The 144,179-nt window shown below is 41.2% G+C and overlaps 1 protein-coding gene across 1 annotated transcript; it reads left to right on the top strand.

Moving 5' to 3' along the window:
• Positions 1-67,087: 67,087 nt before the first annotated feature.
• On the top strand, positions 67,088-133,979 carry NOX3 (NADPH oxidase 3). The gene is made up of 13 exons (XM_066248215.1): positions 67,088-67,171; positions 67,814-67,909; positions 68,022-68,132; positions 69,119-69,203; positions 79,210-79,355; positions 81,964-82,145; positions 85,433-85,562; positions 92,686-92,778; positions 94,588-94,841; positions 100,700-100,862; positions 111,551-111,697; positions 114,902-115,026; positions 133,853-133,979. Exons 1-13 carry the CDS (start codon positions 67,124-67,126, stop codon positions 133,977-133,979), a joined length of 1,707 nt encoding a protein of 568 aa, XP_066104312.1. The 5' UTR covers positions 67,088-67,123.
• Positions 133,980-144,179: the final 10,200 nt, after the last annotated feature.

Below are 144,179 nucleotides of genomic sequence, written 5' to 3'. Positions count from 1 at the left end.
TTCACTGAAGAAGCTATCTACTGTCACTCATGTAGCTCTGGATGAATGAGTTTTAATTTGACCCTCAAGAGTCAGTCTAGCCAAATAATAACAATGAAAATGCATGAGAACAGCAATTTCAACCTGGCTATTTCACAGACAAGCTTATTTTATGCATCAATAGCAAATAAATCAAGAAATTGGATGGACTTGCTGAATGTCTTTCACTGCTCTAAGTAAATCCATCTAGCTAGCGTAACAAGCAGTTCTGAAGATTGGAGTGTAAGCAGAGAAGAAATATTGATTGATTGCTTTATTTAGAGCCAAACTGTAATACCACCTATGCAAGGAATTTAGCATATATAGCTAGGCAGTACCATCTTGTTGCTATAAACTCAACTGCAAGATAGATTCGATACTGGGGTGTGGAGTCTGGTCCCATAACTTAAAGCCATCTCGAATAGCAAAACAGCTCCTACTAAAAGCAAAAACTTTTGGGAAGGCAAGTGACTGCTAGCATGGCACGATAGATTTCCATAATGCCACCTACAGGGTAGCTGAGAATCCAAGAAAATGTCAACATTCACACAGAGGAGCATGTTGCTATCAGTCAGCCTTGCAGACATCCTAAAGAGGAAGAACACCTTACATCAAGGGACTAGATTTCAAATGGATGCTCCACTTCGGAGGTTTAGACATTGTGTATACCTAAAAACAAAGCACCCTAAGAACAACCTCTCCTTCCCACTCAGCAATTCCTGTTGTTGTTGTAATTATCATTGCACAAATAGAAATAATTCAACAAAGCCCTGACCCCCAGGCTGAGACCTAATAGATGCCCTACTGAGACTACAAGAACATAAGAGAATTTAAAAAGTATGAAATCAGTGCATGAGCAATAGAACTGCCCTGGTAGAGAACTGCACTGAAGTTCTCTTTGCATGAGCAGCAGCTGTTGAATATCGTGGCAGACCTGAGCAAAATTTAGGAAATGTTTACCAACCCGATGAACTGTTAGAATATTCCACAAGATTATCCGGCTCACATTTGACAAGTTTTCCAGTTGACATTTCTCTGGGATTTACTGATCTATTTTGAAGCCTTGCTTGACCAGTCACCTGCCGGTGCTGCACTCATGAGCATTTGAAATTCCCCTTAACCATGGCGTCTGCAAATTTAGTGGCTGCCTCATGCTCCAAGAACCATTTCCCATTTGTACAGGATTGATGCAGACATTCCTCGGGGAACTTTAATGTGGAGTAAACAAACTTGAAGAGGAGGCCATTAAAAATTCAAATAATCAGTAACTTGATGCTGAGAAACCAAATTGTCCTGAGTAGTATAGAAGTTCTTGACATTCAAGGAGAGCTAAATAAGAATTGTGTGTGTGTGCAAATTGATATCCAGCACTAAAGCTTATAAATTCTTCTAGATCATGAAGTGAGTTACATCTGAAAAATATACTCAAATAATTTTAAGTATTTTAAGCAGGAGAGAAAAGCAAAGCGACATTCAGATTTAGGGCATCAGGTCCCTGGTGAGTCTACCTGCCCTGAAGAGCAGTCTTCTTGTGCATGGGATTCCAACTGCTGCTTTAAAAAAAAATGACAAATTGCTATAGATCCCAAGCCTTGCGAAGGGTCACCTGTAACTGTGACAGCTCAAACTTATCTTATTACTGTGCAAAAAACTTATAGGCATTTTTATCACAAGAAAGTTGTCTGTTCTCATGAATACATTGGTAAAAAGGAATTATAATATGATTCAGGGGTAGAAACATGAGTGGCATTGGGTACAAAAGTCAAGGACATACTGAAATATATTTGTATCTCAGTCGAATGAAGAGGAGTCATTAGATAACTTTAAAAGAAAAAAATATATATGATTACCATTCCCTTTTAAAACTTGGCTTACAGAGAGCTGGTCCACATCCTTCAGAGACTCCCCTGTGGGATGGTATGGATCTGTTCTTCCTCTGCAGTCCCAGTGCGATGCCAGTGGTCACTGAGCATGTTCTAACCGCCACCGTTCCTGCACTGGAGGACTGCAAAATAGGCGACGTGTCCCACGTCGCAGTTTCATAGCTTTCATTCATTTGGTCGCAGTGATGTCAGGAGTATGAGGATTTGTTTCTGGGATATCTTCTTCCTGAGTGGCATGATGCCTCTCCTTGGTGACTTTCCAGTCCCTGTGCCTCTACCCACTATTTTGATGGCATCTGAATACCACGTGGCCAGGCGATAAGGTCCACGAGGGTAGGAGTTTTATATTTTTCATCTGTGGCCTCAACCTCAAGCACTAGCGCCTGTCGCGTAGAAGATCACCCAACATGTATGTATTCACTAGTAAAAGTGAATAGTAACCAGGCACTCAACTATCTTAGCTTTCTATTTCTAATTACCATACTCCCCAGTTTTTTCTCATCTGAGGTTCTAGGAAGCATACTCAACCCCTTGGCAGCAGCAGCTCCTAAGACTTTTTGGTTCTCTGATGACAGAAGAGATGCTACAACAGGCGTCAGCAGGGAACCTGGGCTCGCTCCACACAGCAACGCCCAAGCGCAACCTAAGTGCATCTCTATGCCATGTTGAAATGGGAACAATTTATCCCCTAGAATAAACAGAAAATGAGCATGATTACTCTCATTTCTTATAGTGCAGTATAAAAAGAAATTGAATAAATACCCTTGATGCCAAAATCACTAGGTTTCGTACTTGAAATGATTGAGGGAAGAGGCAGTCTCAGAAAAGGGTTTCTAAAACGGGCCTGTTTAGGCAGCTGGTTTCCTCAAGCAAAACGGCAACTTTTGATTTATGAAGTGCACGTGGTTGTGGAAGCACCTTTGAAAAGGTTATTTCTACAGTCAAGGCAGGAATCTGATAGAGCCAGCTGGTTGTTTCTGTAGAGAAAATGCTTCTCCAACATATGGAGCCTGCATCGTCATGCGGGGAACCAGTTTCCTGCTGTGGGTGAGGCTCTCCCACTCAGTGGAAAGGAAAGAGAACTCATCTCTCTTGAGCCTTCCTTCCGCTCATGCTGGGAGGAAACATCTAGAAGGCTGCACAAAGCCAGTCCACAAGCACTGAGGTGCACAAAAGGGAGAGGCCCAGTCACTCTCTGCCCCTCCTGACAGTCACGGCGGTGCGGGCTTTGGCTCCTGTGGCCCAGAGCTCTTTTGCCCATTTCTGTCCTCTTTCACAGAGGACAATGGGCCGTGTGTCCGTTCTAGATTTCTTCAGCAGGGTTTTTCTATTTCTGATCCTATTTGAATTGCCCCTTCCTTTTCTTCTTAAAACCCGTCAAAGTTTCATGTTCAAGGCCGAGGAGAAGAACACGCTGTATATATCCAAGGGTGATTTGATAATTGGACAACTTCTCCCATGTCACACTTCCATTCTATTCCTCATGTTTTTCAGGCCCAATAAAGGATGAAGGGACATTTTAAAACTACGTTTTATAAATGGAAAGAAAATGGTTTTTTAAAGTGTCTTCTAAAATTGACAAAAAGCATCATGCTAAGTGAAATAAGCTGGTCAGAGGAAGACAAGTATCACTCATATGTGGAATCAAATGAACAAAATGAACTAACAAGCAAAACAGAAGCAGACTCATAGACAGAGAGCAGGCAGACAGCTGTGGAGGCGGTGGTGTGAGGGGGTGAGGAGTTGAGCAAAAAGGACAAAAAGAGAGAAAAAACTCATGAAAAAAATAAAATTCCTTTACATACTAAAATCAACCTAATGAAAAATAAATCAATAAAATTTCAGAAAAACTGTTTTTTTTTATTTCCTTAAACAGCTCCAGCTAAGAAAAATATAAATTCAGCTCCATAGTCTGAAATTAGTTAAGGTTTTGGAGAATGACACTTAGGAAGGGATGAGGAAGGCTAATTTCTAAGGTGAACATCATCCACTTACATACAAAATGGTCCTGAAAATTTACATAGACAACTTCTATTTCTGCAGAATAAAGAAACCATCATCAAAGATTCCATCAATGAAGAAGTAACTGCTATGGGACTTATACCACCTGCTATACACTCCAAGAAAACCAGACAAAAATCTATGATACAGATGGTTTCAGACTGTAGACAAAAGGTGATGTAGGTCAGCGTTTCCTGAGAAAGAAGGGGAAGTGGGCAAGTCCTACAATTACCCTAGTTTACTGCCTGGAGGCAGTTGCTAGGACCAAGAGCTACAAGGCAGAAAGAGAGACTGAAGTTCTCATTGAGTGTAAGAGATTGATGTGGAGCTTGGAGATCCTAGAGCAGGAGTCCCCAAACTATGGCCCGAGGGCCACATGCGGCCCCCTGAGGCCATTTATTAAGCCCCCGCTGCACTTCTGGAAGGGGCACCTCTTTCATTGGTGGTCAGTGAGAGGAGCACAGGATGCAGATGCATCCTGTGTGAGAGGAGCACTACAAAGCGCGGTGTCACTCACGTACAGTACTACTTCCGGTGACATAGGACTCAGGCGTCACAGCTCCGGAAGCACATCATATCACTTGTTACGGCTAGCAGTGACAAATATGGAACCAGACATTGACCATCTCATTAGCCAAAAGCAGGCCCATAGTTCCCATTGAAATACTGGTTAGTTTGTTGATTTAAATTTACTTGTTCTTTATTTTAAATATTGTATTTGTGCCCGTTTTGTTTTTTTACTTTAAAATAAGATATGTGCAGTGTGCATAGGGATTTGTTCATAGTTTTTTTTATAGTCCGGCCCTCCAATGGTCTAAGGGACAGTGAACTGGCCCCCTGTGTAAAAAGTTTGGGGATCCCTGTCTTAAATCTGCAGGACAGAATAGTGGAAGGGGCATACATAGCTCAACAGACAGCTCCAGGGATCTGTCCACTAAAGTCATAACCTGAATATTCATCTGCACTTACACATGGTAAAACTCCAGAATGCTGAGGAAAGAACCAGAAAGCAGTAGGATGAAAAACTAAGAGAAGGCAGAAAACAGGAGGAAAAAAAAATGGACGTGACAAATAGATAACAATTAGCAAGATGGTAGATTTAATCTAAAAGATACTAATAATTGCATTTATAAGAATTCCGTAATGTCTTATTAAAAGTCAGAAATAATAAAGATGCAAAACCCAGCTCTCTGCTGTCTCTAGGAAACCAACTTCAAATATAAATACATAGATTAATTAAATGTAAAAGAAATGGAAAAAGATATACCATAAAAAGTAATCAGAAGAAAGTTTGAGTGGCTATTTAACACCAGACAAACTAGACTTCAGAAAAAGGAATATTAGCGGGGATTAAGAGGGATATTTCATCAAGATAAAGAAGTTAATCTACCCTATTTCTAGAAGTATATATATATGTAATAGCAGATCTTCAAAATATATAAGGCAAATATTGATGGCACTGAAGAGAGATATAGAGAAATTCAAAATCATTGTTAGATATGTCAATATTTTCTCAGTAATTGAAAAAAATAGAAGAGAGAGACCTGTGGTGGCGCAGTGGATAAAGCGTCGACCTGGAAATGCTGAGGTCGCCGGTTCGAAACCCTGGGCTTGCCTGGTCAAGGCACATATGGGAGTTGATGCTTCCAGCTCCTCCCCCATCTCTCTCTCTCTCTCTCTCTCCTCTCTAAAAATGAATAAATAAAAAAAAATTATAAAAAAAAAAAGATAAAAAAAAAAATAGAAGAGAGAAAAATCATTAAAATATTATAGACCTAAGGAACAATTTGATCAATCAATTTAACCAAACTGATATTTATAGAACACTCTACCCAAAAACAGAAGAACAGAGATAATTTTCAACTCCAGAGAACATTTCAATGATATATGGAACTGTGCACGGATAGGGTATGTTCAGGGCCATAAATCATGTCTCACTAAGTTTAAATAGACTTAAATAAGACAAAGTATTTTCTTTGACCACAGCAAGATTAAACTAAAAATCAACATATAGAGATATCTAGAAAATTACTCTTTGTCTCTTTTTAAAAAAGATTTTATTTATTCATTTTAGAGAGAAGAAAGAGAGAGAGAAGGGGAGGGAGGAGAAGAAACATCAATTCCCATTTGTGCTTTGACCAGGCAAGCCCAGGGTTTCAAGCCAGCAACCTCAGCATTCCAGGTTGACATTTTATCCACTGTGCCACCACAGGTCAGACAAAAATTACTATTTGGACATCAAATGATACTTCTGAATAATTCATGGGTCAAAAAACATTATCAAAAAAAATATTTTCAACTAAATATTAAAAAAATACAATATCTCAATATTTGTGTGATATAGGGAAAGAAATGTTTAGGAGAAAATTTTTAGCTTATATACTTACATTTAAAATAATAATTATAAAAGAAAGTAAACCACAAAAGAGCAACAATAAATAAATAAATAATTTAGAAGATTAAGAAAAAAGGGGACAAGAAATAGAAACTATCTAAACAATAGAGAAAAATTAGTATAACCAGAAACTGAATACATGAAAAAATATAAAAAGAAATAGGATATAAATCATTATTAGAAATAAATGAGTTGAGTGACGTCACGGAAATGGCGCCGTGAGCAGCGCGTCCGACAGCTCTCCCCTAAATCACAACAAATTTATCAACTAGAAACAGAAAAATTTATCCTCGGAGCATTCCGGAGTTCCACACAAACTGATAGCGAAAGGACTGTTATCACTTGAATCTGAGAGACGAGGGTGTGGAGGAATCTACCACAGGGACGTTCTTTCAAACCGCAAGGAAGTGCACCTGTGGTGAGTCAGCCCATATACTTGGGAACCCCGAGCCGCCGCGAGCGGCCGACGTGAGCCGCCACCGCGAGCCCCGGCGAGCCCACGCCGCGAGCAGAGCGGCCGCCGCGAACCGCCGCCGCGAGCCACCGTGAGCAGCCGCGCGCGCGCCCGGTCCGGTTGAGCACTGCTGACGTTCCCAGCGGCCCGCACACTGCGAGTGGGGGTCGCCGGCCACCGGTGCCGGAGCGCCCCATTCGCGCGCGTGCCTTGGGCATTCCATGCGCCCAGGGCGCCCTGCTGGCCCGCACACCCAGGGGGCTCCATTATCCTGCGCCTGGTGCGGTCCAGCCGCCAGCGGCGGGGCGAGCGGGAGAGGCTTGGGAGATTCTCTCCGTGGGCGGGGCACCTCACCCAGCCATTCAAGCTAACAATCAAGCGTTGGGGGAGGGGTGCGCGCAGGCAGCCTAAAATACCTTCGGAAGCACAGCTGCGACCCAATCACTGAAATTAGCTTAACCCATGAAATCTGCGCACCCTCGGTTCTAATTGATAAGATCTCTCTCAATTCAGCGTTCCAAGACAAGAGGCATGATATTTTTTAGTGCCTCTCGCTAAAGGGGCGGGGGCAACTTCTGATTAATAGAGCCTCCATATTTAGGGATAAACGCTAACAAGAAGGACTTGGCAGATAATAAGATCTATACTACACTAGTCGTAAGCAGAGACTAGTGCCTCTTCTTCCCTGCAAAAACAGGCTACAAAGTGTGGAAAGCCTGGGTTGAGAGGTCCAACTAAATGATAGGCGCTGAACAGTCACCTTGACAACAATTGACTCCCACCCCCGCCTGATTACACTGGAGGCCCTGACTCTCAGAGCCTTTCCCAAAGCCTTGCACTGAGTGGGGATAGAGTGGGGATTTCCCAGCTCTTTGAGCCTCTTACTCCCCAGGCAGAAGCAGTTGCAGCCTTATAGCTGGATCACCAGGCTGCTAATTCAGAAAGGGGGGACTAGGAGAGAGAATCCAGGAAAGCAAACTCTCTCATCGTTGGACCCTGCAAACGCCAACAAGCCTTTACTTCCAGCAAGACTAAAGCCAATTATATGACATTGCCATAGAATCCCATCAACTGCAAATCCCTACCTAAGAGTGACACAGGGGCAGAGCCTGGGGTAAAGAGTCACCGACCAGGAAGAGGGAGAGAAAAGAAAAAGGAAGAAGTTAACCTCTCAAAATCAAGAAAAACCCACAGACTTTACAACTTGATCCACTATTTTTGTTGTTGTTGTTGTTGTTGTTGTTTGTTTCTTCTATCTTTTTGCCTTTATTTCCTCCACCTCGGTCCTTCTATTCTCTGCCCATCTTATGCTTCCCCTTTCTTGAACTACACTACCCATGAGTGTTGCATTTTATTTTTCTTCTTCATCCTCACCCTCCTTTAAGGTTATACTCCAAAACACTTAACTCTCACTCTCTCCTCTTTTTTTTTTTTTTTTTTGTCTTGCTTTATTTTGTTTTTTTCTCTATTTTATTTCTTCCTTCGTTTTTCTCTTTTTCTTATTTTTTCCTTTCTATTCGTTTTTTCTTTTCTCATTTTACTTTCCTCCCATATAATCCTCAATCACGAACAAATTAGTTAATTTGGGACTCAAGGCTTTTTTTTGGCTTTATTTCTCTTTTTTGCTTTTGTTTTTATTTTTTTTTCTTGTTTGTTTATTTTTGTGGCATTTTGGATCCTCCCAACCCAAGGTCTCCATTGTATTTAGTCTTTGCTCCACTTAATACAACAGATTTTTACTTATTATTTTTATTTTTTCTTCTTTATTATTCTTTTTTGGTCCTTTTTTCTGGTTCCCTCTTATCCCTCTCATTATATCTCTTAGTTGACCATCACATACAAGCAAATCATCTTATGCTTGTCTAAGATTTTCTTCCTTTTTTTTTTTTTTTTTTTTGCATTTAGTAGGTCCCTACTCCCTTTTTTTTGCCCCTTGAACTCTTCACCCCAAATCAGGCCCTCCATTATAGGCACGATATTTCCCTGAGGAGGGGAGAGGAGGGAAAGAGAAGAGAGAAAAAAAGGGGGAAATAATAAATTATTACTGTTTTTTTTTGTGGGGTGTTTTTTTTTTTTTTTTACTTTTTACTCTTTATTAATTCTAATTAGTGCTATCAATAAGACCACCCTCAGATGCCGATAAGAAAGAGGAAATCGAATATTATGGATACAAAAGAAAGAGAGGTAACACAAATAGATGTGGAAAAATCTATGGAGAAAAGACTTAACATATTGGAAGCCTTGGAGCTAAATGACAGAGAATTTAAAATAGAAGTCTTAAAAATACTCAGAGATATACAAGAAAACACAGAAAGGCAATATAGGGAGATCAGAAAACAACTCAATGAACTCAAAGAATATATTACCAAGGAAATTGAAACTATAAAAACAAATCAAACAGAAATGAAAAACTCAATTCACGAGCTGAAAAACGAGGTAACAAGCTTAGCTAACAGAACAGCCCAGATTGAAGATAGGATTAGTGAAATAGAAGACAAACAACTTGAGGCACAACAGAGAGAAGAAGAAAGAGACTCAAAAATAATAAAAAACGAGAAAGCCCTACAGGAATTGTCTGACTCCATCAGAAAGAATAACATAAGAATAATAGGTATATCAGAGGGAGAAGAGAAAGAAAATGGAATGGAGAATATACTCAAACAAATAATAGACGAGAACTTCCCAAGCCTGTGGAAGGAACTAAAGCCTCAAATTCAAGAAGCAAACAGAACACCAAGTTTTCTTAACCCCAACAAACCCACTCCAAGGCACATCATAATAAAGATGACACAAACCAATGACAAAGAAAAAATTCTCAAGGCAGCCAGGGAAAAGAAGAGTACAACATATAAAGGAAGGCCTATTAGATTATCATCAGACTTCTCAGCAGAAACTCTACAAGCTAGAAGAGAGTGGACCCCAATATTTAAAGCCCTGAAAGAGAGGAACTTTCAGCCAAGAATACTATACCCATCAAAGCTATCCTTCAAGTATGAAGGAGATATAAAAACATTCACAAATACAGAAAAGATGAGAGAATTTATCAACAGAAAGCCCCCACTCCAGGAAATACTAAAGGGGGTTTTCCAACCAGATTCAAAGAACAAAAGAAAACAACACCACAAGTAACAGCTCCACCAAGAACACAATAAAACCAAACTTAAACTGTGACAACAAAGGAAAAAAAGGGGGGAGAGGATGGAGATTAACAGTAGCAAAGGATGATGAAGTGCAGAAATACTTATAAGATAGGGTACTACAATGAATATGGTAGGTACCCTTTTCATTACTTAATGGTAACCACCCTTAAAAAAACCAGCACAAAAACACTTGACTTAAAAAAGTTAGCAACAGAGGAAAGAAGTATGGAACACAAACAAACAAAAACAAATGATAGAAAAACAAAAGAGAAGAATCAAACTAGATACAAAACTAACAGAAAGCAATTTATAAAATGGCAGTAGGGAACCCACAAGTGTCAATAATTACACTAAATGTAAATGGATTAAACTTACCAATAAAAAGACACAGAGTAGCAGAATGGATTAAAAAAGAAAATCCAACTATATGCTGCCTACAAGAAACACATCTAAGCAACAAGGATAAAAACAAATTCAAAGTGAAAGGCTGGAAAACAATACTCCAAGCAAACAACACCCAAAAAAAAGCGGGCGTAGCAATACTCATATCTAATAATGCTGACTACAAGACAGAAAAAGTACTCAGAGACAAAAATGGTCATTTCATAATGATTAAGGGGAAGTTGAATCAAGAAGACATAACAATCCTTAATATATATGCACCAAACCAAGGAGCACCAAAATATATAAGACAGCTACTTATTGACCTTAAAACAAAAACTAACAAAAATACAATCATACTTGGAGACCTCAATACACCGCTGACGGCTCTAGATCGGTCATCCAAACAGAGAATCAATAAAGATATAGTGGCCTTAAACGAAATACTAGAACACCTGGATATGATAGACATCTACAGGACACTTCATCCCAAAGCGACAGAGTATACATTTTTCTCTAGTGTACATGGAACATTCTCAAGAATTGACCATATGTTGGGCCACAAAGACAATATCAGCAAATTTAGAAAAATTGAAATTGTACCAAGCATATTTTCTGATCATAAAGCCTTGAAACTAGAATTCAACTGCAAAAAAGAGGGGGAAAAACCCACAAAAATGTGGAAACTAAACAACATACTTCTAAAAAATGAATGGGTCAAAGAAGAAATAAGCGCAGAAATCAAAAGATATATACAGACAAATGAAAATGAAAATACGACATATCAGAATCTCTGGGATGCAGCAAAAGCAGTAATAAGAGGAAAGTTCATATCACTTCAGGCCTATATGAACAAACAAGAGAGAGCCGAAGTAAACCACTTAACTTCACACCTTAAGGAACTAGAAAAAGAAGAACAAAGACAACCCAAAACCAGCCGAAGAAAGGAGATAATAAGAATCAGAGCAGAAATAAATGAAATAGAGAACAGAAAAACTATAGAAAAAAATCAATAAAACAAGGAGCTGGTTCTTTGAAAAGATCAACAAAATTGACAAACCCTTGGCAAGACTCACCAAGGAAAAAAGACACAGGACTCAAATAAATAAAATCCAAAATGAAAGAGGAGAGATCACCACAGACATCATAGATATACAAAGAATTATTGTAGAATACTATGAAAAATTATATGCCACCAAATACAACAATCTAGAAGAAATGGATAAATTCCTAGAACAATACAACCTTCCTAGACTGAGTCATGAAGAAGCAGAAAGCCTAAACAGACCAATCAGCAGGGAGGAAATAGAAAAAACTATTAAAAATCTCCCCAAAAATAAAAGTCCAGGCCCAGACGGTTATATAGTGAATTCTATCAAACATTCAAAGAAGACTTGGTTCCTATTCTACTCAAAGTCTTCCAAAAAATTGAAGAAGAAGCAATACTTCCAAACACATTTTATGAGGCCAACATAACCCTCATACCAAAACCTGGCAAGGATGGCACAAAGAAAGAAAACTACAGACCAATATCTCTAATGAATACAGATGCTAAAATACTAAACAAAATACTGGCAAACCGAATACAACAACATATTAAAAAAATAATACATCATGATCAAGTGGGATTCATCCCAGAATCTCAAGGATGGTTCAACATACGCAAAACGGTTAACGTAATACACCATATCAACAAAACAAAGAACAAAAACCACATGATCTTATCAATAGATGCAGAAAAGGCTTTTGATAAAATACAACACAATTTTATGTTTAAGACTCTCAACAAAATGGGTATAGAAGGAAAATATCTCAACATGATAAAGGCCATATATGATAAACCATCAGCCAACATCCTATTAAACGGCATAAAACTGAGGACTTTCTACCTTAAATCAGGAACAAGACAGGGTTGTCCACTCTCTCCACTCTTATTCAACGTGGTGCTAGAAGTTCTGGCCAGAGCAATCAGACAAGACAAAGAAATAAAAGGCATCCATATCGGAAAAGAAGAAGTAAAGCTATCACTTTTTGCTGATGATATGATCCTATACATCGAAAACCCGAAGGACTCCACAAAAAGATTATTAGAAACAATAAACCAATACAGTAAGGTCGCAGGATACAAAATTAACATACAAAAGTCCATAGCCTTTCTATATGCCAACAATGAAATATTAGAAAACGAACTCAAAAAAATAATCCCCTTCACGATTGCAACAAAAAAAAATAAAATACCTAGGAATAAACATAACAAAGAACGTAAAGGACCTATATAATGAAAATTACAAAGCATTGTTAAGGGAAATCGAAAAAGATACAATGAGATGGAAAAATATTCCTTGTTCTTGGATAGGAAGAATAAATATAATCAAAATGGCCATATTACCCAAAGCAATATACAAATTTAATGCAATTCCCATCAAAATCCCTATGAGATTTTTTAAAGAAATGGAACAAAAAATCATCAGATTTATATGGAACTATAAAAAACCCCGAATAGCCAAAACAATCCTAAGGAAAAAGAATGAAGCTGGGGGCATTACAATACCTGACTTTAAACTATATTATAGAGCCACGATAATCAAAACAGCATGGTATTGGCAAAAAAATAGACACTCAGACCAATGGAACAGAATAGAAAGCCCAGAAATAAAACCACATATATATGGTCAAATAATCTTTGATAAAGGGGCCAACAACACACAATGGAGAAAAGAAAGCCTCTTCAACAAATGGTGTTGGGAAAACTGGAAAGCCACATGCAAAAGAATGAAACTCGACTACAGCCTGTCCCCGTGTACTAAAATTAATTCAAAATGGATCAAAGACCTAAATATAAGACCTGAAACAATAAAGCACATAGAAGAAGACATAGGTACTAAAATCATGGACCTGGGTTTTAAAGAACATTTTATGAACTTGACTCCAATGGCAAGAGAAGTGAAGGCAAAGATAAATGAATGGGACTACATCAGAATTAAAAGTTTTTGCTCAGCAAGAGAAACTGATATCAAAATAAACAGACAGCCAACTATATGGGAACTGATATTTTCAAACGACAGCTCAGATAAGGGCCTAATATCCAAAATTTACAAAGAACTCATAAAACTCAACAACAAACAAACAAGCAATCCAATAAAAAAATGGGAAGAGGACATGAACAGACACTTCTCCCAGGAAGAAATACAAATGGCCAACAGATATATGAAAAGATGCTCAGCTTCATTAGTTATTAGAGAAATGCAAATCAAAACTACAATGAGATACCACCTCACTCCTGTTAGATTAGCTATTATCAACAAGACGGGTAATAGCAAATGTTGGAGAGGCTGTGGAGAAAAAGGAACCCTCATTCACTGTTGGTGGGACTGTAAAGTAGTACAACCATTATGGAGGAAAGTATGGTGGTTCCTCAAAAAACTGCAAATAGAACTACCTTATGACCCAGCAATCCCTCTACTGGGTATATACCCCAAAACCTCAGAAACATTGATACGTGAAGACACATGTAGCCCCATGTTCATTGCAGCACTGTTCACAGTGGCCAATACATGGAAACAACCAAAAAGCCCTTCAATAGAAGACTGGATAAAGAAGATGTGGCACATATACACTATGGAATACTACTCAGCCATAAGAAATGATGACATCAGATCATTTACAGCAAAATGGTGGGATCTTGATAACATTATAAGGAGTGAAATAAGTAAATCAGAAAAAAACAAGAACTACATGATTCCATACATTGGTGGAACATAAAAATGAGACTAAGAGACATGGACAAGAGTGTGGTGGTTACCAAGGGTGGGGGGGGAGGGAGGACATGGGAGGGAGGGAGGGAGAGAGTTAGGGGGAGGGGGAGGGGCACAGAGAACTAGATGGAGGGTGACGGAGGACAATCTGACTTTGGGCGAGGGCTTTGCAACATAATTTGATGACAAAATAACCTAGACATGTTTTCTTTGAATATATGTACCCTGATTTATTAATGTCATCCCATTACCATTAATAAAAATTTATTAAAAAAAAAAGAAATAAATGAGTTGACATCACTACTGATTCTACAAACATTAAAATAATAGAAAGAAAATGTGGTAAACATATTTATGCTAATAACTTTGAAAGCTTAGATAAAATGAAAAAATTCCTTAAAAAATAAAAAATATATATGCTAAAGAAAAAAATAGATAACTTTAAAGACCTGTATCCATTGAATAAACTGAATTCATAGTTTAAAAACCACCCCACAAAGAAAACCCCAGGCTTAAGTGGCCTTATTTATAGTATAAATATATCTAACTAAACATGTAAAAGAAATAATACCAATGCTTCCAGAAAGTAGAAGACAAAGGAGTATTTCCCTCAGGTCAGCTTTATCTTGATTTCAAAACAAGGCAAAAAATACAGAAGAAAAGGAAACTATAGTTGAAGATTTTTTCATAATCATAGAGGCAAAAGTCCTTTAAAAAAATGTTAGAAATCAAATCCAGTCGTAAACAAAGAGACAGTCCATCCTGACCAAGCACTGCTCTTCAAAGGACACTATTAATAAAATAAAAAAGCAAGCCACTACTTGGAGGAAATATTTTCAAAACATATATCTGAGCCTGACTTGTGATGGCGCAGTGGATAAAGCATAGACCTGGAAATGCTGAGGTCGCCGGTTCGAAACCCTGGGCTTGCCTGGTCAAGGCACATATGGGAGTTGATGCTTCCAGCTCCTCCTCACTGTCTCTCTCTCTCTCCTCTCTCTCTCTCTCTCTCTCTCCTGTCTAAAATGAAGAAATAAAATAAAAAAATTAAAAATTAAAAAAAAACATCTGATAAAGGACTTGTACATTAAATATGCAAAAACTCATATTTTAATAACGTGAAGTCAAACAATCCAGTAAAAACTGACCAGATCACATGGATGCTTCTTAAAAAAAGATAATTAAATGGCACCTAAGTACATAAATAAGTGCTCAGCCTCATTAGTCATTAAGGAAATACAAATACTACCACACACATGTCCACTAACTTGGCTAAAATCGAAAAGACACACTCTACTAAGTGCTGGTGAGCTTACTATTAACTTTCATATATGGCTTCAATGTACACATAAAATAAACATTGCCATGGCCACTTTGCAAAACCCTTTGTCAGTTTCTTATAATGTTAACAGCACATGTACCCTACTCTCTAGAAGTCCTAGTCCTATATATTTACTTAAGAAAAATGGAAATACATGTCATGCAAAGACATATCTGAAGATGTATAGCAGTTTTACTCAAAATAACTGGAAACACAGCAAATGTAGAATGAATAAACCAATGGTTTAGCCATACAAAGGAATACCACTCAGTCACAGAAAGAAACGCACCACTGATAAACTCGAAGCAGACCCGATTCTCGCATGAATTATGCAAATGAAAGAAACTACACACAGAGAACTGCACACTATATGACAAAGACAAAGCTATAATGACGGAAAGATCAGTTCTTGGCAGGGATCAGAGCAAAGATGCAACTGAGTGCAAAGGGTCATGGGGGAATATTTAAGGCTAATAAAAATGCTTTCTATTTTGATTGTGGTGATGCTTACTTGGCTGTATACCTTTGTTAAAAGTATACATTAAACACGATTAATTTTATTGCATAATTATATAATAAAGCTTATTTTTTAAAAGATTGGAAGAAAATACATCTAAAGAAACCATCACCATTTATTTAAAAACAATGCTCATTTTTCCTAGTATTACGTATCATAATGTGTGTTTTATCTGTTATTGAGCAGGGGAAAATCAAGCTATTTAAAACCAAAGTTAACTGTACAGAAAGACCTTCAAGTGGTATAAATAAATTAATATAGAAAAATTAGAGTATTTTGTAGAAACTGATGGTTTTAAGATATATTTTAGAGATGTGCAGTGTACGTGGGGGTGTATTCATTGGGATTTATTAAGTAGTTTGATATATCTCGATACATGTCAATATTTACTACTTTCAGTACTTCATTTGAATTATAATTTCATCTAGTGCAGCTAATTTTTATAATCAGTAAGTCATTCCTTTTATATACAATTATAATAAAAACAGTATAGGAATAAGGTCATGTTCACCCTTTTGCAGTTTCACTTGTAGACTCTATCGTCAAAATTTAGAAAACAAATTAATTGATGGCAATAGATTTTTCCTACTTGGCTTTCAATTTCAATTGTAATCAATTCTGTAACATTAAGCACATTTCCTCGTCAATAAGAAACGTAAACTTCAAGACCTACAAATAGATCAGAGAAAGCAAAGGACACTGAGAATAAGTTAACATTTCCAGATAACCACGTCCAATATAAATGCAATGTGCAGAATAAAACAAATTCAAAGATACATTTCAAGTCTTTCAAAGCCTTGCTAATGAGAAAATTATAACCTGGTAAATCTTTATCACCTTAAATTGGTAATCCCATGCTCTGCAGAAGGTATGTTAGACACACCCATCATACGTACATGCACACACACACCATGAGTTCATTAATAAATCAATTAAAATAATATTGGGTTGAACAAAATAAAACCAATTTCTTTATATAAGAACTTCTCAGAAACTTCCATATGCTAATCCGCATTATAATTCTTACTGGGAAAGACATGTCCCCCAAATTATCTTACCATGAATTCAAGGGTCAGTTACTAGAATTCATATTTGAGAAATAAACTTTGGGAAAGTCGTCTTAAAATGGTGTTTATTTTCCCAGAGAAACGTTTTCTTAAGTATGTGAACACAGTTCTCTAAACCACATCTCAATCTTTTAATAGGTACATTGCTTCATTTGTTCTGCTTGATAAATGTCAAAAGTAAATGGTTATTTTGTTGCTTGTTTTTAACTATCTCTTGGAAAGTGTTTACTTTTACACATGTATATATTTATGCAATTTGTTTTCAATAAGTAAATAATTATAAAGTATATATGTATATAATTTAACTAATTATAAATGTTTCTAACTTACCTTCTCAATTTAGGCAAAGCTGGTCTGATTTATATCAGATAAGCATATCCATTTATTTGCAAAAGAACATTTTTTAAACAAGGAAGAGTTGTTAGGAAAAAATACCCATGGGTCCCTTGCATTTCTGCACATCTTACGACCAGAGGCATTGGCAGCTTTGCCCAGCACTGTCTTGTGAAGGACATTTATATAACAAACAGCCTTGGAAAATAGTCTCCCTCTGGGGACAAGGTTTCCAGACAAACCGTTGGGCAGCTTTGCTAGGAACCACTTCAAAAGAGTGCTTCTTTTTCAAGACTGGTTCCTGAGCGACCTTTAAAGTTCAGGGCTTCTCAGCCATGAGGCAAACCCACAGGCTGTGGAGTGTCCACGTGGGCTGCTCCACACTGCACCCAGGCATCTTGGGGTACCAGAGCAATATTGTGAACATCAAGTTCATGCCTCCTGCTGCGCCGTGAGTAATAACACCCTTTGTCTCTGACACAGGAGTCTCCTATCTTCTACAAGCATCCATGAAATTGTGACAAGCTACTTACTAGCTTGCAAACAGAATAAAATCTCGGGCTTTTTATACTTGTTGGCAGCTGTAACATTTGCATGGAGGTGACATTTTCAGGTGACTCTCTTCCCAGGTAATAGCAGGAAAGGTTTGAAGATGTCAGTGGAGGATTAAATGACACAAGTTAGAGAAAGCATAAGAAGGGTCAGTCTTGTTGAAAGAACTAAATTGGTTCCCAGGGACTGCTGCTGTAAGACACAAAGACAGAGAGTCTGATAGAGGCAGAATTTCAGAACACAGTGGTATTATTTTCACAGTCCACATGTACCCTCACAGCTCGTGGGGCTTACAAATAGAAGAAGATGGCAGGAAGCCAGAATCAGGACAGGTATAGTCTCTGGGTCTATATTATATATTATACATATATTTTATATAGATGCTACAATAGTTCTATGTGTAAAGTATAGTACATCTTTATTTTGATTGCCCTGGCATGATCAGAATAAACATTGCATGTTTGCAATTCTAGAATAGAAGGAGGAATTAGAAAGGTAACTTGTAGGGACAATTTTAATGCACACATTCCAGATAAATAAATGCTCTGACACTAGAGAAATAAGGCTGTGCTGTCTATACTCATGGTTACCACCTAACTGGGTATTTCTATATTATTTGGTGTCTTTTATTTTTTTAGGACAAAACCTCCAAACCCCAAGGTTTTGTATTATGAAATTCTGTTTTGTTATTCAGTACCTCGGTTGGCAGAATGATGGCGCCATAAACTATCAACACCTTAACCTCCAGAACCTGACTTCCAGCTGGAGGCAGGGAGGTTGTGGCAGAAAGGAAGTCAGGGAGACTGAAGGATAAGAGGGACCAACTCATTGTTGCTGGAGGGCTAACACATGGGACACCGGAGAAGCAATGTGGGCAGACTCCAGGGGAATAAAACCTTGCTGACCGTCAGTCAGGAAATGGGGATCTGTCCTACAACCACATGAAACTGAAGTCAACCAGCAACCTAAAGGAGCTTGGGGGTAGATTCATCCCCAGAGCCTTCGGGAAGAAGTGGAACCCTGCCACCATATTGATTTCTGTCTCCTGGTACTCTAAGGTACTCTAAGCAGCGAACCCAGCTTAGCTAAGATGTACCGGGACTTCCGTCTGACCTATGGACCTATGAGGTAATAAGTGGGTGTTGTTTTAAGTATTAAACTTGTGATAGTTTGCTATGATGAAAATAAAAACTAATACAAATGCTAAACCCCTCTATAACTGCTGAGGGACAATTGGATGAAACTTTCATATCCGAGGATGGGAGCGGTGATAATCAGATAAGCAAACCTATGGAGATGCTGCCGGTTTTTAATTCAAATGTCATTTATTTGCCTACAGACATTTGTCTAGTAAATGAAATAACTTGATGAATAATTGAAACTTTGCTATTTGATACCTTTTCAATTATTCAATAACAAAAGAGAATAACAGTATCACTGCCGGAGAGTTTAAATAAATATCTCTCTCCTGAATTTAGTTACTCTTACACTGTGACCACAATGTCACGGCCATCACACTGTGAAGACTGGAGACTTCCTTTTGGGTCACTGTGGGTTAGTGAAGCACAAAGGTTAATATTTGCATTTTGCCCAACAAATGACCTAATCCTTCTAAGAGGATCTTTCCTGTTACTTGACACAAAGGAAGCAAACTTCTTTGAGAATAAAACTCTTTGACAATCTAAACAACAAATTTGAAATATTGTAATCTGTGCTTTGGGGAGATGATAATATAAGTGATCGTTAGTTAACTCACAGCAAGATTATTAACAAACCACAAGACCAGAACTAAAGAACTGCAGAGAGAAGAAGGGCCTCTCTAGGGTACAGTGGGCGATTTGGGAGTCCTGTGTATTTGGTGACTCTGGGTCAACACTAGGGGGAGAGGCCTTTCAGGATCCTTACCCAAGTCTTAACTCTTCACATGGCTTCTCTGCACCTTTTCATTTCATGTTAAGTACAGTGGCTGATAACAACTAATGACCAATTACCTCCTTCCAAACGTAAATATTTCAGAAGCAGGAGATTAAGCCTGTTTGCAGGCTTTTGACGTCAACAGGAATAAACTAGAATAGAAAACTGTGCTGGTACCGCCTAGAAAATGGCCGCCCTGTTAGAACTTGGTAGAGAGCCTGGCGCCGCTGCAGGTAGAACTTCCACTCTGATAATAACAGGACATCTGAACTCCAATAAAGGAAGAGCAGAGAAACTTAGGGGAAAATATTTTTATCGATTCAAAGTTTATTTTTAACATTTTGCTTGGACAGAGGCAAAGGGGAACTTAAGGAAAACACCAAAACCACCTCAAGGGGATAACAACTTCTTCCGTTTAACAAAGTACTTCTAGTAGGGAAATCTCGCAGTGTCTATGGCAACCCACATGAGCATAACATTATCAGAATATTTGTCTTCACATATAATTCATCTAGGAAATCTGATTTTTTGAAGACTTATTCAATCAATATTTTTTACCTACCATCGTCTATTTTTTCTCTTTCATCTTTTTTTTTTTAATTTCTTTTTTTTTTTGTATTTTTCTGAAGCTGGAAACGGGGAGGCAGTCAGACAGACTCCCGCGTGCACCCAACTGGGATCCACCCGGCATGCCCACCAGGGGGCGATGCTCTGCCCATCCTGGGTGTCGCTCTGTCGTGACCAGAGCCAATCTAGCGCCTAAGGCAGAGGCCAAGGAGCCATCCCCAGCGCCCGGGCCATCTTTGCTCCAATGGAGCCTCGGCTGCGGGAGGGGAAGAGAGAGACAGAGAGGAAGGAGAGGGGGAGGGGTGGAGAAGCAGATGGGCGCTTCTCCTATGTGCCCTGGCCGGGAATCGAACCCGGGACTCCTGCACGCCAGGCCGACGCTCCACCACTGAGCCAACCGGCCAGGGCCTTTCTCTTTCATCTTAACAACTAATTGAGCTATAATTCACATTTTAAAATTCACCCATTTAAAGGGGTTTTAAGTGGTATTAAGTATATTCAGAGTTGTCAATGATCACCCCCCAGTCTGCTTAGAACATTAAAATGAAAACCACTAAGTCACATCAACCTCCTCCCCTCCTCCAGCCCCTGACAACCATTCATCTGTTCTTTGTATCTATAGATTTGCTTATTTTGGATATTTGATAAATATATAGCATCATGCCAGATATGGTCTACGATGCATTGTTTTTTCACTCAGGAGGATGCTTCAAGGTTCATCCATGTTGTGGTATGTATCTGTACACCATTCCTTTTTATGGATGAATATACCACATTTTATTTACCCATTTTTAAATTGATGAACATTTAAGTTAATTTCCTTGTTTTGTTCATTATAAGTAATGCTGCCATAATCATCAATGTACAAGATTTTGAATGGATATCTGTTTTTATTTCTTTTAGATTTTTACTGGGAGTGGCATGATGAATCATTTGGTATACTTTTGAGGACTATTTTGAGGGAGTGCCAAAGTGTTTTCCAAAGTAGCTGCACAATGTAGCACTCCCAACCAGCAGTGTCTTACACATCTCACCACACCTGTCACTGTCTGTCTTTTTATTAGAGCCATCCCAGTTAACATGAAGTGGGAGCTCATTGTGATCTTAATTTGCATTTTGGCAGTTAATAATCATGTTGATCATCACTTCATGTACTAATTAGCCATTTTGTATCTTCTTTGGAGAACTGTCTATTTAAATATTTTTCCCATTTATTAATTGGCTCATTTATCTTTTTTATTATTGAGGTATGACAGTTAGTTTGGATACAAATATCCTTCAAACACATAATTGAAATTATTTTCTCCCATTCTTTGGGTCATTTTTTCAATTGCATGATGGGATTATTTACTGAAAAAAAAAACCACATGTTTTCTCTATTCAGTTTTCTTAACACCTTTGTCAAAAGTCAGTTCATCATAATGTATGGGTTTATTTTTGAACTCTTAATTCTATTTTATTGATCTATGTGTTTTTTTGTTTTTCTTTTTTGCCAATACCACACTGTCTTGATTATTGTAGTTTTGTAGTAAGTTTCAAAATTGGGAAGTATGATAAATTTTGCTGTGTGGGTTCCTTCAGATTCCATATGAATCACCTTAAAACTTTCTGGAAAAAAAAGAGCTAGCATTTTGATAGAGATTGTCTTGAATCAGTAGATCAATGTGGGGAGTATTAGCATTTTAACTATATTAAGCCTTCTAATCCATGAACATAGGATGCCACTTTTTCATTCATTTAGGTCTTCTTTTATTCATTTCAACAATATTTTGTGGTTTTTAGTATACACATTTTGTACTTCTTTTGTTAAATTCTTTTAGTTTAATTTCCCCAATCATTTTAGAAATATTTATTGGCCCTGGCCGGTTGGCTCAGTGGTAAAACATCAGCCTGGCATGTGAATGTCCTGGGTCCAGTTTCCAGTCAGGACACACAAAAGAAGTGACCATCGGCTTCTTCTCTCTTCCCTTCTCTTTCTCTCTCTTTTCCCCTCTGCAGCCATGGCTCGACTGGCTTTAGCACATTGGCCTGGGAGCTGAGGATGGCTGCATGGAGCCTGTGCTTCAGGTGCTAAAAATAGTTCAGTTTCAAGCATGGCCCCAGGTGGGCAGAGCATCAGCCCAGATGGGGTCTCCGTGTGGATCCAGGTCAGGGCACATGCGGGAGTCTGTCTCTCTATCTCTCCTCCTTTCACTTAGAAAAATAAAGGGGGGGAGAATATATTTATTATCTTATTTATATAAGATATAATATATATTTATTATATGTAATAATCTTTTAAGCCATCAATCCCATGAGTATTGTGCTTACTGACCAAGGCAGTTTGAATTATTATGTTAAAAACTCTCTAAGGACATGAATTCTCTTTTCTATTGACTGAATCTCTCACAGTTAAAGTAGAAGGTACTCTATAGGAAGTCAATTTGTAAGTGCTGAATGAATTGTTTTTACTGAAGGTTAATTTATTATAGACTGTGGGAATGACATGACCATGAACATAAAAATTAAGACAATATGCCAAGAGATATTGGGAAAAGTCCCTCCAGGAGTCATTGTTGAAGACTTAAAATATGCAGTCTCTGACTTACAAATGACCTTTGGCTATATAACAAATTCTGCAGTTAATAAATGTCTGCCTTTTCCCTCCCAGAAACCTATATATCCATAAGGCTCAGGGGCTTAGGCACAAGATGCCACGTCTGTCAACAATAGTCAGCATTTTTTTCTGCAAAGGATCAGGTAGCAAATATTTTAGACTTCGTAGACTATTTGTTCTGAGTTACAACTACTTAATTGTGCCACTGTTGTACAAAAACAGTCATAGATGACACATAATAAAACTATGCTTAAAAAAAACAGGCAGCAGGCCAGATTTGGGCACCCAGCCATAGTTAGCCAACTCCTAGTCTATCATGGTATACCTAGAACACGATGCTGTCCTTACAGACATGTAGAAGTAAATACCACAGGCAGGTGAGTAATGTTACAGAATGAAATTGTCTCCATTATTACAACTTAGAGGATCAGAAGCACATATCCATCAAGCATTCAGCCAACCAAGAGGAAGATAGACTCTGTGAACTCTACTCCTCTGGAAACGGCTGCCTCCTAAGGCGGGGGGGTGGGGGAGGGTGGGGGTGGGGGTTCACACAGCCAGAGAATGAGGAGCTACAATAGCCCAAGCCTTCCGGATTAGCCTGCTAGCGCTGTCGTGACCAAGTACCATAGACTAGGGGCTCAAGCAACAGAAATTTCTTTTTTTCATAATTCTGGGGCTAAAAATCCAAAATCAAAGTATTAGTGGGTTGGTTTCTTCTAAGACCTGTCTCCTTGGTTTGTCAACCAATGGTCATCTTCTCCCTATGTTTCCACAAGTATTTCCCTCTGTTTATGTCTGTGTCCAAATTTCTTCATCTTGTAAGAACACCAGTCATATTAAATTAGAGCATAGCTTAATGACCTTGCTTTAATTTCATCACCTTTTTAAAGATTCCAAATTCAGTCGCATCCTGTGTGGGTCAGGACTTCAAGAAATAACCTTGGAGTGGCCATAATTCAGCGCATAATACCTCTTCTCAGAGGAAACCCAGGAACATGTAAACCCAGAACCAGCCCCTACATTTCTTTTTTCCTTCTGTTTCACCTCACCTGACCTATACTGCCCAACTTCTTTCCATGGCCACCTCCAGCTAAGTAGAGTCTGGATTTTTTTTCCTACCCTAGTCTACCAAAAAACATACACAAGCTCCCAGTTTCTCACTGATTCCTCTATCCCATAAAGCATGCTCATAGCATCTGAAGACTTTTATAGGTTTCAAGTCATGTTTAATAACTTCTTTCAGAACTTAGATCTTGTTAGGAGAGACATGGTCAAACACTAGAAGAAGTCCTATATAAATAACATGGACCAAAGATGATTTGTCTATTACATTGTTAATAACAAAGTAACTCACGTTAACATAGAACTTTACCACCAAAATATATATAAAAATACATATATTTAATTACTTTTGATTGCCATGGTAGCCTGTGAGAAAAATGGGCCATCTCATTTATAAATGAAGAATCTGAGCTTTAGAGAGTTTCAAAGATTTGTTCAAGTTTACAAAACTAGGTTACACCACCAGGAAGGTCCCGGGTTCTGATTTAGACTTGGGATTGCTGGTTCCTGATGTTTGCTGAGATACTGCCTCCTTATTGGTAAATGGAAGTGAAAGTGTGACATTTTTGATGGAGAAAAAGGAGGTGAGGTGGAGAGTAGGCTTGCTGGAGGAATGACGAGCAGATTCAGTCCTAGAAAAAGGGGGGGAGGGAAGGGAAACGTGGGCTCTGCAATACTCAAGAAGTGCCATATCTTGCCTGACCAGGTGGTGGTGCAGTGGATAGAGTGTCGGACTGGGATGTGGAGGACCCAGGTTCAAGACCCTGAGGTTGCCAGCTTGAGCACAAGTTCATCTGGTTTGAGCAAGGCTCACTAGTTTGAGCCCAAGGTTGCTGGCTTGGGGTCACTCAGTCTGTTGTAGCCCCCCAGTGAAGACACATATGAGAAAGCAATCAATGAACAACTAAGGTGCTGCAATGAAGAATTATGCTTCTCATCTCTCTCCCTTCCTGTCTGTCTGTCCCTATCTGTCCCTCTCTCTGTCTCTCTGTCTCTGTCACACACAAAAAAAATAAAAAGTGCCATACCTCAAGTAGGAGAAAGGCTGCTTCCCGTCCCCCCCCCCCTCTGCTAAGTTGATGGTCACCCACGTCTGAAGGATTAGCCGAGGGGGGAAGGTGAGGGAGCAGATGAGAAGAGCTGCCCGTCTTCCCCAAAACTTTCTCCAAGAGGAAAGATGGCAGAAGGCTAGCCCAGGAGGCGGCTGTCCCCATGACTCCAGGGGAACAGGCTGGGATAGCTGTTTCAGATGTTCCCCGTTGGTGTTTCTTAATATACAACCTACGTACGTCAGGCACAAGCAAGCCTGGGTCTGCCTGCATCCTTCTGCAAAAGAAACGGTCTGTAGGGGATCAACCTAAGGAGAAATCCTCACATCAGAATGCTTTGTGTTCAAAAGAAATTATACACTCCTTTCCTCAAAAAAAAGAAGAAAAAAAAAGGCTTTTTATTTTTTTTAAGGATACGATGCTTAAATTGCTCCAAACAGAGCTTTTCAAAGGGGCTTCATGCTGCCCTTGGGAGACAGTGCCAAAAAAAAGGTTAGAACTTGAACTGTAATTTGAAAAAATGTTTCTAATTCAGATCCTGCAGCTTCCTTTAGTAAATTTCATGCTATAATTTCTTATTGTGCTTCTGCTTGGCATTATCTATAATCCTACCTTTCTTCTTACCCTTCAGATGGAAGTCAAAAGTTACAGCATCTCTCCAATTCATCACTTAGCTGAGACAGGCAAAGCATGGTGAGTTATTTCAGCCACCTTTCTTAGGCTTAAGTTCTTAATATGATCTCTTTATCATCACCAGTACTCTTCTGGCAAAGGAACTCAAAGTTGGGAGGAATTTTAAAGGTCCCCTTTGTCCAGCCACCTAATTGCTAGCTAAACCCCATTCACCCAGCAGACCAATAAATCAGAACCCCAAATGGCTACTCAGCGCTCAGATAACTCAACACCTGGTGAGTCAACCCTTTATTTGGATAGTGGAGATGTGTTGCGTGTTTGTGTGTGTGTGTGTGTGTGTGTGTGTGTGTGTGTGTTGTTCTGGTGGGAAAAAAAAAATGTCTATGGCTTCCAACTATTGTTCCATGCTCTGAAAGCCAAGCAGAAACCTACCTTTTATACATGCAGCCAATCAAATACTGAAAAAACGTTCAAGCTCATTGAAATCCCCAAGACTTTATCTAGCAAAGATCGGGTAGTAAGGGCACACATTAGGGTGAACTATGAAGTGAGCGATCTGTTTCCCTACCTGCTCAGCAGCGTGCCCGGGAGAAGCTAGCACAGGCACTGTTCCCTGCGTTCGCATTCGCCCCACGCCTTCTTCAGCTCACTGTCCCCCCCTTGTGCCGGGAGATCCCTTCCTTGACATTTCCCTTACATCTTCCTATAGTATTCCCTTGACTGACCATCTTCCTATAGTATTTCCCTTGGTTTCCTACTAGGTGATCAGTAAAAATCCATGTGAATTTGGACTAATAAGTGACTATGACAGAATGATTTAGTCTTTCCTGACAACATTGTTTTATTTTATCAGAGACCATTATCATTTTTTTTTTCATTTTTCTGAAGCTGGAAACAGGGAGAGACAGTCAGACAGACTCCCGCATGCGCCCGACCGGGATCCACCCGGCACGCCCACCATGGGGCCACGCTCTGCCCACCAGGGGGCAATGCTCTGCCCCTCCAGGGCGTCTCCATGTTGCGACCAGAGCCACTCTAGCGCCTGAGGCAGAGGCCACAGAGCCATCCCCAGCGCCCGGGCCATCTTTGCTCCAATGGAGCCTTAGCTGCAGGAGGGGAAGAGAGAGACAGAGAGGAAAGTGCGGCGGAGGGGTGGAGAAGCAAATGGGCGCTTCTCCTGTGTGCCCTGGCCGGGAATCGAACCCAGGTCCTCCGCACAGACCATTATCATTTAATATGAATAATTACATGATGTCTCAAACATCAGGTGATCGGATGGTTTGAAAGGCTTGAGACCTTGAGATCTGGAAAGTGCTTTTCACCCATTCAAGAGTAAATTTCATTTGCATAGCCTCGGGCCCCGTGCTGGAGAATAATAGTAGTAAGTCTCGGATTCTAGAATGAACCTACATTTCAATGTTGACATAATTGCTGATGTTATTTGCTTCGGGAGATGACTGAACACTCTGGCACGGGCTGCAAATCAGCTCAGCTGAACCGCCTTTGCATCCGGGAAGGAAGACACTCACCACAAACAAGCATTCTCCTGGATGACTCATACATTCAAGGAAAGGAGACTCTACCCTCCTTTCTAGCAATTGCTCCATTCTGTGGATAGAGACACCCTTTAGCTGAGCTGTCTATCAAGGGAGAACTCCTAAACCTTCCCTTTTTGGTGGGAAGACAACGATCTCTCAGGAAGAAAAACACCACTGCTTCTTGGGGTTATCTTTGTCCAAGTGGCATTTAAATATAACTGTACGTCACTGTGCCCTTCTCACCCTGATTTTAAAACCTGATGCTGGGTCCCCCTGCTCTTTTTTCCTCTTCCCATAAATGGCATTTTCACTCTCCTGCCCCCGAGATTGATCTTTGCTCTGAGTGGCTCAAAGAACCCCAGCGATTCTGTTTGCTTCCAGAGTGGAAGCCAGAACTCTAACCTGGTCATCCAGATCCTTCACGATTCTTCCCCAGGCATCTTGCTCCCATCTTTCAGGCTGACTTCCCCCATTCTCTTTCTCGGTCCCCTGAATGAAGCAAACCTAACCACTGTACCCAACCCACACATACACCAACATGTCCACGCCAGCTCCTGATGTCTTTCCAGCCCGGGACACCCTTTGCTCCTTGTGTCCCAGTGAGTGCATCCCAGCTGCCCCTCTGACCATCATTCTTCCAGGGAGAGTTCTTCGACACTGCCCTTAACTTCCCATACTATGTTCTCAGGAACTGGCGTTCACATAACCTAACTTGCATTATTCTACCATCTTTCTACCTGACAGTTATCAATGGCACCGGAACCTGGGGCTGCGCCTCGAATCCGTGGAGCTCAGGAAGTGCTCACTGGGTGGTGGCAAACCTGAGCCAGGAACTTGGGTTTACTCATAAACTCCAATTACAAGGAGATGAAAATCAAGAATCAATAGGTAAATGGCATCAACACATGTTCCTTTGAGGCCCAAGGCCAGCGGTGTAGAATATTGATCTTGAGCACTTGAACCACGGTATTTTGGGTGACTCTGTATCACTGAGTCCTCCGTAACAGGCACATGCTGCTGCTCGTAGGAAGAACGGAAAAAGCCCTCGCTTTTCATAACCGGCTCTCGTCACGTTCAATACTCATCAGCCATGCTGGAAACGAGACCGCGTTGCACTCGTTGCTGGCGCCCTCGCAACATTTTATTTCGTTGGTGTTCCTGTGTCCCTCTTAAGACGGCGGCACTGTTCTCTTACTGTCTTTGGAGCTGTTGCAGAATATCATCATCATGTCTTAAAAAGCCTTGAGGAAAATGAGACAATTCCATTTCCTACCAGCGTAACTCTGGATAATCCTCCTTTGCTGCTAATTCTGAAAAGGACAAGAAAACATCAAAGTACTATTTCCTGAAATAATTCCAATCTCCTCCACGCCTTCTCCAAAGTGACGGCAGACACAGAGGAGGGAGGCGGCGGCTTCCAGAAGCTAATGACCGCGCCGCCACCCAGGGCTGCAATAATTGAGTTCTAATGTCCTGCGCTGTTGCTTGTCATAAATCCTCTCCATGTAAAACTTCAGCCTCTGCTAGGCAAGATTAATGGTTAGCAGTGTATATAATATTTATTAAACCCCTTTTTATGTTGCTTGGCAATCTGTGCTGCCATCAAACAAGCTGAAATAATTGACATTTAGCACATTCACCTGCTTTTGACTGAGAAGCATGACATTCATGTAGATAGCAAACATTTGGCAATTGCTGTAAATGTCTCCAAATTCAACGTCGTGACCTTTTCTCAGGTAAATGTTTTTGGATAAAATGTAAATAATGATTCACTGTATGTCAAATACCACAGTATGTCAAATACCGTGCAATGTCAAGTTTACTGTCTTGTCACCCTCCAGAGGTTCATAGATTGGTTGACCTGTTGCATCTTTCAGTGGGTTTTATATTAAAACTCGGTGTTATTTATTATAATGCATTAGCGTTCCAAACTTTTTCCCCCAGAACATTCCTGATTAAGAAGAAGTGTGGTTTGGTTTCACTGTTTAAGTAAATGGAACTTGGCATTTAAAAAAAAACAAACCTGTACCCCGGCTTGAAAAACTTAATTCTATTTCAGAGACCTCTGAGAGCCAGGGTGCATACATGCCCCACAACCTCTGGATTTACTGCCTTCAAATCATCAAAGAAAGTCAGACTGCAGCTCCTTTCCCCTTCCAACTTCTCTGGGCTCTCCTCCAATCACATCACAAATGCTAATGTGATCAGGGCCTAATGTGACTGCATCCAATCTTGCTGCTCTATAAAAAATCATTCTCATTCATCAATGTGGAAGGGGCCACTCTGATAAACAGCCCACTGGTCCCTTCCCCCTGCACTACTGTATTTAAATAGGTTCCTGAAGAGGAGCTAGACTTGTCCAATGATACTCGCTTTGTATGCACTGAGTGAAAATTGGATTGTTTGATGCACCTTCCAGTTCTTTCATTTAAAAGAAGTTTTCTAGACAGAGTATTTTGCCATGGGTGAAGCGATTCGATTTTAACATGCCAATAGAAACAGATATGCATTGATGTGCTAAGAATAAAATTCAATCTAGGTTTTTTTTTTCTGATGTTGAAAGATAAGATAAGCATTTTGGTCATATTTCTAGAGAAGTTTCTACAGAGGAATTCAGATAATTAGTTTTTGTAAAAAGTAGCTATGAATCTCCACTGTATGCCCGGTATTCACTTTGTGTTTTGAACATTCTTATTAGCCATTCTCTCGGTAGGGTTTTCTTGAGTGGCTCCTGAGGGCAAAGGTGCTCTAGACACTGTGACTCTGGCTCTGGATGAAGCACTGAGCTCTCTCTCCTTGTAGAGCTTACACTCTGGGGGAAGCCTTCTCTTTGTTTTCATAATACCAAGTCACAGTTGGAGCTACTGGCACCTTGGTGACCGTCTCTCGCCACACTGTCAAATGAGACCTGGGAAGCTAGCTGTAATCCCACCATTGCTCTGTGACTTGTCCCAGGGCACCCTTCCAGCAGCAGAGCGAACCAAGAACCAGTTTCTCCTGCCTCCAAAGGTGCCCGTGACCCTCCCACCTGCAACCTAATCTATTCTCTAGTCCATTTATAATTAAATTACAAATGGCATCTCATACAAAAGTTTGAAAAAAACATATCCAATTCTCATGCAACTGCCCCTACCTGAAAACACAGCAACTGGAGCCCTGGCCGGTTGGCTCAGCGGTAGAGCGTCAGCCTGGTGTGCAGGAGTCCTGGGTTTGATTCCCGGCCAGGGCACACAGGAGAAGCACCCCTCTGCTTCTCCACCCCTCCCCCTCTCCTTCCTCTCTGTCTCTCTCTTCCCTTCCCGCAGCCAAGGCTCCATTGGAGCAAAGTTTGCCCGGGCGCTGAGGATGGCTCTGTGGCCTCTGCCTCAGGCGCTAGAATGGCTCTGGATGCAACAGAGTGATGCCCCAGAGGGGCAGAGCATCGCCCCCTGGTGGGCATGCCTGGTGGATCCCTGTCGGGCACATGTGGGAGTCTGTCTGCCTGCCTTCCTGTTTCCAGCTTCAGAAAAATGGGAAAAAAAAAAAACAGCAACTGGGTAACGTTTTCCTATTGCTTAGGAATGCTGTCAGATTGTGTTTAAAAATAACAATGATATTAACAACATCAAGCCCCTTCCTAATGCCTAGTAGCTTCCAGACATGATTCTAAGCCCTTTACCAATATTGACACATTTAATCCTTACAACAGCACTATGAGTCAGGTACTGCTGACATCCCTACTTTACAGACAAAAAACCTGAGACACAGAGAAGTAAAGAAACTTGCTCTTAAATAAAATGTTCATCAGGTTACTGAGTCCGCGAAGCCAGGAAAAAAGAATGAGCTTACAATGTGTATGGACACTATAAGACTTCCATAGTATGTTGTTAAGCAAAATGCATGCATTTGTGTATGCGTGTGAATATATAGATACATATATGTGTGTGTGCATTGCTATTGTTCATTTTGTTTTAATCACCAGGGAAACTTGTCAAAATATACTTTCCAAGGTCTTAACCCTCAACCATCAAGCCAGAATATCTCTGGATGGGGGTCTCTACCATGTAATCTTACACAGATGGTTCACATGAGCCCTCACAAATACAACCGAACTTAGCAGGGAAGCAGTATTCGAATGAGCTGATTAGAATAAGTTATATTAAGTTATGAAATCTCATCACCTTACAATTCTTAAGCGCTATGTATGTTTTATGAAGGAACAAATATCTCCCACACCGCGTGTGAGGAGTACTCACATGAGCAGGAGCAAGAAGAGGCAGCCCTCGCTCATCCCGGGCGCCTAGGCAGTCACTCCAGTCACCAATATGCCGGAGAAACAGGGCTCAGAATTTTAACTGCTAATCCCCGATTTAGACCATTGAACTGCAGTGCCCTTTACGCTTCAACTGAATTTTAAATTCAGTTCAATGGAAGGAGTTCATTAGTGACCTTTGAGAAATCAATTGCGTAGTATCCCAGGAAAAAGATGATCTAACTTCCCTCGCAATTGATGACCTTGCGAGACACGGGCCATCCCTCCCGCGTGTAGTGGGAGCACACTTGCACCACTGGAGTTTGATGACAGCCTGCTGTGTCCGGATGGCAAACTTGCAGCCTCCTCCACATCAAGGAGTGACGAGGCCGACCCCGAACGTCAGCTCTGCGTTTTGTACTCTACAGACATAGTTTGTAATTTCAAAAAAATGTTGGCCTTCTCCAGTCATTGTTTTTGACTACCTGAAGAGACGTTCAGTTCTTTTTCAATTAAAAATTTTTATTTTAACATGAATAAGAACATTTTTTTAGAAAAAAAAAAAGCTGGAAGTAGTTTGTATAAAGATACACGTTAGAGGTAGTCATGGAAACAAAATTTTCAGAATGTTGATACAGATAATAGTAGCGATCACCATGAATTGTCATAACTACCCAATCTATGAGTAGCCAGAACCTGTGCTCTCTGTCTGGGGCCCAGGATTTCTAAACATCCAGGTTTAAGAGTTCCTTTCCTGCAGCTGAACCTTATTTCCATCATACGTATTTCTTATGGATACCAATGGATCTCCTTAAACGACATACAAACTATTGCTGAGGACCTCCCTCTCTCTAGAACCCGGGCATCCCAAGCAACCCTCGTTCCATTGAAGCCCACGCTGGGCGCCTATACTTGAGCTAGAGACAGAGGCAGTCCTTTCAGATAACTCCGTGGTTGACTGCAACCACCAGTTCTTAATTTTCTCATGACATTTATTAGTTTAATACATCCCCTGGTGATGTAAACAACTGAGTACAAAGTTTAGACAAAACAATGAGATGAGCCTTGATTTGTGAGATCGGCAGAAGTTTAGAGGAAAAAATGAGGACCAGTCAGAAGATAATGACAGAGATGGTAAGATGCCCTACGTTTCATCTGTTTCCAAGGAATGTTTGCCAGTTCCCCTCTGACTCTCCCTAGACAACCACTCGGGTCCCAACTGCTATCTGCCCAGCCAGCAGAGTTAAACACGGCTTCTCAGGACAGCCTTCTATAAATAAGTTATGGACAATATATTGCCAGCTTCCACCAGCTAATAACATCATGTATTTTTTATGTATTGTTGGGATTTGTAAGTTGGAGGCAGAGCCATTGAGATAGATAATGCTTTTACTCTTTTATTTTATGCACTTAGCCTTCTTTTGGAGAACTGAATTAATCTTGTGTTTTATAATGGTGAATGCCAAAGAGGTGTCTCTCCCTCTCTGTCTGTTAGAAGAGAAAAACCCTATTTTGGCTTCTTATATAGTTGCTACTTCTGTTTATCCCCTGCTTAGACATTTTTATTAGTATAATTGTTTTTGGAAGCATAAACCAAAAGCTGGAATCTAAGGAGACCGAATTCCTATGGAGCAGATTTATGATTCAATATGAAAAATCTTGTACTTTGAAATGCAGTCCCCAAAGTCAAGAAGGATTTACTGTCAGAATGTTTTAAAATCATTTCCTGGAGGAGATCTAAGACAAGTGCCTGGAGACCCGAAGGCTCCCACAAATGAAGTTAAATTTCATATTAATTTGCATTGATATCAAGGAGTATTAGGTGATTTAACCATCATTAGTTTCAAATTGTTATACAGATTAAATAGCTATTTTATCCTAAACGCAAACACAATGGCAAAACACAGACTATTATTTAATTGTTTTAAATGCATTGTGATTTTGAATATTTCCAGGACGATAGATTTTCTCAACCGGTCTGAAATAAGCAATGCTGCAAATGCGAGAATAAGCACCAGTCAGCGTAAACACACCATTGCACCGCAGGAAAGAAGGCTTAAGCAGATAGGGGTTTTCTGCAACTGCAAATCTACATTGACATTCTAATAAATTTCCTAGTTTACAGAACATCAGAGATAGAAGAGATCTCAAAAGATAATCTAGTCTACTAGTCTACCACCCTTATTTTACACTGGACAGATCTGAGCAACTGGATTATCACACAGCTGTTCAGAGGAAGAGATTAGGTTAAAATGCAGACCTACCTACTACTACATGTTCTTTCTACCAGACAACATCGTACTTATATGACCATTAATGAAAGTGGTTGTGTGTACTTGAAATTATTTGCCATCCTTGAATGACAGTTGGAAGTACCCCATTATCACAATAAGTGATATTATTGTTAATATTTTTAAAAACGAGACTAAAAAAACCAAATTGTTTTTGTGTGTAATATAGGATACTAACACTTTTTTTCTATTATCCGGTTGTTTCATTTTTATTGATGGTTCATAGGACTTATTTTTACTGTTTCTCTAACCTTGAAACTGTCTTTAAGAAGCTGTTATTATTTTTTTCTTTCTGTTGTTTTTACTTAGGGTGCAGTAATTGTGAAGACCTCTTTAAAATTTGAAAAGGACTATCTGTATCATTTTGGTAAAGCTATGAAGAGCTATTCTATCTCTACCATCCATTACTCTATTAAATGGACACATCTTCATGCTAAGCCCAAGAATGTGATTAAGATTATCAGAGTAAGGATCTGAGAGGACAAATCTAGTCAACGTGCATATATCAATAATAAAGATTAAAAAGTTGCACTATTAGTGGAAATGTTCATTGGTTCAGCTACCATGGAAAACGGTATAGAGGTTGAAATCACTATCTCATAAAGACATCTACACCCCCATGTTTACTGCAGCATTATAAACAACCTAAGTGTCTATCACTTAGTATTAAATGAAAAAAGAAAAATGTGATAAACACACACACAAACACTGAAATAATATTCAATCATAAAAAAAGGAAAATTTGCCATCTGTGACAAAATGGATGGACCTTGAATTATACTAAGTAAAATAAGTCAGACAGAGAAAGACAAATACTATGTGATCTCACTTATATGTGGAATCTAGGGGGGAAAAAAATCTCATACATACAAAGAACAGATTGGTGGCTGCCAGGGGCAGGGGTAAGGGGTGGGTTTAATGGGCAAAGGTGGTCAAAAGGTATAAACTTTCAATTATAAGACAAATGAGTCCTGGGGATGTAACATACAGCATGGTGAATATACATAGTTAACAACACCATGTTACATGTTTGACAGCTGCTAAGAGAGTAAATTTTAAAAGTTCTCATTATAAGAAAAAATTTTAAGTATGTGTGGAAATGGTAGTCATCTAAGCTTGTGATCATTTCGCAGTACCAAATTCAGTTGTACATCTAAAGCTAATATAATGTATGTCAATTATACCTCAAAAATCGTTATGTATACGTCTTGCAACAGCGAGACTTTATTGAGCACTTATTCTGTGGCAGGTCCTTCCTTGCCAAGTGACTTATGAATGTTTTTTTGTTTGTTTGCTTTTTCCATCTATTTCTCAGCACAAAACTACAAAGTGGATGGCAATACTGCTCCAGTGGGCACTTAAAGGAAAGGAAGTTCAAAGACAACTTGGTCAGGACCATTTTGCCAGCCAAAGCTACATCCAGGTTCTGATCCTTACACTCTGATTCCAGGGACTTCGCTGTTGGCCACTCTGTTCTAACCCCTGTGGCACATTGCCCCTCCTAGGTTTTGCGCTGCACAGAATTAACAATCCAGACTTGATCAAAACAGCAACCTTAGCAAATCTGACTCAGAAAACAGCATATTCAGAAAAAGGAACGGTTTCAATGACGGGGGGAGGGGGAGGTCCGAGGGAAACTTATAAAGAGCTTTACGTGGAGCAGATTGAAGGCCATTCCATCTTCAGCTACACAGATAACAACGTCACGAGATCAGAAAGCGCTTTTCCAATAGCCCCAATCGATTGCTTTCAATGTCTCGTGCAAATGAATTTACAGATATGTAAATGCAAAGTCACAGAAGAACTGGCAAACCTGATGAATCTGTGATGCTGCCACCCTTATTAGCCATCAATAGTTCCAGCAAGAAACTTTGTAATTGACAGCAGTGGCGCAATTATTCTGTTTCCCGTAAGTGGCTTCTGTGGTGACAGCACGTTCGTCACATGTCACATGGGTGACAGCACAAGTACACACATAGCCACATAGCTGTGGATTTTCAATAAGTCAGATACATGGATGAGTATTCTCTAGCAATAACCTTATGGGATGTATTTATGACTGTGCGTGGACTCTGACTGAATGGCTCAAATGGAAGCACTAGATAAGTAAATATGGCAGATACTGAAACACAGCACGCAAGTAAACAAAATCCTCTCGTACATTTTGTAATCTTTGTCTAAGTACTGCTATAGACTTATCCGTGTGTGCCATGTTTCCAGTTAATGTCAGCATGACAACGTCACCATAATCAAATGTGAAGAGAACCTTATGCATTATGTAGTTTGAAGGGAAGAATGATAAACCTAAAATCAATCAGCATACACAAGCACATCTGGAAATACTTTGAAATCCTATTTTTGAAATATTGGTATTAAATACCAAAGACTGGCTTAATTATCTGATGTCATTGCTCCAAGGAAACTTTTCATTATTTTGCTTCAAAGTCTAAAATATTAATAATGGGGTGATTCATAGACAGTGATGACAGTAACCTTTTCCCTTTGTTATATCTTGAAAAGTCATTTGGTTTTATGGACTTTATAGGCACTTGATTCACATAATTGTGTACCATATATCAGTGAGATTGCATAAGTAATGTCAGAAGAGAAAAAGATGCTTTGTGACTGTCTATTAACTGGGTTATCCCCGCCCCTAAATGATAAGTTCCTTGAAATGATTATGAGGTGATTGTGGGGGTTTTTCCTCATTAAATGTTCATGTTCCTCTTTGAATCCCCCAGTGCTGGAGTAGTGTAGGCATGTGCTTCCCATTTCTGGAATGAAGAAAGGAAGAGAAAGAGGGTGACAGAAAAGAAGGTATGGGGAAAAGAAAGGAAGGAAAGAAAGAAGCAATGAAAAAAATAGGGAGTGAAAAGGAAGGAAGGGAAAATGGAGGGAGACAAGGAGGAAGGGGAAGAGAAAGGGAGGAGGACAGGAATAGGGGAAGAAAGGAAGAAGAACAAATGCCACTGTGTCCTCTTCGTAAACGAGGAGACTCTCTACCCTTACCTTCCTAGCAGAGGCATACACAGGAAAGGCATATGAATTTTCTAGACAAAGATATTCGTGCAGTAATGATAGCAAGAAAATGCATCAGCACAATATCTTGCTACTATAAAATTCAGAGAAAATTTCTCTGGTTGCAATGTACTTGGAGTTTCATTCAATTAGGTTAATCAAACATGAGATCATACTGAGCATTGCTTTTTAATAATAAGTTTAAAATACTCAAGTAGTGTTTATGAAGTATCTAGTACATGTCCAATATAATGCTAGTTGCTGAGAGAAAAGCAAAAAAAGTTGTGCAATTATCCACTCATTCAGCATTTACTGAGAACTTAGTAATTTCCCAGATATGCTGAACATCAAGGTGCTAAGCATTGTACGTGCATTATACTATTTAGCGTTCAATGTACTTATATTCATTGTCATTGAAATCTCCATTTTATACTGAGAAAACTCAGCTTAAAGCAGTTAAATAATTTTCCGAAGTCATCAGCTAATAGCAGAAACCAATCAATGGTCTTTCTAGCTCCAAAATTCATGGACTTAAACATTATGCTTTACAATCTCTGAGCACCTGCCTAAAATTTTGGGTGTAGATAATATATTCTAAGAAATAGAAATTCAGTTTTGCCTAAATTTTCTTGAAAGTGATAAAACCTGAGATACTGCTCTTGAAGTGTTAACATGATTTATATTACTTGAATAAATAGCAGAAAAATTGATAATATCAAGATGGAGGCAGGGATAGTAAGTTCAGAAATGTCAATGCAATTTTATGCAAAATGATGAGATCTGTCGATGAGCAGATAACTTAATGAGATGGAAGCTTTGGGTCCCTGAGGCTATCGAGACCAGTGGACAAGCCCAGACGGCAACCTAGACCTTGCGAGCCCTCCCCTTCCCCATTACCATTTAATGATAGCAGTTCTGTCCCTGTAACTTTTGAATCAGTTTTCTCTTTTCCACCCCCACCAGCAAAACCTTAGTTCAGGGCCGTACAATTTCTTCCCAGGATTAGTACTTCAAAACTAACTTGCTTGTAACACCATGCAAATATTAAATCTCTCTCTACTCCTCAGTTTTATTTTTATCAGAGAAGTGAACAGGATAATAAGACCTGTTTCACAGGCAAGTGTGTGCATTAAAGAAGACAATACATGTAAAGTACACAGCTTAGTACTTTTTCCCGACAAATACTACGAACACAATAAATATTAGCTTTGTCATATTCTTATTTCATCTTGTTTATGATGTCATTCCAATTAGCTACCTCCTAACCTATGGCCAGAGATGATCTTTCCAAAAACGTATGTCCAATCATTTTAGTCTGATGCTTTGAAGCCTTCCAAAGATTTCTCATTGCTCCCGGGTGAAATCCCAACTGCTTGATCTGTCTATAGCCTTACAGTCTATTCATTCACTGGTAGATTAGTTTCAAAAATCAGTGAGCTCCTTTTATGTGCCAGGAGCTATTCTCGATGTGCAACAGTAACAACAAACTTGGTCCTTCAAAGTCTGGAGCCTAAGATGAAGCTCGGGTCTAGAAATAGAGATGTGGGTTCCTCATCGTCATGCAGAAACCATGGGCATGGCTGAGATTGCTGATGGAGAACATTGAGGTGCAAGAAGAAACAAAGAATCAATGTTGGTCAAATAGGTTTTAAAATATGATATATATGTTTGCTCGCTTATAGTTTGCATTGGGTGTGGGGGACAGGCTGTAAGCAGGCTGGGTCATTATACCCTAAGGCTTAGTTTTAAGACTGAGCCTTTCCCACCCTAAGTGACTTTGTATCAGAGACTTCCTTATTTGTATATTGGATTAAAGGTTTTGATTTCTACCCTATAAAATGGGGCAGACCAGGGGCTTGCTCTCTTGGTTCCTGAGATTAGCATTGGAGGGGAGCAGAGAAAGGCCACGTGGAGGAGAGGAGAAGCAGCCAAAATGGCTGAGTGCTGAGGGAGAAGCCAGTTTATACAGAGTTTGTACAGAGTTGGTGCAGAGAGAAGGAGATGGGAAACAGAAGTGAATAAGGCTGGTGAGGTAGAAACCTTTGATTCTAGGAAACTCGGATAAGTCAGTGGCTTTGGGAGCCCTGAATGGAAAGGGAAGTGTTTTCCCACTGTGTCTATTTCTTGCCCTCCCGGTGCAAGCTAGGATTAAAGCTAATGGTCTAACAGTTCTTGGTTTTGTTGTTTCATTACTGTCTGTTCGAATCAAATGCAAATCTGCATGGGCCAGGTGGCTGTAATGGTGGCCATGGCTACTGGCTTTACAATCAACAATAAAGCCTCTGAGACCACCAACATCTGAGGGCAGAACAAAGGAAGAAGTACCTGAAGGAAACTGAGAAGGAACAGTTAGGAGACATAGAACGGGAACCAGAGGAGGCTGCCCTGAAAGTCAAGGGAGATGGAAACCAAGAAGGAGGGTGGGGCCAACCCTACAGGTGAATAGATTCTGCATTAGCAAGCCGTCGGTGGTGTTGCCTTAGTGACGGTGGATGACCCAACTGCCAGGACTTGAAACAAGAACCGCAGGTAAGAACATGAAAACAGGATTATAAGCTGTGTCTTTAGGTGTCTCTTGGTGACATGAAAGACAGAGATCACTCCACCGCTACCCCTAAATCCCTATGCAGCCAAGAGCTGAACTATCTCGCAAGGGACGACTTCATTTGCCAGTAGTTTTCAACCCCGGCTGCTTATTAGAATCACTTCAAGAAACTTTAAGAAATAATGACACCTTGGCCTAATGCCAAAATTTGTGTCCAATTGATTTTGAAGTAGATCTGACATATATATTGTTTTAAAGCTTCATAAGTGCTTCGAAATTGAGGCCAGGTTTGAGGACCATTATCACAGGTGACAGTGAAGAAACCAAGCACAAGTCGCCAGGTCTCACAGTAGAGACATGCAGACTCCTGTTATGTGACAGAGACTTTTAGGAGGAATAGCTAACATGGTTTATGTGTTTCTGTTGCGCTGTGCCTGGGGAATTGATTTATCCCATCTCATCGTATCCTTATAATCATGCCATAAGACTCTGGCCGGTTGGCTCAGCGGTAGAGCATTGGCCCGGCATGTGGAAGTCCTGGGTTTGATTTTCAGCAGTGCACACAGGAAAAGTGCCCATCTGCTTCTCCACCCCTCCCCCTCTCCTTTCTCTCTGTCTTTCTCTTCCCCTCTTGCAGCCAAGGCTCCATTGAAGCAAAGTTGACCCAGGCGCTGAGGACAGCTCCATAGCCTCCGCCTCAGGTGCTAGAATGGCTCCAGCTACAATGGAGCAATGCCCCAGGTGGGCAAAGCATTATCCCCTGGTGGGCATGCTGGTGGATCCCAGTGGGCGCATGCAGGAGTCTCTTTGACTGACTTTTCTAACTTCGAAAAAATACAAAAAAAAAAAAAAAAGAAGAAAAAGAAATATCATGCTATAAGCTTTATAACCATCTCCACTGCATGACTGTGGGCACTGAGGTTCAGGAAGGTTAGCTGGTACTCTAGCCAGGTTTAGTTAGCTGGTAAGAGCAGAACCAGGGTTTGTAGGAACCCACGCCGTGTGCCTTGCTCTGCTGCCTTCCACGTGTAGGTCATCAACCCACAGCACCGTGGCTGCAGACACAGAACAGCCAAACTAGTCGTTCATTCCTGTGGCAGCCCAGACAAAAGACAAAAAAAGCCAGGTATGAAAATTTAAGACCAACAACACAAAATGAACTGTATCTGATATAGTGGGATCTGTAGCGCGTGGGCGCCCCGGGGTGTCACTTTCCAAAGTCACCCCTAGATCAGTTCCTGGGCTAACTATAGGCTGCGGACATTTGATCAGCAGAGCCGGCACAGTCCAGATAAATCACTAAACAGATCGTTAATTTTGCTGCAACTTACCCGGAACCTGAATGGCATGTCTATTCTACCTTCCTAAGTGACCCAAAACTGAATGGATACAATGACATAAACCTAAAGATTTAGTGGAGCGATTACTCAAAAGTTTAAAATTTTCTTCTAAATGATCTGCATAACAGAGAGTCTTAACTTCACACACCAGTGAACCTTTGTAAATGACTCAACCCAGGTGAGCAGAAGAGTATCACCCAGCTGCTCTACACTGTAACTCTTTGTAACTAAAATTCATTGCCTTGAGCGCGTGCACTTACCTGTGCCTATCCTCAAGGAGTGAACATCCATGTATCCACGTGGGCACACATGAATGCAGGGTCCGCGTTGTTCCTTAACACGGACAAGCTCAGATCCATCCCGGAGTGTGTGGTTGCCTGACAGCCACAGCATGGCGGGCGCTAAGGAAACAACGAATCCTTTTTTTAATTTGTAAGTGACAGGATGAAAAATATTGTGGATTTTCCCCACCAGACTGTAACAATATTAAGGTAAATCAAATTTTGCACCTCATTTATTTAACAATGTCGTTTTTCGGTTGCTATGGTTTTTTTTTTTTTTCCCCCTTCTCCCAAAATATGAGGCTGCACATATTTCCCAGAAATTATTTTTGAAAAGAAAAAAAAAAAGTTAGCTCTTGAACACTTAATTATAATTGGCTATGCTTCTTTCTTTTATTAAGTGATAATTTATGAAAGACTACTTCAAGATTGTCTAAAACGCTGCCTTTCGAAAGACTGAAGCCAGGGAATGTGTAATCACTCTGTAATGTAATCAGAATATTTAATGAACATGTAATCATAAAAGAAGAAAATAGTCTCATAGTCGTCATGCCCCAAAGTCAGCCACAGGAATCGATTTGAAAGGTTATATGCTTTTTAAAAGATTTTTTTAATGAGAAAAACAATTTTTTATATAAAGTATTTGCTCAATTATTCTTTTATTTCAAACAGGAAAAATAAGAGCGTTGGCCTAGAATTTAGTAATGAAAAGGTACTGCCTCTGGTTTCTAATCAGTTTACACCCGCTCCGTCTCCCCCAGACAACACCTAACTCTTCCGACACTCTCCTTTGCAAATGCTTCTCTAACCACAGCCTCCTCCAGTCAGCGCCTGTTTCATCTTTCTCTTGAGTCATGGGTTACTATTTAAAAGTATCCTCCAAAATTAATTTATGGTCATTTTTTTTTTTTTAATTTAGGAATCCAGAAGAACATACAGAAGTAGAAGTTTAGAACGTCACCGAGAAAGAAGGAGGACACAAAATTTTGTGCACCAAACCAAGGGCAAAACACAGGTCAAAACATGAATGTGATTAAGAATCAAAAAGGTAACACGCAGAATTAAAACAGTGAACGTCGCTTATGGACATGAGGTAGTTTAAAATATTACTTCTTTTAAAAGGTGCAATAAACTTTTGTGTATAAATCTTTTGACGCATGAGAGAGAGGTTGTTGAAGGCAGGTACCTGGAAGAATTGCTAGGTGGTAGGGTGTACAAGTAGTCAAGACGGCAACACACTCTTTACAGCTTTCCAAAGCTGTTATGACAGTTAACACTCCTGCCCACAGGCGGGCAGAGTGCCAGTTCCCTCTTCTTGCCAGCTCAGTAAAATCTGTCACTTTAATTTTTGCCCGTCAAATGAGTAAGAAAGAATACTTCATTTCTTTAGTTTGTACTTCTCTGATTATTAATAAAGTTAAACTTCCTTTTAGATGTTTGTTAACCAATTTGAGTTCCTCATCTCAGAGTTGTCTTTTTTCATTTGTCTGGTTTGAGGGGAGGTCTTTGTCTTCCTTATGGATTTCTAGAATTTTCCCATATTTTCCGTACGTTAAAGATGCTAATCTTACATAAATTATGTATGTGAAAATTTTTTCTCGGTTTTCACATTACTTCAACTACGTATTGTATTTGTTATTGCATAATTAATACTTTAATTTTGATGTGGTCAAGTGTATAAATCTCTTTTAGAGTTGCGCTCTGTGCACCTTGCTTTAGACATCCTTTCCTACTTCCAGATGATAAATCTAACTCATGTGTTTTCTTCCAGTAGTTTCAAAAATTTTGTTTTTCACCTTTAGCCTTTAATCCACACAGAACTGATTTGTAGGTGATGTGAAAAAAGTGCTGAATTGGCCCTGGCTGGTTGGCTCAGCGGTAGAGCGTCGGCCTGGAGTGCAGGGGACCCGGGTTTGATTCCCGGCCAGGGCACATAGGAGAAGCACCCATTTGCTTCTCTACCCCCACCCCCTCCTTCCTCTCTGTCTCTCTCTTCCCCTCCCGCAGCCAAGGCTCCATTGGAGCAAAGACGGCCCGGGTGCTGGGGATGGCTCCTTGGCCTCTGCCCCAGGCGCTAGAGTGGCTCTGGTCTCGGCAGAGTGACGCCCCGGAGGGGCAGAGCATCGCCCCCTGGTGGGCAGAGCGTCGCCCCTGGTGGGCGTGCCGGGTGGATCCTGGTGGGGCGCATGTGGGAGTCTGTCTGACTGTCTCTCCCCGTTTCCAGCTTCAGAAAAAAAAAAAAAAAGTGCTGAATTCTATTTTCCATATTGAAATCCATTTTCCTCCTTATCATGTATATATTAGTCAATCTGTGGTAAGGTACCGAAGAATTGCAAAAATTAATATTAATATTTTAGAAGGAAGAGTCAGGTTTCTTGCCTCCTCCATTCTGTGGAAAATGGAGAAGAATGTGGGAGCTTCCTGGCTTACAAGGACGTACTATGTACTGAGATAAGAAACCCCCTTTTACTAAGAGGCTTAAAAGGCATTTTATGATTTAGGCCAAGCATTCAGAGAGATTTTGTAAATATGATTTTATATATACTTGTGTGTGATTTACATCAGCTCAAGATGGCCGATCGCATTCATGCTTAAGAAGGGCTATAGTATTGTAAATAGAGAGGTTTTTGTACTAGGTTTTGAATGGAAGGAGGAAGGAGACTTGGACCCCCTCTCTTCCCCACACCTGAGATGAAGAAGGTAAACAGTTAGCCAGGAATTCGGGAGAGGGAAGAAAGTTTTAAGTAGCCCTTTCCTCTCCCCTTTCTTTCTCCTTAATGGGCAATTTACAAACGCTTATCCTCTGACATCATGTAGGCCCCCTCCCACCCTGAAATCCTGTGATTGATGTATGTACCTCTAGGAGTCGCAAGACCACTCCCCCTTCTTTCCCACCAAACCTGTATGTGATCAAGTGTATATAACTAGCCTCAGCTATATTCGAGGCTACACGATTTAGGTTAGCTATACCCCATGTAAGTCATATGCAGCCGGCTTATTAATAAATCTCCTCTTAAAAATTCTTCTGTATCCTGCTGGTGTCTGTACATAATCCGTGGAATTAAGGTACACTACTTTACAACAAATCTTCTCCCCAGCTAAGCTGCAATGGTGCCTCCCATATAAGTTCTCACACAAGACAACCATGCTTGTGGCCTGTAAACTCTGCACCATTCAGGAATATGTTCTTATTCCAAAACCAGTTTATATTGTTTTATAATATGCTTTATGTATTTTTAATTAAACTATATTAAGCCTTTGTATATGATAGGGTTGTTATCCTTTTTTTATTTCTATTTCTTTTGTTTAATTTAATTTTTAGATTTGTCTTAGATATTTTTGGACTTTTACTTTTCAACGTAAATTTTTAAATCATTTTCTCAAATTCCTCAAAATTTAGTGGGTGGGATTTTGATTGCAATTGCACTGAATTTAAAGATTGATTTGCAGGAAAGAAAAATGGCATCTTTATCACTGTAAGTCTTCCCATTTATAAAAAATGGTATATCTTTTGCTTACTTTAAAGCTACTTCAGTATTTTTCAACAAAGTTTTGCCAATTTTTGCATTGTTATTATTTAAAGAAATTGACCAGGTTTTATTATAGACATCTCTTAGTTTGGAATTTGCCAAATGCATTCAAGTATTATTTCAAATTTTCTTCTATACCCAGTATTTTTTTTGAGATTGTTTTTTTATTAATTTTAATGCAGTGACATTGATAAATCAGGGTATATATGTTCAGAGAAAACATCTCCAGATTATTTTGACATTTGATTATGTTGCATACCCCTCACCCAAAGTCAAATTGTCTTCTGTCACCATCTATCTAGTTTTCTTTGGGCCCCTCCCCTCCTCTGATCCCCTCTCTCTCCCTCCTCACCCCCCCCCCGTTACTATCACATTCTTGTCCATGTCTCTGAGTCTCATTTTTATGTCCCATCTATGTATGGATTCAGATAGTTCTTAGTTTTTTTCTGATTTATTTATTTCACTCCATCCATGTTATAGTAAATGATCCGATGTCATCATTTCTTATGGCTGAGTAGTATTCCATAGTATACATGTACCAAAGCTTTTTAATCCACTCATCCACTGACGGACACTTGGGCTGTTTCCAGATCTGTGCTATTGTGAACAATGCTGCCATAAACATGGGGGTGCATTTCTCCTTTTGGAACAGTTCTATGGTGTTCTTAGGGTATATTCCTAAAAGTGGGATAGCTGGGTCAAAAGGCAGTTCGATTTTTAATTTTTTGAGGAATCTCCATACTGTTTTCCACAGTGGCTGCACCAGTCTGCATTCCCACCAGCAGTGCAGGAGGGATCCCTTTTCTCCACATCCTCTCCAGCACTTAATCTGTGTTGTTTTGTTGATGAGTGCCATTCCAATTGGTGTGAGGTGATATCTCATTGTGGTTTTAATTTACATTTCTCTGATGATTAGTGATGTTGAGCATTTTTTCATATGCCTCTTGGCCATCTGTATGTCCTCTTTGGAGAAGTATCTATTCATTTCTTTTGCCCATTTTTTGATTGGATTGTTTGTCTTTCTGGTGTTGAGATTTACAAGTTCTTTATAAATTTTGGTTATTAACCCCTTATCAGACATATTGTCAAATATGTTCTCCCATTGTGTAGTTTGTCTTTTTATTCTGTTTTTATTGTCTTTAGCTGTGCAAAGCTTTTTAGTTTCATATAGTCCCATTTGTTTATCCTGTCTTTTATTTCACTTGCCCATGGAGAAAAATCAGCAAATATACTGAAGCAAGAGATGTCAGAGAGCTTACTGCCTATGTTTTCTTCTAAGATGATTATGGTTTCATGGCTTACATTTAAGGCTTTTATCCATTTTGAGTTTAATTTTGTGAATGGTGTAAGTTGGTGGTCTAGTTTCATTTTTTTGCATGTACCTGTCCAATTTTCCCAACACCATTTATTAAAGATGCTGTCTTTACTCCATTGTATGCTCTTACCTCCTTTGTCAAATATCAGTTGTCCATAGAGCTGTGGGTTATTTATGCATTCTCTGTTCTGTTCCATTTATCTATATGCCTGTTCTTATGCCAGTACCAGGCTGTTTTGAGAACAATGGCCTTGTAGTATAACTTGATATCAGAAAGTGTGATACCTCCCACTTTATTCTTCTTTTTTTAAGATTGCTGAGGCTATTCGTATTTTTTTTTTTTTTGGTTCCATATAAACTTTTGGAATATGTGATCTATATCTTTAAAGTATGTCATTGGTATTTTAATTGGTATTGCACTGAATTTTAAATTGCTTTGGGTAATATAGACATTATAATGATGTTTATTCTTCCTAACCATGAGCATGGTATATGCTTCCACTTGTTTGTATCTTCCTTGATTTCTTTTATCAATGTTTTATAATTTTCCAAGTACAAGTCTTTAGTCTCCTTGGTTAAATTTGCTCCTAGGTACTTTATTTTTTTGGTTGTAATAGTGAAGGGGATTTTTTCCTTAATTTCTCTTTCTGACTGTACATTGTTGGTGTATAAAAATGCCTCTGATTTCTGAGTATTAATTTTATATCCTGCCACTTTGCTGAATTCATTTATCAGGTTCAGTAGTTTTTTGACTGAGACTTTAGGGTTTTCTATATACAATGTCATATCATCTGCAAATAATGATAGTTTTACTTCTTCTTTTCCAACTTAAATGCCTTTTATTTCTTCCTCTTCTTGTCTGATTGCTGTGGCTAGGACTTCTAGGACTATGTTGAACAAGAGTGGTGAAAGGGAACACCCCTACCTTGTTCCTGATCTTAAGGTGATTGCTTTTAATTTTTGCCCATAAGTATGATGTTGGCTGTGGGTTTGTCATAGATGGCTTTTATCATGTTGAGGTATGTTCCCTGTATTCCCACTTTGCTGAGAGTTCTGATCATGAATGGGTGCTGGATTTTATCGAGTGCTTTTTCTGCATCTTTTGAAATTATCATGTGGTTTTCCTCCTTCCTTATGTTTATGTGATGAATCACATTGATTGATTTGTGAATATTGTACCAGCCTTGCCTCCCAGAATGAATCCCACTGGATCATTGTGTATGATTTTTTCCATATATTGTTGGATCCGGTTTTCTAATATTTTGTTGAGGATTTTAGCATTTATATTCATCAGGGATATTGGCCTATAATTTTCTTTCTTTGTGTTGTCTTTGCCTGATTTTGGAATCAGAACTATGCTCACCTCATAAAAGGAGCTTGGAAGTCTTCCTTCCTCTTGAATTTTTTGAAATAGCTTGAGAAGGATAGGAGTTAGTTCTTTGAATATTTGGTAGAATTCACTTGTGAAGCCATCAGGCCCAGGACTTTTCTTTGTTGGGAGTTTTTTGATAACTGTTTCAATTGCATTTGGTGTAATCGGTCTGTTTAGGTTTTCTGATTCTTCCAGATTGATTTTTGGAAGATTGTATGTTTCAAGGAATTTGTCCATTTCATCAAGGTTGTCTAGATTTTTGGCATACAGGCTTCATAGTATTTTCTTACAATATTTTGTATTTCTGTTATGTCAGTTGTTATTTCTTCATTCTCATTTCTAATTTTATTTATTTGAGTCCTCTCTCTCTCTCTCTCTTTTTTTTTTTTTTTTTTTTTTTTTTTTTTTTTTTTTTTGGTGAGTCTAGTTAAAGGTTCATCAATCTTGTTTACCTTTTCAAAGAACCAGCTCCTAGTTTCATTGATCTTCTGTATTGTTTCTTTAGCCTCTATGTCATTCATTTCTGCTCTGATTTTTATTATTTCCTTCCTTCTACTACATTTGGGCTTTACTTGCTGTTCTTTTTCTAGTTCTTTTAGATGCAGGGTGAAGTTGTTTATTTGAGCTTTTTCTAGCTTCTTAAAGTGTGCCTATAGTGCTATGAACTTCCCTCTCAGTACTGCTTTTGCTGTGTCCCATAAATTTTGAGTTGTTGTATGCTCATTATTATTTGTTTCTAGGAATTTTTTAATTTCTTCTTTGATCTCATTCTTAATCTATTCATTATTTAACAACCTGCTATTTAGTTTCCATGTGTTTGAGAATTTTTGAGTTTTTCTGTTGTGGTTGATTTCTAGTTTAATGCCATTGTGATCAGAGAAAGTGCTTGATATGATTTCAATCTTCTTAAATTTTTTGAGACCATTTTTGTGCCCTAACATGTGTTCCATCCTAGAGAATGTACCATGATCACTTGAAAAGAATGTATATTCTGCTGCTTTAATGTGAAAGGTTCTGAAGATATCTATTAAATCGAGTTGATCTACTGTGTCCTTTAAGTCTTCTGTTTCTTTGTTAATTTTCTTTCTTGAGGATCTATCTAGTTATATTAGTGGGGTATTGAAAGCCCCTACTATTATAGTATTGCTATTGATCTCACCCTTTATATCCATCAAAGTCTGCTTTATATATTTAGGTGCTCCTGTATTAGGTGCGTAGATATTTACAATAGTTATATCTTCCTGTTGGATTACTTCCTTTATCGTTATGTAGTGGCCTTCTTTATCTCTTACTTTTATCCTTTGTTTTAAAGTCCATTTTGTCTGATATAAGTATTGGTACTCTAGCTTTTTTTTTTTCATTTTTATTTGCTGAAATGTTTTTTTCCATCCATTTACCTTCAGTCTATGTGCATCTTTTGTTTTAAGTTGTGTCTCTTCTAGACAGCATATGTACGGGTCCTGTTTTCTTATCCATGCACCTACCCTATGTCTTTGATTGAATAATTTAATCTACTTACATTTAAGGTTATTATTGATATGTATTTGTTTATTGCCATTTTATTCTTTAAAGCTGTATTCCTCTTTTGCTATATTCTTTTCCCACTTTGATCTGTTTACAACAGGCCCCTTAACATTTCCTGCAGCATTGGTTTGGTTGTAATGAATTCCTTTAGTTTTTTTTTGTTGTTGTTGTTTTTGTCTGGGAAGCTTTTTATTTCTCCTTCAATTTTAAATGATAGCCTTGCTGGATAAAGTAGTCTTGGTTGTAGGTTCTTTTTTTTTTTTTTTTTTATTGATTTTACAGAGAGGGGGGTAGGGGTACTAGAAGTAGTTGCTTTACTCTAGTTATTCATTGGTTGCTTGTCATATGTGCTCTGACCTGGCAAGCCCAGGGTTTTTTGTTTGTTTTTTTTAAAGATTTTATTTATTAATTATAGAGAAGGGAGAGAGAGAAAGAGAAGGGGGGAGGAGCAGGAAGCATCAACTCCCATATGTGCCTTGACCAGGCAAGCCCAGGGTTTTGAACCAGCAACCTCAGCATTTCCAGGTTGATGCTTTATCCACTGCGCCACCACTGGTCAGGCTGTAGGTTCTTGTTCTGCATTACTTTGAATATTTCTTGCCATTCCCTTCTGGCCTCAAGTGTTTCTGTTGAGAAGTCAGAAGTCATCCTTATGGGGGATCCTTTGTAGGTGATAGCTTTTTTTTCTCTAGCAGCTTTTAATATTTTCTCTTTATCACTTAGCTTTGGTATTTTAATTATGAAGTGTCTTGGTGTAGGTTTCTTTGGGTTTCTCTTTAATGGAGTTCTCTGTGCTTCTTGAACTTGTGAGAGTTTCTCCTGCATTAATTTAGGGAAGTTTTCAGCTATGATATGATTGAACAAAGTCTCTATCCCTTGTTCTTTCTCTTCTTCTTCAGGAACCCCTATGATGCGGATGTTATTTCTCTTCATGTTGTCACAGAGCTCTCTAAGAGTTTCCTCAGACTTTTTGAGTCTCTTTTCTTTTTTCTTCTCTGCTTTTATGTCTTCATTCAACTTGTCCTCCACCTCGCTGATTCGATCCTCAGCTCCATCCATCCTGTTTTAATTCCTTCCATTGTGGTCTTCATTTCTGATATTGTATTTGTCATCTCCAACTGATTCTTTTTTAAGATTCCAATATCCTTTTTTATACTTGCTATTTCTTTATTTAGGTGTTCATAATGACCATCCATTGTTGTTCTAAGATCCCTAAGCATCCTTAAAATCATTATTTTGAACTCCTCATCTGGAAGTTTGGTTATTTTCATATCACTCAGTTCATTTCCTGGAGGTTTCTCTTGTGGTTTCATTTGGATTGCATTTCTCTGTCTTCTCATTATGTGTGTGTTTTGGGGTGTTTTGTTTGTAGAGCTGGTTGAGTCTAGGCTTGGTGTTGTCTGCCTCCAGTTTTCAATTGTGTTATTTCTAGGTCTTCTTGGGTTGGCATCAGCTATTATTTGTAATTCACTTTCGGATTTGGGCCGCTTTGAAATCTTGATTTGTTTGTTTTCTTAACAGGTGATAGTCTTGTTTACTGACCTCAGCAGGGGGCTTATTTGAAATTGTATTCAGGAATGCGGTGGGTGTAATGTGAGACTCTGGAGGCTTCTTCTGCCAGTTACTCTCTCTGGGGGCAGGGTGTTTTCTCAGCTTCAGTAGGAGGAGGTGTATCTCAGATCTCCATGTAGACCTGAGTTACTGCCCCTCCTCCCCACTTCTTGTTTCAGGTGTGTCTTGTTGCACTGATTGGAGCTGGAGAGATGTCTGGAGATCTGTGACCCGGAAGCACTTTAGCCTTTTGTTTTGTGGAAGGATCAGTCCCTCCCCAGCTATGGCCGCCTCCAGCACTGGATGAGTCAGCTTCTCAGGTCGTCCCCTGCATTCCTCTGCTCCTCACTGTCTCTCTCTCCCTTTCTTTTTGGAAGACAAGCTGGCCCTTTCAACATACCTCATTCCCTGGATGCCAGGCAAATGGTTGAGCAGTATTTTCTTCTCTTTTCCTTGGAATGAGAGCCCTTTTGGGCTCTCAGCCTCACCCCCCCTCTGTTCCTGTAAGCAGGGGAGATTCAGGCACTCCCTACCAGGTTTGTTGTGGCTTCTTCTTTGCTCCTTGGTTTTTGAGAGCTGTTCTTGTAGTCCAGAGTTGGTTTTTCACGCTGATTGTTCCTAAATTAGTTGGTAGTCCAGTTTGGTGGTGTGAGCTGGGAGTCTGTGTCTGCCTACTCTGCTGCCATCTTAAGACTCCTCAGTATTTTTTAAATTGATGGTTAGAACTAGAGACCTGATTAAATAAAGTTTCAATATTTTATTTTATAATATTGAAAAAATATTTTATAATGTTATGTATAATAAAGAAATTCATAATGTCTAATGAAATGGGGTTTTTTAATGTTAAGAGCTAGTGATAAACTCAAGGTGAATTAGTGTTAGACTTAGGGCTAGAAGGTACAAAAGAATAACTTAAAATTTTTATCATTCTGCCTGACCAGGCAATAGTGTAGTGGATAGAGCATTGGACTGGGATATGGAGGACCCAGGTTCGAGACCCCAAGGTCACCAGCTTGAGCGTGAGCTCATCTTGTTTGAGCAAGGCTCACCAGCTTGAGCCCACGGTCACTGTCTTGAGCAAGGGGTCACTCGGTCTGCTATAGCCCCCCCCATCAAGGCACATATGAGAGAGAAATCAATGAACAACTAAGGAGCCACAACAAAGAATTGATGTTTCTCATCTCTCTTCCTCCCTGTCTGTCTGTCCTTATCTGTCCCTCTCTCTGACTCTCTCTGTCTCTGCTAAAATAAAAAATTATCAATCCTTTTGCAAGCATAAGCTTAAAAGCAGTAAAGTAGTACTCTTAAAAAGAGAATTTTTTAATTCAATTATTTGTTTACCCTAGGGCCAACTCAAACAGAAAGATAGGATAAAAATGTAAAAATATTTTATTCTTCCCCTTTATCAGTCGCCAAACAATGAACTTCCTTTTCAGCATCTCTATGAATCCACTCATTTAAATATGTTATCTTTACTGCTGTTATCTTTAGTGCTTCTCAAGTTGTCCCATCTTTGGCCAATGGGAACCTTTTCGATCTGGCTCTTATGTCTTCTTGACATGTTACTAAGAGTCTGATAGCTTCCTTGCTTTCTGACAAGACATTCTAGGCTCTCATAACTATCCTGCTCTAGACCTGACTGAGCCACTTCCTGTGGACTGTGGTTTGTTTGATTGGTAAATGCTCCTTAGAAACCACACCCTGAGCCAAGAGAGGATCATTGCCATTGTCATCTGGTTGTGCTCCTTCCCCTTTGCCAGGCCTTTTTAATGAACAAGGCTAGAAAATAATCTTCTAGAGAAATATGTATCATGACTTTATACTGATGTTTCTAATTCAAATCCATAATAACAGAATCTGTACTTAGCCTCATTGACCTCATATCTGTCTCTTCACATGGTTTTTCTTCACATTGAAAACCCTGGTTCTCAATGACACCAATAGGAATATTCATTTGCTTTATCCTTCAGTACACATAATGGTCCTAGAATAGTATCACTACTACAAGTCTATTGGAGTTCTTTTTGTCCTTATAGTATATAATTCAAAATGTAGTCATATTACTTCTTGTAAAATAACTTGGAATAATTTCTCTCTGTGTAGTTATTACTCCTTTAGTCCTAATAATTTAGACAATAATCATCTAATTTATTGTCTGTGGACTGTCTGCTTTGTACTGAATCATGTAGGCACTAAAATTTCAGTATGTAAGGGCACCTCTCCGTCTTAAAGGAAACCCAATAGCTGAGTCCTTCTAGGGGGCATTTTCCAGTGCCTCTACCAAGAGGCTATACATTTCACTGGTTATGGACTATTTTACATTAATTTGTGGTTCTGTGTTTCATTGCCTTTCAGTACACATTCAAGGTTTTAACTGTCAACATAATTCTCTCCTCCCACAGTATGGACCCTAGTCTTGCAAGCAAAGATGTTCCTATTATAGAGAACAGCAGTGATTTCACAGCTTCTGCCCCTGGGCAGGGAGCCTGGGATCATCTCTTGGGGACACCTGGAGCCTTTTCTATAACCTGTAGGTTCTCAGGTACATTTTCTTCCTGGAACACCGCCCCCAACCACCACCACCAATACTGCTTCACATACTCTCTTCATTTGGCTACCTGGAGTTTTATTTTTTATCCTAAACCTGGTTTTATATAAATAATATAATTAATATAATATAGTATAATATATATATATATCTTAATACTTTAAAATAGTTAAATTGACATGTCTATATATATTAACTAGTAACTGCCCTTGCAACTAAGGGCAGTCTTGACCAGAAGCCTCAGAAACTGACCTTGTACAGGTGTTCACACAGGTCAGAAAATCCAGGAGAAATTTGATACTTATAAACATCAGAATAATTGACTGAAGGTTTCACCTGGACACCTGAGTTCATGTAGATACACATTTAATTTAATTTCTGGTACTCATTTGATAAGATCTTTAAGCATATAATCTATGTCTTACAGTATTTTGACCTTAAGCATGATACATACGTAGGCTCTTAGTGACTTGATGGGAATGATTTATTGCATTCTAGATCATGTGATTTTAACTGATAATGTGAATACAATAAAACCTAATAGATCTTACAGGTTTGAATGCTCTTTCTCTCGATGTGCATCTCAAGCCCATATAGGGGCTCCATCTTTTCCAATTCATTATTTAGTCATTTGTTGTCAAAGAGACCCCAAGATTCCTCAAGAGCCTCATTTGCATTTAAGTTATTAGGTTCTTCAAAGTGAGCACCATCTCTTTTAAAAGTTTAATTTTTAAAAAGAGAATGAATTGTATATTTTCAGCACTTTCTTCTTTTATGTCTTCAACGTATCCTAAGATGATTTTAAAAAGATATTTAAAAATTCAATTTATCCCTTGGCAATCTGATTCGTAGACTAAGGAGAACAAACTTTTACAAATGAACTACTTTTAAATAAATCATTATTAGTTAACTTTGAAAATATATCAAATAAATTTGGATACATAGATGACTAATTACAGTTAAGACAGGTTAGTAATTGTAATACTATTTTTTAACTTGGTTAATATAACACTATAATTGGGGTTGCTTTGATCACGGGGAATGTCAGAGACAATAATTTTTCAAGCTTGGCTGATTTGGAAATCATATGGTTATAAGTATTAACAGCTTAATATAGTATGTGGTGCTGTCCACAAAGTTAAAAGAAATTATTTTTGTCATAATAAGCGATATTAATTTAATTAGTTGCGTAGAGTTTTCATTTGGAAATGAAAGCAGAGTGGTAGTTGATAGATCTAGTTACTAAAAAAGAGAAAAAAGGATTCTTTGATATTTTAATTTCTTGGGGAAAAAAATTGTGCCTCTTTAGGTTATATTATTTCATGTGTCCTAGAGTTTTTAAGTGCTCATTAATGCCTGTGTTCACTCGGGAACTGCTCACGGGGCTCAGGGGTGGGTCAGGGTCTGTCGTCGCTTGAGTTAACCCTCACATGAGTTCTCCTGCTCCACTGCAATGGCCGCCCACTTCGCCGTGTGGCTTCCAGTCTCCTGTCCTCCCGGCCATCTTCTGCCATGACACCAAGGTCATCTTCCCATACAACAATCTGGGGCTTGTTTCATGCTTTTTTAGCCTTCCGTAGCTGGCAGTTCTAAATGGAGGATCCACGAGCCATTTCCTGCCAACAGGTGTGTTTTCTCGGACTCATACTGGGATGTAAGTCTTGTTTCTTGTTTTAACTTAAATTTGACTCCAAATTTTAAAATAAGGAAATTTCATATAGAATGCTCAAAATCTGACTTTTCTTCAAAAATTAAAAAGCCAATAACAATGCCAGCCACCATTCCTTCTGGAGCTAAGCAGAGGCTACCCCTCCCGAGGAGCTGGGTCAGGGCAGACACCTCAGACCCTGACTCTCTCATACCCGCACCTGGAACTTGAGTCCGTCCCTGAATACAGGCTCACGTCCGATCTGTTATTGTTCTCACGAGGCTGTCATATGTTTAATTGTCACCCCAAAAAGAGATGTCCCACCAAAACATCAAATGTAACTTTATTTAGAATAGGGTCCTTATCGCTATAATAAAGGTAAATATCTGGAGATGAGATCATCCTGGATTAGAACGGGCCCTAACTATAGGACAGGTGTCTCATAAGAGACAGAAAAGCAGAAGACGCAGAGACAAACCAAGAAAAGAAAATCACGTGAGGACAGAGGCAAAGACAGGAACAGGGCAGCCCCTAGCCAGGGAATGCCAAGGGAGTGGTGGCCACCAGAAGGGGCCTGAGAGGCGTGGCAGGGACTCTCCCTGAGCGTTTCCAGGCTGAATCAACCCTGCAGGTATTTTAATTTTGGACTTCTGACTCCACAACCCCGAGACAATACATTTCTGTTGCTTTAAGCTGTCCGTTTCGTGGTGGTTTGTGAGCCACCACATTGAGAAAGTAATCAAGGTCTACAGTGATCTGGGCCCGCCTACCTTCCGGCCCCCTCTCTGGTCTGTGCTGTCTTCCCCTTTCACCTCTGTGTACATGCCTGCAGCGGCCCCACATCCATGCAACTTTGTCACTCTGCATTCACCCCTGCTGTGTCCCCAGCCTGGAAAACTCTTACAACTCTTTCTTTCCTGGTTGAATCGCAATTCACCCTCTAAGACGCAGATCAGAGGGCAAACTCCTTGGAAAATCCCTTCTCCTTCTCTCCCAAACTGAGCGGGTTGCTGCCCCCTAGTGGCAAACTGTACATTAAACCACAACACCTTTATCTCAGAATTTAGCAAACCAGGCAGAAATTATTCCAAGGCAAGAAAACTTCTAAAGGCAGCCATCTTTGAACTAATCACTGAAGGAGGTGAAGTTTATGAGACATGTAATGGTTAACTTAGTAGGTAAACCTGATTAAGCTATGATGGCACAGTTGCTTGGTCAAACATCAGTCTAGACGTGGCTGTGAGGTATTAGCAACATTGAAATCACTGTACTCTGAGTAAAGCCAATTACCCCCTATAATGTGGGTGGGCCCCTTCCGATCAGTTAAAGGCATTAGGAGCAAAGACTGAGGTTCCCCAGAGTAGAAAGTATTCTTCTCAAGACTGAAACAAGGAAACCCTGCCTGAGCGTCCGGCCTGCTGCCCTGTGCAATTTGGTCCCAGGGCTGCGATATCAGCTCTTGTCTGACTTTCCAACCTGCTAGCCTACCTGAGAAATTGCAGACTTTCCAGCTCCCATAATCCTGTGAGTTCTAGTCAAGTGGAAGAAGGGAAGGGTCAAGGTTGGTTAGAAAACATATTAAGTCATCCAACATAAAAAAACAATGTATAGATTGACCAGAACTACCTATCCAATGTGGAGAGGCAGGAAGGTAGGGCAATGCCACGAGAACTGTTGGCTACTTTGCAGTCATCTGACTTCAAGAACAAAGCCAGAATTTCACACAGTAGCCTTACAGAAAGCCTCCTCCTCAGTCATATGGCCAAGAAATCGTCTTTCTTATAACAGTAATATCATAGCAGGGAAGGCTCTTGCCCACTAAGTATTAATTATAGGTGAACACGTAGATGGTTAAGCTAGCTCCACCTAGAAACAGGGGCAGGAAGGTATGTGAAAAGAGCTTGTAACCCTGGCACAGGATGAGATAAGGAGGCGAAAATTGAAGTAATGTGTAAAAAGGGCAATGTGCCAAGACAGGTAGGTTTGTTCATAACCAGTGCCCGTTGATCGTACAATGGACAGCCATGATTCTCTCATCCCCTGGCCTCCTGGAAGAGGCTGTGGACTGAAAAGGGGAACAGTTACAGTTGGGGACTTGAGCTATTGTAGCACCACCACTTCAACTGACACTTCAATTGGCTGGAAGGGTTGAGGCCACATGGAGAGGAATTGTAGGCATTGAACCAGGCATCAAAAGCAACAATAGACCAATACGCTCATTTTCAACATAGTTATAAGAGTTAATTATTCTTGCAGATGACCCTTCTTCTAAAAAGCATTCCAACACGATTCAAAGCAATGATTTTGTTTTCCCTTCGCGGCCAAAAAACATGCTATAAATATGCCAATGGAAAAAAATTTTTGAATTTAAATTATGTGCCAGTAACAAGGCATTTCTTCAACCATTGTCCTATTAAATGGTATTCTACCACGGGAAAATTTATGCTTTAAGTATAAACTTTTAAACTGTGACATAAAATCTACCATCTTCTCGAGACCTATGTTGTCAGTGAAGTAGGAGAGGGTAGCACGAGATGACTGATCCTGTCTTTACATGTGACACAAACACAGCGTAAGAGCTCTAGTCCTTCAGGATCATACTTTTTCTTGATTGGTTCAAGTTAATTAGCCAGGCCATCATAAAATACATTGAGCTCTGGATGCCAATCAGAACAGAAGCATCCATGCACAAAGGGAAGTTGTAGTCAGTGGTTTGGGAAATACATTTGTGCATCTATCTTAAAAGTAGCATGGTCCGACAGCAGAGCACAGGACCCAAGGTCATGCAGCCCCACCATAACACACACTACCTAGAAGATCTTAGGAGAGTTACTGAGCCTCTTTGTCTCTCCACAGCCTCCTCATCTATAGAACAGGCCCTATGCCTTCCTCATAGGTCTGCGGGATGAAGTGTCATAATGTACGAAATGCCAGGCACCTGGGAGGCCCTCGTGTGGAGAATGTAGTGGCTACTGGAGATGACCACACCCTCCCTATCAGCACATTCAAGCCCCATGGTCCAGGACCCAGGTTCTTGAGTGAGCTCTTAGGGGATGTGCTTTGCTCATTCTTTTCATCTTTCTCCCCCATAGAGCAAAAACATGGAGACAGATGTGTAGTGAGTGATGTAATGGAAGAACCAGTGGACTTGAATGTGCGGGCTCTAGTCCTGTTTCTCCGCTAACCCGCAATACGACTTTCAACTAGTCCTTAAGGTGAGAATGTTGCTCTACTTCATCCCCTAGGCTCCCTCCGTTCCTGAGTACTATGATTCCAGGCCAGTTTGATTCAAATATGAGGCTCTGCAAACTGTCTCTAAAAAAAAGTTACTAAGTCTTCTTCTATGCGTACCTCCTGTGCTGTTGGGCGATGGTGATGATGACAAGTGTGGATAGGGGTTGTCCCATTTTGCCAGTTTCTCGTTTAGTGCTTCTTTAATCATTGTAGAAACCTTGTCATGGTACCAAGCAAAAATATCTCTTTTCTGTGCTCATAATTCTTTCTTCTATTGTCTATTGTTTAAAAAATTTTGTACTGCTTTGGTTTAGTTTCCTAATGGCCTTTTGTCAACAAATCTTCAAAGTGGTAATAACGCAAATATTGGTAGCAGAGTAGAATAATAACAAATTGCACACGAGATGACAGGCGGAGGTCGAGTCATTTCACGCTGGCAGAGAGATACCACCCAACCCGCTGAGTGACACACTGGCATCCTTCAGGACGAATGTACAATGCTTTCTGCAGCTCATCTTTTCACATCTGGTGGCTTTACTATGAAAACAAAATACTAAACCTTTATTTGATCTTCCTGTTCTTCTGAACTCTGATCAAACCATCCCGCCGTTTGGCGAACCAGCCTGTAAGTCACTGGCAGGCTTAAAAGTAAACTTTTCAGCTTGTCTAAGCAGATCATGAAAACAGTATTTCAATAGATGTTCATTGGCTTTCTCTCTGGTTACCAGAAAATTCATGGCCGGTACAAAAAAATATTTATTTCTAGGAAGCTTGATCTGTTACTTCGCCCCTCCTCTGTCTATGAAATCAAACAGTTGTAGTTCATCGTTGGATTCCAGAACCTTCCCCGGCGGCACAGGGGGAGCGGCGAGCGTGCGGCGAGAAAGAGCAGCAGGAGACGGTGGTTTGGAAGTGCTCCCCTCGTCACAAATATGTGTCTTCAATATTTAGTTGTTGTGGCAGGAAAACGGCAACAAATACATGAACTGTAAACCATCTGGCCTGAAATATGTTCAAATATGAATGTTCATCTTGAAAAATGAAATCTATGGAATTCTGGCATCCACTTTGACTTTGAGAGACGAACAGCTTGGGCATGCAAGGGAGGGGCTTCTAGGCTAGCCTTCTTCAACTTGCAGTTCTCCTGAACTCCCAAGCGAAGGGAAGCACTGCCTCGCTAGGGAAACTTCAGACTTCAGGGAAGAACACGGGCTGCTTGAAAAGCCTGCAGCGGCCTCTGCGGAGGGGTCTGCGCAGAACTGTTTGAACATGTCAAGAAGCAGAGAGAGGAGTGAATGTGCTTCCGTCCCGATTAGTTAATGTTGACTGAGTTCCGACTCAGGCTGGACACAGAATAGAACAAACAAAGCATGATACTTCCAGCACCCACCAGATTCCTAAACTAAAAAGTTAAAAAGGTCAAACAGGAAACTTTGAACTATGCCACTAAGTTCAGTGGAAGAAATGCTGAGTTGGTCACTCAGCTCTCCGTGGACTATGATCGTCGGGTGACAGGGCTGGTGCCCTGAGAAGCAGTTTACAAATGACTTAGAGATGGGTTATAGGTGACTTGCTAAATATACTGCTCACAAAACTTGGGGGATATTTCAAAATGAATATGAAACGATAAAAAAGAAGCATTTGATTTTTTTTATTATTATTATTAAACAAGAACATCAGGAAAACATATGACAAGTCAAAGAAAGTTGTTCAATTATGCAAATGAGATGCAAAACCAACTTTTATTGCATTGGTGAAAATGCACTGTACAAAAGGCTGAATGTTCCCTGACCCCCTAATTCTTGGGAGCAGTGTATAAAGTAACATGTTGCAAGCATATGTGAGCATGAGGAAGAGGAAGGCGGGAGAATGGGGCTGGAACTTGGCCCGGAAGCCATCCCGGCCGAGCTCACCTGACCAGAAGTGACCACAGGATTATTTCTGTGTGCTATCTGATGTTTGGGGAGCTTAGTCGAGTGACCCCTTCAGAGACACAGACAGTTAAACTATTTTCCTCTTTCTCTTCTCCACACCATAGAATTTTTGACAAAACCCAGCTTGATCCACATTGGAAGAGAATTCTCCCCGAGGAAATCGCTCACCCAGGTGTCTTTGTGCTACAGGCGCCCCCAGGAGTACAAGCTCTGTGACTCCAGGATGCGCTCACCTTTAAAAGCTGCTTTAGCACACGTACTTGTCATCTCCTGACTACCTTGTAAGCATCTAAGGAATGGAATCTAGACTTCGGACACCCACTGCGCTTGGCATCGTGTGACATCTGCAGGGGTCTCAGGAAGAACTCATCTGAAAATATAAAAGTTGGATAAATGAAAGAGTCATGTCACGGATGGGGGGAAATAGCATGAACTGGCTACTGTAAACTGGGTTTATGATACAAGCCTTTTCAAAATAATAGGAAGAGGGGGTAGCGTTTCCTAAAATAAAAATACGATATACTCAATTCAGCAAAAAGTAGGGGATTGATGACATGCTTAATTAAATTGTACTTAAAAGTCAGATTTATATTTAATGTATGGACTTTCTTATCTTTTGTCTTTTATTGTGATGTTCTCTTGAAAAAAAAACTGAATTTATTCAACATGTTATTTATCTGATATAAATACAGAATTATCACAACAAATGTACCTCAAAATAGCCAGGTAAGAATTTGAGATTATAAATTTTGTATTTATTTTTCTTTACTTTATCCATCTCTTTTCAACTTAACACTTTAATGTACATAAATGCTTTTAGGAAAAGGAATAAAAAACAATGCATAATGCTTAGAAGAGGAAAACCGGACAATGTTCTTTTTATACTCTGCTCTGTCCATGGGGAGCTTAGAGTTGAGTATGCCACAGCCCATGCTGCTGCATGATCAGTCTCGACCTTGAGAATCAAACTGCTTCTTTGTTGGGTCAACTGTTTAACTAAGAAACTAATAAGAACTAAAAATATAACACAGACAACTCCAGCCCAGGCCCATAATGTGGGCGATGCAGAGTTAGTGTTCGTATCCACGCGCCACTAGCCTGTCTTTTGATAAACACCTTTGTTCTGCTTCCCCTCCGACTCGACTCTCTCATTACAGAAAGTGGGTGTTTAGTGATCTTTACAAGGGAAAAGGCCCACGTCATCTTTTGTGTGTTTACTGAAAAAGCCAATGTGCATATCCACTTACTTAGAAGAATAAACATCATTAACATGTCTATCTCACCCAAAGCAATCTATAAATTCAATGCATTTCCTATCAGAGTACCAATGACATACTTCAAAGATATAGAACAAATATTTCAAAAGTTTATATGAAACCAAAAAAGAACACAAATAGCCTCAGCAATCTTGAAAATGAAGAATAAAGTGGGAGGTATCACACTTCCTGATATCAAGTTATACTACAAGGTCATTGTACTCAAAACAGCTTGATACTGGCATAAGAACAGGCATACAGATCAATGGAACAGAACAGAGAACCCAGAAATAAACCCACATCTTTATGGTCAATTGATATTTGACAAAGGAGGTAAGAGCATACAATGGAGTAAAGACAGCATCTTTAATAAATGGTGTTGGGAAAATTGGACAGGTACATGCAAAAAAATGAAATTAGACCATCAACTTACACCATTCACAAAAATAAACTTAAAATGAATAAAAGACTTAAATGTAAGTTGTGAAACCATAAACATCTTGGAAGAAAACATAGGCAGTAAACTCTCAGATATCTCTCGTAGCAATATTTTTGCTGATTGATTTCCACAGGCAAATGAAATAAAGGACAAAATAAACAAATGGGACTATATCAAACTAAAAAGCTTTGTACAGCAAAATACACCATTAACAAAATAAAAAGACAACCCATACAATGGGAGAATATATTTATTTGCCAATATGTCTGATAAGGTGTTAATAACCAAAATTTATAAAGAACTTGTAAAACTCAACACCAGGAAGGTAAACAATCCAATTAAAAAATGGGCAAAAGAGGCCCTGGCCGGTTGGCTCAATGGTAGAGCGTCGGCCTGGTGTGCAGAAGTCCCGGATTCGATTCCCAGCCAGGGCACACAGGAGAAGCACCCATCTGCTTCTCCACCCCTTCCCCTCTCCTTCCTCTCTGTCTCTCTCTTCCCCTCCTGCAGCGAGGCTCCATTGGAGCAAAGATGGCCCGGGCGCTGGGGATGGCTCCTTGGCCTCTGCCCCAGGCGCTAGAGTGGCTCTGGTCACAGCAGAGCTACGCCCCAGAGGGGCAGAGCATCGCCCCCTGGTGGGCAGAGCGCCGCCCCCTGGAGGGCATGCCAGGTGGATCCCGGTCAGGCGCATGCGGGAGTCTGTCTGTCTCTCCCCGTTTCCAGCTTCAGAAAAATACCAAAAAAAAAAAAAAAATGGGCAAAAGAACTGAACAGACACTTCTCTAAAGAGGACATACAGATGGCCAATAGGCATATGAAAAAATGTTCAACATCACTAATCATCAGAGACATGCAAATTAAAACCGAAATGAGATATCACCTCATACCAGTTAGAATGGTGCTCATTAACAAAACAATACACAGTAAGTGCTGGTGAGGGTGTGGAGAAAAGGGAACCTTCTTGCACTTCTGGTGGGAATGCACACTGGTGCAGCCACTGTAGAAAACAGTATGGAGTTTCCTCAAAAAATTAAAAATGGACCTGCCGCCCTGGCTGGTTGGCTCAGCGGTAGAGCATCGGCCCGGCGTGTGGAAGTCCTGGGTTTGATTCCTGGTCTGGGCACACAGGAGAAGCACCCATCTGCTTCTCCACCCTTTCCCCTCTCCTTCCTCTCTGTCTCTCTTTTCCCCTCCTGCAGCCAAGGCTCCACTGGAGCCAAGCTGGCCCAGGTGCTGCGGATGGCTCCGTGGCCTCTGCCTCAGGTGCTAGAATGGCTCCCACCGCAACCAAGCAATGCCCCAGATGGGCAGAGCATCGCCCTGTGGTGGGCGTGCCGGGTGGATCTGGTTGGGCGGATGTGGGAGTCTGTCTGACTGCCTCCCCACTTCTAACTTCAGAAAAATACTACACTTATATATATATGGAACTGCCTTTAGACCCAGCTATCCCACTATTAGGAATATATCTTAAGAACACCAAATCACTGATTGAAAGGAAGATATGCACCCCCATGTTTATTACAGCATTGTTTACAATAGCCAAGATCTGGAAACAGCCCAAGTGTCTGACAGTGGACAAGTGGATTAAAAAGCTGTGGTACATATACACAATGGAATACTACACAGCCCTGAAAAGAAGCAAATCTTACCTTTTGCGATGGCATGGATGGACCTGGAGACTATTATGCTAAGTGAAATAAGCCAGGCAGAGAAAGACAAATATCATATGATCTCATTTACATGTAGAATCTAAGGAACAAAGTGAACTGAGAAATGGAATAAAGGCAGAGGCGGGGTCACAGGGAGCAGAGGGACAGCTGTCAGAGGGAAGGGGGATGAGGGGATGGGATCAGAGAATGTAAAGGGAGTAGTGAACTTATATAATGCATAACACATAGATACAGTTAACAGGACAGCAAATCCCAGAGGGAAGGGGGAAGGGAGTGAAGGAAAGGGGGTCAAAAGGGGTGTAAATAGGGACACGGGGGAGGGTGGGAGTGTGTTATATTCACTGAGACACTGGAATCCATGTTAACACAGTGAATTAAAATTAATAGAAAAAGAAAGAATGACTACGCATCTTGGAAACAAGCAACACAAATTTCACTTTATTTGTCCTGAAAAATAATATGAGCATTATATATTAGCAGTGAAAAGAATTAGGTAAGACTAGATCAAATTCTGAGTGCTTATATCACTTTAGTAGATTCTATACCATTTCCTCTCTCCTTAGGTGCAATCCCATTAACTTGGCCCAAATCAAGTAGTCTTGATTTAAACTGTGATCTGCACAGATTCCTTCAGTGAAATAAAAACTGAGGCAGACAATAGGGGGAGATAGGCATTCCTGAGCCTCACCCAAGCGGTAGGTAGCCTAAGAATACTGAGAGTCATCACAAGGTCTTACTAATCAAAACTGAGAGCTTCAGGGACGGAGCCCAGGGCTGAACCGAGTTCAACTTGGGTGTGTGATAGGATATAATATCTTGAGTCTTATGAAGTCTGATTTCAATATTGTCAAGTAACCAGTGGTGTTATCAAATTATTCCTAAATGTGAAAATAGAAAAGTTGAAGAAAAAAGGTATGTCTATCAATTGCACAATAGTGTTGAGCTCTGAATGAATTTGAATATAATTTAAAGTTCATATTTTTTATTGGAGTCAACTCATGGCCAGTTCTATAAAAATAAAACTTATGAAGAAAAATGCTGAAGTTATGTCATGACTTATGCTTTTATAATACAACAGCGAACCATTTCTAAATGTTATAAATGAATAACAGCTATAGTTTCCACAATATATCTTTACATATTCAACAGAGGAAACACATTGAAGAAATAAGAATCAAGCATGCAAGGAAATGTTTTTAAACCTAAACCTTGAAGTTTCATTTTTACAGCCAGAAATGTCCTCAGCAATTAACAACAAAAAATGTGACCACACATTGTTATTCAGCAATATATACCTCTCCCTTTATAATGCTGTGTGGAAAGTACAGAAGGCTAGAACATTCCAACTCTTTCTCACACTCATTGAATCTAAAACAGACAAGATAGTATAAAATTCTAGGTGTATTCTCTATGAATTAATTTTTATAACCCAACTGAATAAGGCCTCTAAGATATGCAAATCCTAAACACTTCAGAAATAACAAATCATTTCATCATGAAAGATTACTGGCTTACAGAAATGACTGCAAAGGCTTTACATCTTTATTCCACTCGCTATTAAAGAGGCAACCGGCCTGACCTGTGGTGACACAGTGGATAAAGTGTCAACCTGGAACGCTGCAGTCGCCAGTTCAAAACTCTTGGTTTGCCTGGTCAAGGCACATATGGGAATTGATGCTTCCTGCTCCTCCCCCCTTCTCTCTCTCTCTCCCTCTCTCTCTCTATCTCTCTCTCTCTCTCTCTCCTCTCTCTAAAATGAATAAGTAAAATCTAAAAAAAATATATTTCCAAGAAGAAGCAACTGAAGATATTTCACCAACTGCACTCTAACCTCAGGTAATGATGCCAAAACAGCTCTACTTTTATATATTTCTAGAGGGGGAGATTCCTTTAAAAAGATGCACTTTCCTAAAGAGAAGAAAAGCTGCTAAATTCTTATGGGTACATCAAAGACTTCTAAAGAGACATCATCTCCTGTGTGAGCGTGCATGAGCGTGTGTGTGAGTGTCTGGGGGTGTGAGTGGGGGTGTGGGGGTGTGAGTGTAGGGGAACATGAGGAGAGGAGAAGCAAGCTTGGCTCTATGATGTACATACAATCAGCCCCAAGAAACAAAGTGGAAACCAAGGCTCAAAGGATTTAGCACAGGAAGGGCTGGATGACAACTAGAAAGCTCACCTATTCATCCAAATGTATAAACTGTGATACCAACGTTGAGGGTGGTTAGAAATATAGGTGTTTTAAAGTGGAATTTGTTCTCATTGAAGATGGTAAGAGGACAGACATGGAGACATCTTCCTTACGTCTGGTTTCCAAAAGGAGTGGGCACACCGCAGCACGCAGGCGCGTGGAGAAGCACCCGGGTAGGTCAGGAGGCAGAAGGGGCGCGGAGAGTGCACGGGCCAGAGCCTTCATCCTGGTTTTTGCTCAAAAGTATGAGTAACACAGGGTGAGCAAGCTGCACAAGCTGAGGCTTGAATAGCTTAAAAAATTTCAACAGACTCTGGGCAGGAGGAGTGGTCTGCTGTTGTCCAGTGTCCGGTCTCGGGGTCCAACGGGGCAGAGAGAATGGTAAACTGATGTGTGAGAGCTTGGGATAGGAGGTGATTGTAGCGGCGAGCTCCGGCTTGGTCTGTCTGCCCATCAAAGATGTGTTCTCAAGCAAGCTGTTTGCTACCACTAGAAATTACCTCACCTGGTGTCAGCAAGGCCCCAAGATATTAATGACACCTTTTTATATAGAAAATAAACATGATTCATATAATAGAAGAACTACCATTTTTATATAATTCATTGGTATTATGTAGAAATAGATAGCATACTAAATCACCTATAACAACATATTTATTGAAATTAATAAAAATTAAATTAATGCCTATGGTTTAAATATGTCTAATTTATAGGGATAAAATTAGTATCTGTATATTAAGTATGTTTGATGTACAAATCCATATATTAATACTTCATAAAATATGTAGTATAAGGTAGAGTTTAAAAATAAAGATGTTCAGGTCAGAAAGAACTGAATTCAGGTCCCAACTACTTCTGCTACAAGTGATTTCATTAGGTCTATTTCCACATTTGTGTACAGGGACCTATAATACCTACCTCATAGAGTTAATGTATGATTTAATTGGACAATACTCAAAAATTCTTACTTAACCTGGTACCTGAATTATTTATTTAATATTTAGGATTATTATTCTTATTATTAAGATCAATAAATAATAATTATTTCTACCAGGATTATAAAATTTTTTAATTCTTTTAGAAAAAATTAAATACAGTCATCATATGAAGATGCAGAAAATTTATGCAGGTAATCATTCGAATGATTCAGCTCTCTTCCTACTTTCATCTTAATTGTCTGAAAATTGTCAATAAACTACTTGGGCCAGGACTAGTCAGAGAATTGCTTTAATTAGGACAACTCTGCCTCCCAGAGTTGTCCTAGTTACTGTATTTAACAACTATAGTATAACACACAAAATCACAGAGAGACCAGGTTCACATATAACCACTCCTGGGTCCACTGAGTATAAAAGGATATTCTCATTTACTTCACGGGTGCATCAAGTGGGATTAGAGAAAAATGGATTTATTTCATCAAGCCCACAAAAATAAGCTACTTCATTCTTTACAGTCATGTTTTTAGAGTTTTCCTGTGATTTTTTTAAAAGATCTATTTCCTTTTTCTTCCCCATCTTCCGAAAGATTGCTCTATTAATATTTATTTAAACACCATTCTATATCGTTTTAAAGAGCTTCTTTTAAAAGGGGGAGGAAGTACGGGAGAGAAGATAAACAAAGGAGAGAAAGCTCTTGTGAAGTGTTTTGCTGTATTGCACAGGGTGGTTTGGTTATTTCGCAAATTTACATAAAGACTTATTATCATCTCAACTGCAATCATGTAGAAAATGAATGACGTATAAAGTACATGAGGATAATTTAATAAAATGAGCTTTCTTTTATTATAAGGTCTTTGAAGAAAGGAATCATTAGACAGAGATTTGCCTTGTATTCAACCTGGCCATGAAGCATGTCAGCTCAGTGATGTGCCTTTGGCAAGAAGTCCTTAATTAAAAATTCCTTGAGAGCTGCTCCCAATAGGTGCTTCCTAAGACAAAAAGACAAAATAACTTAGCAGAAGAGCCCTTACTAAGGGTGACTCAGGTGACTCAAGGAAATAATTTTCCAACAGCAAAGAAGCAAAGCTGTCATGATGGGATGTTGGATTTTGAATGAGAGTCTCTCTGTCATATTAGTAGTAAGTTCATTTCTGTTATTCAACCTTAAATATAAATATATTGGCTAGTCTTTGATTTTTAAAATAACTTGTATAGAGATGCTAAATAGCTTCAAGTGTTACTCTAGTTAAAAGACTAAGACTTGTTAGAAAACATTCAGTAGATGTATTTAATTTACCCTTGCAGAATCATGTAAAGTTGTTTTCCGACTGAGTTTATTTTTTAATTGTTTTTAAAGTCAAGGAGCTTGTTTTTGCATAATGTATGAATGTTTCTCTAAATCAAATGAAGTCTTTGAATTAGACGATGAAATTTAAATTTTTCTAGAGTAGTTTCTGAGTTGTTGCTTTTACGGGTACCTCCTTCTGCTTGACATCGTTGACTTAAAACATTACAGCAAGGTTGACTAGAAAGCTTTTGTTCTTTTCATAGAATTCCTTAAAGAATACCCTTACATGCTTAAAAACTTATTTATAAAGGTAACAATTTCTTATTAGTATAGTTACTGTTGAAAATTAATCTATAAAATAATTATATAGATTAATCCTGATTAGTATTGAGAAGCTCATTTCACTTGAACTGAACCTCAAGAAGATCCCTAAAAGAAAAAGAGAAGAGGTTGAAGATAGTACTAATTGGTTCTTTTTTTCATTCTATTCTAGCTCTTGTGGTTGGGAGTTAATATCTATCTGTTTATCGACACATTCTGTTGGTATGAAGAGGAAGAGTCTTTCTTTTACACACGAGTTATTCTGGGTGTAAGTAGAGTCGGTGGCTACACATTATCATTTCAGAAAACAAAACCCATTCTATTTTCCCAGCTTCCTTGTTTTCACTATATCCCTTTCTCATGTCTTTATATATAAACAGTCGACACTGGCTTGGGCGAGAGCATCTGCAGTCTGCTTGAATTTTAACTGCATGCTAATTCTACTACCAATCAGTCGAAACCTTATTTCATTTATAAGAGGAGCAAGTATCGTAAGTACTAAATTATTTGAAATAATTCTAGTTGTTACAACTAATACACGTGCTGTTGAAAACAGAGATGTACTTTACTGTGAGATTCCCAATAATCTTGTTTAGATTAAGGGTTGTTTCTTGGTAAGTGAACACAACGGCTAAGACTGAAAATCTGAGATCAGGACCAGTGACTTGACTTTTCTTTTTGCCACTGACTTCCTGCATGACTTTGGACCATTGCTCAGTCTTTCTCTGATGCATTTGCTCCATCTGGAAAGTAGGGCTATTAAACTTGACCTGCCTCATGAACATGGAAGTGTTATAACAGCTTGAACTATTACCATTTCTGATTGAAAGGAGACAACCACCACTACAAAAACATCTGAGATCTCAACACAGAAAACACAATCACAGTACACAGATTTTATTATGAATACTTTAACCTCTACCAGAGGTAAAAAAACATTTCCTAATTATATTGATTTCACTGTGTTGGGTACTTAACTGAGGCTCATGCTAAACATAGTAACACAGTACGCAGAAAAGTGAGATCTTCAATAACCTATGGTAGACAAAATAATTTATTACATATCCATCATCATAATTTTATAAATATTTACATGTAGATGACTACAGCAGTTTTCTTTTTGTAATAAGGAATAATTTATAGACTACTAAACCACATCAATGACATTATGGTTGTTATCATCTTCATTTTCCAAATAAGCTAAACATGGATATTAGCTTTATTCTAGAGTTTTGACTTGTATCCAGGGTACTACTAAACTTAATCACTTTTATTGAGTTGAAATTTTAGGAAAGCCAATAATAACCATGTGGTTTTGCTTGTTTGACTAATTAGTAAATGTTTACTAATTCTTGTACTATAATGCCCCATCATTAGTAAGTTAGAGGTAGAGTATAAGTCCTGTTCTCTTAGCTCTTAGAATACTGTCATCATTGTGATATTTCCCAAAACGAGACTTTTATTTTTGTTACTCTAGTGCTGCAGAGGACCATGGAGAAGGCAATTAGATAAAAACCTCAAATTCCACAAACTTGTTGCCTATGGAATAGCCGTGAATGCAAGTAAGTGCTTATTAATAATCGACTGGTGGATTTTACAGTGTCTATTGCTTAACTTTATAGCTTTGTTTAGTTTTTCTCACCAAAGCCTTGCCCTTTGGCAAAAGATATCTTTGCCTTCCAGCTGACCACATAAACCTCATACAAATGGATTTTTAATTTTCTAATTTATACTTATGCAGTTTTCTCTACCAGGCCCCCTGTTACTCAAAGAAAAGTTCATGAAATTTCATTTTCATCTGTGAGTGACTGAGCTCGTTGATAATACAATGATAAATGCCCACTTGAAAGCTGAACACTTTGTTATTCAATATAATTCACATCAGAAATAAAATTGACCTATATTCAAAATTTTATTCACGGTCATAAAAAAGTGACTCTCAAATGGTAGCCTGGGCAATAAAAAGAAGAAAGAAATGCAAGATCGTGTGAACAGGTTCTGAATAGTGCTGAGTTAGTGGATATAAAAGGATCTTGAAAAGACACGCAGCTTTATAGGCATATAAAGTGTTATTGTTATTTCTTGAATCGGAAAACAAAAGAATTCAAGAGAAAGGTACTAGAAATTAACATTCAAGGCCAACGTTAAACTCTGGTGAGGAAGACAAGTAGAGGGGCAATCACCAACAAGCTTGTGGTTTTGTTTGGACAAAAAAATTACATTGAAATAAAAGGCTATCTGAACAATAAAGACTTATGATTCAGGACTGTTTTCCTCAAACTAATTTAACTATAAAATATTTTCCTCATTCGCTTTTCTCCTTTCCTGCAATAAAAAAAAAAAAATAGAGTAAAAAGAACACACAGAACAAATGTGGGTTTAATTAAGCAACAAGACATGACAGATGGTGTCCGAGTGCCAATTAACACAACTTTGGGCATGTGCGGAGATGTGGGGAGATTTCCCCATCGATTGTCTCCACCATCAAATTAAACCAACCCAGGAAATGTTTGCAAAAGGTCTTTGTAGTTTGTTGAGAAATAAGGGTAAAAAGACATCACGTTCTGGAGAAAACCAGCTCAGGGAGGGAGGGCAGAGAAGAAGAAGGCTAGTTCATTTTTGTGTACCAAAGCCCACACAATAGCACTGGGCACTGTGCACAGGTGCCAGTGACCTTTGATGAAGGAGTGAATGTGTGAAAGAATGAAGACTCGGGCAAGATTTCAGCTCAGAAATGAAAGTCTTTTCCAGACCTTGAAAATTATCTAAAGTTAGAACAAGGGTCCCCTGACAGTACGGAGTTCCCTGTCCTGGGTGGTGTCCAAGGGGAGTCAAGATTGCTCCTGAGAAGGCTCTTCAAAGAGGAATTCAAGAGATCTCTTAGGTTTCCTTAAAAATCTTAAGAATTCTTTATTCCCACATAAAACATGAGATAAGACACAGTAAAAAGGCAGGAAGAATATTGCTTTAAGGTGGAACTGGACTCTAAGAGAAAGTTACAAAGATACTGTTCACAGAAGGAAAAACAGCAACAACAAAACCTCACAGCATCAAAACACATCTGCAAAGAAAGCAAAGAACAAGGCAAAATGTGTTATGAAATAGTTTTCACCTTAAACCTTTGGGCCTGTAAATTTCTCTCTGTATAATCATATATCAATAGTAGAAATGCATAAGCAATGTGTGTGAAATGTCTCCCAGGTGCAAGGTGTTCTGGTAGGAGCTATAATCTTCTCAAACGAGTGGAGTCAGTGCTGTTTTCAGAATGGAGTATAATTTAATAGCGCAGCAGTTGACTATCATCCAGTTATGTCTGTAGGTCAGGAAGAAACCTACAGACGACAAGGTCATTCCCTTGCTGCTAGCTGCCACGAGAATCAAATCCAAGTTTAGTGTGGCCGGCAGGCTCCCCTCGTCAGCCCTGCCTTCTACTCCAGTGTCATCCCTCCTGTACCCCTGTGCTTCCCCTCTTGGGGTACCCAGCTACTAGTCGGCGCCTTTGCCTCTGCTGGGCCCTGTGTCTGACATTCTCTTCCTCTCCTTCAGTGGGTGAGATGTCGCCACATCCAGGACTCCTGGCCTGGTCCGCCTCGCCCTGACCCACCAGCTCCGGGCTGGGGGCCACAGTCACACCTCCCACCACATAGAGAAAGTTCTCAGATTCTGATGACCCCCAAAGGCTGAGACTGTGCCTGATGCATCTTGTATCATAACAGTTCCTCAACAAATTTGGTCGCACCTGAGGAGGAGTAGGGGGTCGACCAGCAGGCCAAAGAGGCTGAAGAAAAGGTAGAAGACATGACAGTGCAGGAGAGTCTTCCAGGGAACCCAGAGCAGTGTAGGGTGCAGAAGACAGGGTGTGGGCAGGGCAGAGATTCAAAGTGATGCCAACTGTCCAAGATAATAAATTCACATCCTGGTGCAACAAGAAAAAGGGTGCTAGCTATTTCTGCCTCTTTCCCTCACAAATCCCTCGAGAGAATCGAGTCTTCTCTCCAGCCTCCTTCCCCTGGATTCCCACCCCCTTGCGGCTCCTCTTCTCCCACCGCCATGGCAACCAGCGGGCTGCAGGGGTTTCCATTCCTGGCAAAGGCAGGGGCGGGGGCATCGCTCGCGTCTCCTGAACCCTGACAAAGCAATTATTACATTTCACATTAACTCAGAAATGCGGCTGGCAACTGCACTTTTAGAGAGAGAAAAAATAAAATAAAATAAAAGCTAAGCCCTGGGTTACCTAGCTGTACCTTTGCTTTTCACATTTTGTCCTTCTGCCGTATTCGCCTGGGAGCCGCTGAAAAGGTCCCCCGTGCTTATTTTATTAGCATCGCCCATTATGCGGCTTTTCAAATAGCCGACCGGCTTAATAGAGGTGTGTAACCTTGGAAGAGGCGCATCCACATCGAAGTTGGCGTGCCAGCCTCTAATTTCTCATCCGTTCCCCCCATAAGTTGAACTGCAGGCTTTAATTGGTCAAATCATTAAAGGAGGTAATTAGAGCCTGGTGGAAGCAGGCTGGGGGGCGGGGGGGGGGGAGAAGGCAAACAATGGTATCTATAATCAAGGGCATCACCGAAAACGCAGCGACAGGAGCCTTCTCCCCTTGGCTCCCTGCCTTCCTGCTTGCCTGCCTATGATAAGAGCTGCCGGGGCGTTCTTCCGCCACCAATAAATCATTTCCAGGGACATATAACCTCCCTGGTATAAAAATCGTAGATTCACAGCCTCTTCGTTCTTGTTAATGCAGATCTTTCTGGACTCTCTGGTCCACAGTGGACCTGGGAGACCCTTTCGGGTGAATAGCTTGCGCCCCCTTCAAAGGGGGCTATCAACAGTGGCCCAGAGCTCTGCCCTGCAGTCTCACAGCTGGCACCTGCTCGTTCCCAGGGGCACAGAGTTGCCCCTGTGCAGCTCCTGATGACTTGCTAAAGCTGGTTTACAAACCTCTATAAACATACCAGGGACGGGTTGAGAGGAGGGAGCTCAGGATAAGAGTACTGAGAAAAAAGATTGGAGGCCTCAGGGTAGGTAGAGACCTGCCCCAGGGGCCCTAACTCTCGGGACCGGGTTCCTGAAGAATTGATAGTAACCCAGTTCTGCTTTGGGCACTGGGTGCTCCGCGGAGACCCCCTCCCTGGTCGGGCGAACACGATGAAACGTGAGTTAGCATGTCATCGTCCATGCGTGTTCCTGCAGAAATCAGAGCACAAATCTGAAAGTTTGGGGCCAGATTCTGGCTGTCGGAGTGCAGCCAGGAATTGTCCCTGGGTCCTTATTTTTCTAACGGCTGCTTAATTAAGAGGTGACTAACTCCAAAATGACTTATCACTGACAGGCAGGCAGAAAGATAGCAGGGACTGACCACACTTCCAAGATTCTCCCTCAGTTATGTTTCCTTTGATCTCCTGAAAAAATAAAAAGCAGGAAAGAAGGAAGGAAAAGGAACTTTCTCAGGGCAACTGGCTCTAATTGTAGCCTTTACGGGGTTTTTTTCTTTTCTTCACTCTTCAATAAGAGCTCCTTATTTGAACTTAGAAGCTCACACACCAATTAACTGTGCATTTGTAGTGTGTCCAAGATTGCTGCTCTCTTTTAACTGTAAAAGCACATTGGTGAGAAAATAAAATTGTGGAAAGACCCAATTATACATCTTTAGCCTGGCATTTAGGGGCATCCTGGAAATGTTTGTCTTGGGCTCTTCCAAGGGCTCAGCAGAAGGTCCCCGGAGGCACCTGGAAGCATGCACCTGCATAGTTGATGGCACTGGATTATCCGCAAGGCTTAAAACTCCCCTTTAAGCAAGTGTTGATTTTGAAAATATAGTAAAGCATTTGTTTTATGTTTGCATTACTTTCATACTGGACTGAAGACCCCTGTCAGATGCTAAATGTTCCTGGTTACATTCAGATAGAGACAGGAGACAGGCAGTTGGAAGGGAGCTTAGCTACGGTGTACTGCAGTCCAATTCACCCATTCAGCAGAGGCTGAAAAAAGTCAAGGAACTCTCCTCTTCACTGTTCTTCCTCCTACATGATGTCGAACCTAATAATAGTATATGATTGTGATGAGCTAAGAGAGAGAAAAATAAAGCTGCGTCCCTACTTGATCACACACTTAAAACTATGGTCAGTGTAAACACAGGTAACATGGCGATTCATGTGAAAATAACTAAAATGTGTAAAAGGGAAGAACTGAAAATATAATGTCTGGAAATGAACAAAATCATTGTCTCCCCTGGTATCTGTCAAGTCCCAATAGCTCTGCTGGAGATGGTAGCTGGGATACCTTTACTTCTAAGCCAAAAATCACAGTAAAATTAGGATCTGATTTAAGAGGAAATAGAATGTTCACACAAACCAAGTGGACCCAAGTTTTTACTCTGAGAATTGCTGAGGTAAAGAAAATAAGATATTTCACTTATCTTCTCCTTGTGAAAAAAAAAAGCAGAAAAGCCAAGATGGAGGCAGCTGGCCAAAGGAACACTTAAGACATGTATTTTAAAGTACATGAAAAAAAGAAACTGGAAAGAGTAGTTTTCAGCAGATTCCCTTAGGAGCTACCTCGTGAAAAGCTCCATGGGTTTGCACCTTGGGTTTTTTCATCCTACTGCGTTCATTTCTTCAGCTCTGTGGGAGGAGACCCGGCAATAACAATAAATAAATAGCTCGACATTCTTGTTCATTCAATAAATATACTCAAGCCCTGGCCGGTTGGCTCAGCGGTAGAGCGTCGGCCTAGCGTGCGGAGGACCCGGGTTCGATTCCCGGCCAGGGCACACAGGAGAAGCGCCCATTTGCTTCTCCACCCCTCCGCCGCGCTTTCCTCTCTGTCTCTCTCTTCCCCTCCCGCAGCCAAGGCTCCATTGGAGCAGAGATGGCCCGGGCGCTGGGCATGGCTCTGTGGCCTCTGCCTCAGGCGCTAGAGTGGCTCTGGTCGCAATATGGCGACGCCCAGGATGGGCAGAGCACCCCCCCCTGGGGGGCAGAGCACCGCCCCTGGTGGGCGGGCCGGGTGGATCCCGGTCGGGCGCATGCGGGAGTCTGTCTGACTGTCTCTCCCTGTTTCCAGCTTCAGAAAAATGAAAAAATAAATAAATAAATAAATAAATAAATAAATAAATAAATAAATATACTCAAATTATTTTAACAGTGATTCTCATGCGGAAATCAATCTAATAGAAACCAGATTGCGCTCAACAACTCATTACACAGAAGAATGTTGTAGAATGTGGCCTATAAGGCATATCCTGTATTCCCTTCTGACCATCACATGTGGGTTACGTAATGGGAAATACATCATTTAATTTGGTTTGAAGCTCAGGATCTATTTCTGTCATTTGGGAACAGCTTTCCTCTCTGTCTGGTGTGTTTTATTTAGTCCATGGAGAGAGAATCAAAGAAAGCTAGGAGCAGAGAAGTGAGGGCCAGTGGCTGGAGTGTGCAAGGAGTGTTCACACCCACCCGCAACGAAGGCTCCAAAGCCTGTGACCACTCATAAATCTTAGGAGCTTTTTGAGATCAGTGATACCAAGTAAACATTCCAAAAGTTTTAGCTAAGCCCATTTGAGATATTTGTTTTCAGTAAAAAGTAAGGTATAACAATCATTGATTAATGAAAAGAACCAATATAACTTGAAGATCGAAGCATGGAGCCCTCGAGTCAGGAAAACAAGGTTCTCCTCCACCCTTGCCATTAATGAACTTCAAGTTCCTTACCCTTCTGAAGACTGGTCTGTAAATTGGGAATAAGACTAACACCTGAGGATTAAGTGAGATATTATGTTGAAAACATTTATGACAGTGTTAAGAGTATAATAAGCATTCGGTATATGTTACCTATGAGAAACATTACCTGTTGTTGTTGTTTTTTCAAACATTAAAGTAATTATCAGAAAACAGCTATTAGGAATACTGGACAATGTTTGTGTTTAATTTAGCGATCAGTTTTTCTATTTTATATATAGCTGATAGGAACAAAGTATTCCTAGATAAGCTTCTCCAGCTTTGTGGGGGCTGAGACTAAGCAAGGCAGCCCCTTCACAGACATGGCTGTGTATGTTGACAAATGGAACGCAAGGAGAAAATACACTGTCCTTGGGTGCTAACCTCATGGAACCCATAAAGAGACAATCAAGGTCATAGACTCAGAAACACTATCATGGGCTTTGCCTTCATAGGTAGACCCCACCAAAACATACTTGGCTCAATTTCTATGTAAAGGCCACAAAAGAAAGAAAGAAAGAAAGAAAGAAAGAAAGAAAGAAAGAAAGAAAGAAAGAAAGAAAGAAAGAAAGAAAGAAAGAAAGAAAGAAAGAAAGAAAGAAAGAAAGAAAGAGAAAGCTGTCAAAAATTTACTTCAGCATAGAAAACTCTTTCAACAATGTTGCATTTACAGATTGACCTTCTGACCTTTTCTTTCTCTCTGTAATTTCATTGTCACTCAGTAAATGATTATTAAGGATATACTGGTGCAAAGTAATGCACCAGGTGTTGAGGTTTTAAGATGAACAAGATTTTTGTTTTGTTTTGTCTTGTTTTTCAGTTACAGTCTGCCGTCAATATTATGTTGTACTAGGTTCAGGTTACATCCCGGTGGTTAGACAATCATCTGCTTTACAACGTGACCCCTCGCCCGACACGTCCAGTACCCACCCGCACCAGAAGTTTTTCTAATATTGACTACATTCCTTACACTGTACTTTACATCCCCATGACTATTTTGTACAAACCAATTTGTATGTCACCTTTCCCTCCGGTCCCCTACCCCCAGCCCCCTGGCAGCTATCAGTGTTCTCTGTGTCTACGAGCCTGTTTCCATTTTGTTTGTTCATTTATTTTGAAGATGAACAAGTCTCTAAAAAGTCAATGCCCACTGGGAAATGTAGGTATAAACAAATACTCATAACAATAATTTCTGGGAAATGTTATAATCAAGGTAACATTAGTGCCTGTGGAATTGAAGACGTTTGCTGGAACACAACGCTGAACCCTGCCAGGCAGAAAAGGGAATGGCTCTGAGGAAGGAACCCAGGAGACAGGCTAAATAGATGATGGCATTTCTAAATAAATTTTGCCCCTACAGGGACCAAAATGACACCAATATTCTCAAAAGTTTCTGCTATTCCTTTTTTCCTAACTACCCCACACTTGAACCAACATGAAGCCATGGAAGGTCCCAGAAACCACCCACAACTTGTAGAGACTCTATAATAATAGTGTCCTCTGCTGCTTTTCACTGTGGTACAGGAAAAAAAGATGTCTATCACCTGGGAAATTACCTAGACCTGGTAATGAATTCTCATTTCACACTTGAAGCTGATTCCAACACTGGGTGTCAACGGGGCCACACGGCAGGGGTTCCATTTGCAGGAAAAGTATAGGGATGTCCTCGTCTCTACGTTGGGGCTGCTGGCTTCCCCACAGATTTCACAAGACAGAAAAGAGTAGCAGCACAGGGCACAGACCCCTTAGGCTAGATGAAGCGGTGTTTCTGAGAATTTAGGCACCACCAGTTCCCAGGATTAGAAAGCTGAGCTTTCTTCTTAACAATATACAAAGAGGGAGGAGGCTTTCGGTCAAGATGACAGCATAGGTATGACTCAAAGCCTCCCATAACCGTGTCAAACTTAAACTAAACTACAGAGCCACCATCATTCGGAGCTGCCTGCAATCTAGCTGAACAGAAGTTCTATAACTAAGGACATAAAAAAGAAGCCACGTGGACAATGAATGGTAAGAGGCACTGAGAAGCAGAACGGATTGGTCTCACCCACAGGTGGTGGATAAAAACCTAGAGGAATATTTCAGCTGAGTCCCCATCAACCTGGCTAATACTGTTGCCCCCCACCCACCACCACCAACCCCGGTGATTCCCTGAGACCTCGCCCCACCTAACTCGCAGGCCCACCCAGCCATTTCCAGTGTCTTTTCCATACAAACAGCCTCTCTTGGCACAGGCTTTAGACATTCCTAAAGTCTCTCAAACAAAGAGCATCCAGCCTCGGTGTGCTCCGTCCCTCTTGCTAAGCGGCCGCAGACCCAGCACTAGTGGCAGCCAGCTTTGGTGTGAAGCTTGGCCTCTCTCAGTCACCTCCAAGCCGAGTACAAGTAGCAGCCATGTGTGGATGGCTCTGTGGCCCATGCTGAGTGGCCCCAGGCAGGGCACAGGCAGCGGCTGACCTGGACCGGCACTTCCTGGAGGCCCCCGAGCCAGTGCGCTTCGTAGGCAGCTTCAGACCATGATGGATTACAACCCAATCACGTCCAGCAGTGGCACAATCAAGGGTCAGATTCCGCGGGCACCACAGCCCCACCCAAGGGAGTCCTGGTCTGCGGGGTCAGCCCCTGTATAGCAGCCCCTCCACTGTTCTCACAGCTGGTCCTCCCAGACGGTCAGCTGGGGGGCAGGGAGTTTTATTCCCTCCCAGTGGTGTACCAACAGCGATCAAGATCTTCCCAGACAAGAAAAAGTTAAAGGAGTTCATCTCCCCCAAACCAGTATTACAAGAAATATGAAAGGGTCTTCCTTAAGAAGAAGGTGAAAAAAATACAGTAATATAAATAATAAAATGGCAGTAACTACATATACTTAAAGCTCTCTTCATTTAAAGAAACATACCAAACAAGGTAATTTAAATTGGTTTGGTGATACAATTTTGACATTTAACTTTTTAAATAAGGTTTTTTTCCTTTGCATCAACGTTAGCCTTTTCGTCAATATTTCCTATAGCATACCCTTCTGTGTCCCCTCCTCCCATGTTACTATGGAATGTTAGCATGCTCTGTGACTGAATCTATTTGTTTCTGACTATTTTTTCCAAATTATAATGAATATGTTTTGTTTTGTTTTCTTTTGTTTTTTGGGTTCTTTTATTGGGGGGACATGCATATTAATTTCCTGCGGCTTTTCTAACAAAAAATACAAACTGAGTGGCTTAAACAATACAAATTTATCTCACAATAAATTCTGGAGGCTGAAAGTCAAAACACAAACAAGCAAAAAAATACACAAGAAGGTTTAGTTCAATAGATACTGGTTTATTTTAATCCACTAGGAATAACTATGCAAGTATCTGTGTGTATATGTAGATATATATATATATGATAAAATACAGACAATAAGAAAATAAATTATTATGTCTAAGAGAACAAAAACAGTATCTCCCCAGTAGCTATCATATATATCATATACACATATGTTAGTGCATCTGAGGTAGAGTATTCTAGAATACTGATTTTTGGGGAGAGAAGTTGTATTCCTAATTATTCTGTGACAATACCTATTCCACGTCCAGAAAGATCCCATGTTAATAACCAAATTATGGTGAATTGAAATGTACTCTTGTTTCTTAATCTAATTAATATGAATGTGGAGAATCATACAATAATCTGGGAAGTGTTCGAGTCACTCCATTTAAGACACTAGGAAAGAGGTATGTACAATTCAATTCCCTCTGCCTTGGAGATGACAAAAGCCACAATAGAAACACTTGGCCATACAGACATGATGCTTCCAAGTAACTACAAAGGAAGAAACCCACAGGGCCCACGTCCCACGCTGTCTCGTCCTCAGCTATCCACATCGTGGCGCATCTGTGCAACCTGGAGCGCTACCGCTGGGGTCAGTCCACGGAGGTGGAGGGACTTCTGGCTGCACTTTCCAAACTTGGCGACGCCGCAAACGAGAGCTACCTCAACCCGGTCCGGACCTTCCACACAGTGAGTGCCTGCCTGCTACCTACTTCTTCATCTTAAACACCCTTCCCTTTTCCCATCCCTTTTACAATCAAGAACACTGTATTTTAAAAGCTTTGAATAAAAAGAGCTCGAGAAAAGTTTCTGCCAAATATTAACACTGCTTCCCTTTTTGAAAAAGTTATTTTTTTCTGACATAAATGTTGCTAAGAGGTTATGAGCAAGGAGAAAAGCTGATGCCACTTTCTTTGTTTATAGCAAAAATAATAATAATAATAATAAACATGCCTAAACAGGATACGCAGTAACCTGTTAAATCCCTAATATTTTAAATTTGAAAAGCAGCCCGTGATTAGCTATTTTTTCGCTGATGTTAGAACCATAAAGAATATGAAGTGCCTTATAAATCCGGGGATTATAAATTAGGTGTCTTCATTTTCAATTTGCAAATTGTTTTCTGCAAATTCTATTCTCTTGTGTCGTATCTCGGCATGCATGTGACTAGCTCGTTTGCCTAATCAGATGCTGGGCAAAGTAGCTAATTTCATAGTGAGACCTGCACGGTTAGTGCCACCATGAACGTTGATTGCCTGCATGCACAGAGTGGCGGCACATGTGGGAAACAGAAAGAGAAGCAGACCTATGACCACACAAATCCCCCAGAGGGATGAAGACATTCCTCTCGCTTAATTTACCCCCCTACCTGTTTTCCGAGTTGATCTAAACCTGCATCCGGAACATTGATCAGGTCTCTAAAAAAGTCTATATTGCCCAAGAAGAGCCCTAAGACAATACAGCAGAAATGGAACTCTCTCCATCACTATCGGGGCCATGTTGCCCATGCAGACTTCTTTGGAAAAGCAAAATTCAAAGTATCTTTTTTGTGTGTGTGGAAATTCTGCCATGTTATGTCCCCTAATTATCCTAAGATGACTTCCAATATCGGGCCATTGGTCAAATAGCGCTATATTTTCTTAGCTGGCAACAGTTAAAAACACAAATTTCAAAGTTAATCAAAAGTAGAGCTGCCCTAAGCCTGTGGGAACGCCTTGGTGTACTGATTTCAGCCAGTGTTTATCTGGGCACCAACTAGGGTTAACTGTTTTCCCCGCTAAGGCTCTGGAAAATTCAGTGCTACACACACCCAAGAATAAATCTCAACATCTTAAACAGACTATGTAATAAACAGCACTTATTATAAATACTATACTTTTAAAGCAATGGGACAACATGATTAAGCTACTTCTAATTTATTTATTTCAAAATTTTAGAAGTAATCCACTATATAAGTACTAATTAAGTCCAGGAAACCCTCTAATCTGGGGGTTTGGGAGAAAGATGGGTTTCAGGAACACAAAGTATACTTATAGAGTACTTCTAAATAGATGCAGTGGGACTATGTTAGAGGATACATTGTAACTCAAACCAGTCTATAACACAAGCTGCAAGAAGAGGGAAGTATAAATTGGCTTTAATAAGCAAAGAGGAATGGTTTAAAATGAGCACATCATATCATGTAAATGGATTTCTAAAACGTGTGAGTACACTTGAAAAAGATTTTTTAACCATGTTAAACGTACCCTTTCCATTTTATTTCCACGGTTTGCTCTATGAAGCAAAAATAAACATCAGAGGAGTCCCTGTCCAAATGATCTCGAGATCTCAAAGCAACCCAAATTAATGAGATTGTACAGACGAAAGATACAGTGTGAGTTTATTAAGCTCCTGGTTGTCTCAGCGATAGTAACACACAATGCATGAATACTAATGACTCGGCAAGAATATGGGAAACTACAATAAAAACAAAATGCTTTGTGATTTATATTCTAAAAGCCTATCTAACCATCCCCTGAACTCACGGGCCAGAATCCTGGCCTTTTGGTAGTGTATACCAGACAAGAAAAGCTGTATCTTTATTGATCACCTAGGATTTACAAAGTCTTATGGCAAGCCTCCTGAGATGGCATGAAAGAAATGCAAGTCATGGTCCTTCCAATTAAAAAGTGAAAGCCAGGACTAGCTAACCACCAGAGGGGCGGCGTCCACAGCTGCCTGATCGGGAAAGCCTCGGAGGGACCTCTCACCAAAAAGGGCTTTCTTAATGGTAAAATGCAATTAAGCAAAGCGATCTACATTTTCATTTTAAAAATTAAAAACTTGACACTCAGATTCTTTTTGGCAGTATTTTATCTTAAAATATATGTGCGTAGAGTGTCCTAATTTCAGTTCAACATCGTAACACTGACATGGAAATTGATTTCTACAGATGAAAAAACTGAAATTCATGAAATGGCATTTGATGAAATTTTCACAAAGCGAAGGTCCGCCATCAGATGGGAGGGGGGAGGGGCAAAGGAGCTCCCTTCCTGCGTTGTATGGGGACCGTTTTAAAGCTAATACAGGGTGGAGCAAAAGTAGGTTCACCGTGTGAGTATGCAAAAACAGTTTATTCCAGTACTATTATTTTTATTTATTTTCCATACGAACAACTGTAAACCTACTTTTGCCGCACCATGTCTATGTGCCTGATTAGAGCATTTTTGAATAGCTCCCTGCCTGGACTATCAAGTTTTGGTCCTCACATGGAAAATTAGAACTAAGGTATTAACGTCACGGCACCTGTTTCTTTCAGAACACAACCACTGAGTTGCTCGCAACAATCGCGGGCATCTCTGGCCTGCTGATCTCGCTGGCTTTCATCTTGATCATGACCTCTTCCACCGAGTTCATCAGACGGACCTCCTACGAGTTGTTCTGGTACACACACCATGCTTCCGTCATCTTCTTTATTGGCCTGGCTATCCACGGGGCAGGGTAAGTCCCCACTGTGCTCAGTGTGCAAGAATTCATCTCTGGGAACCTCAAAATAATCTTAGCAAGGCCTTTGCATGGAAGGACATGACATGCAGGGGACTAAAGGACCCATAGATCACATAAAAAAGCACATTCAATGTGGCAAATCCTTTATTAGTGTACCTTTATTAGTGAGACTGAAAATTAGCGCCATAAGTGTTGGGGATTGTATTTATTTTTCCTAGCTAACTCTATTGGGGACTCTTGACATGTCTATAAAATGCAGGAAGTGTAATGAAGGTTGATGACAATAGATATATTTTATTTGGAACCTAGCTCTACAATCCAATTTATGTGGCATTAGTCAGGATATTATATATTTGACACTCATATTTTACTTCTGCTCAACCAAAACCATCCACTGGGAAACCCAGTGTGGTGAGAAGACAGCACATGAGACGGTCTGTCTGACTTGGGCTTTGCCACTGGCCCTTTAAATTCTCTGGAGGTCAGTTCGCCCTCTAACCTCAAACATCCTGGTTGCTCAAACATTCCATAAATGCCATCTTGACACTCAAAACCTACATGATACTGTTCATTCTCTTCATCAGGACCCTAGCATGGCCCCTGAAGTCTGACGTTCTCCAATACAATGCTTTCAATTCTTTAACCAATAACAAAAGAGTTTTGAATCAATTAACCAATTGATGTCTATAAACTAGTTTGTCCCATATTACTTATTTTATAAAGTGGTGCCTTTTTTCCAATTTCACAATTTGCAGAGCACATTCACAGGCATGACCCATTTGACCCTGACAACAGTCCTGTCCAGCAGATACGCTGCTGTTTTCCCCATTTCATTGGGAGGAAACAGATGTTCAGAGGGTTCACTGATTGGCTGAAGGTCCCAGAATGGATAAACAGCAGAGTCAGACCTAGGACAGCTACACCTGCACTGGTAACAAGCCCAGAAGAATGGGTTTTCATTTTCGAGATGTGAACATTCCTCCTCGACACCTGCCAGAACATGGCCATTATGCTGCAAACACCATGCGTGACTTGGAGCAGCTCTTGCTCCATGTCCTGCACCAGCAGCAGCTCTCTCCTGCACCTTCATCTCCCACCATTGTTCTGCCCACGCCTGGAGGAACAAGCACACAGCCACAGAGACAGCATGGCAGGGGTCCTAGGTGGGACCCAACACCAGCTCTCCTAGATCTGCACCTCAGCAAGTCACTACCTCCTTACCAGATGTTCCTTCCATCTCAGCACCTACCCCCAGGAGGGGTCATACCTCTGCTGCTGTCGCTCCTGTGTCTAAGACCTCCCCCACCATCCATAGCTTGTCTGACACACAGACACTGTGGAAGGCAGGATGGCCCCTAGGGTGTATTGTACCTTATCAACCGCCAGTCCCTCTGCTGATCCTTAGGATCCCAGTTGTTCAACATTCGCATTGTTGCCGCCGCTGCCTGGCTAAGGCTTTCTGCTGTCTTAGCCTTAAAATATCATGTTTGACTCATCTGAATGTATAGTTAGTTATTTACAGCTTGAAGGGGGAGGGGTAGTTCCAAAGGGTTTCACCCCAGAGACCATTATTCCCTCCTCTCCCCTCGGATTCTCCTCCGGATGCCGGGTGTTAACCCCTATGCACATCTCAGGCCCTTCATAATCCACGTGGTTCTAGAAGTCTCTTCACAAACATTACACACGTACCCCCACACACACCTTCACCCTGAAGTCACACTCGCACGCACTGTCCAAGCGCAAGAGGATTTCAACGGACAGTGTTTCATCAGAGATAGATTTTTTAATATCCATATACCATTTCATAAGATGAAAATTTTTTTCCATCGTTTTTAACTCAGTTGAAAGGCTTATTTTAGGCTAAGGGCCTCATTTAATCTTCTCAGCTTGAGGTATTTTACAGCTACTGTTTACAGCAAAAAAGTAATTTGCAAATTCTAAGTAAAGTAGGATTATTGGAAAGTGTTAAAGCCCACTAATCTTCCTATTATGGGATGGCATAGATGAAGCCATAGCAAATATAAAATTTTTAAAAAGATGCTGCATTTGTGGAATGGCCCGAGTTTTCTTTAGCTCATATCAGAAATGCTGCCCTGTGCCTGAGAATGAAGGCACTGACATCCCCAGATCCTCTGCCTCCAGTGCCCACGTGTCAGTCACCCTCCCTGCATCTGGACACCGCTGGTTCCCGGGAGATTCAGAGACGGTTTGGCTTCTCTAACTCCATGGATGTTATCATGTTTGCATGACTTCCATAACAGACTGGGACAAAGGCCAAGATGCCAGGTTTCCAGGCTGTTTCCAAGGGCATTTCTGCGCCCTCCCCCATGTCCTATGATGCAAAGAGGCACATGATACCCCACAGGCTACCCAGACACGAGCCTGTGTGACGCGCAGGCCTTTCAGTCACTGGGTCCCACGTTTCTCAAAAATAAACCAATTCATCGTACTCGTAAACACTTAAAAATTAAAAACTTCCAGATTCCACGACCTCAACGTCTTACGTTCCACAGCCTGGGCACCGATGGGTAAATCGAGGAACTTGCACCAGATTTCCTAATCAAGGGTCGGTCAGCATTCCATCTGTGGCAAATATTACACAGAAGGACCACAGGACTCTTGAACCAGGGCTCTGTTCACAAAGGCCAGTTCCCTTTCTCACTCTTAAGTTCACCAGTACAGTCCTGAAGACACACTTCACACTGGCCTATTTTGACCTTGTCAAACACTAAGTCAGCCAGTGTTCACTGGCAGTGGGGGGGGGGGGGGGGGATATATATATATATATATTTGTCATTATTCAAAGCACTTCTTCTGATTTCTTAACTTGAAAACGTCTAGATGCTCAGAAACAAACCAAGACAGGTAGAAGTTAAATAAATCCGCACAAGACCCAAAGAGTACAAAGCTAGCCAATTAGCCCGGATCAGCAATCAGGACGAGATGTAACCTAATTAAATTCAACAGTCTACAAAAGGATGTGTTCAAACAATTTCCTTTCATTATACATTCTCTAATACAGACACTTTCAATTTAACACAGGATACCATGGAGGGCCACTTCTTCTCTGGGATCTTCAAAGTTACTCGAAGCCTCTTAAAGTCCCCTTTTCTGAAGATGCCAAGGGAAATGAATGAAGGATAGCCCGTTGCGAGACAGGGGAAGTCTTAGTTTGGAGCCCAGCGTAGAATATCTATCTGTGGTGACACAAGACTGCACAAAATCAATTTTAAATTTTGGGGTTTTGTTTTGTTCTGTTCTGTCTGTGTTTTAATGGCCAGTCGGATTGTTCGAGGCCAAACTCCCGAGAGCCTCGTGCTGCACAATGTCACGGCCTGCAGAGACCGCTACGCCGAGTGGCGGACAGCTGCCCTGTGCCCCGTGCCTCAATTCTCTGGCAAGGAGCCTTCGGTAAGGGTGAACCCAGGAGCTTTTAAAAATAGCTGTCTCCATAGTTAAAATAACGAGGGCTTTTATATGCTTGAGAAAAGAACAGCCCATGTCACCACTAGACAAAGCCAAGTCTTTATTAACTGTGCTAATGGAGAAATCAAGTTATGGATAATTTTAAAAGAGGTTTACTGCCAAAAGCACTCTTGTCCATTTTGAAATGTGTTCTCCCACTTAGGTTTCAATGTGGATGTCTGATATTGTGGGAGTTCGTAGCACTGCAAGCACAATAATGTCTCTGGAGGAATTAGAAAGCCCTGTAGCTCGCCACCCTCTGTTCTCAGCAAGCTCAGCTCCCTGTCCGCTCCTCCTCCCCCCCACCCCCCACCACCCATGCTGAGAATTAACAGCATCACTTCTCAAACAAACATTAAGCGACAACCGAAGGAGAACATGCCTTCTTTCTAAGCTTGCCTTCTTTCTTTCTATAGCTTTTGGGAGAGAAAAATTGGGGGTGTTAAATGCATTTATTTCCTGTTCTAATTAAGGTCCCATAACTGAGATCATGAGAATGGGAGCCAAAAAAAGACTTAATTAGAGTAGATGGTAGCACCCACAAGATCTCAAAAGTAAGGTTTCCTTAAGTGTCCTATAATCATTTCCGTTGATGGCAGAGGCAAGTAGAAATAATGACCCCACTTGGTCTTCTCGGGTACCTTGGAGGGATACAGATCTTGGGACAGCTGGGCTGTGTGTTAAAAAATAAAAATAAAAATGAAGCCAGGGGACTAAAACTAGAAGAAAACAAGTGCCAAAAATATGTCATAAAAAATGGGTTCATAGTATATAACAGAATATAAATCACGGGATTTAGGAAATTAAGCCGTGACCTTTTGAAGAATAAAATGATCGACTTTTCTAAAATCCTCAAACGTATTTAATTAAGCACTAGGTTTTAAGGTGAAAACTGCTAGGAAGAAGGTTTAAAACAGTGCACTCTAAAATAGATGTGCCCATAAGACTATGGTTCTTTTAATGGCCAGTATAGATTGTCTCTGTCTTAAACTCAACTATCAGTAGCCACTACTTAGCCTGCATATTAATGGGGAACATGAATGCCTCTCTAAAATTTTCAGCTACAGCGTCTCCATAAAAAAATCAATACCCTGTTACACCTCATGAATACAGACCAGAGCTGCTCCCAGCAGCAGTCGGTGCCCACATTAATTATCATTAAAAGAGAGAACTCACCCATCTCTCCAACTCTCCCCTGCTACACCTCCTTGCACACCCAAACTCATGTTGTCACTCTTGCCCATTACTTTTTAATGGATCCTAATTCAAAGGGTGCGCGGGCTGCGCCACCACCGCTTGGCTGGATGTGCGCTGCTCTCTCGGATGTCTTCCAGACACTGAGCCAGGGAGGCATCCCAAGGACAAGCAAGGGCTCCTGTGCTTTGCACCACATGGACCCGGTCTTTGCCGGACTTCATTCCTTCCTCTTCGCTTCCCTAACTCAGTGCATTTTCAGGGTGCTTTCATCAGTGGAGCATTTCAGTTCACCATCAGTGTTGCGCTACTCCCTATGTCAGGACAGAGAATGCTTTGTACATCACCTCATAGAGACCGACCTCATCAAAGGAACCTATACACCCCACTGTCCCTTCTCCCTCTTTCACCCTGAAACTCGGACACACGCAAAACCCCAGAGTGTAGAATTGCTCCTGCAGTCCATTCTCACAAGATGCCTGGTCTTCCTTAGCCAAAGAAAGCACCCTACTGCACTTGACTGGGGCATCAGTAAGTAATAATCAGTAGCAATAATAATGGCGATGATGATAAGATTGGTGCTTTTTACAGTATTAGGGAATGACATCAGCAGAATGGGGAAGTCTGGATCTGAGGTAGAGTGAATTCAGCAACCTCTCTCCAGCTGGCCTCTCCATTGTAGGCGTGGACTTGCACGAGCCGCAGGATTCAGAGATGTGGTTCCTGCCCCTGGAAATCTTACTGCCTAGAAAACGAGGCCATTCATAAGCACACACATCAAATAAAATCAAAACCAGCATGTTCTTATTTTCTGGTAAGAATGAAAAGCCAGGAGTGAAAGTGGAGGAAACAAGTTTCATTACTGCAGCTTTTAAATCAACATGTTATTTCTGTCATAAAATGCTCACTGTGCAGTGACTTTCTGAGAAATTCTAGAGAAGAAAAGAAATAAATAAAGCCAAAAGTCCACAGAGGATTTTAGCATTAAGGAAACTTAGAGACCGAGTAGTGAGGACCCTTTATTCAATGGATGGAGAAATGGATGTCAAAGGAGTTTTAATTTCTTACCCATGGTCACAAAGAGCAGTCAGAAAAAAAAAAAAGCCACATCACAAAACCAGACCTTCTAACTTGGTGGCCATGAACTTTTATCTCTATACCCTTCAGCATTTATTCCAAATCTCTGGCCTTCTCCCACTTCTCACTGTGTGAGCTCTCTGCTATTTGGCAGCACCTGTCCCTGACATTATATTTATCTCTGTGAATAAAGCTAAAACATTTAAGAGCTTGGGGAGAACCCAAAATAATAATTTCTCCCAACACATTTTATGAAACAGAAAGTTTGAACATAAAAAGGCTCAAGATTTGCCTGAAGGCATCGAGTTGTGGATGGCAAGCCCAACACCAGAAACCAAGTCTTCTGAGACCGTGTTCAGATTCTGCCTCGCCACCTGCCCTCTTGCTCTGAGCCACGGCCTCCTTGTCTTCCCTCTCCCTCGTCTGCGTTGGTCATTGAGGCTGGGATCACTTCTAAGATTCACCTCTGGCCATACCTCTTCCTTACTCCTTAACTTCCAGGGGCCCCATGACTGTCACAGTGGAACAAAGTTGGGCTTTCTCCTCCTGATGTAGTCTAAAGTACAGATAGAGCTGAGAATTAATAGTTAACATTCTCCTTCCTGACGAGCCATACAAAGAAAACTAATCCATTATACTTTATCAACATGAAAATAAATCAAAGACCATGACTGATTTGACATCACTAAAATCGAGTCTGTGGTGTCTAAAACTTTCTAAAATGTGCATGGAAAATTATTTGTTAAACTACATAGAGACCACGTGAGTGTTTTTGCAAATATCTCTCCAAATTTATAGAGAAAGAATTACATTCTTGCTGGTATTTCTGTAAATATCCAAACCAATTCTCAAAACACTTTCCGGTTCATTTGAGCATAAGCGACCTGAGTAGTCATTGCCTCAGTTCCACCCCATCCTTCATGTGTACCTCTTCCTGTCTGTTAAGCCAGTGGCCTCGGCCACCATCACAGCTGCCTGGCCCATGCAGGTTTGCATTGGATTCGGACAGATGATAATGAAACAACGGAGCCAAAAACTGGTGGGCCATCATCTTTAATCCTAGCTTGCACCCAGCGGGCAAGTAAAAACACACACTGGGCTCCAAAACCCACTCATTCAGTGCTCACAAAGCTACTGATTTACCCGAGTTTCCTAGAATCAAAGGTTTCTAGCTCACCAGACATATTCACCTCTGTTCCCCATCTCCTTCCTTCTCCCTGCACCAACTCTGCACAAACTGGCTTCTCCTTCAGCACTCTGCCATCTTGGCTGCATCTCCTGGCCTCCTCCATGTGGCCTTCTCTGCTCTCCTCTCTCATGCTAATCTCAGGAACCGAGAGAGCAAGCTCCCAGTCTGCCCTCATTTTATAGTGCAGAAATCAAAACCTTTAATCCAATATACAAAATAGGGAAGTCTCTAATACAAAGACACTTACCTGAGGCATGATGGGATTGCACCACCCCATATCAAAAGGGTGGGAAAGGCTTAGTCCTAAAATCAAACCCCAGACTACAAAAATCCTGCCTGCTCACAGCCCACCCCCAACACACATTAATATCATCTGGGCACGGGCTTCCATGTGGGCAGCGATATCTTTAACGACGTGAGCATAATATATTTTATCTGCCCAACACTGTCTTTTCCCTCACCCTGCTCATCATCACAGCCTCACCTGCAGCACAGGTGGACAAAGGCTTTCTTGTCTCTGCTATTCTGAACATGTCTCCAAACCCGACTGAGACAGAGAAGAATAGATAGGGCATATTGCTTTGTGTTGCCTGCATCAATCCAGCCTTTTTTCAGGTAAACAAGAGACTCTCAGGGAAAAATGCACAGAAGGCTGATGTAAGTGAAAGCAGACGCTTTGCAGACACACCCAGAAATAAACATAAGAGAACTAAAAACAACAAGAGAGATAACAAAGGTAAAGATAATGCTAAAGGACTTGTGGCCTGTCAACAGAAAAGATGGAATTGAAAAGCAGGTAAGGGACTAAGGCAGTGGTGGTCAACCTGGTCCCTACCGCCCACTAGGGGGCGCTCCAGCTTTCATGGTGGGAGGTAGCGGAGCAACCAAAGTATAAATAAAAAGATAGATTTAACTATAGTAAGTTGTTTTATAAAGATTTATTCTGCCAAACTTAGCGAAAATCCGACATAAAGTACTTGGTAAGTAATTATTATTATATGCTTTAACTTGCTATAACTCTGCTGTATAAATTTTATAAAGTAAACTTGCTTCCTTACTTTATAAATCACCATTACTGTGGAACCAGTGGGCGGTTAGAAAATTTTACTACTCACAGAGATACAAAAGTGGGCGGTAGGTTTAAAAAGGTTGACTACCCTTGGACTATGAGGTGATGAAGGCAGTGAGTCGATCAGTGATGGTTTTGTGAACGTTCTTCCTGCTCCTAAGATAGTAACTATACTAGGAGTAAGGTTGTGCTGGGTTTAGCATACCAGGGAGGGAATTTAGGGAAATTGTGAAATGAGTTGAGTTATAGTCCTGGCTCTCCGCAATCCAGATCTATCTCCCTAGGCAACTCATACCCATTCGCAGAATGTCTGGTTTTTTAAATCCTATAAATGCGAAGTTAGACTATATTTCCAAGAACCCTTAACATCCTGAAATGTAGCTGTAAAGCCAGCAGCCAGGGCCAGGGCCACCATCATAGCTGCCGCCTGGCCCATGCAGGTTCGCATTGGATTCAGACAGTCGGTAAAGAAACAATAGAGCCGCCTGACCAGGTGGTGGTGCAGTGGATAGAGCGTCGGACTGGGATGCAGAAGGACCCAGGTTCGAGACCCCGAGGTCGCCAGCTTGAGCGCGGGCTCATCTGGCTTGAGCAAAGAGCTCACCAGCTTGGACCCAAGGTCGCTGGCTCCAGCAGGGGGTTACTCGGTCTGCTGAGGGCCTGCGGTCAAGGCACATGTGAGAGAGCAATCAATGAACAACTAAGAAGTCGCAACGCGCAATGAAAAACTGATGATTGATGCTTCTCATCTCTCTCCGTTCCTGTCTGTCTGTCCCTGTCTATCTCTGCTTCTGTAAAAAAAAAAAAAAAAAAGAAAAAAGAAAGAAACAATAGAGCCAAAAACTGATAGGCCATTTTCTTTAATTCTAGCTTGCACCCGGCGGGCAAGTAAAAACACACACTGGGCTCCAAAACCCACTCACATTCAGTGCTCACAGAGCCACTGACTTATCCGAGTTTCCTAGAATCAAAGGTTTCTAGCTCACCAGCCTTATTCTCCTCAGTTCCCCATCTCCTTCCTTATCCCAGATACAAACTCTGCACAAACTGGCATCTCACTCAGCACTCCGCCATCTTGGCTGCTTCTCCTGGCCACATGGTCTCTTTCTGCTCTCTGCTCTGCTCCCTCTGCTCTCTCATGCTAATCATCCCAGGAACCAAGAGAGCAAGCTCCCATTCCGCCCCCATTTTATAGTGTAGAAATCAAAATCTTTAATCCAATATACAAAACAGGGAAGTCTCTAATACAAAGTCACTTCTCTGAGGCATGATTGGATTGTACCACCCCACATCAAAAAGGATGGGAAAGGCTTAGTCCCAAAACCAAGCCCCAGGCTACAAGGATCCTGCCTGCCCACAGCCCACCCCCAACACACATTAATATCACCTGAGCAACGGCCTCCACGTGGGCAGCGCCATCTTTAACAAAGTGAGCATAATATATTTTATCTGCCCAACAGTAACAAATTATTAAGTCTCTAATGTTTTGTAAAACAAATGTCAGTACCTACGTCAGTGCTGGACAGGAAGAAGAGTGATTACACGTCAAGGTTCAAGGGCGTCACCGGGGTCCTGGAAAGAGCACAGCCCAGGTGGTCAGGCACCTCAGGGTTCACATCTTAACTATGCACTTTACGGCCTCCTATGGCCCTGGACAATATAATCTTGCTGAGCCTTAGTTTCCTTTTCTGTAAAATAAAGAAGGAACTTTATGCCCTGCGGCTTGTTTGGTGTCAAATCTAGGAGAAGCTTGCAAAAATTTTAAGTTTCCATTCCTTTCTTTTTAGGGGAAGAAGATACCCTATGTTGTCAACACCTGATACTGGAATTGCTTGCTGGTCACATGATCATTGATAATATAGTCTATACTCAGAAAAGATAAACACAGGATGGGTTTTAGTAAAAACGGAAATGTTCACTGTCACCGTTTGCCAGACAATTGCTGAGGCTTTTGTTCAGATTCTGTAAACATGAGTGTAAAATGCTGAGAAAATCATTTTATGTTTTATTCTAGATAACATTGGCTGTGTGCATATGTGTGTGAGTGATTACGTGTGTGTAGGGGGGGGGTATGTTTCTTCCGGCAGACTCCCAAATTGTAATGCATTGTTGGGCCCCTGAATTACTATTCGAAATGTTTTTATTTAATTTCCCATGCCCTACGTTGGCTCAGTAATGCAGCTTTGTAAGCCTTTGACTTTGGCTGAGTTTGGGAGCATTTATGACCCTATCATATATAACATAAACATCAATCTGCTTTCTTATTTCTTTGCAAATTCAATTATTTCTAATTACATAAAGGCATCATTGATCAAGTAAGCATAAAAACCAATACAGAAGAGTTTAATCTCTTAAATAAGCTTGTAGATTTCAAGGAATAATTGAGTGTTCTAGTATTTAATACAAGGAGACATCTTTGTTGTTGACAACTGCCCGAAGTTAAAGAAAAATGTCTAGACCCCATCATGTTATTTCTTAATTTGGTTCAGGTTGAAAATACTGGAATTCTATTCTCATTTCCTTCCCCTCTGTCTCTGCAGGCTTGGAAATGGGTTTTAGGGCCTGTGGTCTTGTACGCATGGGAAAGAATAATTAGGTTCTGGCGATTTCAACAAGAAGTTGTCATTACGAAGGTACGTGTGCAGCTTTATGTCGGAATAAAAGCCTGAGTGTAGATGAAAATTTTTTATTAGCCCAGGTTTTTAATTTGCCATTTTTATTGCAGAGCAGTCTGTAATTTAGAGGCTCATCTTCTGTTCTAATAATTGCCTGCAACCTGCGCATCTTTTAGTGTGACTAATCTTACGGGAGGCCGGGATCGGGGCTCCAGACTGGGACGCGGAATTCGGCTAGAGGTTATGGTACAGCGCACGAATCAGCGCTGTCTCCCGTTATTTCAGTTTCTCTCCAGGGGGACACAGGCAGGGGACCGAGTGTTCTTTACACTGGCGTCTCCGCTTCAAGTATCATCAATCCCCTCCCCCCAACACACACATAAAGGCACAGGCTCTGCAAACACACAGATAAAATGCATACATTGTCAAGCCCAGACTCTCATACCTGGAATGACTGAGCAGAAGATGGGGGAACAGTCACACTCAGGTTCAGAGAGAGGGGTTCAAAGCAGAACAGAAGGGCGTCTGAGGATGTCTACCCTGTAGAGTGAGCAGTGTTTTCTCTGCGGTAGCATTCTCCAATCTTGCCAGCCCTACTCACGGCTCACCAATATTGACCTCGGGCTGGAGGAAAACTGAGCAGACAGACCCAAGAATACTTGGTCTAGGAGACAAAAAAAAAAAAAAAAAGCAACAAATACTTGGCGACACCCCCCCCCCCAGATTTTGAAATGCCTAAGAAAACAATTCCCTGCTCACCAAACCTATACCACTTTGCTAATGCAATATGAACAGAATACTACGTCTCTTTAACTGTCTTCATGAGAGCAGAGGCCTAGAAATTGCTCCATATTTCTGTTTTAAGCTGCTTCCACGCTGCTGTTCCCAAGTTAAGCACCAAAGGCTCTGAGGCTGTATCAAAAGCTAGACAGTTAGACTTCTAGAAATCTACTGAAGCTGTTACCAGGGAGACAATTTAACAGCGGAACCAGAACAAATGTCAGGAGGGAGAGGAGAAGCACTACTAATGACGAGAACGCGTTGGAATTCTCTTTTGTGTGGAGAATACCGTCACGGAACGCGGACACGAGCCCCTGGTCCCCAATACCTCTTGCCACAATAAAAGATCTGGGGACCCGGAGAGGTTGTTCAGAAAACAAGATGGGGCTCTACACAGGGGAACTAGCTCCTTCCCTCTGATAAGCAGCAAGTTAGAAAGTTCTTACGAAAGTGACAAGAGTTTTGCATGATGTTTCCTATGTCAAAAGTCAGAGCGTAAGTCGGAGACTAGACGAGGCAACTGAAACAACACAGAACATTTCCGAGTGCGTTGGAAGATGGTTTTCCCCTCCAAAGGAGGAAATACCAGGGTTAATTCACAAAGGATTGAGGAATGACTCCGATCATTTAAAACTGAGCCTACATGGAGACAGCTCTGTGACTAGTTTAATAACTTGAAGCACAATTAAGCAATGCAACGCGTGACACGCTAGCCTGTGTGTCCTCGGGTCCAGCTAACTGTGCTAAGGAAAGCTTGGCTGTTTAGGATAGAATGTCACATGCCAGGCACCACAGTGCACGTGGACGCAGCTGCCCAAATTTCAGACCTCACTGGGAAGGAGGTCTGAAATGAACGACATTCTTGCTGGATTTGCCCACTCAGACGTGCAAGTGACTGGCCCAGTTCCTTGAAGGCTCATGACAAATGGAATATGTAAATGATACCTTAAAAAAAAAATAAAAAGCTGATTTAAAAATTGTAAAACCTCTGGTGCAATGAAGACCGCTTTCTTATGGCTTGACCGGGGCTCCCTTGTCCCCACGCAGGCGGTGAGCCACCCGTCAGGGGTCCTGGAGCTGCGCCTGAGGAAGAGGGGCTTCCGCATGGCACCCGGGCAGTACGTGCTGCTCCAGTGCCCGGCCATCTCGCCGCTGCAGTGGCACCCGTTCACCCTCACCTCCGCGCCCCAGGAGGACTTCTTCAGCGTGCACGTCCGGGCCACAGGGGATTGGACCCGGGCGCTGTGTCGGGCCTTCGAGGCACAGGGCCGGGCCCCGACGGAACCCCGGAGCCTGCCCAGGTCGGATCCTGCTCCTCTTTTCCTGTATAAGCTGGAATAGTCTTTCAAGTAAGGTATTTTAGTGCATGCACCAGCGTGCTACGGAATTCAGTAATATCTTTATGCTAAGGGGGTAGGTTCAAGTCCATACTTCACATTTGAGAATTTATGTAAAAAATACAGGTGTTGAGCGCTAGGGGAGTCAAAGTGTGGACTTTCCAACAGCATGGGGCTGGTGCCTCCCACCTCGCGTTGGTCAAGGGTCAACGGTAATTTAGAAGACGTCTGATAGAAGCAAGTACATTTCTTTAAAAAAAAAAAAAAGTTCAACAACAGCAAGTGATGATTGAGGGAGGAGGAGAATGTTGCTTCCCCAACTCCGAAACATCACTGGGCTGGTTGTATGCAGCTGGTGATGAACAGACAGCCCTGTGAGCTCTTTGATGTTAGGCTGAGGTCTCCCACTACCTTTGTAAGGTCGGGTCTTCAGAAGAAGCGTACTTCAGGGTCAGAACTAATCTGGCAGCCTCCATGCCTTGCAGAACAAGGTAACAATTACAGAGTGAAGCTCATAAACTGACAAAATGATCTGAAAGTCAAGAAAGTTAGTGAGGTCAACCATCAGTCAGCCCTGCATGTGTGTGTGCAACAAGTATTGATTAACCTCCACTCTGTGCTGAAAACATAGAGATGGCAAAACATGACCTCCACCCCCTAGGACCTCAGGAGGTCTAATGCAAGCACATGATTTAATTTTGCTACAAGGAAGATGAGAAGGCTGGACAGGCACTGATGTCACCTGGGGTTGTCTCTGAGGGTTATAATGAAGGACCACAAACAGGGTGGCTTAAAACAGCAGAAATACATTGTCTCGCAGTTCTGAAGACTATAGTCCAAAATGTAGATGTAACAGGGCCATGCTCGCTCTGAAACCTGTAGGGAAGGATCCTTCGTTGCCTCTTCCTAGCCTCTGGTGGTTGACCAGCAATTCCCTCGGTCTTCAGCACAGTGTTCTGTCCTCTTGTGACTGTGCCTCTTGTGTTTCTGTAACCTCTTCTTATAAAGACAACAGCCCACCCCACTGCCGGACCTCATCTTCACTTAATTCAGGGGCCTCAAACTCAACTCAGCATATGGGCTGCAGAGCAAGATCACAGCCGTTCGGCGGGCCGCACTAGGTCTACAAAAGGCAACTGTTACGCAACACTTTTCTCACTGCAGTTGAAAACAAAAAAAATCAGTACAACAAGCACAATCGTACATGCAGTTTACTCAGTGTCACAAAACGACCAGAAACTGTAGTTCGCATCACAACTGCTGTTAACTAAGCTAATATCTAGCTAGGATGCTAGAGAAATGAAAAATACAAGTAGGCCCCTAGGCTTACTTAATTTTATCCAAAATATTTTGAACTTCGTGGATTAGTCTGCGGGCCGCACAAAATTGTTCGGCGGGCCGCGAGTTTGAGACCCCTGACTTAATTAATTATATCTACAACAACCCTATTTCCAAATAAGGTCGCCTTCTAAGGTACTAAGGGGTGATGATTTCACCATATCACCTGGGGTACATGCCTCAATCCGAGCTCTGTTCAGAAAAACCCGGGCTCATGACAGAAGTCCCCGTGGGAGTTACCACTCCTTGACTCCTTCTGGTAAACAGCGGCTTAATGTGGATTCCCACTCTCACTGCAGGATTACCCGAAAAGCACACATAGCTTGTAAGGGCCCCAGATAAACAGGGACACATGTGCAAACACACACACACACACACAAAAAAAATATGTTGAGAAAAACATTTTTGAAAGAATTGATATTTCAAAAGAAGTATCAAGCAGTTCTCTCTTCTGCCATCCTTGGAGGGTGTCAGGAACTACCAGGCAGTGGCCTCTGCCATAAGAAATCAGGTGGTGAGCGCTGTAAAGACACAGCTAGATTGGAACTTCCTGGGGGCAGGATGCTGTCTGTTCTCTTCTGTACTGCCAGTAGCTAGAGCAGTGTCGGATACCTACTGTGTACAAGTAACTACCTGTTAAAGGAATAGATGAACACCTGGACCCAATGTAGATGCTTTAGCTCATTTAAGTTAGCAAGTACTTACAGGTAGCAAATTAGGCACTGGAATAAATTTAAGGCATAGCGTCTCATCAGTGTATTATCCTTACCCCCCCCCCCACCTTCCTATGGGACAATGAGCCGTCACTATGTAGCACTGGACTCTGTTGTGCTTAGTGGGTAGGAAAAGCCACATGCATTCATTCCAAACATTGGTGCCCAAGAGTGGTATGATACCAAACCAGACCAGAGCCCCACATCCGAACCTTTCCTTTTATCATGGAAAAGAAGCAATGTAACAGATTCTAAGATTCAGAATGCAGTATAAATGCTTAAAATTAGGGATAAAAGTAGGTATACACACACACACACACACACACACACACACACACACAAACTACTGGTCGCTCTGCCAAGATCAATACCCTCATCGTCTCTGCTAGCCTGGCCTCTGCTCTGGGTGTGCACAGTTATCCAGTCTGTTAACCAACTTTCCCCTTCACAGACCTGCTGGCCTTTTCAGCCAGTCCCCCAACAAGAACTCAGAGCGTGTTCCTCAGAGGTCGATACGCTTTCTACGTGTGCGTGGTCAGCTCAGGGCCTGACATGCCCGTCCCGCACCCCAGGCCTCCTGCTCCCTGGGTGCACCGCCATTCTTCTTGTTCTCGCTCACCACGCACACTCTCCCTGATGTGCTGGCCACTGCTGTTCCCTCCACCGGACGCTCTTCCGGATCTCTGCGTCCCCTCCCCCAAGTCTCCACTCAGATGTCCCCTAGTGCAGCCTCTCCTTCCTCCTCCACCTGGCTGACGCTCCGAGTCACTATGCTTATGCCTCCCCATTCTTCTCCACGGTACTCACCCCCACCTGACACTAAATACCTGTGCATTTGCTTACCATCTACCTCCCACACCAGAATGGGAGTCCATCAGAAAAGGGACATCATCTCTTTGGTTCACTTCGTGTCCCCAGTGGCTGGAACAAGCCCTAACTCTTAGTTGGCATCATTAAATATGTATGAAGTGAACAAAAAAGGAGGTGTAAACAGTGCAGCTTCTCTTCATTTGTTCAATGTATTTGAACAAATAGGTGTGTATGTCAGCACATGTGCTAGCAGTAAAACTTTTTTTAAAAATCCTAGAATTTGTTTATCTCTTCAACCCATGCAGAACCAGAATTTTACTAGACTCCCTTGAATAACCTTATCTCTCAAAGTATCTACCTCTGAATTGACTCAAACTCTTTGGGGACAGCGCCATGAGTGCTCACTGCTTTGGAATCCAGAAAGGATTTAATTCAGCCCCAGGAATGAATCACTAGGGAGCCCAGAGGAGAAGCAAAGAGCCTTTCCTGAGCCCAGGAGAAAGGGAGAGAACGGGAGCCCTTGTGGAAGACTTTACCTTGTGCAGTAAAACAGAAGATGTTCTCAGAGTTGATTCTGGAGTTTTCAGGAGTTTAACCTGCTGCCTGGAGCAAGGGGTTCCAGTGTCAGTTCAAAGCCCAACTGTGTGTGTGATCCTGGAGAATGTCAGTACCACTGTGCCTCAGTTTCCCCCTCTGGAAAGGGAGGACGATACTAATAGTACCTAAGGTTTGCTTAGGGTTAAGTGTGTCAGCCCATATAAAGCCCTTTGCATGATGCATCTTTTTAAAAAAGGTTAGTTATTATCATTAACAAAATAAGGAAGTTCATTTGCCACAAAGATGACAGTGAAGGTGATGATGAGATCAGAAGACCCATGCAGAAGAATAAAAGTCATGTGTTCAAAGAGACATGACGAGCAGATTGAGGAGGCTATGGGGAGCGCTGCTGACCAGAAGCAACCAGGAACAGCATGGTGCAGATCCTGGAAAGGCAAACTGCTTTCTATGCTGCACTGTTACAAATTCTCTGTATCTGAACCAATAAGGCAGTAGCTCAGTGAACTCGATAAACAAGAATTTGGGCTAAGGAAGTCAGCTCAGGGTTGTGAGAGGTGTTGAGAAATGAAGATACTGTGGTCGAAAAAGAAGAGTAATTAGGGTGTCAGGATAGTTGTTGTCAACTATTTAAAGGCCTGAGACGGCCGAAAGGTCCTGATAAGTATTTGTCCGGAAGACAGAAGGGGTGAGCTGTCAGAAGACAGATTTCAGTGAGACGGCAGAGAAAACCTCTCTAGTCCTGACAGCTGCCCCTAAACGGAACAAAGCCCCTGCCACTCACTATCAGAACATGTCCCCTGTCGGAGTGTGGGGGGGGGGGGGAGGATTACTGTATTAGCAGGGAAGTTGGACTGAACGTTTTCTCCTGCTGCTTCTGGCTTAGGCTCGCAACTGTGATTATGCAGAAATCTGTAGAGTATGCATTTCCATGGATGATAGGACACACTTTTTCTTTGGATGTAATTGTTATCTTTTCAAATCAGTGCTAAGTAAATCCGAAATATGACTAATTATGAAAACAATTATCGATAGGACATGTTAATCCATAAACAGTCTCATCCTTTCCCTCTCAATTCCCTTTATCTAATTCTTTATGAAATAATCTACATTGGGCTGAGATGCTAACCCTTTCTGGCTAATGACCTTTGTTTTATTTTTATTCTTCCATTTCCATATATCAATATGTAATAAAGCCTTATTAATTAAGATGAACTCAAGGAGAGAGTTCATTTGAATTATTAGGGGGTCTGACATTGTGGAATATTTTTAAATAAACTCAATTGAACTTTCACAGCACATCGGAAGCCCAACTGGGCCAACCTGGGGAGCCCTCAACAGACTCCCCTTAGGGAATGGTTATGAATAACTGAGAACCCTTTTAATTAGCATATCTTTGTTCATATGTAAATGTGTGCTTTCGGAACAGTTGACATTTTTTTAAAATACATTCTGCTGACTGAAATCTTTTAAACATTCCCTTTACAATTTATTCAACAAAATGTTAAGGAACGACTATGTGCTGGATAGCATGTGAGGTGCTGGCTGCAGCAACAAGCACAGACAGACACAAACAATCATGCACACACACCCCAAAACAAGTGGAGAGTTACAACTGTGATGAGGACTTCAGAGGAGGGGTGCAGGGTGCTGTAACTTACAGAAGGGATTCAACTAGCCCAACAGGTCCGTGAATCTTCCCCAGGGTAGATGATTGGGATATGACCTAATGAAAGGGCAACTATTAACCAAATAAGGGGGGAAATTGGGGCCTAGTATTCCAAGTGATTACTTGGACTGTGATGTGCAAAGGCCCTGTGGCAGAATAGGGTGCTATATATTTTAGGAAATGAAAGAAAAGCCAGTGTGGACAACTGGTCATGAAAACTGGAGTAGAATCCAGGAGCGAGTCCATTTAGGACCACATAAAAGACAGTCATATATATTCAATGAATGAATATGCTTTCTTCTTATAAAGAAAAATTTGCTGAGCAAAGACACATCAGCGCCACCCTGGCCTAATTATAACAGATTTTGAGTTTGCGCGATCTAAAACAATGAACTTTAGAAATGGCACAGAACTGAAAAATTATCTCAAAATGGTTTGTTTATTTCAAACACAAGGCTTCCAAGAGGCTAAAATTGTGTGAATATATGATTCAAAGGTGTGAGACCAAATAAAGAACAGGGGAGAAATATACTAACAAAAGGACAGAGGCGTGAGCTGGAGCTGGAGGGGTCCAGCATTGTCCTCCCGTGCAAGACACCTAGGGCGTTCTCCAGCACAGAGCCAACTCCCTGCACACACTTGCAAACACACCCCATAACTAGCGCCGGTGTGGGAGGGTGTGGGTTTCAGGAGCAGAGCGTCCTGAATGCCACAGCGGCAGTACTTTGTGATTGCAGGCTGGCTGTGGATGGGCCGTTCGGAGGCGCGCTGACTGACGTGTTTCACTACCCAGTGAGCATGTGCATCGCAGCAGGGATTGGGGTCACTCCCTTTGCCGCTCTTCTGAAATCGCTCTGGTACAGATGTTGTGAGTCACAACCCCCGCTGAAGCTGAGCAAGGTATGGAAAAAAAGAATCATCATCCCTGGCCGGTTGGCTAAGCGGTAGAGCGTCAGCTTGGCATTTGGATGTCCTGGGTTCAATTCCCGGCCAGGGCACACAGGAGAAGCACCTGTCTGCTTCTCCACCCCTCCCCCTCTCCTTCCTCTCTGTCTCTCTCTTCCCCTCCCACAGCCAAGGCTCCATTGGAGCAAAGCTGTCCCAGGCACTGAGGACAGCTCCATGGCCTCTGCCTGGGGTGCTAGAATGGCTCTGGTTGCAATGGAACAATGCCCCAGATGGGCAGAGAATCACCCTTTGTTGGACACGCTGGGTGGATCCCGGTTGGGTGCATGTAGGAGTCTGTCTGACTGCCTCCCACTACTAACTTTGAAAAAATACAAAAAAAAAAAAAAAAATCAGTTCATCAGTTCACCCTTCCATGGATTAAAAGGCTCAGAGTCCCCGTATCTATCATCTGCCGATTCTTGGGGAGGATTTTAATTAACTATGAGGGATAAACTCAAGGATCCTTAACTATACTTATGTTCTTAAAAAATCTCCATTCAGTATTACATTTATGAGAAGGGTTCTGTCTAATCTTGTTAAAGATGACAAGACATAAATTTTATTGCTTCATTGCCATTACGGGACATGTAATTGTTCATGTCAGTAAAATATGGACAGGCTGCAAATGGCTCTGTGACTGGGCTGCAGTTAGCAGTATTAACGGGCTGCCTTCCCTCGGTCTCCTTAGCTTGGTCCTCTGGCGGCAAGTGTACAAAGTGTACAAATCTTCTTCCCATGGAGTCAGGGTCTTAACAAAAAGTGAAAATGCCATAATTGGGGTCCACTGGCTTGCTTACTTGGTGTTGTCCTCCCTTCCCAAGTCTCCCCCTTTGGTCACTTCTTGTATGTTATCTAAGTCCTTCTAAAGCCAGTCGACGTGGCCATCATAGCTGCCAGGCAGGTGCAGGTTCCCATTTAGTTCAGACAGATGGTAAAGAAACAGTGGAGTCAAAAACTGGTGGGCCCCGCTGTTATTCTAGCCTCGCAACTGGCTGGCAAGTAAAAACAAACACACAGAGGGCACCAAAACCCATTCACATGTCCTCCAGTTCCACAACCAGGAGAATTTTTTCCAGTTTTTCCTAGAATCAAAGGCCCCCACCAGTCTCAGCTGAGCTCGCAAGAGCCCTCACCTCTGTTTCCTATCTGCACACCTTCTCCCTTCAATTCTCTGCACAAACTCTGCAAAAACATGGCCTCCTTCTCCCTTCAATTCTCTGCACAAACTCTGCAAAAACATGGCCTCCTTCTTCTTCCGTCTTCTTCTCTTAAAACTTTTTGGCACGAAAACCCCTCTTCCAGCACACATTAGCATAACAAAGCCCCTTCCCAAGCAGGAAGGTAATTAGCAGTTTCACCAGGAGGCACAGTTTACCTTGGGCAGTGGCCATTTTTAACAATAAAAGTGAGCAAATCCAGAAAATATAGATTTTACAAACTCATTCGCCCAACAGTCCTCCACGGTCGCTTCCCTTTCTCTGTGTCATCCAGAGACACTGCCACCTACCCCCACCCTCCCAGGACTGGCTGTGACCCTAGAGCAGGGGAGAAAGGGAGCCTGGCTCAGACCGTGTGGGGTCAACTCAGGAGGACCCCGGAGGGCAGGCGAGCCTGGTTCTGGTCCTGATCCCGCTACGTCATGTCTGGTTGACACACTGGCTTCAGCGTCCTCATCTACCAGAGACAGACGCTTGGTCACATCAGCGCATCTCAGTGTGTGTCTTATGGAACATTAGTCGTAGGATGTGGTCCGCTGCAGAGAATTCTATGGTCATGTGAACCGAAGAAATGCTAGTACAGATCCAACACAGAAACTGAAGGTAAAAATGCAATGATTTATCACATAAAAATCTGGAGTAATACTGGGTTTTACTGGGTAGACAGCAAAGGGACAGAAAAGGTTTGGGAGGACTGGAGATCATCCTCAACCACACAGAGCATTGCCTGGGGTCCGAATGTAAGGAACAGTGGGGGTTCTGCTGGCTCCGTGCTACAGACTGAAAACGAAGGTAGGAGCAACGGTAGATGGGAGCTAACAGCATAGAATCACAAAACGTCCTGATGGGTGTTAACCTCCTGGCTTTGCACATGACAGCAAAAGTCAGCAGCTGTACTTGGCGTGGGAAGTGTTTGTCCAAAGTCACCCAGCTGGCTCGCCACCGAGTCAGGATGAGAGCCCGTGTCTCTCATTCCTACATCAAAGCTCTTTCAGGAAAGGGAGAGTTGGTGCTACTGGGAACTACGGCTGGAAACTACATGGAAGACCCACTCCCTGGAAGTCCGCGTGCATGAGAAAAAGTTTAAGAAGTTTCTGTGTTTTAGAGCAACTTGATGTTTGTTTAAGTACAGATATCAGTAGGCTTTTGTAGCTAATATTTGTCAGGGCCGCCCACAAGCTTTTGAGATATAAATACTACTTCTTCCACTAACCTGTCAGCCTCTATATAATTTTTAAAGTACAGCAGCACAGAGCAGTATGTATTTATCTAACGGCATGTTCACAATTATAGATCTGAGCCATAGTTTCCAGATTGTTCTCTTCTGTAACAGGAAAGAGAGAGAAAAAAATCAGCCCAGGGATTCAGAGCTGACTTTTAAGCCTAAATGGTTAACCACCACGGGTTTTCTCCTCCCCGGGGGAAATGCCGGTTGGCATGAAGGCGTACACTTTTTTCGTCAAAGCCTCGTGTTGTTAAGTCTGCAATTTTAAAAAATTGCACCAAAGTTTTCTCTGCTGTTCCCACTGCAGCCATTTCTTCTTTACCCTTTTCTTCTGCTGCATTATTCTAGAACACTTCTAAGTAACATGCAGAACAGCCAACAGGAGCCCTGTTGCTCCCTTGGGGTCATGTGCGCAGCACTTTCTATAGGAAGCCGGTGTTTAAAAACTTCTTCCTAACAAGCCTTTATTTTTAACACTAATCAGGAGGAGGTGGAGAGAAAGAGAGAGAAGTGGTCAGGAGGGGACCTCTCAAGAAGGCAAGAGAACAGTAAATGTAATAATGATGGCTTGCTGTGAAGAAAATGCAGGACAATTGTAATATAGGGAAGGGATGTTTTGAACCCAGGAGGCAGAGCCAGGCTGCACATAGTGGAAGGCAGACTGAAACACAGGTTCCTAGAGGATTGGCCGCGGAGTGTCTGTGATACACTGCGAGGAAGTCGGGTACCGAGGGGCATCAATGCCGCGTCGCCATGGACACCCTCCAACTCCTGCCTCACGGCTATGAGTAATCCTACATCACACTCAATTTGTGAAGAGAACTTGAAAAAAATGTGGACAGTTTGCTTGTGCAAACTGTCAAAATAATGGATGAAATAGGCGTGTACGCATGGGCGGGGCATGGGAAGATTGCTGATATAAAATATATTGACTTCCAGATTGTAGTTCTCCCCCTCCCCCCCGATGTCACAGCCGTGTAGACAGAACTGAGAAAAACTGCCCACCGGAAGAGTGGGTTCATTTTCTTAACTGCATACGGAATCTTCAGACTACAATAAAATAGATGATAGAAAAACCGAGGTAATCTAATTTCTTCAGAAATTGTCTTCCTTCATCAGCTCAAGAATATACAACTGAGCTAATAGGTATTTATAGTGTGCCCCATGCAAAATGGCCCTTGGGCTCTTAACCTAATATAATAAACAGATAATTCAAATAAAAAGACAGCACGGGCCAGTGGGAACAAGACAAAGAGGCCAAGAAAGGCAAAAATCCATACTCTCCTTAAATATATTAATGGAGGAAAGGAAGCCCTGCTCTCTTTTCTAATGAATGAAAAATGCATTTAATTGAATCTGTTTAGTTTGAGAAACAGTTTACTTTCCCTTTCCCTGACACCGGAGCTGTGGCCCCTCCTGGAATTGATGGTGTCTCTCAAGCACTTGGAGCGTGGCAGTCACTGAACTGGGAGCAGGCGGTGACGTCCGCCTCTGTAGACACACACATTCTTCTTTCTATCACCAGATGGTCTCCAAAGACTGCAATCCTCAGCCAGGCCGCACCGCTGCCTTTGGGGAGGTGAGCAGCGTTAACATGTCTAATACATATGTTGTTTATTAACCACACACAGCAGGAAAGACCACAGGGATCTTGGAAAAGAGTCAAAATACTCGACCAGTCAGGAATCTCCCATCATTAGTCTTTCTCCCCAGACTGACCACCACCACCTCTTCACTCTCTAGGGGCCCACCATTAAATAATCAAGTGCATCTTATTCCATTCCTTTTCCACTCGTTTGCATGTGCGTACTCACCTATGCACACATACAGGGTGTTATGTTATCTTTACATAAATAGGATGGAGTGGCGGTGAGAGAAAGAAAGAGAGAGAGGTGTTCTCTTTGTTTTGTTTCTGCTTTCGTTCTATCATGGCTTGGAGCACATTCAGTGTCAACAGCTACTGGGTGACTTTATTTAATGCCTTCAGAGTATTCTATAGTATGGGTAACTCACAACTTATGTAACTATTCTATTATTAATGACAGTTTGGTTGTTCAGTGATTATTATTAACTGTAATTGGAACAGACCAAGGTACAAATGAGGTCAGTCCTTGGTCACAGGGCAAACCAGCAGACTAGACATGAAATAGTTCACACTAAGGATGATGGCTTTAAGAAATCTTAAGGACTAAAAATGATTGACACAGTCTGGTCTCAGTCTTATAATGGTTAACCAGAAAAACAATCTTATAATTATATATTTTAAAAACTGGACGTAGAAGCCACATTAAAGAACCTTCTCAATGAGAAGCAATAGTTGCTTCAAAATTCATTACGGTGTTCATCCAAGATGACCTTAACAACAACAACACAATAAAAACCAGGACAAAAGAGCTACCATTTGATGTTTTCTAAATATCAATGGCAGTCTTTATCTTTTTAGAGATAAAAGCTGTCTTTTTGGAAAATGGTCATGATTCCCTCGATGAAGTCTCCACCACTCTGTGGTTTGAGCTTCTGAGCGTTCTGTTATTTCTTACAGTGTAATTGTCTTAATTAACTCAGGCTGCTATACCAAAAACACCGTAGACCAGCTGACTTAAACAAAGCCTTTATCTCCCAGAATCAGAGGGTAAAAGTCCAAGATCAGGGAATCAGCAGGGCAGGGTTCTCGTGAGAAATCTCTTCAGTGGGCAATCTCTTCCTTGCCCACCGGTGGCCGCCTTCTCGTGGGCCCTCCCATGACAAAGACAATTCTCTCTGATCCTTCCCTCTTCTTAGAAGGTCACTAATCCCCTATGGGAAGCCCACCCTCATGACCTTATCTAAATTTAACCACTTCTCAAAGGTCTCGCCTCCAAATACCATCATTACGTTGGGTTTCAACATATGAATTTGAGAGAGACACAAACGCTCAGTCCATGGCAACGGGAAACACTGCCTAGGAGAGGCCAGGGTCACACTGCAACTTCACTGTGGGTGGAGGTGTTGGCCAAGGTCCAGGTCAACCCGGCTCCCTGGAAAACTCCTCCCCGTGAGTTCAGCCCACGGGAGCTTGGGGTGCGTTTTGCCAGTGAAGGAGCGCCCTTTTAGGACTACATTTCTGGGATCAATACTCAGGCTCTCAGACTGGCACTGGAGATAAAGTTTGGCTACTGTTCCTCTCAGTGACCACTGTCTCTGTAATTCAGGCGTGATCAGGGGGAACACAGACCTCCAAGTAAGGCAGTGTCCCCCTTTGTTCTCTACACTTGTGGTGTTTATTCTGTAAGCTCTTTCAAATGGCACTGACAATAGCAGCTAACAGCTCTGAGCACTTAACGCACCTGTCATTGCACAAAATGTTCCCATGAGCCATATCCTCACATCTTCACAGTAACCTCATAGGTTGTTATTCTGTGATTTTTGTTTGTTTGTTGCCATTTTACATGTGTTGCCATCTAAGCTCAAGTTAAATGATCTGCCTGCAGTTACAGTTACAAGTCTAGTTATAGGTTATAGGATTCAAGAACACACAATATTTCATTGTTATGCCACACTGCACCTTAGACATTAGCTTTTATGTACAATTTCCTCCTTGGGGGGGAAGTGTTGGTCAAATAAGTTTGTAAAGATGATATATATGTTTGCTTGCTTATAGTTTGCATTGAGTATGGGGGGCAGGCTATAAGCAGGCAGGGTTGTTATAGCCTAAGGCTTAGTTTTAAGACTAAGCTTTTCCCTACACCCTTGACTATCGCATGATATGGGGTAGTGCACTCTCATGAGGAATCTCATTATGCCTCAGATAAGTGACTTTGTATCAGAGACTTCCTTGTTTGTATATTGGATTAAAAGTTTTGATTTCTACACTATAAAATGGGGCAGAGGAGCCCATGCTGGAGGAGAGCAGAGAAAGGCCACGTGGAGGAGAGGAGAAGCAGCCAAGATGGCAGAGTGCTGAAGGAGAAGCCAGTTTGTGCAGAGTTTGTGCAGAAGAGATGGGGAACAGAGGTGAATAAGGCTGGTGAGGTACAAACCTTTGATTCTAGGAAACTTGGATAAATCAGTGGCTTTGAAAGTCCTGAATGGAAAGTATTTTCTCACTGCGTATATTTCTCACCTGCTGGGTGCAAACTAGAATTAAAGCTAATGGCCCACCAGTTCTTGGCTCCATTGTTTCATTACCATCTGTCCTGTCCCGTGAACCTGCACGGGCCAGGCAGCTATGATGGTAGCCGTGGCTACTGGCCTTACAGTGGTTCTGGGCCATAAATAAGTAAATAGAGAAATAATTTTTGTCTCCATGCCATCCTCAGGTAATTGACCTGGGGTCTAAAGATCCAGGTTGTATTGTGGATGTGTCCACTGCCCGTGTTTGTGGATGCCTGGCGAGGATATGGCACAGGAAACTCGCTGGGGGTGTCTGATCTCCGGCAGTAATATAGATTAGTAGCTTTTTCTACTTCATTTTCTGAAATGGTTTATCAAAACAAAGCACAGGTTCATTTGCTACTGGCCCCAGATGGCCCTGACCTGGTCCACACACGGCACGGCAGGATTCTCAAGGGAAGCCTGGGCTGTGGGGAAGGGGGGATGAGCCCGAGCTCACGGAGAGCACCACGTGAGCGCCGCACCCACCCCTCCCCTCTGAGCCTGGATTGGCTGAGGCTGGTCTGCTGGCTCGTGCCTGAGAATGCAGAGACCGCAAAGGCCTGGGGCAGGCCTCGTGCACACGGACCTCCCTAACCCCCATTATGCACTCCCAGAGTGGTCACCTGAAACATCTGGAGAGCCATTTTATTGAACTTATTGGGGTGACAACTGGTTAATGAAATGATATAGGTTTCAGGTGTACAGTTCTCTAACACATCATCTGTATTTTATACTGTGTGCTCATCACCCCAAGTCCGGTGTCCTTCCATCACCATTGATCCCCTTTTGCCCTCTCACCCCCACCCCCACCCCCGTTCTCTCTGGTAATCACCGTCCTTCTGTCTGTGTCTACAAGTTTTTTCTCTTTCCTTAATCCCATCACCTTTTCCACCCAGTCCCCAAGCCCCGCCCCTCTGACAGCTGTCAGTCTGCTCTCTGTGTCTATGAGTCTGTTTCTACTCATTAGTTTATTTTGTCTGTTAGATCCCACATAGAGGTGGATTCCACATATGGTACTTGTCTTTCTCTGACTGGCTTATTTCACTTAGCATAATACTCCCCAGGTCCACCCGTGCTGTCCAAAAGGTAAGACTTCCTTCTTTATATTTCTTACGGCTGAGTAGTGTTCCACTGTGTAAATACACTACAGCTTTTTTATCCACTCATCTACTGATGGACACTTGGGCTGCTTTCAAATCTTGGCTCCTGTAAATAGCACTACAGTAAACATAGGGGTGCATATAGTCTTTTGAATCAGTGTTTTGGGTTTCTTTCTTTAAATTCCCAGAGGTGGAACTGCTGGGTCATAAGGCAGTTTCATTTCTAATTTTTTGAGGTAACCCCATACTGCTTCCCAACAGAGAAAGCCAGTTTGTATATATGTATAAGGATGTGCTGAATTCATCCTGTTAAATAACTTCATTATGCTGAAAGTTCAGAACTTTCATCATTTTACTGTGCATAACTTTCTGTTTAACAAAACTTTTTAAAATAACTTACTTATTTGGGGCCTTTGATAACAGCTACAGAATCCTGAAGGCCATGCTTTACATAAGTAACTGAGTTTAGAGTCATTTTATTTTTGGAGACTGAGGAGGGAGTCATGTTGGAAGCGAAGGCGTAGCCTATTGTTTGGGACGCTTGTTGTACCACTGACCAAGTCTTTTCTTTCGGCTTAAAGGCATGAATGGAAGCCTTCTGTCCCTCCAAAGTGGGTGCCCCTCACCATTAGAAAGATGAAAAGAGCGTCAAAGTCAATACCTTTCTCCTCTGTTCCAAGTCTCTTTTCTTCTTTCCCTGCTTGGAGCTCTTCTCCGGAGACTATTCTGTTTCCTGCATTGCCTCATGCCCCGAAGCTTCCCAGTGTCACCTGGAAGTCAATTACAGAGAAAGGAACTCACAAAGCCCTTACGGGAAGCAAAGATAGAAAAGGTTGGCGAGCAGTAAGAACGCTGACCCATAGCTGAGCCGAAAGAAAGGACAGGAATGATTGCTGTTTGAAAGGAAAGCTAAGAAGCGGACATTTTTCAAGTAAGAATGGTTGGAATTGGATGTGACATTGACAGGTTTTTTGTTTGTTTTCTAAATAATAATAAATTTTTGGCTTATTAGTCCTATGCGAATGTATTTTAAGCACGTTCCTTAAAGAATGGAACTAATAGAAAATAAGTCAGTGAAGTCTGTTCTATACCAACTGTCACCGTTAGTGTTCTTAGATAAAACAGCCTGCGGCGGGCAGGACAGGGAGGGTGTGCATGGATTTGAGCCACACGAAATTCGGGAGTTTCTTCTGTCTCTATGGGAGCAAAGCGAGCTCCAGGGAGGGCTGAGGTTTGCAGAGGATAATTTAGGTTAGGCACTGTGCCAAGTGCAAGGACAGAAGACAGCAGTATCTGTCACCAACGCAGAGTGGAAAGCCAGCCTCCCAGCTCCAGTCTCTTATCCCTACCGCACCCCCCACACACACACACCCAGCCCAGTCTGTTCTCAAAACAGCTCCCAGAGGGGTCCTTCCCTCTTGGCCCTGCCTCGAGTTGCACCACTCCCCTGCTGGACACCGACGACACCCAGCAGTGCCCCCTCATTCCAGCCAGCCACCCCGGCCTCCTGCCTCCTCCCTGAGAGGTCCCACGCAGGGCTCCTTCTCTCCTTGTTCCCTCCGTCCACAGAGGTCCTCCCCCGGCTCTTCCGGTCCCCGGCCACAGAGGAAGCATTTAACGCACACTTGTCGGGTCCACAAGTGAGTGGACGAACGCAATCACCGTACTCGTGGGGGTTCACGAGGCCTTCGCCTAAAAGAGCCATCGGCTCCGAACTGCAGCTGAGAGGAGACGGGCACTCCTTTTGGGGGTTAAGACACTTAAGAGATTATCATTTGTCCTGTAATTAATATTCAAAATACCCTTCCAAGTAGCAGCTGTCCAACAAATATGCAAGCCCTAATTCCCGAGAGGAAAGGTCTTATCACCACTAGCTTCTGTTCTTCCTGACTGTTAATATTTTAAATTCCTGCCCAAACCTGGAGAGAAAAGGCAAGATGGTTAGCCCTGAAATACATTCTGTGAGATTTTTTTTTTTTTTGTCCTCATGAATTTTATCTGTTAATTAACTCTCACTCATAACTTTCATTTCGTGATGGGGAACTGGCGGGCAGACTGGTGGAGGGGGAGGGGAGGACACTGGCTACTGGAGGAGATATTTCCTGGTGGAGATCAAGACCAGCCCCTGGTAGATCTCGTTAAACAGGAGCGATGTGTCTCTTTGGGGAGGAGTTTCAAGAAACAGGAGTAGCCAGCAGGAAGTTGGAGTGTGAGAAACATCAGGGGAATTAATAGATCTATCTCCTGTGGTTTCTTCTAGAGACAATTAGCTAAAGCTTAAAACCCCAACACTACTTTATTTTTAATAAACCCAAACTACTTGTCACATGCCATTGGTTAAGCACAGAGAGTTGTTGTTTTCAATGTTCCTACATATAATTGAATGGCAGCAGTCAACACACAACCATAGCCACCACCCACCAGCTTTCTTGGACAATGATATGGCTGGCTGAGGGGAAACTTCTGGCCTATGTGGCTTGATAGTGCAATTTCCATAACTTGCACCCTCTGGAGGCCAAACTGGTGAAGTGGATTAGCGCCCAAGCCTTTGGGGTCTCCGACGAAGAGAGTTCAAATCCCCAGCTTAGGTCATAAGTAAAGATGAAGGGGCTGGTCTAGCGGCTGATCCCCCTTCAGGAGCAGTGAAAGGCGCAGCTAGTTAGGATGATTAACCTCGCTCAGAGGCAGCACAGCCAGGAACGTGGCGAATGATCCTCCCCCAGGGAACCCGGCAACAGCCGACAGGACAGGCTCCTGACTCTGAACTTACTCCGGGCTTTTTAAACGCAATGTGAATTTTTTCAAAAGAAACCACAGTGTGACTGTTCCCTGGCAGAGAGAAGCATGTTATTTCGCAGAAGTCCCCATTTGGGCTCAAATAATTTAATGGAGATAGAGTAGTCTGCGATTATCAGCACATCATGAGAAGAGGGACCAATCTGTTCTCTCCTCCTTTCTCTGCAGGTGTACTTCTACTGGATTTGCCGGGATCCCAGAGCGTTCGAGTGGTTTGCTGATCTCCTGCTCTCGCTGGAAATGCGCATGAGTGAGCGAGGGAAAACTCACCTCCTGAGTTATCATATATTTCTTACCAGCTGGGATGAAGACCAGGTACTGACAAGACAGAATGAGCAATGGCATCTAAGTCACGTAATAATGGAGCAGCAATCTCAGTAATAAGACATATGGCTTTCTGGTAGCATGAAAGAATTATTTTTATGTTCTCAAAAAGAAAAGGAGAATAAAATATCCAACCAAATTAGGCCTGACCTGTGGTGGCACAGTGGATAAAGGATCAACCTGGAACACCAAGGTTGCTGGTTCAAGACCCTGGGCTTGCCTGGTTGGGAGTTCAGGCTTCTTGCTCCTTCCCTGTTCCTTCTCTTTCTCTCTTCTCTATAAAATAAATAAATAAAGTCTTTTTAAAAAAGGTTTAAAAACCAGATTAGGAAGAGCTGTTCAAGTCATAGCAATGAAAGACCCTACAGTTAATGCACTGAGGGATAGAAACGAAGACTGAAAAATGGGGTGGTCAGTGGAAGACGATCCCCAGTTTGGAAAGCCAAGAAAAATTATGTCACTGGAAGTAGCATTTGTCATTTTAGTGACATCAAATGAATATTATTGATTGGCTGTCCTGTCGTGCTGAGCTCCTAATTGGTTCTAATTCTATGCTTTGAGCTGTTCAGAGTTAAACAGAAAAAAATTCTCGGGTGTTTATATTCAACACTTGATACTGTGAAGTACACGAGCTTCTCTAGAAAATGAACAGCACAACTGCGTGATTTATCGAGGGATGTTGTTTCCTTAAGGCATTCCTAGAAATCGTGTGCATATGTGTTCATTCACCAAAGAGCAAGACGATCTTCTGTCGTGGCAGGTGCCCTGCTGCGGACTGTATTAGAAATATTGAGGTTGAATTTACTGAAGATAATGGGCATCAAAATATCGCAGTACGGTAGCATTTCAGTGTTGAGAATACTGAATGATAACTATTAAGTTTTAAATAGTTTTTTAATTCCTCAAACATGGAAGCACACAGTGACGTGATTACTCGGTTATGAAGTGTGTGTTCTGATTGACACTTCTGTAGCAGCTCCTAGTGATATTTACCTTAAGGAAAGTGTGTGTGAGACAGAGACTGGTGTCAATCACTAAATTCACAAGTGAATGCGCTTCTGTCAGGAGTGAACGTCCTGTGTGTGTGTGTGTGTGTGTGTCTCTCTCTCACACACACACACACACCAGCCCATCAGCCCTATAGGACATCACTGTAACTTGACTCTGTGCCTCTGCGTGAGTAAAATTTTGCTTGCAATTCAGTAACTGAATTCTTAAAGTCTTACTTGCAGTCGGCCTTAAATACCTAGACCTCTGGGATAATTTAAAGCATAGGTTTCTTGGGAACTAGACCTGAAGCATCTTAATAAAGTAAATAGTGCTAATTATGTTTTCCAAACAAACATTTTCACTATTCAGGTGGGGTTTTTGACTAATGATCCACTTGGTGAAGGTCAGGTGTAGCCTTTGTCTTCTGCTGTCCCATACCCTGCTTTGCTTTCCTGCTTCTAAAACGAATTGACCTTTAGAGAATCCTCAGCCATTTGGGGGACTGGTGCTGTTTGATTTTGTGACAGTATGACTTTGCCTCCATCCCACCTCTGCCCCTTCCAAAGTGTGCTGTAATGTATACTTTTTTTCTGAGCACAAGTAAATGAACATGAAGTCCTTATATTTTTGTTATGACATGTTGGAAATACTTCAGACACTCAAATTCCGGGAAAAGAGATAATTGATGCGATCTATTGGTAAGACATCAAGAGACTGTTTTAGAAATAGCCAATTGTTAAACTGAATTCAACAACCTCAAAGTGGCAGAATGACAGGCACAGACGGGACAGATGGAAAAGGTACCGTGAAGGGCAAATCAACAGGGTTTGGAGACTAATTGAGCATTGGGCTGAGAAATATGGAACAAACGTATTTCCAAAAGCTTGAACACCAGTGATTGGCAGCCCGATGGTACCGCTACCAGAAGTGGGAAAAGCCCCGTTTTCTATTAAATAATGCCCAAGTAGTTCAAGTCCCTTCCTGACCTGATGGCAGCCCACTTGTCCTGTCCCACTCGATTTCCTTTGGCACTGGAGCCACCAAACAATGTGTGTTCTCCTATCCTGCCATGCACCTTCACGTCCTCTCTTACATTGTCCCCCTCTCTGCCACGCCCCTCCCCACTGCCTACTGCACAGAATCACTCTCTAAAGCGTAGTCCCCTACAAAGCCTTCCCCAGTTCAGTCTACATTACTCGGGGCTTCACCAGAACAATTTGTTTCTGTGTCCAGTACAGAGGATGGCGGCCTGCCTCTCAGTTATGCATGTGGGCTGCCCCTTCCCACCGGCCCCACTGACCAGTCCCTCACAGAGCACAGACCTTCTCTCCTTCCTCTGTGTACCTCCCACTTGGAATGCACTGCCGCTTACAGGAATCACTCAACAGCTGAACTCACAACTCATGCGGGAAGGTTAATTTTTAATTATGATGATCAATCAGTTAGAAGGAACAAAAGGAATTTTTATAAAAATATGTTTAGGGCGTTCGAGATGCAGAACTGTCCTCAGTGAGGAAGATGAGGGCTTCGGAAGAAAGTCTGGAATCATCTTCGTAGATTAGGCTAGTCGGGACCAGGAATATGGACGCTCTTGGGAGTGTAATGGTCCGAAAGACCTGCAGAGACGAGAGGCTGAGACTAGAGGCAGGAACATTTTGAGACAGGAGAATACAATAAGAAAACAAAATCTACTGTTCCTTCCTTGGATCAGAAGAAAAGCTGTGGAGGAGGAGAGGAGATAGAATTCTATGATGGAAACGGAAGCAGGAAGATGCGAGGTCCAGCCACGTGTGAAGAAGCCAAGGAGAATAAGGCCTGAGCCGGTCGTTAGATCTAGCACAGGAGTAAACTGTCTTCTTTGCCCACAGCAGGAACCAGCTGACTGTGTGGCGCCAGTCAATCCTGCTGTTCAGCCAGAGGGCGGTGGGGATGCCAAACTGCCCCCTAACCCGGAGGCTGGTACAGCTCTGACCTTGGCTCCCTCTCTGATAACAGGGCGTCTGCCCGTTTCCCAGGCTGACCCCTCACCCACCGCCAGATCGGTGACATCTGATCCTAACGATAAGCATTCCTAGCCCCCATGAAGAATGTATTTTTGAATATGAAATCTATAAAATGAGCACAGTTACTTTACCTTTCACTTGGTAGCAGCTTCCCTTCCTGTTATTTTCTAAATGGCATCTGATACCACGATTGTTACCTTAGGCCTTTCACATCGCTTTGCATTGGGACGGAAACGCGGACGTGATCACGGGGTTACAGCAGAAGACCTCCTACGGAAGACCCAACTGGAACAACGAGTTCCGCCAGATAGCCTACCACCACCCCAGGTGAGGCGCTTCTCCTTGGCCCGCCCCGCTGGGCGCCGCCCTGGGAAGGCGCAAGCTGCCCCTCGGAAGGGGGAGCTCGTGGGCACGGTGGGTAATCTGCTGGGGTGGGCACCGCGCTTGGAGATAAAACATCGGCCTTAGTCCAGGTGGTCATGGGACCTAGTTCAGGAACCCCATGTCTGCTTAACTGGCTGATAACACCTGACAGCGACTACGTTGAACCCTTTCAGGGTTAAACTCAAAGATGGTAACTATCTTAAACTATCTTTGGTGTCAAGTTGACTTCTAATTACCCAACGGGAGAATTCACTTAAATCCAACTGTAAGCTGTATCTGGCATGTCTAGCAAAGTAGATGAAGGTGTTCTAAGACCAAGTTGTAAGATTCCACGTGGTAGTTCAAGACCCTGGCTATGGAGCCTGGCTCTGCCATTGATACCAGTTTACTAGGACAGGTTATTTATTCTGCCACCAACTTAGTCTCCTTCTCTATAATCTACAGATAATAACAGTGCTTCCCTCCTAGGCTTCTGTGAGGGTGAAATGTGTGAATCTGTATGTGGTGCCTAAAGTAGACTTTGAAATCAGTAGATGTTAGCTGCTATTATTATTATTTCAATTATTATCATTTATAATACATTTCTATGTAGAAGAGCAAGAGAATTTTCTCTGGGACCATCAGACAGGATGGAAGGCTGTTCTTCTTGATTCTAGTAGTCACTGGCTATGTGACCTTAGCCTGTTCAAGTTTTTAGGCTCCCCTGTAGAACATGGATAATACTATGCAGTCACAGTGTTGTCTTTATAATTTTTTTTAATGGTGTGTTGAAGAGCTTGGGAACGGGCAAGGCTCTAACACAAACATCTCTCATTGTGATTGTGTGTCCCCTAAATCAGTGTTTGTTTGTTTGTTTGTTTATTTTGAATCTCCATCACGTAGGATTTGGTTCTTGAGAGTCCGTATGTACTAATACTGTTACAAGCATACTCTCCATATTTGAGGAGAGACCTGAAGGAAGAGAGTGAGTGTGCCTTGTGGACGGACAGCTGGGGAAGAGCAGAAGGGCAGCACGTGCAAAGGTCCTGAGACAAGACACCTTGTTCCTGGCCAGTGACGTTGGAACAGATTGGGTGAGAGGGAGAGGAGCAGGAGAAGGCATTTGGAGAGGTGTCTGGGGGACAGTTAGAGGAAGGTCATGATAAGACTTTGGATTTTATTCTTGTGAGGTAAAGCCACTTAAAGGCTGAGCAGAAGAGTGACATGATCTATCTTATGTTTAGTGGGATCGCTTCTGGCTACTGTGAGAAAGAAGAGTGTCAGAGGCCCCCAGTAGGAGTGGAGAGGCCAGTGGGTGCAGTGGAGGTGCTGAGAAGCAGTTAAACTCAGCATGGCTTTTGAAAGCAGAGCTTGGCCTGGCTTGCTGATGGACTGGGTGGAAGGTGGGCATGAGCCATGCCAGCACGGGTTTGGCACTTACCGATATGCAGGTGACTGTAGGAGGAGAATATGGCAGACATGCCATATCAGAGGTCCTGCTTTGTTGATATGTTTGGCTTAAGATGCCTAGTACACATCCAAATAGAGGTGTCGAGTCAGCGGATGAATATGAGTCAGCAGTGTAGGGGAGAAGTTCAGGCTGAAGAGACACACAGGGGAGCTATCAGCATATAAAATGGATTTGGAGCCATGAAAACTGGATGAGATCACCAAAGAAGTAGACATAGATTGATAAGAGTTCCAACATCCTCAATATTTGGAGGATAGGGCAATATAGTCTAACTCACAGTTACGTTATAATCATGTCATATAGCTCTTCTATACCCTGACCTTTTTCAACCCACTTCATCAGTGTTGAACCATGAAGAGTAAATGAAAATCTGCTCGGGTATTTCTGACTAACTCCCCATTTCCTGGTGCCTTGCCCCCCCCCCCCCCCCCCCCCCCCGCCGTTCTGGTATTACTGCCTTCAGGCCCTCTTGTGTAAGGTCATTGCTTCATTAAACTATTTGTGATTCCCTAGTATTTTTCCTGCTCTGTGCAATAATATTCTGGTGAATATTATTCATCTTTTGGACAGTGTGGCTGCTCTTTCTTGCATTTTTTCTTATATTTTCCTTGTGTCAGAATTATTCTGTTTTCTTTTATATTGTTACTGAACTTGTGAGACTTTTCTGGAGCAGCTATTTGAAGGAGGTTTGGTAAGGAGAGAGATGGGGAAGGAATGGCCAGGTAACTGTCCAAAAATCATAACCAGTACAATTCCAGTGGCCTCCTTCTTGTGACTTCACTCCAGATTAAACTTCCCCATGCTCTCTGATACCCCTGGTGACTATTTCTATGCCCTGTGCCCTGGAAACCTGCCCAAGAAACCCTGGACCCAAAGCAAGAGAGGTCACTCTGGCGGCTCTGGGCTCCTGGCCACACCAGGCCTGCATCAGCCCAAGCAAGAGACAGGAGGGAGAGGTGCTTGTGAGGACTTACACCTGACCTTGAATTGTCCTGAGAGGAAGAGACTTGCAACAACAAAGGCCAAGAAAAGTTGGTCCTCATGGTTAAGAGATGGAGAGTGGGCCATCTGCACAATCAGTTTACGCCCCTTGAGGTCAGCCTCCAGTGACCTTTAAGAACTGACCGAGCCCTATAGCAAGTGTCATCAGCACACTCTGGTCACTTCTCCTGAAACCCACTTGCTCCCTTTGCCTCTTGACTTCACACTTGCTGACACTTGACCCAGAATCCAGTTCTGGGCCCCATCTTTCTCTCCAGATGTGATGCTTCTAACTCGTCCTGGGGGCCGGAGCCTGAGAACCTGGCTCCTCTATGCTCCCCACTTGATACCCGCTCTGCCTCCGGGATGCCTGGCCAGCCTCCCCTGAGCCCAGAAGCTCTCCACCCCCCATCTCATGGCCATCAGGTACTCACTTGTCCAGAGGCAGAGACTGCGTCACTTGATCTGTGGTTCCCTTAGAAAGACTACCTAGGTAGAAAAGAAAATATATTTATATAAATAGAAAACTAACAAAATGTTACAGGCTCATATGTTACAGCTATAACCAGGTTTTTATATTGCTATTTTCTCCTTTTGGGGAAAAAATATATTCATCTAATAAATATCTTACACTCAGTTTTCGATTACTATAGAATGAATGTTCCCACTTCGCAAGCTTTTGACGCTAACACATCTTGGTTTTAAGTGCTTATCGACACAACCCCTCTTTCTTATGATTGGCCCTGAGTGATGTCACATTGCATTTATTTTTTGTGTGTGTGGTTTTTTTGTTACCCATGAAGTTTACAACCCAGTGGGGAAGGCTTTCCAAGCCTATCTGTCTAATGAACTCCCTTCCCTCAGAAAGGTGTGAGCCAGAAATAACAGCATCAAGAGACCAAGAGTGAAACTGAGTTTGCAAAAACTCTGCCCAAAAAATGGCATTGGGTAGTGCTGACACGTGAGTGTGTCCGATTTTGCAGGGAGTGAGGAATACAGAAGAGTGTGAAACTGGGAAAACAATATAGCTGTCCCCTTTCTTGTTGCCCTCGTGAAGAGCATGTTTCTTCCTTTTCAGAAGCCACAATCAAAGTTGGGGACATAAATGTACGTATTTAGCCCAGCTGAATTTTTCAGCACAGTAGACACTCTTCCTGAGAGATGATTCCATCTCTTCCAGCGTGGAAGAGGCCCTCAAGGTTTGGTTGACGCTGAATCAAACCTCTTCAGCTTACATCCCAGCCCAAATTTTTTAAATAGCGTATTTGCAATAACCTCAGGCTCTAGAACACCACAATTTGTTACATAGCTTCAACTACCCGTGCCATTAATATTAGACACATGTAGGCAAAGGACAATTACTATTTTATCCCTGGAATGCTAGCTCCCTGGGAAGACGAGCCACCAGTAAAAAGTTTCACACCACCCTTCCAAAAGACTTTTAAAATGACCTCCTCAAAATAATTTTGTTTTCTGCTGTGCGAAAGAAGATTTATGTTTAATGAAGCTTTTAATGAAGAAATCTCGGAAAGACGATGCCAATAAAATCTAATTTTTAAACAAGAAAATTTAATATGGAGAAGTATTTCAATATCCTGGCCTTTGTCCAGATATAAATGAAATACACAATCCAATTACGGTTCTACACAAAGGACAAAGTAACATTAATTTTCCTCAAGATGGTTATTAAAGAGATAAACAGCATGTTTTCCCCTGATTATGTCAAGGATACGTTTGTTCCCAAGACTACTTGGCTAGTCTTACAAGACAGGTCTGTCCTGTCATTAGCTCATATCTTTTGGCAAAGATGGGTCAGAAAAAAATTGGTGGGTTTGTTAGTGGCCTCAGAAAAGGTTCTTTGTTCTTGAGTGTCTTTGAAGTGAGCTCTCAGACCATACCTATTCATCAGCGCAGAGCTGAGCATTGGTAGGCCTTCCTCTTTTAAAAACATTTACCTGTTCGCTCAAAGCTGGAGTTTGTTCTTGTTCTAAAAGAGAAGGAGTTAAATCAAAAGAATAAAAGAAAGAGGGGGCAAAAAAAATTTTTTATAGGACATGAAAAACAGCACCAAAAATAAAGCTTGAAGGGAAGCAGATCAAAGAGAATAGCGCAAGCTATAAAAGAACCAGAAAATTGCAAAAATAACAGTAATAGAGAAACAAATTGATGGGCATCAGAATGAATACAAATAAGGAAAAGGGAAGAAAAAATTCAAAAGAGATCAAAGTCTGGAAGTTGAAAATGGGGAAAGTGTCTTCTGTTGTTTTTATTTGCAATTAATTTTCATAATTATGTCAGCTGTATTGCAAAAACACAAGGATAGCCTGACCAGGCAGTGGCGCAGTGGATAGAGTGTCGGACTGGGATGCAGAGGACCCAGGTTCGAGACCCCAAGGTCGCCAGCTTGAGCGCAGGCTCATCTGGTTTGAGCAAAAGCTCACCAGCTTGGACCCAAGGTCGCTGGCTCGAGCAAGGGATTACTCAATCTGCTTAAGGCCCATGGTCAAGGCACATATGAGAAAGCAATCAATGAACAACTAAAGTGTCGCAACAAAAAACAGATGATTGGTGCTTCTCATCTCTCTTCGTTCCTGTCTGTCTGTCCCTATCTATCCCTCTCTCTGACTCTCTCTGTCTCTATAAAAAACAACAACAACAAAAACAAGGATAGTTTTTTAAAGAATATCAACCAGGGGGGTGTTAAGATGGCAGCAGAGTAGGCGGCCGCACAGACACCCAGCTCTCAACACCAAACTGGAATACAAATCAATTTAGGAAAAATCAGCATGAAAAACCAACACTGAACTGCAAGAACAGCTCTCAAAAACCAAGGAGCAAAGAGGAAGCCACAATAATCCTGGTAAGGAGTGCCTGAATCTCCTCTGCTTACAGGAACAGAAGGGGGGGGTGAGGCTGAGAGCCCAGAGAGGATTTCACAAGGAAAAAGAGCAGAAACTACTGCTCACAGCCACTTACCTGGCGACCAGGGAGCAAGGTGGGTTGAAAAGACCAGCTTATCTCCCAAGTGGAAAGGACAGGGAGAGGGACAGACTGTGAGGAGCTAAGGTATGCAAGAAACGAAATAAAAAAAGCTGACTCATTCATGCTGGAGGCGGCCATAGCTGGGAGAGGGACTGAACCTTTCACAAAACAGAGCCGAAGTGCTTCCGGATCAGAGATCTCCGGACATCTATCCAGCTCCAATCAGTGCAACAAGACACAGCTGAAAACAAGAAGTGGGGAGGAGGGGCAGTAACTCAGGTCTCCATGGAGATCTGAGATACACCTCCCCCTACTGAAGCTGAGAAAAAACCCTGCCCCCAGTGAGATTAGTTGGTGGAAGAGACCTTCAGCATCTCAGGTTACACCCACAGCATTCCTGGTTACAGTTTCAAGGAAGCCCCCTGCTGAGATCAGTTAACAAGACTATCACCTGTTAAGAAAACAAACAAATCAAGACTTCAAAGCTGCCCAAATCCGAAAGTGGATTACAAATAATAGCTGATACCAACCCAAGAAGACCTAGAAATAACACAACTGAAAACTGGAGGCAGACAACACCAAGCCTAGACTCAACCAACTCTACAAAAAAAAAAAAGAAGATGAGAAGACAAAGGAATGCAATCCAAATGAAACCACAAGAGACACCTTCGAGAGATGAACTGAGTGATATGGAAATAATCAAACTTCCAGATGCGGAGTTCAAAATAATGATTGTAAGGATGCTTAGGGATCTTAGAACAACAATGGAGGGGCAGTTTGAAAACCTAAATAAAGAAATAGCAAGTATAAAAAAGAATCAGTTGGAGACGACAAATACAATATCAGAAATAAAGACCACAATGGAAGGAATTAAAAACAGGATAGATAGAGCAGAGGATCGAATCAGCGAGTTAGAGGACAACTGGAATGAAGGCATGAAAGCAGAGAAGAAAAGAGAAAAAAGACTCAAAAAGTCAGAGGAAACTCTTAGAGAGCTCTGTGACAACATGAAGAGAAATAACATCCGCATCATAGGGGTTCCTGAAGAAGAAGAAAAAGAACAAGGGATAGAGACTTTGTTCAATCATATCATAGCTGAAAACTTCCCTAAATTAATGCAAGAGAAACTCTCACAAATCCAAGAAGCACAGAGGACTCCATTAAAGAGAAACCCAAAGAAACCTACACCAAGACACTTCATAATTAAAATACCAAAGCTAAGTGATAAAGAGAAAATATTAAAAACTGCAAGAGAAAAAAAAGTTATCACCTACAAAGGAGCCCCCATAAGGATGACATCTGATTCTCAACAGAAACACTTGAGGCCAGAAGGGAATGGCAAGAAATATTCAAAGTAATGCAGAACAAGAACCTACAACCAAGACTACTTTATCCAGCAAGGCTATCATTTAAAATCGAAGGAGAAATAAAAAGCTTCCCAGACAAAAAACAACTCAAGGAATTCATTACAACCAAACCAATGCTGCAGGAAATATTAAGGGGCCTGGTGTAAACAGATCAAAGTGGGAAAAGAATACAGAAAAAAAAAAAAAGGAATACACCTTTAAAGAATAAAATGGCAATAAACAACTACATATCAATAATAACCTTAAATGTAAATGGACTAAATGATACAATCAAAAGACATAGGGTAGCTGCGTGGATAAGAAAACAGGACCCATACATATGTTGTCTACAAGAGACACACCTTAGAACAAAAGACACACATAGATTGAAGGTAAAAGGATGGAAAAAAACGTTTCATGCAAACGGAAATGAAAAAAAAGCTGGGGTAGCAATACTTATATCAGACAAATTGGACTTTAAAACAAAGGATATAGTAAGAGATAAAGAAGGCCACTACATAATGATAAAGGGAGTAATCCAACAGGAAGATATAACTATTATAAATATCTATGCACCTAATATAGGAGCACCCAAATATATAAAACAGACTTTGATGGATTTAAACGGTGAGATCAACAGCAATACTATAATAGTAGGGGATTTCAATACCCCACTAACATCACTAGATAGGTCCTCAAGAAAGAAAATTAACAAAGAAACAGCAGACTTATTGGAAACACTAGATCAACTCGATTTAATAGATATCTTCAGAACCTTTCACATTAAAGCAGCAGAATATACATTCTTTTCAAGTGCTCATGGTACATTCTCTAGGATAGACCACATGTTAGGGCACAAAAGTGCTCTCAACAAATTTAAGAAGACTGAAATCATATCAAGCACTTTCTCCGATCACAACGGCATGAAACTAGAAATGAATCACAGCAGAAAAGCTCAAAAATTCTCTAACACATGGAAACTAAATAGCAGGGTGTTAAATAATGAATGGACTAAGAATGAGATCAAAGAAGAAATAAAAAAAATCCTAGAAACGAATGACAATGAGCATACAACAACTCAAAATTTATGGGACACAGCGAAAGCAGTGCTGAGAGGGAAGTTCATAGCACTACAGGCACACTTTCAGAAGCTAGAAAAAGCTCAAATAAACAACTTAACCCTGCATCTAAAAGAATTAGAAAAAGAACAGCAAGTAAAGCCCAAATGTAGTAGAAAGAAGGAAATAATAAAGATCAGAGCAGAAATAAATGACATTGAGGCTAAAGAAACAATACAGAGGATCAATGAAACTAGGAGCTGGTTCTTTGAAAAGGTAAACAAGATTGATGAACCTTTAACTAGACTCACCAAGAAAAAGAGAGAGAGGACTCAAATAAATAAAATTAGAAATGAGAGAGGAGAAATAACAACTGACACAACAGAAATACAAAATATTGTAAGAAAATACTATGAAGAACTGTATGCCAAAAAACTAGACAACCTAGATGAAATGGACAAATTCCTTGAAACATACAATCTTCCAAAAATCAATCTGGAAGAATCAGAAAACCTAAACAGACCGATTACAACAAATGAGATAGAAACAGTTATCAAAAAATTCCCAACAAAGAAAAGTCCGGGGCCCGATGGCTTCACAACGGAATTCTACCAAATATTCAAAGAAGAACTAACTCCTATCCTTCTCAAACTATTTCAAAAAATTCAAGAGGAAGGAAGACTTCCAAGCTCCTTTTATGAGGCAAGCATAATTCTGATTCCAAAACCAGGCAAAGACAACACAAAGAAAGAAAATTATAGGCCAATATCTCTGATGAATATAGATGCTAAAATCCTCAACAAAATATTAGCAAACCGGATCCAACAATATATGGAAAAAATCATACACCATGATCAAGTGGGATTTATTCTGGGGGGGCAAGGCTGGTACAATATTCGTAAATCAATCAATGTGATTCATCACATAAACAAAAAGAAGGAGAAAAACCACATGATAATTTCAATAGATGCAGAAAAAGCATTTGATAAAATCCAGCACCCATTCATGATCAAAACTCTCAGCAAAGTGGGAATACAGGGAACATACCTCAACATGATAAAAGCCATCTATGACAAACCCACAGCCAACATCATACTCAATGGGCAAAAATTAAAAGCAATACCCTTAAGATCAGGAACAAGGCAGGGGTGCCCCCTTTCACCACTCTTATTTAACATAGTCCTGGAAGTCCTAGCCACAGCAATCAGACAAGAAGAAGAAATAAAAGGCATTCAAGTTGGAAAAGAAGAAGTAAAACTATCATTATTTGCAGATGATATGATATTGTATATAGAAAACCCTAAAGTCTCAGTCAAAAAACTACTTGACCTGCTAAATGAATTCAGCAAAGTGGCAGGATATAAAATCAATACTCAGAAATCAGAAGCATTTTTATACACCAACAATGAACAGTCAGAAAGAGAAATTAAGGAAACAATCCCCTTCACAATTACAACCAAAAAAATAAAGTACCTAGGAGTAAACTTAACCAAGGAGACTAAAGACTTGTACTTGGAAAATTACAAAACATTGATAAAAGAAATCAAGGAAGATACAAACAAGTGGAAGCATATACCATGCTCATGGTTAGGAGAATAAACATCATTAAAATGTCTATATTACCCAAAGCAATCTATAAATTCAATGCAATACCAATTAAAATACCAGTGACATACTTCAAAGATATAGAACACATATTCCAAAAATTTATATGGAACCAAAAGAGAACACGAATAGCCTCAGCAATCTTAAAAAAGAAGAATAAAGTGGGAGGTATCACACTTCCTGATATCAAGTTATACTACAAGGCCGTTGTACTCAAAACAGCCTGGTACTGGCATAAGAACAGGCATATAGATCAATGGAACAGAACAGAGAACCCAGAAATAAACCCACAGTTCTATGGACAACTGATATTTGACAAAGGAGGTAAGGAAATACAATGGAGTAAAAACAGCCTCTTTAACAAATGGTGTTGGGAAAATTGGACAGCTACCTGCAAAAAAATGAAACTAGATCATCAGCTTACACCACTCACAAAAATAAACTCAAAATGGATAAAAGACTTGAATGTAGGCCGTGAAACCATAAGCATCTTAGAAGAAAACATAGGCAGTAAGCTCTCGGACATCTCTCGGAGCAATATATTTGCTGATTTATCTCCACGGGGAAGTGAAATAAAAGACAGGATAAACAAATGGGACTATATCAAACTAAAAAGCTTTTGCACAGCTAAAGACAACAAGAACAGAATAAAAAGACAAACTACACAATGGGAGAACATATTTGACAATACGTCTGATAAGGGGTTAATAACCAAAATTTATAAAGAACTTGTAAAACTCAACACCAGGAAGACAAACAACCCAATCCAAAAATGGGCAAAAGAGATGAATAGACACTTCTCCAAAGAGGACATACAGATGGCCAATAGGCATATGAAAAAATGCTCAACATCACTAATCATTAGAGAAATGCAAATTAAAACCACAATGAGATATCACCTCACACCAGTCAGAATGGCGCTTATCAACAAAACAACACAGAATACGTGCTGGCGAGGATGTGGAGAAAAGGGAACCCTCCTGCACTGCTGGTGGGAATGCAGACTGGTGCAGCCACTGTGGAAAACAGTATGGAGATTCCTCAGAAACCTGAAAATAGAAATGCCTTTTGACCCAGCTATCCCACTTTTAGGAATATACCCCAAGGACACCATAGAACAGCTCGAAAAGGAGAAATGCACCCGCATGTTTGTGGCAGCATTGTTCACAATAGCGAAGATCTGGAAACAGCCCAAGTGTCCGTCAGAGGACGAGTGGATTAAAAAGCTTTGGTACATATATACTATGGAATACTACTCAGCCATAAGAAATGATGGCATGGGATCATTTACAATAACATGGATGGACCTTGACAACATTATACGGAGTGAAATAAGTAAATCAGAAAAAAAACTAAAATGAATCCATACATAGAAGGGACATAAAAATGAGACTCAGAGACATGAACTAGAATGTAATGGCAACAGGGGCGGGGGGTTGGGGGAGGGGGGGTGGGATGAAGAAGGAGAGAGGGGTTAGGGGAGGGGAGGGGCACAAAGAAAACCAGACAGAAGGTGACAGAAGACAATTTAACTTTGCGGGAGGGGTATACAGCACAATCAAATGTCAAAATAATCTAGAGTTATTTTCTCTCAACATATGTACCCTGATTTATCAGTGTCACTGCATTAAATTTAATAAAAATAAATAAATAAAAGTAAAAAAAAAAAAGAATATCAACCAATAGTTAATGGATGTATAAAAACTGAGTCATTGATTGGCATGCCCCAAATCACATACCTATGCCTACTGTTGCATACTGCTTGTTAGACAAGCACAGAAAAGTATCTAAACACAAAAACAATGAAAATTATGCTTCCAGTTAAAACAAGGGTTGGGAACCTTTTAGGCTGAGAAAGCCACGAATGCCACATATTTTAAAATGTAATTCCGTGAGAGCCATACAGTATGTTTAACACTAAATACAAGTAAATGTGTGCATTTTATGTAAGACCAACACTTTTAAAGTACAGTAAGTCTCCAAATTCTTTTTAATAACGTTGTTATGCTATTGCTAACCAATGATGAATGAAGTACTTCTTACCATTAATGCGACTTCTGGTGCTGCATGGTTTTGCTGAAGGCTTTGTAATCTGGTTGATACGTGGTGAGGTTAAGCTTCATGCAGGTGTCGAGACTTCCATCCATTAAATGTGATCATAGGTTGGTCTTAACATTCTTTAGATGTGAGAAAGACTGCTCACATGCATATGTAGAGCCATACATTGTCAGTACAGCAATACTCACACACTGCAATGTGTGGTATATGACCAAAAGCATGTTCCAAGTTTTGACAATCAGCTGGTCCACGGGTTGAAGTTTTTTCATTTCTCTCCACTTGTGTTTGCTCGCCAACTCTGCTTGCTGTCGTGCAAGTCTTTCCAAATCTTCATTCAGTGAATTGAATTTATTCACCCACATGTCTGAGGCCTTCAGGTCAGCTGCTTATAGCTCAAAATCTCTGACGGAGACACCGGGGATGTAACTCAGGTCGGCGCTGTCCACTGCACACTTGTGTGGATGGGTGATGAACTTAAAAAAATGAGTGTGCTCACGAAATTCTCCAAAGTGTGCTTTGAATGACCGCAGGAAATTAAATGCGAAGCCTGCCAGCTGCTAGAGATCAAGATGTTGAGCAGGGTCACTTGCTGTGCATGCATCTTTAAACTCTCCCAGTTTTTCAAAGTGTAGTAAACGACCTGTTTCAATGTCAGTGATGAAGAGTTCCAGCTTGTTTTCAAATGCAAACACTGCTGTTGAAGGGATAAGACTGTATTTCCAATGCCTTTCATTTTCACATTGAGCTGGTTCAGATGTTCAGTCATGTCCACGAAATAGTAGAACTTCAGGAGCCACTCAGTGTTAGCTAACTCAGGATGCTCGACGTTTTTCATTTCAAGAAAAGTCCGGATTTCACTCAGACAAGCTGCGAAACATCTGAGCACCTTCTTTCTTGACAACCAACACACATTGCTATGCAGAAGCAGACCAGGATAATTATTCCCAACTCCATCCAGCAGTGTTTTAAACTGGCAATCATTTAAAGCTCAAGCAACAATAAAGTTGATCACCCGAATGACCAGCAACATCACCTCACCAAGCTGCTCACCACACATCTGAGCACAAAGCGCCCCTGATGTAGGATGCAGTGAAAACTTAGAATGAGTCTCTTTTCATGTTCACAAAGAAGCGCTACGAATCCTCTGTTTTACCCCACCATGCACGGAGCACCATCAGTACACACCGAAATAAGTTTATCCATTGGTAGATTTTTTTCTTTAGCAAACTCAGTGAAAGACTTGAATAAATCCTCCCCTCTTATTGTCTCTTTCATAGGCAAAACAGCAAGACTTTCCTCACGTAGTGTGTCACCAACAGCATACCTTGCAATCACGCTGAACTGGGAGAAATGGCTTACTTCTGTTGACTCATCCAAAGCGAGAGAAAAGAATGGTGCTGCATTTATGTCCTTCACTTGTCTTGCCTCAATTTGATTTGCCATCATGATGGTACAATCGTGAACAGTTCTTGCCAACAGAGGCATGTCTTTTATTCATTTGATTATCTTGTCTTTATCCAAAAAGTCATCAAAAAGTTCATTGGCAACATCAAGCATGAATGTTTTGGCATACTCCCCATCTGTGAATGGCTTTCCGTTTCTCACAATTGCTAAAGCACCAGCAAAGCTAGCTGAATTCTAGTCACCTTATTGGGTCCAAACACGCAGTTGCTGCTGACTAGCTTGCACTCTGCACAGTAGCTCTTGATATGCTTTCTTCCTGCTGTCCCCTTCTGGATATTTTGATGCAAATGTAGTGTGGTGTGTGTTGAAGTGCTGCTTTATATTTGACCATTTCCTCAATGCAATTTTATCATTGCATATTAGACACACTGCAGAACCTGCTCTCTCCACAAAGGCGAATTCCTCTGTCCATTCCTGCTGAAAAGTACAATACTCCTCATCTTTTTTTCTTTTAGCCATCTTCTTCGTCAAAAGGGTTTCTGCAATTAGCTAGCTGACTACTTGATTAAAAGGAGGAAAGTTTACTTCCTGACCTCATAATAACCGGTGTACATTACACATTATCCAATAAAAATTTGATGTTGTCCCGGAGGACAGCTGTGATTGGCTCCAGCCACTCGCAACCATGAACAGGAGTGGTAGGAAATGAATAGATTGTAATACATGCGATATTTTATATTTTTAACGTTATTTTTTTTATTAAAGATTTGTCTGTGAGCCAGATGCAGCCATCAAAAGAGCCACATCTGGCTCATGAGCTATAGGTTCCCAACCCCTGAGTTAAAATATAATGTTAATTAAATACATGCCTTGATGTCCATATCTTACTAATCTATGAAAATGTGTATCTTAGACAAATTGGAAGTTGTATTTCATTTTTTTGTGAGCATTGTCAGTATGTTCCCAAGCTTTAGACAAATATTAAGAAAACTGGGAACTCATTTCCAAGAAAGTAAACAGAATGAAAAAAATTTTTTTTTTGTCACACCTAGTTACTTTTTGATAAACACATGTTGTGCATATACTCAACCTTCTGGATGTGTGGATCAGTTGTTCTTAATTAATTGAATAAAATGATTTTTTTATAGGACTTCAATCTTTGATCTTACACTTCACATAATATTTATAGTTTGCCACTTTCGACTTATCTACTAATAACTTCATCATGCCTGGTAGGCGTAAAACTTTATGTGATTAATTACCATAAAAACTTTGAAGAGTTGGCCATTTTCTCATGACTTCAATAGAAGCATTTCTTTCCTCTGGAAGTAAAAATAAAAGAGTACAACCATTTGTTAGAACCATTCAACCCAATCTAATAATGAGGAAAGGTGATCAGAAAGGTGATTGGGTGCTTCTAACCCATATTTCAAGAATGTATTTTAGACCATCCATTGTTTCCAGAAATACAAAAATACTTTTATATTAAATCGAGTAAAAGTGTCCATCTGGAACCACATTTGCTTGTATGCACACCCTCCACTTCTCATTCTTACATGCATATGTGCAAAATGTTTTCAAATGATCTTTTTAAAGAAGTTAACATTCTGATTATAGCATACAGAGCCCTCTGTCTAACAGGGATACTGAACGTTCATTATAGGATTAAAATATTCAGAATACTCAAAGAAATAGACTTAAAAGGAAACCCCGCAAATGACAAATTACAGCTTCATGAGAAAACTAATGCCATCATAAACATGACTGGGATATTGGTAGCATATTTAAACAGTATCTTGTCACCAGAGGATATCAGCTCTTCATTTATAATCAAGTGAGGAGCCAATGAAAATTACTGGCAGTACTCCATCTGTGGTCAGTGGGATTAGGGAGGTGGGTGAGCACAAGGTAGATTACCATTGCTCTGTGAAGTTTCTTTGGTGATATTACCTATCAAATCATTAGATCTGGCAAAAATACTAGGCTATTTCTATAAGAAGGTGTATATGTTTTAGTGTTTTATCAAAGAGGGGTAGAGGGCAGGATTGGCAGAAAATTGGATCTACTATTTCCAGGGATCTGATGCTACAGGTCAACTATGTTCAATTTTCTTTCCTATCGGACCATGACATTCTCAAGGACAGCAACCTTAGCTGTATGCCTCAGAGTCGAGCACAGTGACCAGTCTCAATGAGGGAAGGGGCTGGAGGAAGGATAAGAAAGCTGGGCCAAGGGGAAGCGAGCAGAAATGCCATAGCAGCAAGGAAGGTGGCCAGGTCGTCTGTAGGTCTCAATGGCCAACTGAGTCATTAGGACGCAGAGAGAATTAACAGGGGAGTTTGCTCCCAATCAGTTCGGAGGTGGGTTAAAAAAAGAAACTTGGCCAACACAATTATCGTCTGTGATTATAAAAAAAGAAGGTGCTGTAAAAAATGTAATGACGTGATGAATCATTGGGAGGCATTTGTAATGAAAAACTTCCACGAGGAGAGATTACCCAGAAGTTGTGTCCATTGTCTGACACTGAGTACGCCGCTCTTGTTATCTCTTTCTAAGCCTTCATAAATCCATGGGAAGCTTCTGTTTATCGATTTTATTTGCAGAAAGCACTCAGGGTATAAAGTAATTTAATTTTTTTAAATGGGGTTTAGGGTCTGCCCCTATAGGGTTATAACTTACCAACCATAAAAGCCAACACATAAAAACAAACATACAATTTAAAGCGAGAAGGGCTCAAGGCAGCAGGACCCCAGAATCCAGCAAGATGGCAGAACGACTCCCAGGCGCACCCGCTCTCCCATATATCTGCTGGACGGAAATCGCCCGGTGCTTGACATTTCGAATGCCTGTCATGCATGGCATGGCTAAAGTGTTTTTGAAAAATGCATCAACAGTCAGAGAAAAGATGATAGTTATTTAGCAAATAAGGGAAAAGAAAGGGGGTTTTCTTTATAATTTACCAGACTTAAATGTAATGCCGCAATGTTAACCATCTTTGCAGCTTGTGTAGAATTTGTCCTCTTCTCATCAGAGTCAGCAGCTCAGACTGTTCAATGCCACTAACGTCCCTGATCCCACTGCTCCTGCATGTGCAAGCTTGGCAGGCTGTCAACCGAAGAACAATGCCTCGTGTTTTTATACTTCTTTTACAGTGTGTGTGTGTGTGTGTGTGTGTGTGTGTGTTTTAATTCTAAGCAATCGTGGGTAATTAAACTTTATGGAACACTTTGTTGTCTTTATCAGCCCCATTAGGGTTCTGGTGCACTTGCCATTGCCTCGTAAAGGAAAAAAAAATACAGCCACATCTGTGTCTGAACCCCTATGTGCAGATTCTTGGCTCTGTGAGTCAGTTTGCATTTGTGACAAGAAATCTCCGTATTTGAAATCACAAATGCCAAATAGGGTAAACAAGTCAAGCAAAAGAATGTCATGTGTGGGGACAGGAATGCAGAGAGCCCGTGAAAAACTGGCCTTTTCCCCTTAGCAGAAGGCAGACAGTAAACGGCCTTTGTGGGACTTCGTTGATTGCATAACCATGACAGGTAATGAATACAGAAAAGTGTGTGCTTAGCTGTACGTTGTAACAGCTACAACTTCAAAAGAGGCGGGGCAGCTGTGAACTGCTGGGGACACCTGGCAGCCAGCAACCAGAATCCTTTGAAAGGGAGTCTTGTAGGCAGAGCATCAAAGGGCAGCCTGGGCGTCTGCAGGCAGTCACTGCCCCTGCCAACGAAGGGGTGACCTTAGCCTGTTGGGAACGGGCCGCTGGCAATCTCTTTGGCGACACCTATACTAATGGAAAAATATCACCACCCATCACAGTGTCTTTGAACCTAGATGTAAGGATATCTCTGTGTATCAGACACAGAGCCAAGCTGTGACTGCTCCCTGGGAAAGGCTTCGCCTGGCCCATCGATCATTCAAAATGTTTCAGCCCAGAAACTCAAAAAACCTAGTGATGGAGTGTTGATCTGGAAAGTATCGTCTCTGGGTTAAACAGCCCACTTCATGTCTTCTGTTCAGCTCTGTAGAGCGGGCAGAGACCATGTGGGTCATAACACTAGCGAACTGTTTCTGAGAGCTCACCATGTCCCAAGCACGGGGCAGAAAGTGGTACCTGCAAAGCAGCTAACCCTCCCAGGGGTTCTAGGAGCTAGGTGCTGGAATCCTCCTATTGTATAAATAAGGAAACGGGACCTCTGAGGGGGCTCTTAGTGTGCCCAAAGTGGACCGGCAACAAAGAGATGGGACCACCAGAACTCTTAACTACTGCCTTATATTTCCATAGATACCTTACACTAGCTTTATTAAGTCATAAACCTATATTTTTCAGAAGAAGTGTTTTCTGAAAAAAATACTTTCTCGGATTTAGCCATGGGTATGATGTCATTAAAAATGGGATTTATACATTTGAAATATATTGTCATTTACAAATGAATCCACTTGATAAATTTCTTTGAAGCTAGAGTTTGAAATATAATTGAACCATCAATTTCCACCATGATATGATCGCCCTGGAACACATAATTAAATGTGCTTAGGACACAAGGCAGAGAGCCATGTTAATATAGAAGCTAAGCAGAACAAGGCTAGAGAGCACTTCCCAATGAAAACTAGGTATGAAGAGCTGGAGGTGGTGTAGTGGGCAGTGCCTGACGTCTGAAGAATTCCCCTAAGACGGTGTTTCTCTGAGTGTGGCTCACATGTCAGTGTGCCTCAATATCATCTGGAGAACTTGCCCAAAATGCACTCCGTAGACTCAAGCCTGGGGACCTAAGCTTTAACGATTTGCCTAGATAATTTTATGCACAGCAAAGTAGAAGAACTTTTAATCCAGATTAACTAATTAAACTATGCCAGAGGTTGGAAAAATACTGCTATAAGGAATATAGCACAATGCAAGACAAGGAAAAACATGGTCTGCATAAGCCCATAGAGAGACTAGTCCCTCCCACTTCCAGAGATAACCTGAATCCTCTCACTGACGGCATTGTTTACATACCAGCAGAGTTGGCAGTAGTGATCACGGGGCATTTGAGCATCCCTGAGACCATCACTTCAACATAGTCTTCTGAAATGCCATGATTACAAGTGACAAATTTTGAGTGACTACATTTTCCACAATGTCTTTTTCCTTTCCAACTCTTCTTTTTGGCCTTCTTTGAAAACTAAAGTCACTCCAACTGGAGAATAAATTAGTTGTTATGAGTTTAGTATAAACTGTATTATCTATAAAAAGGCAGGGTTGAACAGGACATTTGTAATCACCAACACTTTTTAAATTTTTTTCAATGCATGATCACATTTTGCTTTCAATAAAACATACAATATAGTCATTATTATTACCTTTGCTTTGCACATGTGGAAATTGAGGTCCAGTGTCTTACCCAAGATCATGAAGAAGAGACTAACCTGCAAAACAATTTATTCACTCATTTAATAAACATTTATTGATGTCTACCGTATGCCGGGCACTATTCCAGGTGGTGGGATTACAGTAAAAGAGTAAAATAGACCAGGTTTCTATTCTTAAGGAGCCTACATTCTACCATCCAAGAAGGCGTTAAAGTCACCGCACCAAAACTCCTGGCCATATCACCTCCATATTGAAACTCCCTCCCCAGTCATCCTGAGCCTATCAGCTTTAATTTTCTTGGCCCCACCTACCTGTGTGATTTAAGGCAAAACAGGATCCTGGGAACCTTTGGGAGACCAGGGTGCTGAAAATAGAAAAAAGAGAATCTAAGAAAAAAAGAAAATGTGTGGAGAAAACGCAATGAGTAAAGTCACAACAACAGCCACTTCCCGGATTTTACAAGTCTGTTCTGGCTTCTGCTAGCCCTGCCTCCTGTAACCCTTTCTCTCCTCTCTTGCCCCTCCTGCAGCAACAGCGTGGGCGTGTTCTTCTGTGGGCCCAAAGCTCTCTCAAAGACCCTTCAGAGGATGTGCCGCTTATATTCTTCAGCTGACCCCAGGGGGGTCCATTTTTACTACAGCAAAGAAAGCTTCTAGACTTGGGAGATCAAATCTACGTCTAGTGTAAGCAGCCACAATCATATAAGTCATGGATGGAGAAACTTCCTGTTAAGGGACAAATAATAATGATTTTAGGTTCTGCGGGTCATGGTCCCAGGCAGAACTACTCAACTCCACTCCTGTAATGTACCAAAGTAGCCACAAACAATATCCCAGTGAATGGGTGTGGTTGTGTGTCAATAAAACTTCATTATGGACACTAACATCAAATTTTATATCATTTTTCTGTATCCTGAAATATCCTTCTTATCATTTTCAATGACTTAAAAATGTAGTAGATAGACATCCTTAGCTCGTGGTCTATCCAAAAGCAGATAGTGGCCAGTGGGCTGTTGGCTAATAATTCAAGACTATTTTGAAGTTCAACATCACAGACTAATACTAGTATTTAGTTTTCAGATTTAATTAGCAATCTCTTAAAATGTTTCTTTAGAGTTTTAATCATGTTTTTAAACCCAAATAACTCCACCATGAATTCTTGCAACTGTCTTTTATTACTATGAACTTCCGGTTAAGAACAAAAGTGATAATTAGCCATTGAGAACAGGACACCACCCCATATTTTTATAGCATATAAATAGCATGTCAGATACAGTAGAACAAAACATTTATAGACATTAAAAAAATAGATCCTATTTTACAAATGCTTCTTCTGCTTAATGCTATCATCCTGCCATTAAAGAGAATTAAACTGGTCTGACATGATTTATTTTTATCAAGTCAGGCAGCCAGCTAGCCTCTTTTAGGTACAGTATTGCTAAATTATAAATTGATCATTTCTTTCACTTTATCCTCGGATATTGACATTGATTCTACAATTTTTAAATATATTTTAGGAGAAAATTTGAGTATGTTCCCGGATGCCTCAGAAATTACTTCTAACTCTGCATTGCAATTTCTCGATATCTTTATGTTTTGCTCAATACCTATCATTCAAACTCTACTAATTTTAATATACCCAGTCTTCCTGCATATTCAGTGCCCCACTTAAGTTCGATTTAGTCTCTGCAACTAGAATTTTCTGCAGTCAAATGTATTTACTAAATCTTTACTTTAGCAGGGAAATTAAATATATTAAAACATTTTCTCTTAGTTGTGTTCAAGCATTAGTTTTCTTTTCCAGTCTATTTGAAAATAAAATGCACTCTATATTCAACTAATTTTGTCTAATAAATTAGAATATACTCATCTTTAAAAAAGATTTCAAGCTCTGTACCGTTCTCTGTTTTGTTGTAAACCTAAACTGTTCTAAAAAAATAAAGTCTTTTTAAAAAACCAGATTTTGCTGCATTTTTAAAAATCTCTGCTGTCTACATGCCCTTCTGGTTTGACCTTTAGGTTATTTCCCTACATATATGTAAAGTCTGACCTATCCAGATAGAAAAGAATAACAAAAATCAGTATATTACTTTAACTCAGCAAAGAACAAAAATCAGTATATTACTTTAACCAAGTAAAAAGTATGGATTTAAAAAAAAAATTAAAGGGAATAATCTATTCAAAATAGAAACCAAATCACAGCAGACCCATCCATTTATTTAACAAGAATTATGCAATATGTTTTGGGGGGTTTTTTTGTTTTGTTTTTTTTTTTCATTTTTCCGAAGCTGGAAACGGGGAGGCAGTCAGACAGACTCCTGCATGTGCCTGACCAGTATCCACCCGGCATGCCCACCAGGGGGCGATGCTCTGCCCCTCCGGGGCGTCACTCTGTCACGACCAGAGCCACTCTAGTGCCTGGGGCAGAGGCCACAGAGCCATCCCCAGCGCCCAGGCCATCTTTGCTCCAATGGAGCCTCGCTGCGGGAGGGGAAGAGAGAGACAGAGAGGAAGGAGAGGGGGAGGGGTGGAGAAGCAAATGGGCGCCTCTTCTGTATGCCCTGGCCAGGAATCGAACCCGGGACTCCTGCACGCCGGACCAACGCTCTACCGTTGAGCCAACCGGCCATTGCAATATGTTTTGATAAACGAACATTTAGAAAAAGACATTTTAATATAGGTAATAATATGTTTCTAAATAGGAAGACTAAACATACTGAAAACATCAATTTGTCTCAAATTAATAGGTTAAATAAAATTTCAATCAAAATTTAAATTCTCTTTTAAATTTTTTGAAATGGTAGATACTCTGCAGTTCATGTTGGAAAATATATATGAGATACAGATAAATAAAAAGTGTGAAAAAGAAAAAGAAGAAGAGAGAAAAGACAACATTCTCTTCTCCTGAGAACTTGGCAGATATTACTTCAGTGTTTTGTGTCATTGAATATTGCTGTGGTGAAGTATGAGGCCAATTTTATTCATTCCCCTCTGTAAATAAATTACTTTTTTGTTTGCCTGGCTGCCTAAATAATTCTTCTTTATCTTTGAACTTTATACTTTTTTGTGATTGAATATTTCATATAACAATTTCCTCTGACACCACGTTTTTTTGAACACTTTTTTCTTCATTTTAGAAAAATTTTCTTGTATTAAGTCTTTGAATACAGTTTTGTTTCCTTTGTCTTCTGATATCAGAGACATCAGTTTTCCTTACATTAGATCATTTTTCTCATTTTCAAGTTTTTCTAATTACTTTAATCTCTTTTTCTTTAATTTACTTGTGGCTTCTCTTATTACTGGTCCACAATCTCTTTCTAAAATCCTAGAACTAGATATATCTTAAAATTCAAAGTGATTTCACATTTTAGAAAATAACAAATGTATACTCCATATTTTACACAATACTCCCAGTAGTGCCTGGGTCAGTACCTAGTACTCAAAATCTTTCATGCTTTTCAGATTAAAAGTATGAAAATGAATACTCCAAATAAGTGGGGGAAACAGTGATTGTAAGGAAGTTTACATCTGTTCGGGACAGATTATGTTGATGGCAGTGGTGGTACCAAGAAAAGACCTCTACTTTTTCCTAGTTTTCTGGATTTGGGCATTTCATCTTAGGGAGAGAAAGTGCACTTGGAATTCAGCCTCAGGAACGTTGGTTCTACTCCATACTGCTTACAATTTTCAATGATTTTTGTAAAGGTGCTGCTTGGAGCCCTGATTAGTTACATAGCTGCTTCGGACCTGCTGTATCCCTGGGCAGCTTGTTCTGTTGTTTTATGATTTTGTTTTTTTCTACCTTATTAAATTAATGTCCTCATTAAGTTCTCCATTATGTGAAGCAATACTGAGGAGTTCCCCGAGATATAATTTCTACTAGATTGGGTTATTTCTTACTTACATGGTTATTTCCCCTTTCTTCCTATAGGATCTCTGTACAACTGCTTTATTCCTCCTATTTTTTGTTTGACTTAGCTCATATTAGTTGACTCTGCCTGCATAGTTGCTTCTGTCTGCATATTTTATCATTTTACCAATTCTTTCATATTATGAATAATTTCTTGAGTTTGTTTTTTTCCACACCATCTTTAAGACTATGTCTCTCCCTCTATCTCTCTCTCTCTCTCTCCTCAGAAAAAAAAAAACTTTATTGAAAAATAATTCACATACCATAAAATTAACCCATTTAAAGCATACATACTGTTGAAATTTTTTAGTATATTTACAGAGTTGTAGAACCATTACCACGATTAATTTTAAAGCATTTTTAGCATTACAAAGGAACACCTACTCCAATTAGCAGTCACTGTACAGAATGTGCATTCTACATTCATGTACAAATTTTTGAGTGGATCATGATTTTTCTTCTAAAGCTTGGGTTTGGCCTAGATATTTCATGTTTTATTCAGCTTGGGTTGTGTGCAGACCATGTTGGAATCCCTGGGCTCCATTTTGTCTCCTAAGATTAAACTGACTGTCCTATATCTTGGTTTCACTCCAACTAATTGGGTGGGGGAGGGAAGATCTAGTGTGTTTCCATGAAGCCACTCCCAGGCTACAGATCCTTTCCCCCGATTGGCATGAAGTTTGAATCCTTCTCTTCCAACAGGATGAGTCAGCTCCAAGCTCCATTGATTTCTTTCCCTACTCATCCATAACTTCCCAGAAGAAGAGGGAAAATATAAGAATACGACCCCCTTCACTTTTTTCCACACATGAGAGTATCGGGGACTCACAATTGGGACTTTAGAGGAGTGAGGCAAGGTGGAAGCCGTGTCACATTGCTGGTCTCCACTCTGCTCCATGATCCTCTGTTCCTTTTCTTCTGCACAAGTTGCTAAAACTTATCACATTAGATTTCTCCTTTATCTTGTCTACTAATGAATGTATGTGTTTGTTGTTAAATTGATCAACTCTCCATGGTTGAATGTCCACAATGTTCTCTCTAACACACTCTAATTGGATTGTTATCTCCACAACTATAACTATTTTCAATGTCTACCACAACCCCATTAGGATATGAAATTCAACTTCTTTTTATTGTTAGCAGCAACAGGAATAGAGTACTTCTCCCTTCTTGCAACACTTTCTTCTTGTGACTTTGGTGACTCTGTTTCTTTCTCAGGCTTCTCTGTCCAACTTTAAAACATTAGAGTGTCCTTGGACTTAATCATAGTCCTTCTTCTCTTTTTCTGTCTACCTTCAGCCCCTGAGTAATGTCTTACATTCCCAAGGCATCAAATACCAACTGTTTGTTGTTTGATAATCACAGAATTTAAAACTCTAGCAAAGACTTGTTTTCAGGATTCCAGTCTGGTATATCCAACTCCGTACTCCACCATTACAAGAATAATTGGCATGTCAAATTTTCCATATGTGAAACCAAAATCTTTGCTTTCCTCCTCATAATTCTGCTCTAATTTTTCTTAATTCAGTTAAGGATACCATCATTTATCTAAATACCTAGGCTAAAAATACTAAATACCTCTGAGTCATCTTTAATTCCTTTTTTTCCCTCATTGCACTCTCAAACCCCTGTCCTAACTGCTGTTTTGTCATATTACCAGTTCTACCTTTTCCCATAAACATTTCAGGAAAGCATAACTTGTGCTTTTGTGACCTTTGATATATACAATAGAAATTTACAAGTAAATGCTATTGCTTATGTGTATTCCCACTTCAAGTCACTTGTCCAAACTTATAGGCCGAGCTGGTTTACCCTGTGGGCACAAATAATGCCCTGCTCATCATGTTCACTACTCTTTCCTTCTCAAAGAGCTGGGTGGCATCCTAGCTGTGCATGTCTTTGTCTACATAAGTCACCTCATTACCAAATAATCTAGTGTCTCTTTGACACCTCCCAGCCATTAACATGTTGAAATTTATCTTTTCTTTTTCTTTTATTCAATTCTTAAATTGTTCTCCCTGCCAATTTTCATAAAATCATATGCAATCTTCTAAGTTACTTTCTCCTAGTTCTTCCCCTCAGACTGAACAAAAGAAAAGTTGTGTTAAGAATGATCAGTTGGCTCTGGCCTGTTGGCTCAGTGGTAGAGCATTGGCCTGGTGTGTGGAAGTCCTGAGTTTGATTCCTGGTCAGGGCACACAGGAGAAGCACCCATCTGCTTCCCCACCCTTCTCCATCTCCTTCCTCTCTATCTCTCTCCTCTTCCCCTCCCACAGTCAAGGCTCCATTGGAGCAAAGTTGGCCTGGGCGCTGAGGATGGCTCCATGGCTTCCTCTTCAGGCGCTAGAATGGCTCTGGTTGCAACGGAGCAATGCTCCAGATGGACAGAGCATCACTCCCTGGTGGGCATGCCAGTGGATCCTGGTCTGGTGCATGTGGGAGTCTTTTTGACTGCCTTCTCACTTCTAACTTCGGAAAAATACAAAAAAAAAAAAAAAGAATGATCATTTCCATCCCTGGTCAGGTAGTTCTGTTAATTGAATGATTGAAGCATCATCCCAATAGGCCAAGGTTGTGGGTTACAATCCTTGGTTAGGGCACAGACAAGAATCAACCAATGAATGTGTAAACTCTCCCTCTCTCTTTTAAATCAATAAGCTAATTTTATGATAAAATATATCAATTCAAAACACCATCAAATTATTATTATAAAAATAAAGATAACAGCTTAATAAAGATCCAGTCTCAATTTCCTGATTCAATTATGTAATCCCCTAGCTAAGGAAAGAACCCTCAACATTACTTTGTTTAGGTGACAGTTTTGTGCCACACCTTAAAAATCTCCAACCAGGGCCCTGGCCGGTTGGCTCAGTGGTAGAGCATTGGCCTGGCGTGCGGGGGACCCGGGTTCGATTCCCGGCCGGGGCACACAGAAGAAGCGCCCATCTGCTTCTCCACCCCGCCCCCCTCCTTCCTCTCTGTCTCTCTCTTCCCCTCCCGCAGCCGAGGCTCCATTGGAGCAAAGATGGCCCGGGCGCTGGGGATGGCTCCTTGGCCTCTGCCCCAGGTGCTAGAGTGGCTCTGGTCACGGCAGAGCGATGCCCGGAGGGGCAGAGCATCGCCCCCTGGTGGGCAGAGCGTCGCCCCTGGTGGGTGTGCCGGGTGGATCCCGGTTGGGCGCATGCGGGAGTCTGTCTGACTGTCTCTCCCCGTTTCCAGCTTCAGAAAAAAAAAAAAAATCTCCAACCAACTTACCTCAAACTTCAAATTTATCTTTAAAAGGTTTAGAAGCATAAGAACAGTATCAAACAATATAAGGTACCAATAAATAATTCCAACAAAATAATAAAACTGTTAAGAAGAAAATTATAAAGTTCTATCAACTACATCTGCCAGTAAATGAATAGAGGTGATCGGCCTTCATTTCCCTTCTACCCCACCCAGAGACCATGGGATGGAGACCTGCCAATTATTTCTGGCTAGCACTAAACCAATATCTAGCAGAGGTTAGAGAGAGGGGTGGAGCAGTAATTACAGAGAGAAGGGAGCTGAAGAAAAGGAGTCTTGGTCAAATTCCCAAGATGCCACTGTGTGAAACCAACAAGAATCAACACAGCAAATGACTAGAGAATTAAACTCTGATGAGGAACACTTCCCAAGTTTCAGATTGGCCTCTGGGTGCACACGAGTAATGTATATCAGAATAGCATCGCAAAGGCTTTTAAAACTAAAAAGATATTGGAACCACAAACCACGAACATGGGCCAGGATGTGTGTTCTGAACCTAAACCTGTAAACTGCCAGCTAAAATAGAAGATCTAAAGAAGAACTATAGTGTCATAACATTCTACTCAAAATGGATAGGATACAGTCCAAATTTTTTGTCATACCAAGAACTAGGAACATCTCAACTCAAATGGAAAAAGAAAATCAACAAATGCCAACATTGAGATGACACAAATGTTGGAATTCTCTAACAAGAATTTTAAAGCAACTATCGTAAAAAATGTTCCAACAGACAACTGCAATCACTTGTGGAACAAATGGGAAAATCATCTCAGCAAAGAAATAGAAGATACAAAAAGAACAAAATGCAAGTTTTAGAACTTAAAATGATAATAAATGAAAAAAAACCTCACTAGATGGGTTTGTGGTAGGTGTAATAATGGCCTAAAGATGTTCACATCTTAATCCCTGAAATTTGTGAATATGTGGAATTATTTGGCAAGGAGAAATTAAGGTTCCAGATGAAATTATGGTTGTTTTGACATGATTCTCTTGAGCTGGAAAGATCATCTTGGGTTTTCTGCGTGAACCCAATGTTATCACAAAGGATGTTACAAGTAAAAGACATGGTGACAGCAGGTTTGGAATGATATGATCAATAGCTTTGAAGATGGAAGCAGCCACAAGCCAAGGAGTGTGGGCAGTCTCTAGAAGCTGGAAAAGGCAAGAAAATGAATTCTTTCCTAAACTCTTCAGAAGGGAACCCAGTCCTGTCAAATACCTGAATTTTAATCCAGTCAGATTTATGTTGGAGTTAAACCTAAAAATATATATATGACAAAATTTGTGTTGTGTCAAGCTGCTAAATTTGGGGTAATTTCTTATAGTAGCAATGAATAACTAATACAGAAGGAAAGGTACAATATTATTGATAAAGCAATTCACTTCAAAACAATCCATAAATTCAGTTATTTTAATCAAATTCTGAAAAGGTTTTTTGTTAAACTTGACAGACTGTTTGAAAAGTATATTTAGAAGAGTGTAGGGATAAAATAAATTAAGACAAAATAAAAGAACAAGTACTGTCATATTTTTTCCATAAAGAGGCTGGTAATGAATATTGTAGGTTTTGTCAGCCATTAATGGCCCCTGTCATGACTATTGCTTTGATTTTGTTTATTATTCAATTCTTTACAAATATAAAGCACATTCTTAGCTCAAGGGATGTATAAAAACAGACTACCAGCTAGATATGGCCCATGGGCCATAGTTTGCCAGTCTCAGAATTAGAACAACATGAATGAGCCTCACAACAATTTTGATTTAAAAAAAAAAGTTATAAATGAATACATGTAATATGACACTACTCAAATAAAACTATAAAACATGCAAAACAGTTATTTATTCATATTGCATGCATATAAGTCTACAGAAATGCACAGAAATTAAATTACAAACCCCAAATTCAGAACACTGCTTATTTCTGTTAAGAAGGAGAAAATGGATACAAATCGAAGACTTCAATCATTTATTTCTTAAACTAGATTTCTAAATTTATATTACATACACTGCGATTTTGTATGCTCCTGATCTAGTTTATAATATGAAGATGTTCTTGGTGGATTTTTGCTCTGCTAGGCAAGGAATGATTTGTCAAGTTAGCGTGAGACAAAGAGATTTTCCTCACTGGATGGTGATTTCCAAGTTTGTCCTAGCTGAGGGTTCTCTGCAGCTATTCCATAAAGCAAAGGTAAGATTTTGGGCACTTGGTTTTCTCGAACCAAAGAGAGCATGTCCAATTCATCATCGTGTCTATTTCAAGAAAGCCTAGCTTGTCTCCCAAGGACAGATAGATGTCTAGAGGTTTTTCAAAAGTCTGTGGTAAAAGGGACCCAGGCTCTCTTAGCCTCTCCCACCACTGCCATCCTTCAACACACAACCACTGTCTCAGTCACTTGTCTCAGTCATTCTGGGATTCAGACTTGGGACTAGGCACCAAGATGCTGCAGTCCTCCAAGATGTTCTTGGCTCTTTTCTCTAGCACTTAGTATGTTCGGCCATAGTCACACTCTATTGAGTTCTAGGAACCTCCACTTCTTTTTTATTCATTTATTTCTTCAAACAGGAGAAGAAGTCTAGCACAAACATTCCAAACTACAGCACATTGGGGTCTGGGAGGAAGGCCCAGCCTAGGCTACAAAGGCAGTAGGCATGTAAGACAAAGGTGTAGCCCAAAGAAGACCTGTGAATCAGGCCCGAGTGGACATTGAGACTTCCAAGAAGAGGTATGCACAACCCAGGAAGGAAAGTTGACCTGGGTAAGGGAAATCCAGGTGGGGCAGCATATTGGATTGAGAATGGCCAGTGTCATCAACAGAAAGCTTCAAGCCCAGGAATCAGGACACACGCTGCAGGGCTGGATGTCAGAGGCAGAGATCCCTGGACTCCCTGGAGGATGACAGAGTAGTGAGAACCAAATGAGGGTTCGTTTCCTAGAAGCAGAGCGCACAGGAGCCCACGGACATCAGAGGGCTCCGGTCTCTGGGAAGCTCGCCTCTTCAATTCCAGGGAATGAAACGGTAGACCCGGTAGAGCCGTTTTAGCACTGCTCCATCTCTGGCCTGAACTGGTCCGGGAACCAGGGCAGAGCTAAGCCTGGCGGAGCACGGGGAGACCTGGCCTAGCCCCTGCCGCCCAGGGAAGGTCACAGGGAGAGAAAAACAAGGGCAATAGCATTTCCCCTTCTGCTCACGCCTGGCTGCTTCCTCTTGCCTTTCCCTCCCGTCCCCACCTGGGCAGTAACGCTTTGTACTAACATCTGCAGCACATTTTTCAGATTCATTGCTGGTTCAAAGAAAGCAACACCAAATAAAGTTGTGTTACTGTCTTTTTGAGATGGCGCATCTTTGTTGGAAAAGTGCTTAAGTTTTTGAAACGTCTCCGCATCCGGCATGATTAATGGGCTACAAACGCGGCGCAGCAGAGTGAGTGGAGAATTAGCGTCTGCGCCAGTTCACCTGGAGGCATTTATCTTTGCTTGTTTCCCCTGGTGCCTGCGCTGAGCCGGAGGGTAAGCTGACATTTTTTTTTTCTTTTTTAACAAATTAAGCTCCATTTTGTTTTGTCTTGTTTTTTGCGTGTGTGTTAAGAATCTTGAAGGGATGGAGCAGCGTCTGCAGCCTCCAACGCCAGCTGCCACGCAGGACAGAGATGACAATTTC

Source organism: Saccopteryx bilineata, chromosome 12 (genome assembly GCF_036850765.1).
Source record: "Saccopteryx bilineata isolate mSacBil1 chromosome 12, mSacBil1_pri_phased_curated, whole genome shotgun sequence".
Classification (NCBI taxonomy): Eukaryota; Metazoa; Chordata; class Mammalia; order Chiroptera; family Emballonuridae; genus Saccopteryx; species Saccopteryx bilineata.
This window is presented reverse-complemented; position numbering and strand designations above follow the sequence as displayed.

Excerpts from the sequence above, each read along its gene's own strand:
- NOX3 (XM_066248215.1), top strand. The coding sequence starts at position 67,124 with ATGATGGGATGTTGGATTTTGAATGAGAGTCTCTCTGTCATATTAGTA. Across the intron at positions 94,842-100,699 it reads GAACCCCGGAGCCTGCCCAG|GCTGGCTGTGGATGGGCCGT; the intron begins GTCGGATCCTGC and ends TTGTGATTGCAG. Across the intron at positions 115,027-133,852 it reads ATAGCCTACCACCACCCCAG|CAACAGCGTGGGCGTGTTCT; the intron begins GTGAGGCGCTTC and ends CCCCTCCTGCAG.